General features: G+C 39.3%; 4 protein-coding genes and 1 long non-coding RNA gene across 6 annotated transcripts in view; 2 read left to right on the top strand and 3 right to left on the bottom strand.

Annotated features, from left to right (window-relative positions):
• The window catches only part of mchr2b (melanin concentrating hormone receptor 2b), a gene marked incomplete at its 3' end in the record, with an annotated part of 3,373 nt that extends 3,071 nt beyond the window's left edge, over positions 1 to 302 (bottom strand). The window contains exon 1 of the mRNA XM_080901160.1: positions 1 to 302. This exon is cut by the window's left edge and continues 380 nt beyond it. Coding sequence (XP_080757286.1) covers positions 1 to 24 — 24 coding nt within the window. The 5' untranslated portion in view covers positions 25 to 302.
• Positions 303 to 32,815: 32,513 nt separating this feature from the next.
• Positions 32,816 to 37,460, bottom strand: LOC308409311 (uncharacterized protein). 2 transcript variants are annotated; one of them, XM_080901950.1, is made up of 9 exons: positions 37,367 to 37,460; positions 35,785 to 35,835; positions 35,350 to 35,468; positions 34,862 to 35,254; positions 34,584 to 34,782; positions 34,245 to 34,456; positions 33,985 to 34,132; positions 33,802 to 33,906; positions 32,816 to 33,471 (listed from the first exon to the last, which is right to left on the bottom strand). In XM_080901950.1, the coding sequence occupies exons 2-8, from the start codon at positions 35,822 to 35,824 to the stop codon at positions 33,824 to 33,826; spliced, it is 1,194 nt and encodes a 397-aa protein (XP_080758076.1). In that variant the 5' UTR covers positions 35,825 to 35,835; positions 37,367 to 37,460; the 3' UTR covers positions 32,816 to 33,471; positions 33,802 to 33,823. The 2 variants fall into 2 exon arrangements, with proteins under 2 accessions (XP_080758076.1, XP_080758075.1); XM_080901949.1 differs by lacking the exon at positions 37,367 to 37,460 and adding an exon at positions 36,488 to 37,326.
• A 509-nt stretch (positions 37,461 to 37,969) lies between these two features.
• Positions 37,970 to 41,818, top strand: LOC308409312. Its single transcript, XR_013974000.1, has 3 exons — positions 37,970 to 38,210; positions 38,804 to 38,884; positions 39,505 to 41,818. It is a non-coding gene; the product is annotated as an uncharacterized lncRNA (long non-coding RNA).
• A 4,440-nt stretch (positions 41,819 to 46,258) lies between these two features.
• ctnna1 (catenin (cadherin-associated protein), alpha 1) lies at positions 46,259 to 124,693 on the top strand. The gene is made up of 18 exons (XM_080900427.1): positions 46,259 to 46,565; positions 48,054 to 48,171; positions 48,408 to 48,603; positions 60,132 to 60,298; positions 60,661 to 60,780; positions 62,861 to 63,130; positions 69,084 to 69,287; positions 86,944 to 87,024; positions 87,313 to 87,465; positions 93,202 to 93,294; positions 93,882 to 94,038; positions 94,909 to 95,109; positions 98,318 to 98,469; positions 102,163 to 102,273; positions 106,471 to 106,652; positions 111,425 to 111,530; positions 121,676 to 121,810; positions 122,877 to 124,693. Exons 2-18 carry the CDS (start codon positions 48,067 to 48,069, stop codon positions 123,165 to 123,167), a joined length of 2,724 nt encoding a protein of 907 aa, XP_080756553.1. The 5' UTR covers positions 46,259 to 46,565; positions 48,054 to 48,066; the 3' UTR covers positions 123,168 to 124,693.
• Positions 77,958 to 83,552, bottom strand: lrrtm2 (leucine rich repeat transmembrane neuronal 2). The gene is made up of 2 exons (XM_080901421.1): positions 82,954 to 83,552; positions 77,958 to 82,271 (listed from the first exon to the last, which is right to left on the bottom strand). Exons 1-2 carry the CDS (start codon positions 82,955 to 82,957, stop codon positions 80,635 to 80,637), a joined length of 1,641 nt encoding a protein of 546 aa, XP_080757547.1. The 5' UTR covers positions 82,958 to 83,552; the 3' UTR covers positions 77,958 to 80,634.
• Positions 124,694 to 144,179: the final 19,486 nt, after the last annotated feature.

The following is a 144,179-nucleotide window of genomic DNA, read 5'->3' as shown; positions in this document are numbered from 1 at the left end:
GCACAATATGCCAGTGTCATTCATCTTCAGCTCGTCCTCACAGTCACCTCGGCGTGGCCAGTAATTAAGTGGCGCACCGTGCGCTCCGGGATCCCCTCAAGCCCGAGCTTCAAACTTAGGGCGGCAAACTTTGGCTCTCTCTCCAAACGCGCGTATCCGCTTCTCTGCCCTGGCTTTCACTTACAAGGATTATATGATTTAGCACAAGAGGAGGGAAAAAAGCAGTGTCCAATCCAGGCTGACTCCACTAGCAAAGATATCGTTCCGAAGATGTTTATATGTGGGAGCAAATTAGGATCCAAATGTTTACTGTGCGCTTCTGCCGCGAGCTTCAACGGACACCAGTGTTCCCTCCTTGTAGAGGATCACGCTCCGCGTTGTGTAATGAGAGGAGCAAATCACAAATCGGCACTCTAACCTCATGACAAGAATTTTTTTTTTTTTTTTTTGGGGGGGGGGGGGGGGGAGTAAAAAAACATTTAGTGAGACATTTTTGATCATAGGGGCGTTTCCAGGATTTTTTCCCATTTAAACGAGGCGACACACCCACAGTTTGTGCGCCTTTACGCTTCTACTTCTTTCTGGGTGTAGGTTAAGATTCAAGCTTCGTGGATCAAAGAGGACTTCCTGCTTAAACTTTAAGACGGCAAACTGAAAGAATCTCTCTTCAAGTTCTTTCAAATCGTTTAAGGCTTTAAAAAAAAGTTGGAAACAAATCTGAGGTTCAGACTGCAGACAGCTGTAGCGTGCCCCCCTTCCACACTTCTCTTGTTTCACTTAATTTTTTTACATAAAACAAAAGATCTGTCTCCCTTTGGGGGGTTTACCTAGATTTCCAGACGATCTTTAAACATTCTTCTCTTTTGCTTTCTCTAAATTATGATTAGCTTCAACTTCAGCAAATTAAGGCTGGCAATTAAGTTTTCCGGTGGTGAATAAGCCCTAAAGGCTCCTGTCTAACCCTGCTATCAAAGATGTGATTTTCTTTGGAGCTTTGTTCTGACATCGCTGGGAGCAGCTATAAAGGACAGGAGCTGATCCAGAATCTGAAGCAGCTCAACGTAGAGAGGGCTCTGCTGGGATCTCATCACAGGTCATCCGGCAGGAATATATATTGGAGGTTTCCCCGTGCCGGTTTCAGGGGCTGTTTGTTCATTCCCCGTAGTGCTTTCTTTCTGTTCCACCAACCATTCAAAGACGCATATAATATAATTATTTTTCACACAGTCCTCACATAAAATATACATTATACTTTTGCCAGTTCTCTCTTGTCCAAAACACACAGCCCACCTGCCTCAGCGAGCTCTTTAAACTCAGCTCTGAAATGAGTTTTGCATTTAATTATCTTGATCCTCCACACCAGCCCTCCTTCGTGCAGAGATAGACGGGTAATTGCTGTGATCTAGAGTACCTGTGCAGATTCTATCTACAAGTCAAAAACATGCAGAGTGACTAAAAGCAAGGCCGTTCGCTGCGTTTTGACTGAGGCCCCTCCACTTTGATATCAGCAATTCAAGGACAGGAGATGTGACTACGTTTCAAATAGAGGATTTGCATAATAATGTCCCCCCGCAGTATCAGAAGTCATTTGCTTTGCTTAAATGTTTTTGAGCAAATCCTTGAGATCAAGGACTAATCCATTGTTTGCATTTATTTCATTTAGTGTTGCATAACTTCATACTCTCTACATGGGCTCCTGTGGAATATTATATAAGAAGTGCGAGTCCCTGAGAAGGTCCTGATTTCTTTTCGATATATTTCTTCGTTGTATATCTCACTGGGTGGATGCTCCCCAACACAAGTTACCCCTAGAATGAATTCTAAGGACTTTTATTGTCCTCTGATAGTTTACAGATGTCACCATCAGTGACGTCATGAGTCATCATTGGACAGCTTCTTTTTTGCCTTTGCCTGCGTGGGTTTCTTCTGGGTTTCTTCCACAGTCCAAAGGCAGAGTTTGTTGGTTTAATTTTCTAAACTGGCATACCGGCTGTAGGTGTGGGTGTGAGATGAATCAAGCTCTCAAAGCACAGAGAATCAATGTATGTGTGAATGGATCAGTTTGGCTTGTTGTGAAAGATGGCTTTAGGCGGTTAGTGTGACTACAAAAGCTGTCCATTTCCATTCTTTTCAAAATTTCCATTTGTGCCCTGCACATTGTGTTTAGTGCAGATTTGCTAATGTTAGCGGGCCCACTTGGCAGGTAGTTTGTTCCAAGCTTGCCACGGTTCTTCTGTGGATTTGGGCAGTCTCGCTGTCTTTTGTCTCCTTGTGTAATCCTAGACTGACTGCAAGATGTTGAAATCAAAGGTCCACGGGCGCAGTGCCATCTGTTTTAGGACTCATTGTTCCTCTTGTAACAGAGGATAGTTCAGCTGCAGACTGAATTTGGGACCAGTCAGGCAACATCCTGATGGCTCTGCATCATTTATAACAACCAAATACATTTACACAACACTGTGCGGCTCTGTGTGTGTGTGTAGGTGTGTGTGTACATGTGTGTGTGTGTGTTTTAATAGCTTGTTTAGAGAATAACAGTGTTTCTCATGTGACTATCTGTTTCTTAGAAGGCTAGTAGAAAATAGTACAAAAAAGACACAGATCTCATTGTTTGCAGCAGCACGCTTCTTGTGCTATAAATGATAGACTACTGTGGGCTGAACGTACCCAAAGCTCTAAGAGCTGGGCTTGTGGCTGATACAAATCTCCAAAGGCGCGCAGTGTTTGAGTCTCTCTTTCGGCACCTGCCACTGTGAGCGCTGATGCGCGACAGGGTTAGTAGGGTCTTACCTCACACCTGCTCAAGTGGTCGAGCGCAGAGGACGGCGCTCGCCCTGGTCTAGCCCATGGATTGTGAAAGTGTGTTACTGTAAAAAGTACACTGCAGAAAAAAAGAGAGTGACAGACCAAGCCTGGATCAAGTTAGGATTAGCTGACAGCTTGTTAAAGTTTGGAGTGTGCCGACACGTTTCTGGGTACAGATTAAACCAGAAGGGTTAGGTGTATTAAAACCACAGGAAGATAATGCTTTACCATGCATTACCCTCTTGAGAAACTTTGCATCAAGGCATTCATGCAGAACACCCACATGAACATTGTCTTAGATCAAGAATCCCACCAATATATCCAAACTTGCCAGATCCCAATCCATGCAAGCCTCTGGTCTTGCATGGATTGTCAGTTCATTTATAGGATGAACTGACACAAACTGTTGAATGTTTGTTTTTTTTTTTTGGTGACAGCATGAATTGGAAACTCACTCACATGTATCATGCCTGCCCCACAGACTAACAGTGAGCAAAAAAAGAAGTGAACAAAACAAAAATATTGTCTTTAGTGTGACTCAGTCTGTAGTATATTAGATAATGATCATGTGACCTATGCCACCAGTGTCCTCAAAGGCTTCATTATGGTCTCATGTTGTTGTCTACTTCTCCAGCCTGGATTACGGGAATTGAGCCAATGTGAATGCTTTGGAGGTTCACTCGGGTGCAGTCTTTGAGCACGCAAACAGCAGGTCTCCTCTGGCCAGTGACACTTTGCACACTTTGCAGACAATGCCCAGACGCCATAGGTCAGGTAGGCTGCCTTGAAGTGGAAATAGAACAGCAACAGCAGAGTCTAGTGCAACAGGAGGGAAAACAAACAAAGAATCAAGAACAAAGAGTCAGAGATGAGAAGCGGCTTCAGCGGACAGCTTTAATCATTTTTATGTTGGGTTTCATTCCTTTACAAAGAAGTTCTTTGTACACGGCTTCTGTCGGGGACAAACAGAAGCAACACATTCAGAAACAGAACGTTCTGATATTGATCTACACACGGACATTATTTTTTAACCTGATAAAAGCAAATTACCATTTGCCTGTCAATTGCAATTTCCCTTTTTGCTCTTCAATGAATTAGTAAAATAAAGTAATCCAAATGCCATCCATGTGACAAACACCATTTACAGCATTCAGTGAAATTACCCATGCTTCTTAGAAAGTTCCTCAATGCAAACACAGAAGTGGTTTCAAGTCTTCTCCAGACAGTTTAAAGACATTACATATTAGATGCTACCCTGTCCTATTTTTTGACATTTCATGCCCTCCAGAATTTTCTCACATCAGTACAGATGAGCACTCATTATGGTGAAGTGTATAATTGCTGTGACATTGAATCGTTTCAAAAGAGCATCGGGGAGCTGGCACTGAGCTGCGCACAGCAGGTTTTTACCTGTGTTTTCATGGTATCGCAGTCAGTATCAAATGCGCATGTAAAACACATGCAGGTTGATTTATATCCATGCAGATAGGCACTAGATTATCGCCTGACATCATAAGTGTGTCAAAAGTGTGGCCGCAACCGCACTGCAGCAAAATACACAGATTGAGCATAAATCTGTATTAGTAGAGTGCATCTACAGAGATTTATACTAAGAAACATTTCGACAAGCATGCACTGTAAACCTGTTTTGACATCCCATTCCTCCTTTCACTTGGATTATTTTACAAAATCCAAAAACAGACACTAAAACCAATCAATACCTTTCCACAGCAAACCATGCTCCATCACATCAAAGGACACAAACCTGAGTACATCCTGTGCTCTGTGCCCGTGGTACACTCTGTGGACATGGAACTGAAAGCAGTGAGTGGCAAGTGTAGCAAAACATAATGTAGTGTCTGAGTAACTTATCTAGGAACATCTTTTATGCAATATAGTGCTATGCCTTAGGCCGATAATTAAATTCTGAAAATGTGAAACGCCACAGAGAAACTGCCACTGTATCTATACGTCAAGCTGAATGTATAGTATAGAAGGAGACTTCAAATTAAATTAATTTCGAAGGATCATGTTTCATTTCCTGCACATTCTGAGCAGGCTGCAATTTACTGAGCAGATACAGTAACGTATGGGCTGTACGTATAATGTGCTCAACGCTAAACTAAACCAGGGTAGAAGTGTCTGTTTGCAATTCAATTGCAAAACATGAACCAAAGAAAATGAAACTCCAGCCTGTCCACTGTGCAGTTAACAGTATCACATGCCTGAGAGGTCGCATGATACTCTGCAATGAAAAGATGCATAAATGCATATATATATATACTATCATGATCAACATCATCATCATCATTATTATCAGTAGTAGTAGCATAAGTAAAAGTAATTACTTAAGAATAAAGACAAGACAGAACATGGTTGACTTGGCAAGGTTAAGGCAAAAGGGCAAAATGTGCATTGATTATTTAAAGTTGCCAACAAAGTTGAAGCTGGAGTGGGTGTGCTGGGTTTATTTATTGGTGTGTAAATGTAGAGAAGCAGCCAAGAGTGTGTTTAGGAAAAAAATACATCAAATGGTTTTAAAAGTACAGGCACAGATTTGTTGGTACCCGAAGCAGCTTACATTGTGAGGTTTTTTTAATATGATTTTAAATATGATTTTTAGTCTTATCCTGTATTTTTGAATTGCAGCTAGTTTACCGCAAAGCCATGATGCAATCTTTTACTTTAACGTATTACAGTGGAGTTATCTGTTTATTTGTTTGCCTTAACAGAGTTTGCATGTTTTCCCTGTGCCTATGTGGTTTTCCTGCGGGAGTAGTATAAAATGATCATTAGCAAATATATGACGATCAGTCCTACAGTGGTTTTTCTCCGAGTGTGGTTGCCACGCCGCGGCAGAGCTGTAAGACTGTTGGATGCAATCAAATGTCAGATACTGTACTGTCTGTCCTTTTCATTACTTTCAAATGCAGTAAAAGTCCCTGGAAACTAAATTTAGTCCCCTCTACAGTTCAAACCCTCACTTTCTACAGCCATGGCTGGCTTTCATTCTACTTCCAAAACATATAGAATTGAAATACATCCAACTACTGGTTCTACTGAATTTTCATTGGCCGCAAGTAATAAAAAACCAAACGCTGACAGGCAGAGCTAAGAGGTAAGTACTCCACATTGCTACCACCATAATTAAATGTGGCAGTAGGGTATGACTGAAGCTTATAATGATTTTATTGCCCCTTGTGACATTTCTGATAACAGATCTTTGCCAGCTTTCGAAGGCAAAACTTCAGCTTAGTACAAATTTCCCTCTGATAGTCCTTCCTTAATAGTGGATGTTTACTCAGAGTTCTCACAGATGGATGCTATATCTTACTAAAGGCAAAATCCCCTCATTATGGAAGACTACCCAGCTTCACAAAGGTTGTGACTTTTGTGACAGAAGAAACTGTGGATCTACAGTTTCTCAAAGCTGCCCAGTCTGTTTTTGACTTCCTCGATGATCAAAGCTTCCTTCAGTGACAGCATTCATACTTTAGACCTTAAACCAGCAAGAACTCAGCTCATAAAAAGTAACACTGTGCTGCAATCCTTGTAGATTTGTCCAAAGTTACAATATCATTACGTTTTGTTAAATAATCTGCTTTCAGCGGGCATTGAAGCCGCTCGTTATTCCAGATTAGATATACGAAACACACAAGATAAAGTAACATTCAAACATCCCTCAGATGAAAATGAGCCCCTTGTTATACTGTGGTCACTGGGTTAAAAGGCATCCACCACAGCCCCCTGACCTTATTTATAGAGCTGCCTCTCCTATTGATCAAATGCTATGAAAATTCCTAGAATGGGACCTTTAGTAACAATTTGCCCTCACAGTTGAGACTAGATGCTGGAACAGATAAAAGCTATTCACAAACCATCTTTGCCATTAAGAGCTGATAAAGGGAAGGAGTGTAAGGAGCGGTGTAGGGAAGAGGATTTATAAGAGATTATTCAGTCCTCTAGTGCAGCACTGTGGCCATGCATCACAGTCTGATCAGGATGACAGCAATATTTCAAATAGTGATGGAAAAAGGACTCGGTCTGCATTTGATTATGGCATTAGTGTGTAAATAGATGCAAGAGGACTACCAGCCAAAGGTAGTTTCAGGTCACAGTTTGAACAGTCCCTAAGAGTTTTTGTTGTGGTTCACGGGGAGCTGGAACAAACACATGGGAAACACTTGACCCGCTTGGCCACATTCAGACTCATTAAGCTTAATAAGAGAAGTATTTATCTCAGTAAGCTTGAATTTGGAGGCGGCTAGTTGGTACATTCTTGACTGCGGTGTGTAAAAGCTAACCTCATTTTAGACCCGTGTGTGATTTCCTCTGAGCCACAAATCCCATGATTCAAGGAAATGTGCCTTTTATATTTTCAGCTTCTTTGTTTTATGTTTATTAAATGAAATTGTAGTTTGCGGTGTAGCTACCCTGCCATGGATTACCACAGACTCATGGAATTTTGATACCATTTTGTGACTGATAACAATCAGTTAATACCTACCTACCTAAAAGCTACATTTCTAGGTCTAGGATTTCTGCATTGTTACATATTTGGTTGTCTTTGTGGGAAACCAGATTTAAATTGAGATGATTAATAATTCAATCTTTCATATGGAAGTGGTTCAGGGTCAACACTGGATGAAAGTGCGCTGCATGGCAGGCAGACTATGCTGGATTTGGATGAGAGAGTGAAGTACTGAGGTATCAGCTAATGCTTGCAGCCTCTGGCTCACATCTGCCAATTAGTAATTAGTAATATTAAAAAAGCCACTTTTGCAAAACAAAATCTGAGAATTCTGTTAGTAAAATTAACAGTAGAGGATAGTAAAATAAAATAAAAAACTTATAATTTTATTAAAACACCAAGACCATCTTGCATCTGAACCTAATCATTGTAGCCTTACAGCATGTGACAGATTTGCTAAAGTATTTGGAAATTCAATGCAAATCTACAGGTGCTACAAGGTTTTGTTTACTGAGGCTGTCAATATCTATTCAGCTGGACTTTAGATCCACCGGCGTGGCTCACATCAAGAAATCTATGGTTTCAGGGTTTTTAAAAAAAACTTTATTACATGCCTGTCCACGTCTGTATGTTTTTTATGGGACAGTGATGGCCGAGTTTGCACAGGTTTCTACAGAGACAAGCACCCATGAGTCTTAAAACTGGTCGTAAAAAAGTAAAATCCTTTTATGGTACATATAGATTATTCTTTTTTCAGTGAGGACAGTGTTTAATGTCTGCAATGGTTATCTATATATTGTAAATCTCAGCAACTTGAGAATTTTCTTGCTACTTTGACTTTCCGTTAAATATATTTAAATCATCATGGCTGTTTTCATGCTTCGGGGAAAGCAGGATGTGCAGGAAATGTTGTAGAAATGTAAAAGTACACTTTCGCTGCTCTCTGAAACATAAACTAAGGCTTAATCATTCATGTATTAATGTCAGGTTGGCTATTTATACATTCTAAATACATCTGTAGTTCGAAACTTGGCACAGAGATTTATTATGAGGGAGTTCTTGGCCGTCTAATGTGAGGGCATGAAATATGAACAGTATGCACGGTTTGAGGTTGACTAAGGAACCGTGAACACATTTATAATGTGTTGGATATGAAAGCAATGTTTATCAAAGCTGTTCTGTCTAAATGGAGAAATACTGCGTGACTGTATAACGAGAGTGCACAAAACTTTTTTTCAGTGTTTTTTTTTATTTTAGCACAAAAAATGAAGAAATTATACATAAAAGCAAGAGGTCAATCTGACCTTGGTAGGATTCATATCATGCATCCCCACATGTTTTTATCTCTTATTATTTTGGGGGATTCCCAGTGGTGCACCACCTCACATACATGTCTCCTCTGGCTATTCAGTATGAATTTGTGTTTCTTCCTTATGTGCTGTTTTCAGCTGTGTAACACTGCTGGCCACAAGGAAGCTTTTTGTTCGGCTTCTTCTTCTCCGACTAAGCCTGATGAAATATTCATGGAAATTTCACCCAGAACAAAGAAAAGATCTGAATGTAAATTACATGTTATTCCGCGACTATTACAAAGCATGAATCCAGAACAATACTGTGGCTTTAGGGTTTTTTCTCTTTACATATAGCAACGACGCTCCCTGTATGTTTCGTCCCATGCGAGTTGTCATTTTAATGTGCCATTCATTCGGATTAGTCAATGACTCACTCCAGGCAAGAAGAACGAACGATAGGTCAGCGCATGTCAGCACAAACTTATCAGTCTGTGTCTGTGTTTGGATCACAGAATGAATGACGCGCATGTCTTTTAAGAAACTCCGATTGTACGACTTGTCCTTCCATGCTTGTTTTGTTCTTCTCTGGTTGTTGGATGACACAGATCTTGTGAAGGTTCTTTAGACCATCATATGATCTCCTTCAGGGGAATGAGCAAGATGAATTCACATACTGTATGCAGGGAAAGCATCCACTTATAAAATACCCACACATCTATTCTGGTGTTACAAATAACTCACTTTACTAGCATCTCATTTTCCAAGAATTAACAATCAAAACATTGTATTTTCCTACGAACTCGGGACAAAGTTTAGATTTGTGGACATTTTAAATAGGCTGCCATTTAAGTTATATATGCTGGTAATTCGGGTAATAACGACCAGAAGAAAAGTGGCATGAAAATTTTATTTTCTTAAGATACAGCAAGTGAAGTGAAAACATGCAGACAGGTGCTGAGCTCGAGGAAAATGTCACCACTTTCCAAGAACAGTTTTAATGCACATTGGCATTTACTGTGGAAGTGTGCTAATAAATAAAAAAACCAGCAGTTTTTTCAGTATGCCTGACTGGAGCAAAACCAATTGCTCCCGTTCCTCATCGTAAAAGCAATGAGGAACGACACATTCATTTATCAATTAACCAAATATTTTATCCTAATGTTATTTCATTCATTGACATCATGACATGTTTAAAAAAAGACTTTGAGTTTTTGCTGGGTTGCTGGATTGAAATATTAGCTAAATATAACATTAATAAAACATTATGTCCTACGGCTGTCTGCTCTGTTTATCCTCAAATAATGTTTTCAATGTTTTCAAGCTTTGTCGTCCTGTTTACCGTTACTGTCTGTATTACAGCTGAGCTGACTGCTGAAGGAGAGCCAGTGAGACTGAAAACACAAGGTAAGTTTATAATATGCTACCAGGTCTGAAACAAATACTCAAGACTAAATAGATGAATTAGACTAAATACGTAAAACTTATATAACTCTAATCCTGTATTACAGTATTAGTATTTATTGAATATGTATTGAATTACACAAATTCATAATAAGTGAATTTGTGTAATTCAATACACAACTCGTCACAAAGTTCTATCATTAGAGTTTTCCAATGAAAACCATACTCACCTCCTGATGCATTTACCTGTCCAGGTAACGTGTTTATGTGATGCCATCACCGACAGTCTCTTTCTGTCCCACCTGCAAGTCTTGGAGATTACTTTCACTCTGAGATGTGAATCATGAAGATTACTGAAAACACAATGAAGAAAAAGTGGTAGGTAGACAATAATTCATTGTGAAATATAAATTTTATTGCATAAAAATATAACAATTAGTTATATCACAGTTAATTGTTATTGATTAGCAATATATTAACAATAAAAATGACCACCAGCAGCGTGCTGCAACATATGCTTCACTGTGAGGTAACAATTATTATAGATTGATTAATTTATTGACTATTAATTGCCGTTACTATTACGCTCTTCCACAGTGTCTTGTCTGTCTGCCTTCTGCCTGTGCCTGGTTCTTCCTGTTAAATGGGAGTTTTAGTTTCCCGCTGTTGCCAAGTGCTTGCTCACTTGATTGTTGGGGGTTTCTCTGCCTTATAATATAAAGCTTGAGTCAACTGCTGTTGTGATTTGAGGGTCTATAAATATAATTGAATCTTATAAATTGAATATTCCAGCTGCCTGTTAAGCACTTCCAGGAACTATCTGAATCACACGATGACCCCACATTCACCATTCGAGGGCTCTGACTGAAGCCAAACCATGTCTGCAAATTTCCTCTTGCAGCATAACAGTGCCACTAGATCTTGGGATCAAGAGTTTTTGACACATGTTGGAGGAGGACTTATCTGGTTTTATCACTTTCTCCCATCTCTGCAGACCAGTGCTATGATTTCTCTCAAATGTGTATTCATCCGGGATATGCTCTGCTCTGCCACCAGTGTCATCCAGAGCTTCCTACCTTATTTACTTATTTATTTATAACGTTTTAGTCACCCTACTCATCTCGGCGACCGATGCTCCATCCACGACAGCAGTGACCCTCCCCCACCCCCAAATCACAATACTGAATCAGACTCCGCTGGGCCTCCTCAGCGCTTTCATACACCACAGAGCACAGCTGGATGTTAACTGCTTAATTGTACCACGCAGTGCAGCTGTGTGGTACCGTTTGCGTTCGTAGCGTTTCTCCCTTCATTTAATTTGCCATTTTTCCTTTAATTTGTCACCCATCTGCAGTTATGTCGTGCGCCTCTGTTTACCCTCAAACTGCGAGGTTTTGACAGCAGTCTGATGCGGTTCCTGTTTGATTCGTAATGCCTTTCAAAACAGTGGTTTAGAAAGCACAGAGTTCTCTTTCTGCAGCTTATCTGATTATAGATTTGATGTAAAACAAGAATCAGCCACACTTGCCAAGTTATGATTTCTTTTAAAAAAGCTCCTTCCTTTCCTTCCTTCGTTCCTTACTTCCTCCTGGCAGTTCTCAGGAGTCTCTCAGCAGTTTCTAATCTTTCCTTTTCTTTCTTTGTTTGTTTGGAAATACAAATATTTTCATATTCCTGATGTCTTCTTATGGCAGCGGGGTGTAGGTTGAAGAAATTACAAAGAAAAATAAAGGACAATAACCCAGCTTGATAACATTTAGCATCAGCTTAAGGAACTGTTTATATAATCACATCTACTGTTGAATGCCAGTATTTAATGGAAGTGTTTTCCATGAACCTTGATGTGACATGTAACTCATCACAGCTCCCCGATGCCACCCTGATGCTTTATTTGATTTCATATTCTAAGATAAAAGAAGACGAAGGAGAGGTAATAGTTCTTTGTTCATAATGAAGGCTTCAAGCAATCCTGAGAATGTTTAATTACTAATAGCAGACATTAATCCCGCATCACAAATGCAGTGCCAAAAAACAGACTACAAAATGCCGATAAAACGTTTCTAAAATGATAACTAAATAAAACGCAGCATAAGTGGTTTTAGTTTCAGTGACGGAGGCTGAGGACGCCGGCAGCTGCAGGCATGCCTTTCATTTAAAGTGGTAACTTTAAGCCATAACAAAGCCCTGATGGGTTAGTTATAAAGGCTTCTTTTTAAAAAAAATTGATTAAAAACAAACAACCAGGCTGTAAACATGTTATTTTCATGGTTGAATTTGGGCATTTTAAAACGAGTCTATGGGGACTGACTCGCTTCGAGTGGCCTCGAGGGAAACAACAATTTTTCCTGCTTTTTTTTTTTAACCCTAAAACAGCTCTGAGTGAAGCACCAGAAGCCGGCATGATCTTTTCACAATACACCGTTTTCGTGAAGACATTTTACCAAACCACATACTCTGGGAAGAGCACAGAGGTCATTCTTTAGATCCTCACTTAGCTCTGTGTGTTACCTCCAAACTTCCGTTCTCAGCCAGCGTTTTAAAGAAACTAGCGTGCATGCAACTGTTAACTATTAGGAAATATTGCAGATTGTAATTTGTTTTTCCACAGATTGCACTCCACAGGGGCAGCTCTCCCTTGTTGTCACTAATTGCATTACTGGATGGCTCGAGCTGTAACTGGAGTGGGTTTTTTTATGTCTCGTTTTGTCTCTGAATATTCTGCATTTGCACAAATGATTTTTTTTTTTTTTGTTATTTGTGTGCTCATTATACAGCGAACCGCAAGAGCCGATTCTCGGTTCATACTGAGAGCAGGCTCAGTGACTCTAACCCTTGCTCATAGGAGGTCGCTCTATTAGTGTGGGGTCTTTACCTAGCATTGTTAAGTGTCTGTCCCATTTAAATCAGATAAAATGAACGAATTTGCTCCTCTGTTCATTGTGTTTACTGCTTATCCGGTTTAAGGTCACAGGGGAGCCTCCACCAGCAGACACCAGTTACAAGGCAGGGTACGCTCTGGTCAACACAAACCATAACCCCTCCCCTTGTGCTGCCCCCTGCAGGCAAAATGTTTAATTAAATTATATTTAACTAGATATTTTAAAAAAAGGGAGCTTGGTACTTTCCCATTCTTCTGCATGTCTTCTCTATCAACCCATATGGAAAAGAAATAGTAAAAACTTGCATAAGATGTGGCCTACTTCATATAGTGAATCATATAAGGCTTATATGATTTACTCATGAAAGCGGCCACTTTCTCATTACTTTCATATATTGTTTTAGTTAGTATCCAAAACATCCAAGTTTCATTTATATAATTTTTCAAGGGATCTTATATCTGTTTTCACTCTTGTATGCTTTTCATACAAGTTTCGCACAAGACAGATGCAAACTTTATAAGATTTATATATATCTTTTCCATATGGGAATACTTGAGCTTTAATCCAGTTTAGATTGTCTTCACGGGTAAAGCTATTGGTTTAAAAGGGGTCAAATGTGATCGAAATACATCACCAGCACCGTCAGCAAACACGTGTTAGACATTTCTAAGTTGATGGAGACTTGCGGCAGTCTCCGAGCAAACACGGAGGGATTACACCTCAAACATAGCCTGGAAACACCTCTGTGCGATTCAAGAACGGCTGTGGGATGCGACTGGACAGTGGGGACAAAAAGAAAGCATTCACACGCACATATGAAGTGGCACATTTCCATGATGGCAGTATTTGATTTACCCAAAATTGTGTATTGATTTATTTGATTACTTGCCTCACAGACTCACAGAAAACCATGGCAAATAGTGAGTCATACCCAACCAATTTCATGTGCAGACAAGCATAATGTTTTGTGTGGTCTTATGGTGGGTGCTCAAGATTTAATCAAGGATCCACACTGGATCTTGCTTGCATAATCACAGCTTTGATATCGTGAGTCACTCAAAAATAGGAACTGCAGAGGAGAAGAAAATCCTCCATTGTCACATGGCTGCATGGGGAGGATGGATGCCTGACCACATTGTGGTAGCATAGGAGAGCAGTGACACCCAATGAAGGCTTTATTCAGTCATGGGCACAATTCTTCCCTCGCTTTCTTTAAACCAAGACAATAAAGGTACCCTAGCTGTAATTTTAAAGTTTAATTTAAAAAATGAACTGAGGTATTTCTGTGCCTGAAACTTGACAAGTCTAAACTGTAGCATTTCTGTTTCATAAAACAGATGAAGCTTTAATATTTTGGGAGAAAGCAGGGATTGTGTGCTGCAACAGTGTCCTCTTAGATTTATTTGCACTGTTATCAACACCACAAGAGGGCAAGATGTTATTTTGGGATATTGACGTTGCTTTTGTGCGGATTTGAAATGCAAATAAGAGTTTAGCGTGTAGTATCACAGCTCTTTTTAAGCATTAGAAAAATTATTTCGCCACTATTCTCACCTCAAAGTGCAGCAGCACAATAAAAACATAGTGCATCTTGCAAACTATACTTGCCAGATGCCACTAGACTAACAATGACACTGCAGTCATTTCAGGTCTTCTCCTCCTACTTCAGTGCACAGAGAGAGGAAAAAAGGAAAACAATAGCTCACTGTGAAAACATCATTTTTATTTATTTATTTTTTGCTTCATGCGCAATCATCAAATCTCTGGAATAGTTTTTGCCCATTTATGACCTGTCACAGCCACAACAAACATTGCCTCTCATAATTGGATTTTAAATAAGAGGATGAAAACTGAGCCACAAAGATGCCTTGTTTTGTGAGGGGACATCTGTATGCCAGTCTGTGTCAGAGCTCCCTCTGGAAATGGAGTCATTCCAGTAAAAGGGACGAATTAAGTAAGGTTCGGATTAGAGATTTGACGTTTTTTAGGAGCAAAGCCAGAACGAAAATGTTTGCTAAAGAAAAGTTATTGTATCAAACAACGTCTCAAAGGACCATTTTTCATGACAACTGTGTCAACAAGGCCACTGGTGGAGAACTTGAGATTGCTTTTTCCTCAATGACCGGTTCCCCTGTTCCCATCCTGGTTCCTGAACACCCACTGATAGCACAGAGAGTGAGCGATATAAAAAAAAAAAAACAGATTTCTACTAAAAATGTCTGCCAAAATTTGTTGGATGTGGATAATCAGTTATGCTGCAGAGTACACGTGCGCAACACTTGGTTACACATTTTTCTTGCAAACTGCAATCAAAGTATGAAACTGTAGTTTGTCTTCCTGCCATCCCCTTTCCCGCTTCCCCATGCTGAGCGCCAAACTGCGCCGTTAAGTTAAGAACTTCCTTTTTGATGTGATTTTAAGTTTCTAATGGCATAATTAGTCTTTTCTCCAGGCTTAAGGGAGGGCATTTATGTTGTGTTTTCTTTCTTTTTCTCGACAGTCATGAAAGTGGCTTTATTCGAGGGTGTAAAATGCCTGTGCGCAGTTGCTCGTTTGATGACTGTTCGAAAAGAGAAGAGGCGCGTCACTCGGCTTTACGCAAACAAACAAAAGTCTAAAAGGCTCAAAATAGTTTCGGGGGTGGCGGGAGAGAACAAAAACAATAAAAAGAGACAAACACCGTATTGATCCTTCATCGCCCTCGGGGGCTTTTTGAATTAGAGCTCGCCATCTCCGCAAAGAGTTGTCTCACCTCTCTGTAGCATCTTAGCATTCACACGGTGTCTGTGGGGTTCCAGCACTATCAGTATGCGGCACACATCGCCTGCAGGTCTGCAAATAACTCTGTGGCATGCCCCCCACCTACCCACCCCGCCCCTTTGTTGATCTATACTTTATTGCTATATTTATGAGTAATACACAGGCACCAACGCAGTTGTTCCAATCAACTGGGGGCTGCGCAGATTTTTTTTTCCCTTCTAGCTGTAAAACTTAATGAATAATTTGAATAGGTGCTGACGCAGATAGAGAGCATTGTCAAGTTTATTTCGTTAGATTTTACATATACCGCTCTAAAGTTACACGCTAGCCCTCAAATCCTGCGAACGTCCTCTAGAAAAGCATTGATCCGAACATTCCCGTTCCTGCGTGTCAGCCCGTGGATCAAAGATGAACATATCAAACACAGTGTCATTCCAGATAACATCTCATCCCTACCTGTCTTTATAGAAGCAGAGACTGCCTTAGTGCACACGGGACTTGCAGTCACCGCTTTATACATAATCCTCTGTGGAGTTCAGTGATTTCACTGTGGAGATACGGACAAGCGCTAAGCCTGCAAAGAAGAAGGAATCAATAAAAACATTTTTTTTTTTTAACACCAGAGAGACCGGGTTTATACCCGACACGTAACTGTCTTTGTCGCCAGCCCATGATAGCAAAGCTGGCATCATTTTCACCCTGTGACTCTGTAAGGCAGGACCTGCCAACCAAAAAGGTTTTTTTTTCTTGAAGCTCATTGGCAGTTGTTTATATTCCTGCCTGTGGACAGCTTTAGATGATGTAATAATGTCAAGATACAGACGCTAAAGTTTACAGGTGTGTAAAGATCGAAGTGAAGGCCAAGTTCAAAGATGGATGAGGTCATGGGTGGCCTATGAGTGCTCAGTGAAAGATTTTGTGTGTATTTTTAACTCCCATTTAGAGTTTATGAATACGGACTATTTTCCAGGATGGGTAACTCATTGGCATTACTGCTGAAGGATGGGATCACACATGGTCCATCCATTCATGCCTTCAACCAATGATCCATTTTCTTGTCCCCTTATCCAACAAAGATCGCGGTGGAGCTGGATTCCATCCTAGTTGGCACCGGGTTCAGCTAGCGTTCAGCCGCCATAAAATACGACTCAGGACAGATTTCCTCTTCTCTGACACCCATTTTACCAGCTTAAAGATGTACACACAGGGTTCCGTGGAAGAGCATTATCCACCAGAGGAAGATGGCACTGCAGCAAAACCTCTTGGCACTCACTCAGTCACTTAATATGCATGCATTTCCACCTACTGGTCAAGGGATAACACTGCACATCATGATCTCCCCGCCACCCCCATTTTTTTTCTTCTTATTTGTCAGTCTGTGATACAAATCTAAATTACTGCTGCAAAATAGAGATTCGGGCAGATAGTAGACATGCATGTAAAATTTGAGCATATTTATGTAATAGATTGCAGCCAGTGGAGCATATCACAGGCTGCCTCAGGGGTTTATAGAGGTTGTAAAAGCGGGCTGGTTCAGGCCTGAGTTGATTTGTGTCTCTGCTCTCAGGTGTTCCTGCATGTAATTTGTCCAGAACACCCCCACACCCCCTTTTTTTTGATATCCAAGCTGCAAATTTTCTCTCAAACAGGATGACACAGTGCGTGAGCCATTATTGCAGTGCATTTTAAATTAAGCTTGTCACCCAGACCTGCTCTAACTGTTCAGCTATTGGGAATAAAAACAGGTGGTGCCTCCCCCTCTTGTGGTTTGATGCATTATTACATTGGTTTGTGCAGTTACTGCTTTAAGCTGTGCCCAGTCATTAGCGCTTTTTTCTTTTTTCTTTTTGATAACCGCACCGAGGCTGCGTCTGAGCCGGGGCAGTGCGTAAGAATCTGCATTTCATGAGATAAATGTGCGTGCAAGGGTGGCACCGATGTTTGATCTCAGCAAAACATCCCAGACGCTCTCCTTTATGAGCGTAATGTGGAGTTATGCGACTGGCTGTGATCATGAAGACAATGTTTGAGAGAGAAGAGAAAGAAATCCACGTCAGAATTGAAGTAGATCTCTTATTTCCTTTGGAGTGCAGTGTATTGCTGATTGAGCGTTCAGACCTATTCAAAACCAAGATTGCCTCTCCTCTTTATAGACAGCTTCAGCTTGGATTGACTCTCAGTCTCATGATGCTGGTAAAAATAGCCCTGTTCTCAACAGGCTAGATTTAATTTAGCAGTCTCTACATCGGCAGTCGATGAGAAAAAGTCGGAGTAGAACCAGGTTTAGAAAACTGAGTTCTGTGTGACTTTCATGAAAAAAAAACAACAACAATAACAACAGTGACAACCAGAGTGATTACTGTAGAGCTTTGCATTGTTTGCATTTGTGTACCTATGATCACTTTCCTCTACCTTCACATCTGTCTGTGTGCATGTGGGGTTTTATTTTTTTTGTGACAGCGAAGACAAGTGTTCAGCATGGCAAATGTTTCCCCATGCGTTCAGAATTTTCTTCTTTAATCTCCTCCGAGAAAGCTTCGGGGCTTGGCTGCAAAGCATGGGTGCCTGGATGAGTTATGGCATGCCAGCGCCTCAGAAGGGTTTAGAAGAACGGGTGAAAGAGGAGGTTTCACCCAAGAACATGCTAATAGTGAAAACTTACCACATAACCGTGCAGAGATCACAGATCCCTATCAGTTATTAAAAAGCTATAATACTTCTTTGCTGTCCCTATGCCTTGTTTGCTAATGTTTGCTTTGCTACTGCAGTTTACAGTTGTGCTGTATATGTCTGTACCCCCCCCCCCCCCCCCCCCCAACCCCGTTTTAAATCAATAAAATGTTGATCACAAAAAAAAAAAGCTATAATATGAGACAGACGGTATTGTGTCCTGGAGAACAGGGTTCCTGCAGGTGAGGGTGAAATGCCGCACACGAAGTGGTGATGAAACTGCAAGTATAGATTCTTGGATTCATTCTGAAAGCATCAAATTTAAGTGTTTCTTTTTCTCTTTTGTGCACACATGATTGTGCATACAATACTCGTGTGTGTTTGTGCACAGGAGGCTGTTGGTGCATCAGGGGGTTCAAGTTATGTGGATTGAAATTCATCAAAATCAGCAGAGCGTTATGATGAAGGTTTTGTGAGGGAAATTCAGCCACGACTATAGCCAGGCTCCATGCAAAGTTGTTCGTTTTCTGTTGCCTTTTTAATGAAAATTCTCCCCAGCTATATTGGTCCTCAGTATAGCTTTAACCTCTGCTGTTTTTACTATCCGCTGAATTGGCTGGTGCCATCCACTGGGCGGGCTGTGTGAATTAAAATCATCCAGGAGTTGTTTAGCGCGCTGAGAGTCTGGCCACGCGTCTATCTATCGCCTGAGTCCCTGGAGACAGATTCCCCATATTAAATTTGTGTTTGTTCCATCCAGTTTCCATTTGGAAACTGATTGACTCAGTGCATCCCCATCCGCCATAATCACCAAATAATTTACCTTGTTGTTATCAAGAGGCAGATAATGGGAAAGAAAATAAATCTCCAATCTCAGCTTTGTTAGGCCAGAACATTACAATAAAATGCTCGAGTTGTTTGTGAGGCACCAAGAAATAAAAACGGAAGAAAAGCCTCCTAATGTTTTACTTGTTTGCATGATTGCTTTAGCGGTTCCTCACCTGTGTTGTGTCTTCTTAAGATCAAATGGGTTCACGTATCTATGGCCAGTCGTTCACTTCCTATAACCCAGCACATTAGTGTGAATGGCACGACTGAAGCTGCCATCATGTCCTCAACTACTTACAGGATGATCACAGCCCATTGCATATGCATTTACAACCTCCAAGTAGGAGGCATGAAGTACAGTTGACATTAGCTCGCTCTCAGTGCACCATCATAAACAAATTCAGTGGCCTTGTACAATAACCTTGCCCAAATCATGATGGATGATTCGCCATCAAGATGATTTTTGGTGAGATCTTCGCTCTAGCAGTTTTTATGATGCAGTGTTTGGAGGCAAATAAAAAAAATATGCAACAGTATTGCACCATGACCTGTTGTGCATTAGCTGGCAAAACTTCCATCTATCATTGGCAGTCAGAGGTAGGAAATATTTAAGTAAGTACAAATACTAGAATTTTCAGGTATCTGTACTTTTTGAGTATTTTTTGTCAACTTTTTACTTTTATTCCCTACATTTTTAAACAAATATCTGTACTTCTACTAAAGGGTAGTAGAGATGAATTTGAAGCTAAGCTGATGATGATTGTGTAGTGTATAATATAAAGACGGGATAGGCATTGAACTGTCAGTGTAGAGGATGGAATTCAGCCAGGACAACTGATAAAAACATCTGCTTACACTTCGTTGAATTAAAAAAAGTCTACTGATGCTTTCAATAGACAAACATTGTGAGTTGTGATTCCTTTATTAGAATTAAAAATTAGACTGAAATTAAGTTTATAGTCCTATCTACTAATAATATTTTATTATTACATTAATATAGCCCAAGGTTCGGTTAGCGTTGCATAAAATTAGGTTGTTGAAATGTTCTTCAAGGAACTACATTTACTTGTGCTGACAGTGCAGCATTGGGATGCTGTTTACAATGTAAATACGATTAGGATGCAATGATGTGAAAATCACAAAAAACCACAAAATCTTCGCAATAGAACATCAAAACCATCTCAAATGTTTAAAGTCAGAAAATCATTTTGGTAGAAAAATAATATCATGTCAAATATAATGGCAGCAACATGGGCAACAAAAGGCTGGGAAAGTAAGTGGCACTAAAAATAAAAAGCTAAAGGAACATTGTGCAACTGGTTATGTTATTTGGCATAATTGGGCATAAAAAGAGCAACTTAGAGAGGCACAGAGAGTTACTCAGAAGTAAAGATGAGCAGAGGTTCACCGATCTGCAAAACATTGTGTCTACAATTTGTGAAGTAATTTCAAAATAAAATAATTCAACATAATTATCATCTACAGTACACAATATCTTTAAATGATTACAAAAATCTGGAGAAATCTATGTGCACATGGTAGAAGTTTAAAAGTCAATGATGATCATGATCTTTGGGTCCTTGCTGCAATAAAAACAGTAAGGATTCTTTCATGGAAACCACTGTATGGGCGAGGACACAAAGCCATTGACAAATGTAGGTTAATTTTTTTTTTTTTTGGGGGGGGGGGGGGTGGTGGGGGGGGGGGGTGTCATTGATGCAGATATACGAAGAGTATCTGCCTTGTTATCAGCATTCAATGATATATGGAGGTGCATTTGTGCCTATAGAATTGTCTGCGTGCACATATGGAAGGTGAATTAATACTTTTGGCTATATAGTGTACTGTATGTATATATGCTTTAGAGTAACATTTGCTCCAATCCAAACAACATCTTTCTCAGGGAAAGCCGTGGATATTTCATTAAGAAACTGCTAACCTGCACACTGTGATTTGCAGTAGAAGCGAGGTTGATTGACAATGATTGGGAATTTTTAGCTGAGAAAAGTTTTAATATAACTTTAAATTACTCTCAGAATCAGGAGTCACAATAGCAGACGTGGTATTACTTGGTGTCCAACTACGTATGAGACAGGAAAGCTTCTTCTGTTACTCTCCACACGTACAGCAACACACACAGGAGGAGAGAGTAAAGGGAAAAAGTAGCAGTTTCTTTTCACATTCATTGCTTTCATATAGCACATTCATGCCGGGCTCCTGACAGATTTCACAACAGACCATGTTGTGTTGATTGAAAATCCACTGATATATTATCACCTTTACATAAGCCGTGTGGTTTTCACTGTAAAAAAAAAAAGTATTTTCTTTGTTGACAATAGAAAATCCACACCTCTCATACCAATCACCTAATACTTTAATCACACTCGTTTGTCCCACACTTGTGAATGTAACTGATTAGCTGAATCCACCGGCAGATCAACACGTTGTTTCAACACTGTTAGCACAAGTGCTGACAATGATATTGCTTTCTCCCACTGATACCTCTGGCTATCATATCTGCATTTGAACTCTTGGTCTTCTGCTGCTCAACATTCCTATCCACTCTGCCTTTAACAAATTTGCATCTTAGTGCAGTGCAGAGAGGAAGGTCAGAGGAAGAACACTGTGTAAGCCTATCAATGAGCAAACCTGTGTCAACGATTTGGGCCAGTCTTGTTTTCAAAATTAGTGTTGAGCATCTAAAAATATAATCTGAAATGAGAGAATGTAAAATAGATTGGTGTGTATGTAAAAAAATAAAATGTTTTTAGAAGGAAGGGGTTTTGTACTGTGAAAGTACATACATAAGGCTTAAAGGTTTATTAAAAGCCCAAAACCTCAGTTTACTCAATGGCTACTCATTTATTATTAAGTCAGAATTGTTTATCCATGGTTAATAGCACTGCACCATAATTAATACATGAATGGTTTGTGGGCAGCCACACATAGAGAAGGTGCATTTAGCTTCATTTGCACAGACATGATTAAATTGAAGTCCAGAGAAACACAACCAGAAAAGGGAAAATCAATTCCAATCAGCAAGAGCCTGACCTAATGTTAACTATGAGGCCCTGAGACACTTGTGCTAACTGCGTACTCTGACCACACTACAGTGAAAGTAAACAGCATTTCCAGCCTGGGTGTAAAGTCGATCTCAACGGAAAGAGAATGAGAATGAACATCATGAGGATCCCGGCGGCGCTGATTGATAGCAATCGCCTTCCCGTATCAGAATAGAGCTCAGCGGACTCTAATTATGAGATGATGTTAAAGTAACATGTCACATCTGCACCTTGGAATCACTCCCCAGCATGAATTCAACATGACAGGTCTGTGTGCTGTGAGAGGAAATCAAATTATATTGTGACAAACCGCTCCAACGATGATACAAACTGCACAGAAAGAATTAAGCCTGGAAACCTGTCTGACAACTTTATTCTCAAAGCTGGGGAGCGGACCATTTATGAACATCAAGCATCAGATTCAGGAGCAGCAAAGAGGCCACCGAGTGTCATAAGTGTAAAATAGTTAGTTAGCGCATTTGGTTTCTGAAAGCATCAGGCAGAGAGGTTAATTGTACTTTAAGGTCATACTCAAGAACTCCAGTGCGCGCCTGCCCAGCGTTCCTCTAACTGTTCAACTCTGTGATGCTGCAAGTAGATTATTATGTCTCTTATGTTCATGTAGTGTTCGCGAAACACTACATGTATTAGGGCTAATTTACATCATGGAGCCGTCATAGATTTAACACTTTCTATGAAGCTGGATTTAAGCATGTGTGTAGCTTTGTCGACAGTACAAACCGGACACCTTGGATTACTAATCCAAGCGTCCTTTTCCATCTTCCACATCATTCTGTGTGTTTTGTCTTTTCATCGCCATGCCGCAACATATCCCTGCTCGTCTTCTGCTGACATGCTGACCCTGTGAAGTGTTTATTTTCTCCATGTTCACAAATAGTTGCAACTTCCTTTCGCTCGAGTTCTTTACAGACAGTTTACAGCGCTCATACTTGTGACTTAGGTCGGAAAGTGAAGTGTTGCAGAAGAGTTGTAGAGCTGAGGTCTTTAAATCGTTATGGGGATGGGGGGGCGACTCCTCCTCCTCCTCCTCCTCCTCCTCCAAAATGACTTCTGGTTGTATAGAGGTTTATGTGGGGAAAACACCCTAGGCCCTTTTGTTGTGTGATGGCGTAATTGGGTTCAGTCTCTCATTGAAAGAGAACATTACGTCCATTTTGCAATTTATGGTCATTCTAAGAGTCAGAAAGGAGGATTACCAAGCTCACTGGCTAATGATTTGTCAGTCACAAGTTGTTCACCAATGAGTCAGTCACATCCACCTATCACTGCTCAAATCAAGTTCAAATCACCAAACTGGCAGAGGTGAAAACACTCATGCTGAGGCTGATCCTTGATTAGATGAACTATTCTGCATGTTTTGACTCACGACACAGTGAAACTATTTAAACAGGACTAAAACTATTCAGCTGACTTAAATAGATACACAACCAATATTTGTTTAATTTGTAGATACTTGGTAGTGTGGAGGTTAGTGCCATCGCCACACAGCAAGCAGGCTCTGGGTTCTAATCCATCAGCTGGATGGGACCTTTCTGTGGTAGCAATGTGATATTTTGGTGATCTGTCTGGACTGTACCCCGCCTCTGCCCTATCACAGCTACGATAGGCTCCAGCCAAGCTATGACCCTGAAGTAGATGAGCAGAAGAAGATGGATGGATGGACTTTAGATAATTGTACTCAATCCTATTTGCCTCCATTTCCTAAAACATGTATAACACAAAGCGCTCAGAGAAAGCAAACCTTCACGAAGCCTGGTCACTCCCTCAGCAATATTTACTTTAGAGAGAACAGTCTTGTATTTCTTTTGCATAGATTCATTTTGTTTTCTTTGTTCGTTGTAAACAGTGCAGTAAAAAATAACACACTCTGAGATCAACATAGAAGAAAAACTGTAGACAAGCATCACTTCTCTGAAAAATAAAATGCATTTAATGAAAGTTTGACCTTATTTGATTTTAAAAAAAGAGGTCAGAGGTCTAAATTAGCATTATTTATGTAATCCCCAATATCATTCCCTATATGCCTATATGTCATCAATACAAACAATGGAAGTAAGAAACATAGTTTTAAATAGATCAATATAGCATTTTTATTACTTTAACCTTGAGATCATTCTATTGACCTTGAAGGAGAGGTCGGAGGTCAGGTGTGATATTTAAAATCTTTATGTGTGGTACTTTCTATATGTTAACAAAACACACCACACTTGTAGGATTCATAATTTTTAAGTTATAAGGCTTTTGGTCCATTGCTGACCAATAAAAACTAAGCTGACTATGAAGACCTTGGTCATGTTAACATGACCCCACTCTATACACCTACAAAATTTAATCAAAACACATTCAAGGCTTTTTGAGCTGTCGTGTTTGCAGACAGAATGACATGCATGCAAAAACCATAACCATAACCTTCTAGGTGCCACTTTAGCTCAGTGGGTGAGCAGGCGATCACATGTTAGATGGCTGGGGGGCAGTGAGCTGGGTTTGAGTCTGACCTGCAGCCCCTTGTTGTGTGTCTAGTTTCCTATTTTCACTGCTAAACAGTGAAAGGCAAAAATGCTACAAAAAAGGATCTTTTAAAAAAAAACACAACCTCCTTGGTGGAGGTTATGTTTTTTTTTAAATAATGAGCAACGAGAAATGCTTTTTCTGACGCGCACCATTACGAACAGCTTTGAAAAAGTCAACTGTCATCACCCGACAATTGAACCAAATCAACCGAGAAAAACAGACATGCAAGAAGGTACAAACCGAGGAGGCACGGTTAAGTAGTGGTCTTGATTTGGTGCAACAAATATTCCTCTTAGTTTAGTTCTGTTTATAAGCTTCATCAAGCCCTGAGAAAAATATCTGTTTCTAACTGCCCGCTGCTCAATTTTCCTCACAAGCAGAACATTTTCTTCATTCCAAACGCTATTTAAAATTGCATGTATGCATAATTCCACTCCAGTGAATGTTTTGCATACACACTGCAACACAATAAAGGGACTCAATTATATTGATGTTAATGGCTCGTTCCCAGCCGTAATTTAGTTTTTTGTCAGAGTCAGCGTATTGTTCCAATACGACCAGGTGCAAGGCAGCTTTTGATGCACTTGAGCACAGATAGCTTTACACTCAATTCTGTTGCCTGGTGAATTACATAGCAGGGGGAAGCCAGAAGTGCACATCTGTCGGGATAAATTTTTTATAAGGAAGTCCTACTTGTGGCCATATTCCCTTCAATAATGTGTGAAACATTTACCACAATCTGTGAAAATAAGTCGAGAAATCACCGAGAAATTGGTTGAAGGTGCTAACTGTAGCAGGACGCAGCTCTCTGACATACATGCAATGTGGTTTCCTGATCCTGCAACACCGACACTGGACGAGGACTTCTTCCATATTCCTGTGCTTTGATCATTGCTTCTTCTTAACCAGGTCCATTCCCCTCCTTTCTGTTTCCCTTTTATTCTGCTCCTCCAAACCCATTCCTCACTCTCGGATTCTTTATAAAACACAGCTGGGTCATTCTTCCCGTTGCACTTGTTATTCTCATCTCTTCATGCTTCATGCCTAATGGTTTCATTATACTTAAGAGATGACACATTTTTTGGATAGGCTGCATTATATTTGTCACAGGCTTGTTGTATTTTTTTTCAGGCTTGTCTGCTGTCACTAGATAACCTTGGTATGTTAAATGGAGCAGCTACAGTTCTTCCCCAGATGAAACTGCAATGTGACGCCTTTCATTATCGCTTTGTCTTGTCTTTGTCTTTCTTCAAAGACGCGTCAGTGCAATAGTCAACAGTGGTTTAACCCTCGGATTAGTTTTCTCCGCCATGGGCTTTATCTCGCTGTTGATGTGCCGCTACAGAGTGCATTTCAGCTGTGTCACTCAAACTGACAGGGTGGGATCCTTTTCTGGACATAAGTCATTCTCTTTCTCTTAGGTTCTTACATGTACATATTAAAGTGTAATTAGAAGAATTTTCAATGAAAGCTCCATTACTGAAACATCAAGAAAAATAATAACTGTGTTAGGAATGGTGTTTAAAGTTGAACACGTAGCATAGATTTGAAATACCACAGATGCTAGCACACGAATTAAGCTGTTCAATCTGATTGTTTCCGATCCAGTCAGAAGGCAAGGACATAGCAATAATGCTTTTGAATGTATTTGTGCTATTTTCATAGCAATGTGATCCATGGGTCCCAGTGCAACAGAGAAGTGAAGCCACTGCAAGCAAAGCACAGTTTGTGCTAATTTTTTCTTTGTGGCTTTATGAGACATTGGACAACAATACATTTTGAAAAAAGGAGAATTTTTCTTCTAACTTGTTTTCACAGCCAAGTAAACAGATATTTAAACATAAGCTAAAGGCGCACACATTAGTTCTCAAGGCTTTGGGGGTGGGGGAGTGACACTGTCTGCCATGGCATTCCAGATACACCAAGTTCTGCCAAATATCTGCTAATATCGCCAAGAAGTGGACAAACTGACCCAAAAAATTAAAGAAATAACCCAGAGTAAATATGTTAATTTCAAGCTGACACAATCACACACTGAGCTGCTTAAAATAATTATTAAATAATTAGATGAAGACTCATCCTATCCACAAGACATTTTCGTAATGCACTCTTGAAGGAAGTGTGTTTTGTGTAATGTATGTATATTCTTTTATCAGAATAATAATGAAAGTGTTTATTTCCCTTAGATTTGAGTTACTAAAATATGGATGGGACTATTATGTCACCGCATTAAAGAAATATTGAATCACATTATACTGCAATGTGCACTTTTGTATCACAAAATCAATCAGATCACTTGAACACATTCATCCAGTCACACAGCGCTTTTATCTGTGACTAAGTGCTTTTTAGCATTCTGGGGGAGTCAGGGATCGAGCCACCAACCTTCTGATTGGTGGATGACTTGCTTTACCTCTTGAGCCCAGATAGATAGATAGATAGATAGATAGATAGATAGATAGATAGATAGATAGATAGATAGATAGATAGATAGATAGATAGATAGATAGATAGATAGATAGATAGCGAACACTTAAACTGTAGCACCAGCAAACTAATGAGATGCTGAGGTGAGTGCTGGGCCATAAAGTTAATTGTGGGTGTGGACAAGCGAGACAGCAATTACTGATGGCCCTGTGATAATGATGTCACTTTTCAGACAGCCAATTAGGGGTTCAACCCCCTGTCTGCATAAACCGTCTCTTATTAGCTACTGAAATAGCACAGACCCAAACTGAAAGTATCTGATTTAAGCACACAGCTCTGTAAAGTAATCTAATATAAGACAGCGCGTTGATTAATCCTAAGAGGGTGTAACACATCAGCCTTTTTTATTTTCAGTGCAGACATTATAATGTATACAGTGCATGCCCAAGACGTTGGACCAGGACATACTGCACCTCTCGCTATATGAGAGCTGGGACAGTCCAGCCACCCTCCTGTGACATTACGTTTGATAAGAAGTTGTGGAAATGGATGGATAGGTGGATGTGTACTCTCTTGGCTCCTCTGATTTAAAAAAAAAAAGAAAGAAATCTCTAAATGTCATGTCTATAGATAACCAATGTAAAATTTTTATTCTTTGACTGCTTAAAAAAAAAACACGGTACAAATAAGCACAAAATAAAACAGATCCTCAACAATTTTAAGATCACATAAAATATAGGAATGCCTCACCAAGTGTCTGACTACCTCAGTTGCTGTTTGTAGTCTTCTTAATTGGACACACCAGGGCTTCTGCATATTTCTTAAATATTTTATTTATACTACTTTTCATCTTTATCAAGCGAATGTTAATAATTTAGATCTGCAACTCTTCTTTGTGCTTGTTTTGAGGTTATCAAGCAGTTGCTTTTCACTAGTTGTTTTTTTTCTTTCATGGATCAGTATGATTTCTGAACTTCTCCTGACTCCAGCATCTGACACAAACTGCTACAGTATGCACCCTCTATAAGGAATAAAAAGTAACAAACGTTTCTTTTGCTTATGTGATGCACAGTTCATGTTCCAAATCAGTCAATTAATACGTTCCTTCTAAGAAATTTGCACTCTGATTTCTGCTACTCCAGAATTTATTTCCTCATATATTACAGAATTTTGATAATGGACGTGCGGGATTCCCGCTTGGCAACACTGACGCGTCAAAATAGAAATCCATAAACCTCTCTTGACAGCGCATTAAATTGGACACATCCTGGTGATTGATTAGACATCCAGCTGACAGATACCCGGCGATTGTTTACTGTGGTGGACCCTGGATACGACTGGGTGTTTATTGCTGTCTGGTCCTGCAGTATTTCAACATTGTATCTCACTATTTAGAGCTATCAGCAAGCAGCTACACAGCAACCACACGCTTCCAAGTACCAGTTTGTTTCCAAACCGCAGCACATCCCTGCCGTGTTTACCTGTGCTATCACCTCTTCACACTGATGTTTTCACCTGCAGGTATTGCTTTTACAGACCGGGTAAAAAAAACTGTCATTTTGGATAATTTATGGGTAATTATCCATACGCGTTCTGACATTCAACACGTCTGCTGAATTCCCTTCAGGTTTGTAAGTACTCTTGGAGGAATGAAAACTGCTGTTTGCCATGTTAGTTTTGGCAAAACGGCAGAAATGTCAACACTAAATGCATAACCATTTCCGTTGCAGTTGTAGTTTGTGTGCTTTTTCTCTTCGTAAAAGGTTTTTGCATATCAGTAGATCAGCTCTTCAATCTTCTATTCATTATTCAAAAAACAAACAAACAAACAAACACTATCAGGTGCTTCTGAAAACTTTATCCATCATCCATTCAAACAGCATAGTGCCATATCAAGTGAAAGTGACTGACTACACATAAACGATGATTCTGGTGACAACCTCCTCCACCAGAAGTCCTCACATCGGAAAGAATCAACGTCAGAACGGCGGCGGTTCGCTTTCCTTCGCTGCTCTTTCTGCAATGTGCGAGAATTTTATGCTTTCAATGACCCGCGCTTTGCAGCACAGCAAAAACAAGTCATGGCCGACTACACAGAAAGAGCATTACTTCCCCTCTTTTCCATTGTTTCACTGCCTTAGGAAGACTTCTGTAAATCTGTGACGGTGATTACATTTCGTTATATGTAGAAGTAATTTGATTTTACAATACACTGTGTGAGGCACCTTTTAAACAGGCCATGAGCAAACAAATGTTTGAGCTTCAGTTCTGCCCGAGCTACAGCCAGAAAAAAATGACATCATCTGACTTATTATCAGCTGTGTGGAAAATGGTAGGTAGTGCCGGCTGAATTGCCACATTTCTGCTGCTGCACTGAGTGACGCTTCGAGCAGTTGGTTTGATAAATTTTTATTATAATAAATATGGCACGAGTGGAGCCGGGGAGAGCTGATATTCTCTACAGGCCTGTCTACACATCACATGGACCCAATCAGGTCCTGATGATGTCATAGCTCTCTGCATCATTAATATTGAAAGGTCATTTCCCCAGCTTGGAAGTTGTCTCTATCACAGGCCGGATTCAATTTCCAATTTGCCACACAACTCTCGAGGTCTTTCTTACTGTGTATCTGAGAGAACGCCACCTCACAGTGTTGTAAAATTCTATTTCCTCTATTCTGCTTATAGAGCCATTGACTCAGAGTGGCATTTTATTATTTTCTATGAAATGAATATTTAGTGAGTAGTCATACTCATAACTATACACACACCAAATCCACATTGGATTTCAGGCTTTAATAATATGACTAAGTATCCATTTTTATTTTATTCACAAACATCTATTTATTGCTTGTTTTATTGTTTTATTTCCTACATAGACTGCTTCAGCTCTTTCAGCGCATTAGAAGTCGCAAGCAAAAACATATTCTTTCTTTTTTCTTTTAGCTGTTTTAATAAGGCCCTTAGGTTACTGTGGTACTTTTATGATTAGTTTCTGAACTTCAAAGAAGTCTTATTTTCCATCAGCCCAAATCCTTTTGTGGATTCTCTTTTTACCCATTTCTCTTCAAGTTCCACCTAAAATCACGCCTGGTTATGTGACACATGTGACTTGAAATACATTTCTACCTATAAACACATATGTATAAATATATACACGCTTTGTGTATAAAATGTTCTATCAGAAGTCACAGATTATAATATAAACAGCCTGTGGCGCAGACATTTCCCGAGCGTCCCTTATTAAAAAAACAAAAAAACATCTCTTCTGTAAGGTAGAGTCTGACATTATATAAGCTGTCTTCAGTCATTTCACTGCTGGTAATGCTATGAGTGTGTATGTGTGTACACGATTAGTGCTTCAATGCAAAACAAAGCTTGCATCCTACTGTATTTTTGAAGCTCGCGAATGTGCTTAGTTCAAACACTTTGGCAGCTGCTTAAACCTGTGACTCATTATCGCTTTGAAATTCATTATGTTTCATTCTGTGGCTTCTATCACACACTTCACCTTCCTTTTAGCCTGAATCCCACTTGGAAAATGAGAAATTAGGGCAGCGGGTCTCAAGAGACTTTTGGAATAAAACAAGGTTTCTAGAATAGTTCTTTGTACTGTGAATGACAAGTGATTTCGTGGTTGGTGGCCTGGTGGTAATTGCATACCAGTCAGTAATCACTGTTTATGTGAAAGTGATTATAAACACACGATTGTCTTCTAATCAGCAAAACCCATCTGGCAATAGAGGTAACATGATGAATACAAGTAAGAGGGAGAGAGAAAAAAATAGAGATGCTTGTATAGTATAGTCTGCATCACTGTTTTCCTATTAACATCACCTATCATCAACATCACCTAATATTAACACCACCTTCGCAAGTAGAACCTCTGCAAAAAACATTTGTTTGAAATGCACTGCTTGAAAAAATTAGAGGAACACTTTGAAAACACATCAGATCTCAATGGAGGAGGGGGGGGGGGGGGGGTGAATCATGCTGGATATCTACACTCGTTTGGACTGGGAAATATGTTAGACATGAAAGGATGCCAAATCATTTGTTGAAAATGAAAATGATCAATCTCCAGAAAACTGAATGCAACGAAACCCTGAAAATGCTGAAAGTGCTTACTGTGAGTGTTACTCAGTAGTATTTATGCCCCCCACATGCTTGTATACATGCCTGACAATATGCTCCTAGTGTGATAATGGATGGTGTCCTGGGGGGTCTCCTTCCTAACCCCTAACCCTGGACCAAGGTATTGCTAGGCTCTGGAACAGTCTGAGGTGCAACCTGACAGCATTGCATGGGCTGAAACATAATGTTCTAGAGGTCTTCTGTTGGTTATAGCTCAGGTGAGCACTGGGATCCAGTCAGTGGTTCCTTTATCCTCCAGGAACTGCCTGCATTTCTCATCACATGAGGCTGGGCACTGTTGTCCATCAGAAGGAATCCAAGGCCTGCTGCATCAGTGTCTGACAGTGGAGCCAAGGATTTCATCCTAAGATACCTAATAGCAGGCTTGTGTGTCCCTCCATGGATATGTCTCCCCAGACCATCACTGACACACCACCAAACTGGTCATACTAAACGATGTTACAGCAAAATGTTCTCCACAGTTTCTCCAGACCATTTCAGTCTGTCACATGTGCTCAGAGTGAGTCTGCTCTCAGCGAGCCTGTTCTCAGCTCCTTGTAATCTCCTTCATGCTCTTTAGACTGCGATGGGGGACACAGCCAGCCTTCTGGCAATGGCAAGTATTGATGTGACATCCTGGAGGAGTTGGACTACCTGTGCAACCCTTGCTCGTGTTACCAGTAGTGACACTGACCCTAGCCAAATGCCAGACTACTGAATAAACAGTAAGAAACGTGTGAAGAGTGAAAAGGAGGCACGTTCAGATCAGTTCATAGCTATACTTGACCTAGAAACAGAAAAAGGGTTATTTCGTTAGTTCCTTGCTTTTTTTGTAAGTCAAGGAGAGGTTCTGTCAAAGCAGCTCCACTGGGACAGCAGGGAAGAGTGTGATCAAAAAGCCTAAACCAGCAGGTGGAGCTCAGCAGACTGCAAAGAACAGTTTACACTGCAAAAACCCACCTCCTTAATACTAGAAAAATACACTTATTTTTGGTGAAGATTTGCTTAAAACAAGTGAAATTATCTGCCCATGGGGTGTTTTTTTCTTAATAAGATTTCTTGAAATAAGAACAATATCTAGATTTAAATAAAGCTAAAAATAAGTATTTTACACTCATTCCAGGGAACAAATCAGAACATTGAAACTTAAAATAAGCTTTAACCACTTATTGTAGGCCACAAATAAGATAATAAAGCTAAAAATAAGTCTTTTACACTTATTACAGGCAACAAATTAGAACAATTGAAACTTAAAATAAGCTTTAACCACTGATTGTAGGCCACAAATAAAGATAATAAAGCTAAAAATAAGTCTTTTACACTTATTCCAGGCAACCAATCATGGCTTGAAACCTAAAATAAGCTTTAACCACTTGTTCTAAGTAAAATGTTGAAGAAATTAAATCTGAAAATAGGCATAAAACACTTATTCTAACAAACAAATCAAGGCAAATAATCTAAAAACTAGTACATTAAATCATTTTAAAGATATTTCTTCTTTTTAAATTTAGCTAAACACTACTTTAAGATTATATTGCTGATTAAGGACAAAACAAAACTGAAACAGAGTAAAAGTGTCCATCTTTATTTGTCCACTTTAACAATAACCTGCAGATAATAAAGATACAATTGAACAGTACAGGTCCAACATTATGAGTTTAAGTGGTTTCAACATTTCAACAGCCTTAGAGGTTTCGCCATTGCCCCATTAAAATTGACGAGTGACATAGGAAGACCACAAAGATTCTAATTTCTTCCGAATGACACCAAATACCACAAAACTTGTCTGGGTGAGTAAATGAACATTTTCCATTTTAGAAATAAGACCCAGATTGAAAAAAAAACAAACAAAAACAAAACAGAAGTGCCCTCTCCTAATCTTATCTGAAATTTACACACTACTTTCCAATAAATGCATGCCATTCTGCCAGGGCTTTTCTGTAAGATGATGTAGTGTCATGCTCATGAATGGCATCCTGGAGAACTTCTGTCTGAATGACAGACAGCAGGGTTGCCACGCATTTGGGGTAAGTCAGATGGAGTGCATAAAAGTATGCCATCACATATATCATAGCCTCACCAATTTTTTCTTTGTCAAATGTTGTAACTGGTAAATTACCAACAGCAATGACACACTTGCAGCCATCGAACATCACTACTGGACATGACAAGCTTCGTTTCTGGAGGACAGCATCTGGATCTTCTGTAGGCTGCAAGACACAAAAGACATGACAGTCAACATCTTATGTTAATTGTATGTTTTTTTGCTGGGATTTGGTCATAACGTTGGAGATGTCATTATCCTGTTCTTTGTTGGTTACACACATTTTATAGTAGTTTTGACTTATGGTTTATCAAGCGACTCCTTATGTGACCACACTCGTGTACATTAAATACGTTATAAATTAATGAAAACAATAAATTATAGATTTAAGTCTTTCGGCTGAAACTGAAAAAGCATTTTTGAGTCATGTTTGACCGAAATATTTTGTTTGCCAAATTTTCTGTAGATCTTTATAAGCAAATTTTATAAAACTTACCTTCAGGACATGTAGAAATGCTTCAGAAGCATTCCCCATCTTTTTTGGTGGATGGGCAGGTGTGGGAAAGAGGAAGAGCCTTCATCAGTGCAAGGTGGGCTTCAGCTGGACAAAGCAGAAACAAACCTTCATAAACATAAATTTTAAAGGATGAGAACTTTGTATTCAAATGGTAAAACTTACTTTTGTCCATGGTCATTGGTGGATTCATTGCCTTCTTTGACACAACGTAGAACTCTACCCTGGAGCAGAATTCTTCCCATCTCAGTTTTACTTGACTGATGAACTTGTTGTTGTGGGGATCCAAAATTCTGCGAAGCTCACCCAACGCCTACAATAGGTTTAAAAAAATAAGTAGACAAATAAAATCAAAATAACTTTACTACCACACCAAATATATTTGAAATTAAAGTGATTATTTATTAACTCTTCCAAAAACTTACATGATGCAATTCTTTAAAGCATGGATATGCATCCAAGATGAGGCAAGCTCTGTTCTCCTCTTTCATGGTGTCTGAGTCAATGAAGGATCTTCTGGCTTCAAACTCGAGGTCTAATAGCTGGGACACATCTTCTTGGTTTGGTTTTGCCTTCTTACACATTTCTTGTAATGTTTTGTAATGTCTTGCTTGTATTTGCAGACTATCCTTGTCAGCTAAGATAGAGAGAAGTACAAGAGCATTTTGGTTTTTCATTGTTACTGAAGTAGACTTCCACAAAACATTAGCTACTACTGGCTGTGTGTTGATAACCATTTTACAAAATTACTAGTATGTACTCACATGAAGTGGAGGCATTGTCAGAATTTCTGACAGGTGATAACAGAGTAGATGCACCACTGGAAGAACTGCGATCAGCATCTTCATCATCAGCTTCTTCATCCCTTGGGTAGAGGTCAGTGAGCCTTCTCTTGGGCCGTCCCCTCTCCGGTGTTGGTCCTTGCCTTTTTACTGGTGTTTTCATATTTTGCAGCCTTTTCTCCTGGTGAAAATACATATATATCATGCCCCCTGAACAAAACAAAATGATTTATATATGAGACACAAATACAAGAACTTACGTGTTTTACGCTTGCATCATTATCCTGCAGCATAGGATAATATTCCACAACTTTTTTAGCCATTGCAGTGATTTCGGTCTTAGAGGGGTATTGCTCCATTTGGCCTTGGCTTGCTCTCAAAAGGGACACCATACTTGTGATTGTATTTCTCACCAATCTGCATCTCAGTTCTTTTGACATGACGCATGCCTGTTCCCTGCCGGAGCAGGCCAACTCCAGGTAACTCTTTCGGCATTGCTCCAACTCACTGTCGGTGTACAGAACATATTCCGGAGGACTGGGGAGCTGCAAGGTTTTCAGCTGGCTTACATTAGCATCAGCAGTTGGAGGGCCTGTTGCAACTACCCTGGGTGAAGAAGTTGTTTCAGGTTTCTGTGGTAGCAGATGGTCTTCCTGGTTTAGGGTGAGAAAATAAAAATGTCAAGTACTGCTAAAATAAAAGCATACTTTCTGGAGATTAGTTGAACTAAATATTTTTTACATAATACCTCAGGATGAATTATTGACCACACATGTTTTCTTCTGAGAAAGTGCTCAGGCCCAGAAAAAAGGTCCCTCAGATCATCACGGGTCAATGTTAAAAGCATGCGCTCGTCAATGCTTGCAGCTAACAAAAAGACAAACACCAGTTAAACTGTGCAAGCACATAACTGCACAAACATAACTGTTTTTTAATAAATAAATAAAAATATACACACACACACACACATACATATATATATATATATATATATATATACATATATATATATATGTGTGTGTGTGTGTGTGTGTGTGTGTGTGTGTGTGTGTGTGTGTGTGTGTATATATATATATATATATATATATATATATATATATATATATATATATATATATATATATATATATACACACACACACACATATACACACACACACACAAATATATTATCAAATATAACCTTTAAGGACAGATACTGTAACATCATCCAGCTTCTCCATTGCTCAGTCACCTGCAAGACAAATGTTTACAATTAGTGTTATGTTAAAAACATTTGAAAAGTTGAATCTTAATTGAGTCCCATGAGAATCAAATTGATTCACGTCAAAGAATCGTTTTGATTGTTCAACATTTTTACCCTTTTTAAAGCTATTATAGAAAAGAAATGTCCAGACAGCCCGGCTGAGGTCTGAAAGGGTTATACAATATTGCCCGGTGAACTTTTACTCACCCAGATTTGTGTCATTGAATTTCATCAATAAGATTATGCTGACTAGGGCTGCCAGATCATGCATCCATTGGACGTAAAATGTACAGCTTATTGCACCAGCAGTATCTGCTCTTACATAACGATCATTAGCTTATAGCTTTAAATGTTTAAGGTATGTGCTAACTAAAAATAAAGGCAAGATGATAGTTTATTACATTTTAAAGAAATTTGCAGATTGCTCATTGCTATCTAAAATATAAAAGGACATCGGAGTATATTCTCCAGCATCTCACACTTCTGATAATCAGCTGTCTGCTTGACGTTTATTCAGCTGTGTAAAAACTATAACTTTAATCTCAGCCAAACCGATTTACTCAGGAACAAATAAAATACTGAAAAAAGCCAAACAATAACATTTTTAAGTTATTTAAGTGACTTATATATCATGTTTCACCTGAGTAGTGAAAGACGGCGGTGGTTTTGAAATTGGTTCGCCCGGAGTCCGGTGTTCTCACGGCTCTAGTGAGCGTTAAACCCCGGCTAGCTATCGAGCTAGTGGGTAACAGACGTCTCCGAAAACGTCGGAGCGCTTTTGAAAATATGTGGTGTCTTGATAAACTGTCCAGATATTTGAAGTTTACACGGCTACATTCTCGCCTGAAAATATGTTAAACGTTTATTTTGTGACCTAGAAAGAGTAATAAGAGAAATTTTAAAACTAACTAGCTTCCGCCATTTTTGGAAACTGAGCTAGGCCGCGCTATGAATTCTGGGATACAGCTTCTTCTTCGGGGTTTAACGGCAGCTGGCATCCTTGTACATACAGTGCTGCCATCTTCTGTTTCAATTTTGAATCGATACACAGCGCTACTTGTTTTACCAACCAGCCTGATTCCTGAATAACACTGTTTTGAGCCCACTTTAATAAATCCAATTAATATCAAAATATTAATTTAAACCCACACCTTGTGAGGGAATTCAAGCAGCTAGTAAATCAGTCAAAGACAATTGGAAAACCCTGAATGTGGTTAATTAGCTCTCTTGCTAATTGAAAGAAATTCTCAGTGTGCCTATTAACTTAAGTTAATACAAACGGCTAATACTGCCCCTTATAAATAGCATAGCTAGGAATTCTCACAACATTACAGTAGATACTTCACTAAATAATGTTCTCTGAACCACATGCGAGGGCTGCTAAGCTAACGCTAGCATCCGTTAGCATGCTACATTACTCCTTCCCGCGCTCAAATTAAATTTATTATTCTGTCCGCTTGACTTTAAAACAGTGATTAGACTACACACTACTTACATTCGAAAAATTAAAATTGCTTACCTCTCTTTCTTGACGAAGTTTTCTCTTACAGTTTTTCTTTCAATGCTCAGGTGCAGAAGATTCCTGTGACTCCAAATTCAAACGGAGTTGGGTAGCAACTAACATGGAACACGAAGGGGGTGCACATCTCAATTTTTGCTTCTATATACAATTTAGTGGTTTGTACGTTCATAAAACACAGTCAGTATGATAGGTAAATTTCTTCTTCATTGATTTAAAATAAACTCTTATAGGTGTTATTTCATTTTACCTTATTTGTGACCATTTTTTGTTTTTACAGCTCCAGTTTGTAATACCCCCCTCCCCCCATGAACTTGGTATTTCCCAAACTAGCGCGGCAACAGCTCCACACTGCAACATATTTTTTGCTTGACTTTAGTCTAATACAGTGGCCTGTTGGAGGTGTGTGATTTGCTTCGTCTTTGTGGCGTTAACATTGAAGTCTCTCTTAAGTCACATTAATACTGCACACAGTCGCAGTCCAGATTTCCGTGTCATTTGTGGAGTCGATGGATGCGCCGAGGATTACCGTGTTTTCAACTCGTTTTACCACCATCTCAGACGCACACATCCACAATACATCTCCACTGGGAACCCGACTACAGGATGGCTGACAGCTTCATCCGATGCAAATGTATTAGGAGGCGAAAATTTTGGTACAGCCATTTTTGCCGACTATACTGCCGAACCCAGACAAACTGTTAGCAATGGCAATGGCACTGAAGTAGAGCCACCACCACTAGACCCCCCAGTAACATCGGAGGTGTTGGAGGAGGAGCGACAGGAAAGTCAGAACGTGATGGAGCAAGACGCGGCTGAGCTTCAAACACCTCGTCAGAATCAGGTAATGTACTTTATGTGTTTCTGTGTGTACGCGCGCGAATTTTTAAATGTATGTGTGTTGTTTAACCTTAACCAAGCACAGTTACCCCAATTCAGAAATGTACTCAGTTCAAGTGAAAATTATAGTTTTAAAGTTATGTGTTTTCTAAGATAAACTACTTGATTAGAATATTTTAATAGGTATGAAGGCCAGTGCTGAATTTCAAATGCATGAATCCGCTGAAATTCAGGCTTGCACAACAATGTAGGCTTAGTTACCATACTTAAACATAATAAATAAACTTATTTACCAGTGTTGTGTACCTGCCTTGGTTGTTGTTAGATGCTCCATGAACCAAGCAGCTTTCAAATTTTTCTTTCAGTTAACTTCAGAGTAGATTCCATAAAGATTGGTTAAGTTTCATTAAATAACTCTTAAATTGTTCATAACATTTGCAGCTTCATTAGCTATCCATTGTAGTATGAATCTTTTAATAGCAAAAATGTACAACAGTTTGGAATATTTCTTTGTTTTGTTTTGCATCTGGTGGAATTTGAAACACATTCTGAGTGAGTCATTTTTCTTACACAATTGTTTTTCTTTTTGTCCTGTAGGGTAAAAGAGAAACTGTTGATCTTGCCAGATGTGCAGCTGCATTTGCTATTGGTGTGCGGGAGCAATGCCACCTATCACAGGTACTGCTTCATCTGATATTATGGGGGTGTCATTGTTAACTTGTTAATAAGTCTGGTTCAATGTAAGGCTGCAACTAATGATTTTTTTTTCATAATCTGTCCACTATCTTTGCAATTAATTGATTGTTTTTCATCGCTGGTTTTATTCAGCTATTACTTTCACCTATATAAGTTATTAAGAACAAATGTACATTACGAAGAAGTTAAGCACAAGAGTTGTGCAGTTCACTGCAATGTATGTAACTCTGGGCACACTCAACAGTTTAAAATAGGCTTAACAGTGTAAAATGTGTTCACTTTTAGGCATAAAAGACAAATGAAGTAGAATTACATAAAAAAAATAAATGAGGCAATCATTTGTTCACTTTTTCTGTTGTAACCTTTCATGCTCCTCCATCTTGCTCGGTGCAATGTGTTTGTGCCACGTGAGTCATGCATGTGGCATGTCATGCAAAACAATGCCAATTATTGGCTGATTTCTTCTTCTACTGCTCCACTGGTAAATTACAACATTCAGTGGCTCATTAATTTGAGCTAAAGAAATAGAGTTGCATTTTGCTTCTGTTATATTTTCTATTTACGCTTTCATGTCTCTGATGTGTTTTTTTTTCCCCCATCAGAGGAGTGTCAACAACATTGTCCTTGGTGTCCAACAGTATCAAACAGCTCTTCTGACGTCCTTGAGGGGAAAAATAAAGACCATCCTTGAAAGGCAACCTGACAGCAATGGACCTTTACAACAAGAAGTTCTTTCAACACTGGACAACTTTCAGGATCCCTTTCCCATATGTGCAGCTTCAAACCTACAGGACCGTGTAACACAGATGCATTTCAACCCTGTCACACCTGAGGAGATCATCATTTCCAATTATGCCTGTAGAGTTAAAAAGGGAGAATCGAGAGTTCTTGCAATCAAAAACAAGTCTTTCTACTACATTCCTTTGATTGAAAGTTTGAAACAGCTTTTATCCAATTCAAGACTATTTGACATGCTCAGTGCTGGACCTCAGAGTTGCCCCAACGCCAGTTTTTTGTATGACATTAATGATGGAATTATTTTCAAAACCCACCCACTGTTTTCAAAGAAGAACTCTGCTTTACAACTGATACTCTATTCTGATGAGATAGAAATGTGTAACCCCCTAGGGTCACGTGCGAGTGTAAATAAACTACTAATGTTTTATTACACCTTAGGCAACATAGACCCTAAGTTTAGATCAAAGTTGGCTTCCATCAGACTTCTCGCAATCGCAAAGTCTAGGGACATAGATGAGTGTGGGGTAGATATAATACTGCGGAGAATCAATGAGGACTTGAAGTTACTGTACGATGGTGTTATGATTAACACTGTCAATGGGGAATTTTATTTAAACGGAGCAGTTGTTGCTGTGTGTGGAGACACTCTTGCCCAGCATGAGCTTGCAGGATTTAAGGAAGGAGTTGGTTTTGCGTATAGCAAATGTCGTCATTGTGAGTGTACTTTTGATGAAATGCAAGAAAATTTCAATGAACATAGTTTCACCAGACGGACATTGGACGGACACATTAGGCAGTGCATTGAAATAGAAAGGGCAACTACCGAATTTTTGAAATCCTCGCTCAAAACGACTTTTGGCATAAATAGACAAAGCAAATTAGTTGATTTCCCAGGTTTTAATCTCATAGAGCAGATGCCACAGGATATTATGCATGTAATTCTTGAAGGAGTGGCACCAATGGAAATTAAGTGTGTGTTGAAATACCTTGTTTTATCTGGAAATTTGGATTTGGACTTGTTTAATTCTGCCATGCAGAACTTTCCTTTTTCATCAGTGGACATACGTGACAAGCCTTCACCAATTAGTATTGCTACTTTAGCTTCAAGTGACAACAGACTCAAACAATCCTCTGGACAAATGCTTATATTGATCAAGATTTTGCCATTCTTATTGTACAGTGTTGTAGAGAAAAATCCCTTTATCCAGTTTATTTTGGATTTAATTGAAATTGTTAAAATACTTTTTGCCCCAGTTGTGTCTTTACAAACTGTGTCCAAACTAAAAAAAATGATAGAAGATCATCTTAAACAATTCAGGCAACTATTCCCAGAAAAAAATGTAATACCAAAGCAACATTACATGCTGCATCTTCCCTCTCAAATTATTGCCCTGGGACCTGTAATACGTCATATGTGCATGAGATTCGAGTCTAAACACAGTTTTTTTAAACAATGGTCATCCAAATTAAACTTTAAGAATGTGTGCAAGTCTCTTGTAAACCACAATCAGCTGCTGGAGTGTTGCCAAAGTGAAGCAGGAACTGAGCATCCGATATTTGTAAATGAGAAAGAACTAGGTCCTATATCAGAGGTTGCTAATATGGACCATTTGCAATCAAAGGTTGTAGAGTTTTTGGGGATTGAAGATGCTATACATCATGCCGTTAGAGTAAAGTGGCTTATTTTACATGGAAACAAATACATCTGTGACAGGTCTCTTATACTCATTTCAGCAAATGGTTTAAACCCTATCTTTGGACTTGTAAAAAACATTTTTATTGTTAATAGTGTACTTTATTGTTTTGAATACCAGGTGTATGAAACCTTGGGTTTCAACAAAGACTTTCTTGCCTATGAAATTGCAATTCCCAACCTTGCCCAAGCAACTGAACTGACTGATGTTGAAGACCTACTTGATTTTACGTCATATTACCCAGTCAATTTCAGAAACAGTGTCTATGTTATGACAAAATATAACCTTGAAGATGTCCTTTCTTTAAAAACCTGAAATAAATACCTTCCAATGAGTGACTTTCTTATTTCAAGGAAAAAGGTGAATGTTTCTTATTTTGAGATAATTTTTGTTTTACACTCTATCTAAAAGCTATTTTTGCTTGAAATAAATGTAAAATGGTTCATTTTTAGATATACAGACTAAATAAGGAAAAAAAGTAATATATACTTGAAACAAGTCTAATCATCTAACACATGAGACTGGAAACTAGCTTGTAATGTTCAAAACAAGATGGACAAGATAATCTGGCTAAAATTAAGACAATAAATCTTGTCAAGCTACAAGGAATTTGCAGTGTAGTAGTGTTTGAGTCATGGTCACTGTGACCTTCCGATATGTCCAATCAGACAAGCAAGGCAGACCTCTGATATTATGACATCACCGTCCTAACACCTACCTGTAGGCATGTCTGATATGTCATAAGGGCTTATTGTTTGTCCACTGGAATAATGTACGTTTCTGTTCCGCTTTGCTGGACTGTCTCGATGAATGACTGATTATCATTAGCGTCACTAGTCGGCTGACTTCTCTCTGATGCCATGCATCACCACACACTCATTTCTAATCAAGGTACAGGGTTTTGCTTAGGAAAGGGAAAGCCTGCAGATGACATCATGCAGCTCCATGGACAGCTGTCAGAATGAGTCAGGTGGTCCTAGGCAGACTGATAGTCGCTGTGTTCCTTATGTCAGGGAACAAAATTCCTCCAGCAACGAGGCAGCTTCCAGTTCAGTCACCGTCAAAGCATGAGTAACTACTTTGACAGGAAGCTGTAACATACAGTAGCATCCATGACTGAAAAAAACAATAGATAATAACACAATTGTGAAAGATGCTTACCTTTAGTAGTCACCGTGAGCATTTCTTTTATCGGCGTGGAGCAGTGCCAAGGACTGTGATTCAATAAGATGCTGTGTCCCCTGAATAGAAATGTAGAGCTAATCTATAGAATCCATGAAAGCTAAGAGGAAAGATAGCATAAATACCATTTTTGTATTTTGATTTTTGTAATATTCACCTGACGTAGCACAAAATAATATTGCCGCATTTTCTATTTTTCTAGTGCCACACTCTGAAGATTTGCATGCACTCAATTATACATTCAGTATGTGACAAACATGTGCACTTCCACATAATGAGAAGGAATTATTTATAGCATGCTGCGCTCTTATCATTTGTCGGGCCCAACAGGTACAAAAAGATGAAGTTCAAGGACACCCAAACTTGTCCTCCCAGCAAGCTGTTACTTAGACAAACATTCATCATTCAAGAACACAATTACACCACATCTAAACCGTCTTCTCTACGGAGTATTAATTGGATAAACAGATCTCTGTTACACTATGTACATGCCGGTTTTCTCTGTTCTACACTGAAATTAATAATGTACACAAGATAGTTCACTGCTGTATCTCCATCCCAAAGAATTTAATATGGAAATTGAATCCATTACTCCTTAAGTTTTAACATGGTCAAAACTCTATGGCGAAAACAATTACTTCACAAATTATTATTGCACAAAAACCCCAAAAAACATTAAGGAGTGTCTTTCTGAAAGATAATTATATTCCGAGGCCTTCATTAAGAGCTTGATAAGTACATTTGTAAGCTCATTCTCTCCAAGACCGTAATTCATGCTGCACTGGTGGAGCTTCTTAATTAACACCTACTCAAGCCAACAAATAGAAGTGTGTTAGTTGTACTTGGCTGCAGGACAAGACAGCATTGTTGATTGTAGTGTTCTGTGTGTCCACTGCTTTGAATTACTGATGACTGTCCTCTCTTTTTGGAACCATGACGTGAAGCACTGTAGAAAAGTCTTATCTCACCCATCAGTTCTTCATATTTTGCTTGGACAATACAGATCCATTGTGCAGAGATCTATTGAAACATGCAAACATGTATAGTTTGTGCGATTCTAACAGTTTTGAAGCTTCATTGAACCACACTGCTTCAATAATGTTGAGGTCCAGGCTCTGTGGGTGCCAGTCAACGACTGATAGTGTTCCATTGTGTGTTTTTCTATTCAGTTATGCTTTCACTGCAGTGGCAGTGTGTTTGGGATCATTGTTATGCTTGAATATGAAGCTGTTGCCAATCAGACTTGGTATTGCATGATGGATCAAAATCTCATGGTACTTTTCTGCAATCATAATTCAGTCAGTTTAGACAAGATATCCAACACCACTGGATTAAATTCAGCCCCAAACCACGACAGAGCCTCCACTGTATTTTCCACATGGCTGTGGACACTCACTGTTGTTCCTCTCTTCTGAGCTACTCCATACATTCTCATAAAAATTAAAACCCACAATGTCAAACTTGGATTAATCGCTCCAAAAGACCTGCTGCGACTCCTTTTTAGGTCTGAACTGACACCCCAGTGTTGGTTTTGTGTGTACAACATCATCATAACAATGTTGGCTCAACATTGCAACTGACCAGTCACGCTGTCTGAGCAAACCAACACAAGTAATCTAAATTTGGCTAAAAGAAATGCTAACTTGATCATATGTTTGTTAAATAAAATAACTTTTAAAAAATGAACCACTTACCATTTGTTCCATAAGAGTTTAATATAAACAAAGTAATTTGTTTTCTTTTTTCTCAATATTCCAAAGCTATCACGTCACAACAATATGACTGGTCAGTAGCAATGCTGACCAACATTAACAACACCAGCACAGAGATAAGAGATTATTTAGTCCAGCTCTTATCTAATATGGCATACTTCAGTCTTTTTATTCCTCTGTTTGCCTTTAGTGGCTTTCCTGAACAGTAGGCCAGTTGTACCTCTCAGGTCAGGTCTTTGCTGGATTCCCCCCCTTTCTCAAGCACATGATTTTCACAGGTCCATGTTAAGTAGCTTAACAAACACAAAAACACATTCCTCTGAAAGTGGTCAGGTACAAGGACTGGACTAAAAATGGCTAAAAAGCAAACAATGGCAGAAGAAAAGCCTGGAGGACTTTTACTTACAAACACTTTGCAATATTGCAAGAAAGTCTGGCTCCTTGGAAGCAAAATGTTACAAAATGAGGGGTAACTCAAGACTTTTTCACAGTACTGTATTTCTTTAAGAGGTGTCTTGTGCCATAAACACACATAACATTAGGAGGATACAGATTGAACTTAATTAATAAACTATTAATTGCCAGCTCTGCAGCTAGTTCTATACAACCAAGAACCAAGCACTGACGCTACCACTGCTATATGTGTGTGCGTGTATGTGTGAATTAGAAAAGTGAGGCTAGAGGGGTGGCACCTGGCCTCTTTAGATAATCTATTTATGTCTTTCACACTTCATCAAGCCTGAACCAAAATACCCAGCACTTGAATATGTTTATCAAATGTCTCAGTCCACGACATATGTGAGATATATTTGCTCTTGACCTTGTAAGAGTTGAATTTGCACATGTTTGCGTATCCACAAAGCATTTCTAGATATAGATATGCTGGTTAATTTACTTGTCTTGAATGCCTGCAGTGTTTCCATATGATGTTTATTTATTAATAATAAATGAATAAATGGCGCTTCAATGTGCCCATTGTGTCTGTGCACCTGATGCCACATCAGCTGGCTTTCCCTAGGGGATTCTGTTATACAGAGTTGCTAACATGTAAAACCCATTAGCATTAACAAAAGATAAACATAATTTTAGTTTAAAACAAATCGAGCTGCTCTAAATTGAGTTAAAATTAAAAATTAAATCAACTGAAAGGAAGATAATCAGCAAGTTAACAGAAGGTACAAAATGTGCAAAAGTTTTGATTCACCCGTCTAGTTTTGCATATTTATGTTTTATGAAATATGTGCTAAGATAAATAGAAGTACAGTAAATAAGGAAAAAACAGAGTTTGCAGAATTCTAATGACTTTTGCACAGCACTATATAACGCAAATAGCTATTTGTGAGTCTTCGTGATACTTCACAAAAAGGTTTCAGTTTGAAAAGGCTCTGTTTTACATTCTGCTAGCGACGCACACACAGAGAGACAGTAAGAAAATAAGCAACAGACAAAAGAGCCACTGCCTGTGGTAATAACCTTAAACCTTGGAGTTTGTTATCGACACCGCCTCATTGCTGTCACTGAGTGGTGCAGTGCAGAGAGGAAAGTAAAGACAGGAGACAAAGGTCCAATACACGAGTTAGCAATAATACGAGATAATGAACTGATTTGCTCACGGAGAATTTCACTGTTTTTTAATGATTATTTTTTCTGTTGTGACAGACTTAAGAAGAGTAAATCTTTTTATGGCTTTCTAGTTTAGCCGTTACGATTGAATGTCGAAGAAATCCTGGCAGAAAAAACAAAACAAAAACTATTACAACAAAATGTCACGTCTGAAAATCCCCTCAAATCAAATGTCATATTTAAAAATCAGATTTCTTCATAATAACTACTTGCAGTTTATTTTCCATCCTCTGTCAGAAGTCTGTTTTTTCGCCCAACAGTTTAAATAGCTCTTCCCTACTCCTGCCTTTATGGAAGCAGTAATTAATCCATATATGGACATACACAGCGAGCGCCACGCCTAAAACACCTCCTGGTTTTACGGACTTGCTGTGGCCCGTGTCCTCCCTTCCCCGCTGCCTGGAAGTTCAGGAACTTGGTCACCGCCCAGCGCCCCCTCCTCCTCCTCCTTTTACCTCATCTATTGTTGGGCAATACGTTACGCCATCGAAATTCTCTTAACCGAAACTTTTCAGCTGACTTGCTGGAGCTCTTGTGATACTTTTCTGTATAGCCGTCGAGCGGAGGGAGTGTTTATCGTGAGTGAGCGGCGCAGTTAAACTAAGTCCGTGGGGCGAGGAAACGGGAGGAGAACTTTTGACGCAAGGAATTCCGTAATTCCCATTCCTCCATTTTGAACTTTTAAACTTCACTTTGTCTAGCGGACTGTTGTCGGTGAGTATATAACGAGTCTTTCTTACTTTACATACAATGAATACTTAAACAAAATGAGTGGACTAGTTGTTTGGGCCGTCGGTAAAGTTTCTCGCAGAAAGCAGGCTAACAGTTGTTTGTCGCTTAGCATTAGCTTTAGCTCATCGCTGTGTTTGGAGAGCTCCGTGTTACAGCAGGCAACCTGCATTACGCTAAGCTAAGCTGGTTACCTGTTACCTGTAGCCTGCTGTTAATAAAGTATTGAAAATGACTTGAGGTGGACAGTTATTGGCTGTTAAATGTGTACACGAGTATCTTCTGCTTTGTATATTCTCGCTTAACGCTTTTTGACGGGGTAAAACCGACGTTTGTTTAGGTAGTTTTTGCAACAGGTGGAAGTTGAGCTAATGTTAGCACACCAGGTGATTGACCCACCCTAGTGCTTATCAGCAAGTGTTAACATGTTTCTGTTTTGTTACGTAATTTTTCCTGTTTGGATACATTATATACACTTCTTGGTACCTACACATGGCTTAGTTTGACAGTTTTAAACCGTTAATATTATTATTTTTTGCCTAAGTCGCGTACATAAACCCCCCCAAACCTGCTAGACGGTTTCGATTTAATTTGCAGAGATTTGTAGATATCACTTTGCGACATGTACCACGCCCATACAGAGCAGTCGAACGCAGTTTCTCCCACGCTGGCCCAGATTAACCTTCGTCTCATGACTAGCATTTTAATGTTGCTTTCAGTGGAAATGCGTCATGTTGTCTGGACAAACAGACGTCTTCCTCAAACAACCTTTACAGAATTTTTTTTTTTTTTTTTTTTCCCCAATACACTTTTTCTTTCAATACAACATTATCAGTTTCACTGCGTGTTAACTCATGGGTAGAAACTCTGTGTATATTAGAAAGAAGAAAAGTGGTTAATAATACAGTAGAACTGAAAATAGCTCTAATATATAACGATTCACTATAAAATTAGAAAGCCATGGTTGCCATGTTCCCCTCTTAATATTTTTGTACTTTTGTTGGTAATGTAGGCTAATAGCTAGTGTTGTAATTCCTCACATAATGCAGCTGACCAACTTTTCAGTTGAAGCCTCTCAGCCCTCGGGCCATCCTGATTATCCCTGCCCCTCCATGTTTGATAGCTAATCAATGGAGTCACAGCCACTGCCTGAAAAGAGAAATTGAAATTGGGCCACTGTGTTGCTGTGCTCTGCCGTTGGCATTCATTCTGAAAGCAATGGAGCACTGCTGGCTCTAACAAGGACTTTAATAATTTCTTTAATGCACCGAGTTCTAGACACTAGTCTGATAATCTGACAGAAATCTTGATTTGTGAAGAGAAATTAACTTTTAAGTCATTCAGGGAAGCAAATATTGAGTAATCAAAGGACAGAGATGTCCATTTTTTTCTGTAGTCTACATTTTCTGCTTCAGAAGAATTAATTTGTCATTTGTTTTTTGTTTTATTTTATTTATTTTTTTTGAAACCCAGTAAACTAGACATCATGACTAGCAACACCGCACCAAACATCAACTTTAAATGGGACCCGAAGAGCCTGGAGATCCGTACTCTGGCAGTAGAAAGGCTACTGGAGCCTCTGGTCACACAGGTAATACAACAAGTATTAGTATTATTAAAATGAGGCACCTTACACATCTTATTTCACAAAACAGCAAAGTGAAAAAATGTGGTGTTTTTTCCCCCCCTGTGGTTCATTCTTGCATTTCACCATTTTAGAACTGTTATTTTGCCTTACTATGTCATATGTTGTTTTTTTTTTTTTAGACTTATCACAATTTATTAACTGTAGGCAGGTATATAATATCCTAATAATCTCTGCCATAGGTCACCACTTTGGTAAACACCAGCAATAAAGGCCCATCTAACAAGAGGAAGGGACGCTCTAAGAAGGCCCATGTTTTGGCTGCATCAGTGGAGACTGCTACCGAGAACTTCCTTGAAAAAGGCGAAAAGATTGCAAAGGAAAGTCAGTTCCTCAAGGATGAGCTGACTGCTGCTGTGGAAGATGTCCGCAAGCAAGGTATATTGAAAATACGAATTGCAGCAGTGTGGCTTCATGCTTGTACAGAGTGCCTCTTAAGATAGGACGGATGAAAAATAAACCATAAGCTATGTATACATCATCTACTCCAGCAAAAATCCTTGAAATAAGAATATGGTTTGAGTCTGATAGATTTCTTTTAGAAATGGGTTTTTCAATGAGGCCATTAATAGACTTTCAGTTTAAGCATGCACATGGTTCAGATTCATTTCATGCTAGATGGTGTCATTCCCGTACCTTCTGTGGGGATCAAATTTAACCACTTTTCCCAGAGAAGCCTGCGTGTTTTCTTAGCGCAGTGTTAGGATACTCCCCAGTTATCTGAACTTGAGAATCAACCTCACCATATTCAGTGTTGTATTTTCTGTGCTTCCTCCCGTTTCTTGTCCTTTGTTTTTGTTATAGAAGGATACCAAGATGTGGTTATATTATAGAGGTTTGCATAACATCAAATCAGTATTATTTTACTTGTTTCTTAATGTTCAGAACTTATTTTTGGGTAGTGTGTGGGGTATTCTTGGCTTTTAAAAATCCTTACTGAGCAGTCTACTATAAACTATGTAGTACTCACACGAAGAACTAAATTCCAATTTAAATCTTGTGTTTGCCAGAAATCATAAAATGTATACAAATTAGGGTGTAACATGTAATTGCACGTTCTGTACTGATTGCCAAATATCAACAGTTGTGAAAAAAAAAAGAGGTTTTGTATGATAGAAAATTTAGAAGATTTATGTTATGGTTAGCATCAAAAAGATTGATGCCGATTTACAGTTTTATTATATTTCTTCTAACATTGGAGTGATATCACACACACTATCTGGGCCCTACATTATTGTGCTCATCTCTGCGGAACTGGGGTTTTATGATTAGCACAGTGGGTTGAGGAAGGTTTCTGTACCCGTTAACAGCCCACTGTTAGAACCGAGACAGGGCACAAGTTTGCACCTACACCTGGATCTGCGTACAAGTCTGTAAGGTTTATTTGTACCCAAAGTTGGCGGTATTCAAGATTTTTCCTGGCTCAGAATAGGTCTTTGGATTTGACTCTGTATACAAGTCTGATTGATTCACATAGCCAAAGAGTGTGTTAGCAGCCTTAACAGAGGTCAATACACTTCCTGTGGTTTGGACTGTTTTGATAAACAAAATGCATTTTAGCTTGGAAAAACTTCAAAATCACAGCCCTGATCATTTTCCTTTTATCTAAGGCCAAAACGTTTCTGTTTTTTACAGAATAAACCCTGATATTGCAGATAACGTCAAAAGTGATCCGTGGAGGCTTGTGTTGGTGGAGAGGTCTGTTATTCTGTGTAATTAGTCATCTTACTGGGGTGATTAGTGGTATACAAACTCATATGGCAGAAGTGACGCATGAGCTGTGCACTGTTGTTCCCGCTTTTTAATCAGAATGCTTCCCTTCTTAGTTGTTGCCACGGAGACCAGAGAAGGAAAAAAAGTTTGCAGATGTCACCGGTGATGTCAAATTTATTTAAATGGCTATATCCACCTGCCTGGTGGGAGGCCTCCCACGCACAGTCCATTTCAAATTCAATTTCATGACTTCCTCAAGTCTCAAGACAGGAATCCACCATAAAAATCACCAGCCAATGCAATTACAATTTGTCTTGCGATAGCAGGTTCCATCATCTTAACAACCACACAGCAAGTCTCATTGACTCTCTCTTTTTCCGTATATCATATCCGTCTTTTGACACGCTAGGAGACCATTGAGACCAAGGAGCTATGACTGGAGGGTGGCTGTTATCACCTTCTGAAGTGACATCTTTGTAGCTCTGTCCTTTTTTCTTTTTTTTTTTTTCTTCTTTTTTTTTCCTCTGCCCCCCTTCCCCTTGATGCCCAGTGAGTTAGATGTCCCCTGCTCAAGCTCAGCTCTGAGTATTTGGGAGGTAGGTAGAAGACATGTTGCTAGATAGCCTGTGCTGTGCTCAGTGCCCAGGAATGTTACTGTAGTTATGGTAAGCTGTCACTGGGCTGGAATTCAGTGACTGTTAGCTGGTGCCTAGGCCTGGCTGTCAGCTATGCCATGCTGCTCAGTGGAGCGTGCCTAGACTGATAATATAGCCATTGAGTAGGGTAAAACCACCCTGGATTCAGAAAGCATTTTCTACCCAGCTGTGGATTACCAGCTGTTTAAAAGGAAACACAAAGAAATCACTGACATAATAATAAATAAAAACTCTGTATATATTGCATGTTCAAGTGGTTGTTGCAGCAATTATGCCCTCTTTTCCCTTTTAAAGACTTTTTGTTTACTCAGTCCTTTCTGTCTGCTCTTGTCCTTGTTCCATCTCTGTTGCCCTTCCCTCTGTGTCTTTGTTGTCCTGCTGTTTTGGAGCCTTACTGTGTGATATACATTTTAATCATTTCATCATGCACTTGGTGGGCCGCAGGTGAGCATTAAACAGATGGAAGTTTATTAAAGGAGCACTGATCACTATCTGTCCCCTGAAAATGGCCTTATTGATTTTGTTCAGGGGGGAGTAACATCCTAAGGGTGTAGCAGACTGTGTTTGAGGTTTGTGTTGTCGATCATTTGCACAAACTGCTTTCGCTCTGTCAGACTAAAATGGGCAGAATCTGCGCGAGTGGTGTGTTATGCCTTTAGTGGTGCAACTTTTAGATAAGTAAACAATGCTTCACTGAAGTAGGAAGAAAAACTCCAAATGTGCATTTTAAAAATACCTTCATTACTGTAAAGTTACAAGAGAAATGGTTGATTTTGTTAAATTTAATTAAAAAGTTATTATTGGTAACAAGTAGTGTCTCAGTAAATGTCCCAGGAAACATTAACATCTTTGTGTTAATCTGAGGTTTCAATAATTTCTTTATAACTAGGGATGGGTATCGTTTAGGTTTTATCCGATACTGGTGCCAAACTGGTACTTTTGAAACGGTGCCGGTGCTTAAACGGTGCTCAAACCGGTGCTTAAAGAATGGAGAACACAAAATTGATCCAAAAACCTCATGTTCAGCTGGGTTTGTGTGTTTTTATTTTTTTGTAAAAAGAAAAAAATGTTAACCTTTTCTGCAGCTATGGGGCATATATGATATCACTCTTGGCTGGAAGCAGTGCTTAATCAATGGGGAAAAAACACAAACTTTGTCCAAAAACCTCTCATGTTTAACTGTTTTCCACTTTTTCTTTGGTCATTTTAGCCTTTTTGGCCAGGGTGAAGGGAGCATCTGCCATCAAACAAGAAGACAGCTGCATGTAACTACAACGGTGTTTGCTAGTTCACCTTACATGCATTAATGTAATAACGTGGTTAGCCTACTCAACGTAAATTACACACGGACAGCATTAAGCTACTCACACAGAGAAGAACGGCTGCTGCTGCCATCATCATCCGTCATCTTTTCTGCTACACTGGCAGGGCTAGGGGCCAGGACTCTCCTCTTCGTGTTTTTGGGGGATGTTGCTAACTCCGGGTTCGATAACAGGCAACCCACCCGCAGTAGATGCGCTCGGTGTGAGGTCTCGCAGCAAGCTATCAAATACGGCGCATTTTTCGGCTTTTAAAAAAAATGCTATGCGTCGCCAGGTGTTTCATCGGATTTGAGGTTTTACCTCCTTTGCACAGTATCACTTTAAAGCACTTGTTGCAGGCTGCTGAGTTTGCAAATTTTGCTGTGAAGTACAGCCAGACTTTTGACTGCTTGGCCTTGGGCATTTTTAATCTGTAGCTCTGCTCTAAAAGAACGTATGTACCTGGACCTGCCTACTATCCTCGGAAACGTAAAATGATTGGCTAGAATTCAAAGTGTATGACATCTCAGGGAGAAAAAAAAAAAGCACCGAAATAAAGCACCGAAATGTGCGCTGCTTTTCAGTCTGGTTACTACCGTTTATGTCAGAACCGGATACCGGTACCCATCCCTATTTATGACTCACTTTTCTTAGGTATTTGTAGTATTGCTCTATTTTAGATCTGCAGGGATTATTTAATGAATCTTTTGGACTGTTGGTGGTATATTGGAGACTGAGTTATTGTAACTGTAGATTTGTTTTGAAGCCAGTTGATGATATGACAGTTGCTGCTGATGTGGTGCTGCTAAAGCCACAGCCACTTCTGGCTCACAGATGGTCACAGCAGTGTTGTCCGTTGAGATACACGCGCCTTTGAATGACTGAAGCTTTCTACATTTGCCACATACAGTAAAAAATGTATCATTTCTGGGAGGAAGTCTATTTGCTTGTCTGTTTGACGTTGTAGTGTTTATATAAACTTTTTAAAACTGGTTCTCTGAACAAACCACAAAGCAGTATTTTGGCAGCGTGGATCTAGTGTGAACACAGCAGCCAAGCTGCTTTGCTTCCAACGTTCTATCTTCCTTTACAAGCTAGAAGGGACACGTTGGATCCCAAAGTGTTAAATCTGTCCATTTCTGCTTATTTGTTTGTTAATTTCTTTGAACAGTGAAATTTTTAGAAGACGGTGAGTAAAATTAGTCATTTTAACTGCCTTTATGTTTCTGTCAAAATGGAAATTTAACATGAAATTTTGACAGTTTGGGGGAAGACGCCTTTTAAAAAAAATTTTTCTTGGTTTATTCATTAGGTTTAATTCAAGCAGGATTTTGTCCTAGAATTGTTTTTTTTGTTAAACAATCACTTGTATAGTAAAATGTGTGACAGTGTAATAATGGCCTTTATTTACATTTTGTGTAAATAATTTGAAAGCTTCCATGCAATAACGTACACCACAGTATAGATACTGTTCAGAACTAGTCAGTTAGTTCCAGAATGCATCAGGCAAGCTAGGAAAATGGCTTCTGTGTTAGCACTTCTATATTTCACTGCCCCCCCCCCCCCCCCCCCCCCCCCCCCCAAAAAAAATAAAAAAATAAAAAATAGATCTGCTATCTAAATAATCAGGTTGAGATATGTGAAGTGTTTGGCAAGATCCTAATAACTGAAGGTAAACATTAACAGCTAAATTAATTTTCATTCATCTTTATTCCACATCACACTGGCCAAAGAAAATTATTCATTCTGCTTGTCATATCTCCTCTCCAGTTTCTATAAAGCTGCACCACATGCTAGAAAGGTAGACACAACAGGTTTTCTTTTTTTTTTTTTTTTTTTTTTTTTTGTTTCTCTCTTTTCTTTTTGTGGCTGCGCATTTCTGGGGCAACGATGGTGGTTTTACGATCTTTTTCAGAGTTTGAGGTTAAATGTGTCTCCACTGAAGTAAACTACTGATTTCCTGCTTTGTTCATGACTACAGAATTTATTTATGTGCCCAGTCAACTGTGCAGACCCATCCAATGTAGAACAAAGCATGGTGCTGGACAGAGCAGACACCGAGCCTTTTGTTGTGGTTTTGACCTCCCTTTTTTTTTGTGTGTGTGTGTGTGTGTGTGTGTGTGTGTGTGTGTGTGTGTCCATGTATAACCAGAAACGCTGACAAATGCCTATATCTCAGATGAAGATTTCAAAAACAAAATGTGTTCAGTCATTGGTCACTCCCTGTAGGCAACTACTACTATTAATGATTGTGTTTTTTACTCTTCTTTTTTTGTCTTTTAATGAACCACAAAAAAGTGATTCATTGCACTGAAAAGCATTTTTTTTAAAAAAATATTTTTATTGAAAAAAGAAAACAGTACTTGCAGTTACCGAAATACAATCAACCTAAGTAAATAAACTTAATATATATGAAAAAAAACAACGCCCCCCCCCCCCCCAGTCCCACACAGATCAACACAAATGGCCTGTATTTATATAGCGCTTTTCTAGTCCCTAAGGACCCCAAAGCGCTTTACATATCCAGTCATCCACCCATTCACACACACATTCACACACTGGTGATGGTAAGCTACATTGTAGCCACAGCCACCCTGGGGCGCACTGACAGAGGCGAGGCTGCCGGACACTGGCGCCACCAGGCCCTCTGACCACCACCAGTAGGCAACAGGTGAAGTGTCTTGCCCAAGGACACAACGACCGAGACTGTCCAAGCTGGGGCTCGAACCGGCAACCTTCCGATTACAAGGCGAACTCCCAACTCTTGAGCCACGATCGCCCCTTAAATACAACCATCAAACATATTAGAGGAATATAACAGTAACAGAAGTAGATTTAAACAGGCAACACCTCTAGACTAGCAAAATAAGAGCATAATGGGTTGCCACTTGTGAAAAAATTTGGCTGTGCAACCTCTCAACGTATATTTAATTTTTTCAAGTTTAAAAAAAAAAACATCTTTAAGCCACCGGGAAATGGTAAGCAACCGGGAAATAGTAGGATACTTAACAGACTTCCAATGCAACAATATTAGACGTCTCGCTAATAGGCATGTGAAGGCTATAATATCCTCTTGTGTGGAATCAAGTGTAAGTGAGCGAACAGGAATCCCAAATACAGCAATCGGAGGACAAGGATGAAGAGTTACCCCAAGAACAGTTGACATAATAGCAAAATACCCTGTCCAGAAACCTTGTAGCTCAGGACACAGAAAAAACATGTGGCTAAGGTGACAAGGAGAACCATGGCATTTATCACATTTATTTTCCACTTCTGGATACAATTCAGAAAGTCTAGACTTAAAGAAATGCACCCTGTGTATGACCTTAAATTGAATGAGTCCAAGACAAGCACAGGAGGTGGAAGATCGTACCCTCGCTATAGCCTGTTCCCAAGACTCCTCATGTATTCGAATTCCTAGTTCTCCTTCCCATGTACACTTAAGCTTAACATTAGAGTGGTTGCTAAAAGACAGAATAGCATCATAGTTTCGAAATGGTTCCTCTGTGATGAGGAATAAATGATAACGTAGTTTCCCACTGCTGTTCTGGAGGTAAAGACGGGAAATTTGGGAAACACTTGGCAACAAAATTTCGAATTTGAAAATAGCGAAACAAATGGGTAATAGGGAGATTATAACGAGAAGACAAGTTGGGAAAACTATCGAAAACACCATCCACATATAAATGTTTGAACTGTTTTATACCCTTGTCACACCACACTGAGAATGTCGAGTCCAAAAGTGAAGGGGGAAACAAATGGTTGTCGCTTAGAGGACCCGAGGAAGACGGCATTACAAAATTAAAGTGATGTCTAAACTGAAACTAGATTTTGAGTGTGTTAAGAACCACCTGATTATCAGTGTACAGAGGGTTTTACGGGTAAAGAGGAATAGAGCAAAGCCGGTAAAGAAGAGCCCTTACGTGACGATAGCTCCAATTTACACCACGAGGAACCAGAAGATTTTAGCCAGTAGCAAAGTTTATGGATTTGAGCGGCCCAGTAGTAGGCTAAAAAATTAGGTAATGCAAGTCCTCCACTAAATCTGCATCGCTGCAGCAAAGTTTTAGAGACCCTCCCCAAATGAAAGAACAAATAATCTTGTCCAGTGAAACAAAAAAATGTTTTGGCAAAAATAAGGGAATTGACTGAAATAAAAAATTTTGGTAAGATGTTCATTTTAACAACATTAATCTTACCGATTAAAGAAAGGGGGAGATTACCTCATCTTTGAATATCAGATGTGATCCTTGATATAAGAGGAGACAAATTTGCTGATTTAGGGCCAGCTAAAGAGCGAGTCACGTTAATCCCTAAGTACTTAAACCCAGATGGACTGAGACGAAAGGTTAGATCGGACTGTTGAAGTTGACGTGCTGCCGTATTAACAGGAAAACACTCACTTTTCCCCAAATTTAATTTATAACCTGAAAACGAACGGAAGTTCTCCAGAATACTTAAAACAGCAGGGATGGAGCATGCAGGGTCAGTCATATATAATAACAAGTCATCCGCATACAATGATACTTTATGTGTAATTCCATTACGGATGATTCCCCTGAATACAGAAGAAGATCTCAGTGTAATAGACAGAGGCTCGATGGCAATGGCAAAAAGAGTAAAGGAAGACAAGGGGCAACCAGGCGAGGAGGCCTGACGTCGTAACTGATGTGCCAACAAGCGACTAGCCTTGTAACCATATTCGTAATATGAGCCACGACTGCGTAGTAATAAGTGCTCAGCCTCTTTGGTTGACATAAGATCAAATTCTGCTTGCAAATCAAGGCGCTGCTTCAGTAATTCTGGAGAAGGGTTCAGTGTATAACTTTGATCAAGGTTACTAATTGCAGCTATAAGTTCTTTAAGCCTGGCATTAATCTTTTTATTAGCACGGACAGAGTAAGAAATAATTTGACCTCTCAGGTAGCATTTAAGAGTCTCCCATAGCAGAGAATATGAAACAGAATCATCCTGATTGAAGGACAAGAACTCCTCAATAGAGCTTGAAATTCACAAAATTCTTTATCCACCAGAAGGAGAGAGCTAAATCTCCAAAGTGGAGGACTACGTTTATGGGTAGAAAGCTGAACATCCAATAGCAGAGGAGAATGATCAGATATTACAATACCAGAATAGTCAGAAGAATTAACACATGAATTAAGAGTTCTGTCGATGGAAAAAAAAATCAATCCTGGAATAAGACTGGTGGACCTGAGAGAAAAACGTCTGTGAAGGTTCTCAGTCATCCAGGTCATCGTAGTCAAAGGAGCTTGCAAAGAAAAGTGTCTGGACTTCTTTAAGTTGCTTGAAGACGTTTCACCTCTCATCCGAGAAGCTTCTTCAGTTCTAAGGTCAAATGGTGGAGAGTCCCAGATATAAACCTAGTGGGAGTATCCCCCCACAGAGGGACAAAAGGACCCCCTGATGATCCTCTAATCCCCTGAGCCAAGGTGTGAAACTGGGCGTGGGTCCAAATCAGCCAGAGTTTCGGGTGAGTTCATGGTGAAACCTGGCCCCACCTTATCATGCGAATTCCTGAGGTCAGATGGCCCAGGATGTGAGTGGGCGTTAAGGCATCTGGGAAGGGATCTCAAAACTGGATTATAGATGGCAGAGAGTTGGTGTCGTAAACCACCGCCTCTGTTCAAAGATGGTCGCTCACAGTGGACATAGATGGCTTCTTTCACTCCTCTTTCAAACCATCTGTCCTCTCTGTCCAAAATGTGAACATTGGCATCCTCGAAAGAGTGTCCTTTATCCTTAAGATGCAGATGGACTGCTGAGTCTTATCCTGTGGAGGTGGCTCTTCTGTGTTGTGCCATGTGCTTGTGAAGTGGCTGTTTGGTCTCTCCAATGTAGAGGTCTGGGCATTCCTCGCTGCACTGTACAGCATACACCACATTGTTAAGTCTGTGTTTTGGCGTTTTGTCTTTCGAGTGAACCAGTTTTTGTCTGAGCGTGTTGCTGGGTCTGAAATACACTGGGATGTCGTGCTTGGAGAAAACTCTCCTGAGTTTTTCCTGATACACCGGCTACATAGGGGATGACAATGTTGTTGCGTCTGTCTTTCTTATCCTCCCTCGCTGGTGTCTGATCTTCTTTTCTGTGCCTCTTTGCTGACTTTTAGAACGCCCATTTAGGATAGCCGCATGTTTTAAGTGCTTCCTTTACACGTGTGTGTTCCTTCTTTTTTTCCTTCAGGCTTAGAGGGAACATGTTCTGCCCGGTGGTGTAGGGTCCTAATTACTCCAAGTTTGTGTTCCAGAGGGTGATGGGAGTTGAACAGGAGGTACTGGTCCGTGTGTGACAGACCAGTGCCTCCATTGGCAGCTTTATCGATCGCCAGCTGCGTCTTCACCGCCTGCAGGTCGAACTTAATGGTAGACAAAGCATCACCAAGAGTATCCTGAAGTTCCTTTTTAAAGATGTCGGCGATATCTTTCCTCAGTGAAGCCAGCAACTCGACCTTGAGAGCCTCAATATCAGGATTAGCTTGACATGTGGGGGGGGGCTTTGCAGGAGACGACGGCTCACTCGAGGGTGTGGTCGCGGTTTGCAAACTAGGCCTCAGTTGTGTTTGAATAGTACTGCGGGTTTTAACATTTTTTTTTTTGCTGCCATTTTACGCCGGCCCGAGTAAAACTTCTCAACAAGACAATCCACAAACCAAAACAGGACTGGAAATATGGCCAAAACGCGCGAATAAATAACAATTTAATCAAAATTGGCGCGAGCTCCCAGACTCTCTTCCTACTCCATCAAAGCTCAACTGGAAGTCCCACTGAAAAGCATTTTATGCAGATTTTGTGATACATGGCTTGCTGTGTACGAATGTGTGTCTCATATCTCTAAATCACTGCCTTCATGAGGCATGTGCCAGGTAGAGCTGGGCAAGTAATCAGATTTTCATCTTGGTTGTCATATGGGCTTCTGGCATTTTATGAAAACAAAATAATTGGTATACAGTGGTTATTCTTCTGTTTTCATTTTTGCTATGCTGTCTGTAACGGCGGATATGTAAAGCTAGCTCATATTCACGTAATATAAAGTTTGTGCTTTTATTTTGGTAACGAATGGTTCTAGCTACAGTCGACAGGGGAACAAGGGTTTGTAATGTATATGATTTAATTTGAGCAATCTGAAATGCATAATATGTATTATATAGTTTAATAAAAAACGTTAGACCAGCGTAATGAGCGATTAAGATGGTGTTACATGAATAATATGGTAATTGTTTGTTTGTCTAGCTCTTACATTGGTTCGTTGTCTGATACACGGCAAGGAATAATAAAGGTCATTCAACAACCATCAGTTCTGGCCTTCTCAGTTCGACTGGATGCTACACTGTCCTTGTTTTAAACACAGTGGTGCACTTTTTTTTTTCCCCCTTCCTAAAAGGTTCAGCTCATCTGCTGACTAAAGGAGAACCTTCGGTCAACAGTATCCATTTAGAGGAAGCAGAACTCGGGACATTTATGTAGTTCAATCCTTGGAAGGATTATCAGTTGTCTACAGCTGTCTTTTCTCTGGATTGCTCAGGGTCTCTCGCCTAGTCTGCTTGCAGTAGCAGATGACAGTTGGCTGTTGGCTTCGTCTCTCTGTCATTCACCGTATGGTTGTTGTGCAAGTCTCACGGGGCTCACTAGTCCGCTGCTTTCTGTGGCTCCCTTTGCACCCTTTTGCACCTGCAGACATTCTGCAGTAAATACAGGCCGGTAGAGACTTGGCAGTTGCCCATGCGAGACAGACTTTATAATCACTAGTCAGGGCCTTACTCCTCACTGGATGAGCTGCTGTTGTCCATTTCATTTTTAAAAAAATATTTTTGTCATGTAACTTTACAATTCTCAATAGAATTATATTTAAAAGTATCTACATTTTAAGCACAAATATAAATAAATAAAATAAAATATTGTCCCAAATAATACTCACTATTTTTCCCATAATAAATGTGATATCAATGTTAACAGCTCAGTAGCATGTTTTCTTTTATTTATTTTACTTTTTGTTACTGTGAAAGATGTGAAAACTCTTTCCCAGTCACAGATGCCTGGGGGTTCAGAAAGAAAAGGTCATAATGGTTTAAAATGGTTGCTTTTGGACAAATGCTTGTAAAAATGTTTTGAACAGGTTTCTCATGTAAGGTTTCTGTTTAAATCTTGGATATGGAGCTGATTTTTTTTTTTTTTTTTTTTTTTTTTTTTTTTTTTTGTGTGCTTTGTTTCTCTACCTGAAGGTGAGTCAATGCGTCAGGCCTCTGGAGAATTTGCAGAAGACCCCTGTTCATCTATGAAGAGAGGCAATATGGTTCGTGCAGCCAGGGCCCTCCTGTCAGCAGTTACGCACTTGTTGGTGCTGGCAGACATGTCTGATGTCTACAAACTTCTCGTGCAACTTAAACTGGTGAGATGTTGAATTCTCATGCATAACATACATCGATAATTCTAATTAAAGTGTCACTAACAATGAAGTGAATGCAGAGTTGGTAGAATCAGTTTGATTTAATATTTCTATTTGTCAGTAATTGCCTCAACCTCTTCATTCAAGTGCAAATTGAAATCTTGCATTCTCTCAAACTTTTGGGAACAGCTTGATGTCTTAATTGATCAATCCTAACTCATACTTGAATTTTAAAAGCAAGCATAGACATTACTAATCTAAGTTAACACTTAATGTTGTGCAAACTGCTAATTCAGTCAAGTACTGCTTGTGTTTCAATTACTGTCTTCAGTATTGCAGCAACTCTTTCTATCTGTGTGGCTCAGGTGGAGGACAGTCTGGCCAAAGTGCGCAACGCAGGTACAGAACAGGATTTGGGAATCCAATACAAGGCCTTGAAACCAGAAGTGGACAAGCTGAATGCCATGGCTGCCAAGAGACAGCAGGTAATTGAAAAAAAGTGATAGACAGGAGCAGAGTTACAGAATCTGTATTATAGCTTGAACACGGTTGGAAATTTTTTGAGTGACTTCAGTACTTGTAACCAAAAACGTGCTCCAAACAGCACAGTGACAAGTGACTATAAAAGTCTTGAGTGAGAAAGAAACATGTCCCAAAATTTACATTAAATTCAGCCTTCTAATTAGTATACAAGTATCGGAGTGATTTGTGTTTTTAAAATGATTATAGCTGGGCTATATAGCTATATATGATTATAATGGGCTTTTTTTTTTTTTTTTTTTTTTTATAAATCGGTTACTAGCTTGTCTCAAAAATCAAAACTTTAGATTTTAGCATCAATAAAATGATGCTAAAATCTACACAAATATTGTACACTCCCAAATCATTCATCCATCAATTTTATTCCACTAAAGCTGGGCAGACACTAATTTTATTTTATTTTTATTTTTTTCCTTTTTTTTTTTTTCCAGTCGCGCGATTGAGCTCCTGCTCAAACTGTACGATTGACTCGCAGGGGTTAGAAGTTCATAGGTCATGATGCAGGGTCTCACACTATACGACCCGATGCTCTGATGCGACCCGAGTGCTCACACTGTGCCTCCATAAAATGAAGGTTATAACAGAAATTCTGTCGCTCGTTCTCCCTCTCTGTCTTTCACTCACACAGACACGCACACCACCATCATCAACTTTGTTAAATTGCTAATGAAAAACATTGATCAGGCAGCTGTGATTGAGCAGCAGTGTAGATCCAACTATTTTCACGGTTGTTGTGGTCGTGATAATTTTGTGAGGCCACATCGAAAAGGCTCGGATGAGCTTGCCATAGTTCTACAAGTTGTACCTCCATCGCTTGTTTCCAGATCACACGCTGCACTGCCGTGCTGCGCCGTCTTTTTCGCTGACATTTGTGTTTGCGCGTGCGCAGTGTGAGAAACTGCGGTGACACCCTCACGACCAAGCGATTGATGATCGGGAGCTGGTTGTGAGGTGTCAATCGCTTCTCGTTACCCCACGTATACTACACGATGCATGACGCACGAAGGCCAAAATCGGGCCGATCGCCAAAACGGTCGAACGACTCAAAAATCGGCTCAAAATGGGCCAAAAATCGCACAGTGTCTGCCCAGCATTACTCAGTTCAGAGTCACTAGAGTCTATTCCAGCTGTCATAGGGCTGTGAATATAATATAAAAGTGAAACCTTGTTTGCAATTGAAAATGAAGGTCAAACAGACCAAAATGTCAATTGCCCTCCGACATTTATTATCTTAAGCTACTTAGCACATCATACTATAACATTTTTTTATTTTTTTTTATTTAATGGTGTAATGTGTTGAAACTTGCTTTTGGACATTTATGTGACTTTGCTGATGGAGATGGAGGAGAGGAAGTGGGTTGTGACCTTTTGCCAATGTCCCAGCGTGCTGGAATTTGAATAGTGGACTCACTGCTTTGGGAATTGGTGATCAGTAGTATGTTCTCCTTCTTGGCCATCGAGTCATCTAACTGATAATAGTTTTGAGAGAAAATTACTTTTTTTAACTACAACATTTGGGTGTGGATGGAAATGTTTAACAAAAGTGAAATCAGGAAGTAATAGGGCTTAATTGCAAACGAGTAGTAGAGATAAAAGCCTTGGGAGTAGTCCAGTTGGAGCTGAAGTAGTTGGTGTATGTAAGCTAGTTGTTGTTGTTTTTTTTTTTCGTTGTAAATGTATAATAAATCTACAATGGGGTAGTGATCGCTATCTCCTCTCCTCCTCCTGTGAATCTGTAACTAGAGTACAATGCTATGGTCTGAATAGTGATGTATTAAATCGCAAAGGCACTTTATATTGACCTGATTATGACTGTATTTTCTGCAAGGGACGGAAAAAAATCTGGGTCATCTACAATAAACTGCTACACTTGGTGTCTTTGTAAGGGCATGACAAGTCCATTTTGAATATAAAGTATATTACCACACTACCTCCCATAGCTGTTCCTCCTCAAAGTTGAACATTTTTTATCATTTTTTTCTGATCTTTTTTTTTAAATTTTTTTTTAATTCTTCTTAATTCTAGGAACTAAAGGACGTTCAGCACAAGGACCAAATGGCTGCTGCCCGTGGGGTGCTACAGAGGAACATCCCATTGCTGTACACAGCATCCCGTGCCTGCCTGCAGCATCCTGACATGGCAGCATACAAGGCCAACCGTGACCTGATCTACAAGCAGCTGCAGTCTGCAGTGTCCGGCATCTCCAATGCTGCCCAGGCCACTCCCACCGGAGATTCAGCACTCAGTCAGTCAGGAGGGGGTGGAGAGCTTGCCGATGCCCTCAACAATTTTGATGTAAGTCAAATGAGTGGCTTACAAGTCACAACCTGACTTGTCACACTTCCAGGTATCTGCTTAATCTAGAAAAGCATGACATTTAAAATGACATTTTTCCTAAGTCTAACAACAAAGGCCTGACTAGGACGAAACATTAGACTTGGGTCAGAATGCTAGTATATAGAGCTAACCAAACTGACTCATGAAATGACGAAAACCCCCCAAAGTTAGTGAGGTACATGGACAAACTTGGGACATGGCTTTAAGGCACATGCTTGACTCACTACTACTCCATTCTTTGAAGGACATAGATTAGTCCGTCTTTATGAACGCATCATAAGGAGGGGGGCGGAGAGGGGGTGGAGATATAGCCTCAAAGCTGTATCACAACATTCAATGGAAATGTGCTAAATTTCTGACGATATGACATAAATAATAAAATAAATCAGTTATTGCAGTTTGCAGGCATCAACATGTAGAGCAAAGAAAATAAAGGTCATCTTCTGTCCTTTTCCAATGAGCTACTGTCACTGATGACGCACTGCCTAATCTGAAGTGCGTATTTATTGAAACAAGTTGCCAACAGCAACATTACAGTGCAGAGGTAGTGACACAGCATCAGTCAAATTTAACCACGAAAGTAAAAGTATAACTGCCATATGCTTTTAAAAATGACTAAAGTAACATGAGTCTTAGAGCTTCACATTATTGTTGCATAAAATGGAAAAGTTTTTTTGTTTTTTTTTTACCTGTGATGAGGATGTGTGATGGGTCAGGTTTTACAAAATGTATTGCTTAAGAAAAATGAACTTGAAAGGTATATAAAACGTGTGATAATGTACTCATAATATTTATAGGAAACAACATCAGGATAACAGCTGGAAAACACAAAGCTAATCAACTTAATGCAGCCTGGGGTGATAAATGCAGAGAAGATTAACCTGATTTCTCTTCCATTGCCACTTATTCTGTCACACTTGCAAAGTAACTTATTGTTTACAAGAGATTTTTCATGTTAAGATAAAGTCCAAAGACATTCAACAAATCCACGAGACAAATTAAGCTCCACAGAAGTACAGGTTTCTGTTGTGTCCTCTTTTGCTCAATGAATTATTCATCTTGTATTGGTTATTAAGTCATTTCGCAAGTAGCAGTGTCTTGATGTGTTGCTCATACTGAGACACTGTGTATTCGTGTGATTGATGCAATTCGCATGCTCATGTTTTATTAGCCAGTGGCTGTATGATGCATTGTTTAATTACTCATAGTTATTGCAGACCATGGTATTTCTGCTGGTTGACATGGGAGGTTTGGGAGTTGCTTGCACAGTTATTCCCGGCCTAGAATGTGACCCGTGGGAAGGGTGACTGCGCGTAAGCAAGATCTGCATGCAAAGGTAATGAGTCTGTGTTGCCATTAGTAAAAGAAAGCAGTGCTTTTTCCTCAGTAAATGAAACTCGAGTTAACTGAATTTGCTAAACAAAATTTGTTTTCTAAAAATTATTTGGTAATGGCCAAAGCACCTATTTATTTCATCTAGAGCTGGGAGATACTTATTTGTATCTCTCTGAAATTAGTAGTCAATTTGACAGTTAAAAGATTTGTACCAACAAAGATGGACATCTTTGGTTAAACAACCTTTTTTTTGATTTATTTTACTTTTAATGTATAACACCAGTTAATTGTTGTTTCTGAGATCTTATGCCATGCACCAGGCTGCAGTGCCCCCCTTGTGCACTTTCTCTCAGGGGAGATGTAAACGAGAAACCTGAAAGACAGACATGTGAACCAGCATGTTTCAGAACTTTGATATAGAAAATGAATGGCTCTATGTAGGGTGTAATCTGGTGTGGTTGTTAGTGGAGAAATGTGAACCTACACTAACGTGTGGGGAAAAGAAGGCGCCTGCTAATGTCAACCACACTTTGCAGGCTAATAATCAGGTTTTTATTTATTTAGCTTTTTGTGCGTGTGTGCAATCTTATGTGTGATGTGATACATTTTGTATTTTAGTGAAGAATTGGTTTCGGAAGGCCCTTAAGTGGTTTTGTTACAGTTTTTAGTCTTTTTGCTGTTTATTTATCTTGTTTTGGGTCCTATAACTAGCGAATTGGTCACAGGCAGTTGCTAACGCTACTAGGTAACCCTCTAATGTATTTACTTCACCCTCATATGTCAGCACTACCCTTCACTCCTGTTGAAGGGTAGTTGTTTAAAATACTCACCTGAAAGTTGAGAGAAATAACTCAGGATCTACTCACTTGGTTGTTAATGCTTATTTCGCCTGCCATGACTGTAGGCCGCCAAAATTCAGCGGCATTCTATTCCCTGATTTCTATATTGCTGCTAGTGTCTTGATGTATTAGATGACCCCTGGACAAAACCATTAAAGGCTTTCAAATTTTGTCACGGTTAGGGTGCCTGAGAATTCCAATGTTTAAAGGATTTGTTGCTTTTCTTTTTTGGAGGTGGTGGACTCAATAAGCCAAAAGGCAAGATGCTCTCCGTTTGATTCAGTACCCGCTAGAATAGGAGAAAAAAACAAAACGCTTGACTAAAACTATACTTAAGGTAGTACATGTGTTATGTAAGACCGTCTTCTTTGAGTGTCCTTCATCAACTAAGCATTACTTCTCAAAGTAGTCCCACTTGGGAATATAACACAATGCCGTTTGTGCATTGAACAAATGTGTATTTTTAGGGCAAGGGTAGGCTGATGGCTGAAAGAAAAGAGTTTGATGATATCATAGTTGGCTTGCGTCAAGCCCTTTTTTTTTTTTGTGTTTAAAATATTTTTTTTCACTCTAGAATAAAAAGATCATTAGTATGAAAGCTTTTCTGCCTAACGGCATCATTTCTGAGTGATTAATTAATATTGATCAGGTGACAAAAAAAAGCCCTTGTATCTGTTGCATCAGTGATTATTTTACAGGTAATTACACACACTCTAAATAAACTGGAATGCAGGCCTTTTCCAGAATACCTAGTTGTGGTGCCCACTTTCAAGTGCAAGGCAAAATTAGCAAATGAGTCAACCCCCGCCATCTCTCTCCCTCTCTCTTTTTTTTCCTCCTCCATGTCTCTCTCGTGTGCCTGTTGCCATGGTGATATGACACGCAAGCAGAGGAGGTCAGATGAGACATAACGGAGGGGGGCTGGAGGTGGCAGTGATAGAGGGCGGGCTGCCTAATAAACCACGATTGTAACAGCTGAATTGTTGAATATTTTTCAGCAATAGGGCATCTGCAGCAGTATTGCAGAGTTCATTTCTCCCCGAGTAAGTTGGCTGTCTTAGACTGTCACAAACGTTGTATTGATACCTTAACCCTCCGCAGTCACCACCAGCAGCCTTTCTCAGCAGATTTACCCGTGTGAAGTGAAACGTTTAAGTTGGCTCCCTTGTCCTACAGATATATGGAAAAAAGTGTGGGTTGCTGGAGCACCTCTTAGACTGAGATGAGCGATAAATACTACCCAACTAATACTTGAAAGAAAAGAAAGTTGTACAGTTGCATGGAAAAGTATGGAGACCCCTGAAGAATATCTGATTTAATTAAAAAGAAAATATATATATTTTTTGTTTGTCTTTTTTGCGCTGGAAGTATCGGTGTCCTGTTTTTGGTTACTTCTTGAGTTCAGTCCTTCATCAATATTTACAGTGTTAATATTGTAAACCTTCTTGACTTTGGTTGAGAGGCAAGTGACATTGTTGAGGGCAGCAGTGTTTCAAAAATTGAACTATTTATAACAAAGAACGCTGTGAGCACAGTGAGGAGGGGAAAAAGAAATCCCTATGCTGACGGCCTTTTTGCACTAAGGACTTTGTAAGTGCTGACGTTCATTGGACTTGTATAGAAAATATATACTGAGACGGCAAAAAAATACAGCCTGTGGAAATTGGTCTGTAGGCACATATCACAGCAGTTTTTGTTTTCCTTCTTCTTTGTCAAGGAACTTTCTTTGCCACACCCTTTTCTGAGATATTTTTGGGCAAGCAGGGCACATGCCTAAAACAGCTGGAAACTGTTTTTCAACTGCTGTTTGATTTTAAAAAAAAAAAACAAAAACTTGAAACCTTACTTGAACATAATCAAGCTTAAATTAAGAAAAACGAGCAGTGCCTAAACAAAATTAACTGGAGGAGCATTTAAACTATGATGAAAGTGATTTCTTCCAGGATGACTATGCTCCCTTCAGTAATGCACAAATGGTTGCTGCATGGTTTGAACTTGAAAGGAGAGAAAATACTCAAAACAAGGCACCTTGCAGCAGTTCTCAAGCTTACTAAGGTTTAAGTCGTCACCATGTGTTCAGGTTCATCTGCTACTGTATTCAATTCTTTAGCTAATAAATTAATGGGGTTCTCAATCACAAACTCTACTGTTACTGTTTTTATTACACTAGAAACAACATTTGGGTTACATTTTGTAACTTGGTTTTCCCATGAAGAACCTGCAAAAGGTATATCCGCCCCAGGGTCAAACTGTACAGTGGAGGCTCAGCCTGTTTTAAATGCCTTAAATTACACCATTTAAACCATTTTCCTTGCCAGTGCCTTATTTTCTTAAATTCTTTATCCCTAAATTAGTTTTGTGTTTATTTTTTTTATATATAAGCCATTTTATTTTTCTGTGTGGGAACCTAATGGCTTTTTAGCAGAGTGTGTTAACTATGTGAAGTGTGGCCTTTTCTGAGAATTTATTTTCTTCACCATTTGTGGTAGGACCATTTTAAACCAGGACATGTTGCTTTGGGGAGAGAGAAAGAGAATGTATATTAGACTTTATCATTATTACCTGCTTAACTTGAAGCAGTGTATTTAAATTGACAGCAAAAGTTACTTTCACTTTGTCCCGGATAATCAATTAACCCTGAAGATTTGTTTTACAATTTCTGAAGTTTAATACAGGGTTTTGCCTTTAGTGGCTTTAACGTTACCTTTGATACTGCTGCCCTTCCACCACAACAAAAATAAACCATCTTTGAGTTTGAGAGACAATGCAGGAGGGTGGACTGTCGGTGAAGAAAAAAACCCCAAAAACTTAGCCATGCTTTCATGGACTACAGACCATTTTACAAATAACTGCCCGTTGCCAAAAATCTTAGAATTGCCAGTCTCATTACAATTTCTGGATACACTCAGATAACAACAGTTCCAGACAAGCTCTATAAAAAGCCTCAGTCACACCAGGCCTCTTATTGTATTACTGCTGGAAACTACTGTTTTCAGTTTACATTAATTTATTTCAGCGTCTTATAGAGTGGGTCGTGATGAAGAGATTTGAATTTTGCTCAGCGAGTATATGCAGCTTTGTATATACTCGCTGGTTTGTATTTGTTCAATTGGAGACTGCATCCTTCTTTACCCCAAGGTTTAGTACTTTAAATGTTTGACCAGTTTCCTTTTTTTGAACTGTAAACACCTTAACAGGGACCACTAAGGTGAACTTGTGTCAGGTGTAAATCAAAAATCACTCAACAGGCTTCAGCCAGATATAAGAGCTTAACATAAAAATATTATTGGCTCATAATGTTCTGCAAAAACACTTTTGTGGCCGTTATTCAAGCCATAAAGTCGGGATAGAATTTGGCGTTGTGGGGAATACTGGCGTAAATTGGTGTAGATAGAGGAATTTAATCACTACACACATTCCATGAACTTTACTGGTTGGACACATCTGTTTTATTCTTTGCCATGTGGAAAGCACTTTGTAACACTGCCTTTGAAAGGCGCTAAAAAAGGAAGTTGTTGTTGTTCAGGGTGTACAGAGACGAGAAAAAAAAAAAAGACAACATGGCACTTTCCTCCCTTCTGGTTTTCCACCTCACCTCAGAGTCAGTCAGTTCAGTCATTTCCTTTCTTGTTACTCTGGGCTTTGTGAAGGAGAGATCAGTGTACCATGATTGTGCATTTTTTTTTTTTTTTTTTTTTGCTCCCTGTGTAATTTTCCCTCTGACCCTTTCTTTACAGAAACAAATCATTGTGGACCCCCTGGCGTTCAGCGAGGAGCGCTTCCGCCCTTCCCTGGAGGAGCGCCTTGAGAGCATCATCAGTGGTGCTGCCCTCATGGCTGACTCTTCATGCACACGTGATGACCGCAGGGAGCGCATTGTGGCCGAATGCAATTCTGTGCGCCAGGCTCTCCAGGACCTTCTGTCTGAGTATATGGGCAATGTAAGTCTCTTTTCAGTTTTGTTTTCTTGTCATGTTATCTCGTCCCATCTTCTTTATTGTAGGCAGAACAATTTTCTAAGGTCAAAGGTTGTGCAACAGACTACAAACACAATTCATTCTGGCATGGATTGAGTTAAACTCTTAACATTTGACTTTATGTGAGTGTAATATGCGAGTCTTTACATAATCTGTTCCACTTGCAGGCACACCAATACCAACACATAACTGTCAGTGACAATTAATTCGATTATGTAAGTGATTACATAGCTAATCCTTGACCTTGCTTAATGTCATAAAGTATAGTACTCAATATCAACAGTGCTAACCACCATGCCACCGTGCTGCCCATAGTACTCAATATATAAACTAAATTGCGAAATGTGGTCTTACTCAATATTTCTTGTTGTGAACAACTTTTTAAACTGAAGTACTAGTTTGTTTCTGAAATTCAGCGGAAAGAAAAGACTTAGGAAAGTCTATACACATATAGAAAAGATGAGAAAAATTACAATACTAAATATTGCAGAGCATAATGACCAAGCTAGAGACAATTAAGCCCAGTCCACACAGGAAACTATTTGTTTGATGGTCATTTCTTGGTCACTGATGGTTGGTCATTAGTGGACATTCCAAGCTCCAAGTTGCCTTGGTGACCCCCTAATATATTTACTACCTTGTCATGTCAATCTACTGTATCCTGTGCTCTCATTGGTAGCTGCTTTAGTTGCTTGCCTCAAAGTTGAGAAGTTGATTTTTCAGCCATTACCAGCAGTTACTTCACCCACCATTGCTGGATGTCAGAACTGAGCCTGCTGATTTATTAAATGCTAAAATTACTATTCTGTCTGTAACAAAAAGTAATATATTTATTCCTGGCCTTGGCCCTGCATGCCATGCCTGTGAAATCTGTTTAGAATTTTAAGGATTCAGTGGACATATAAAGACCAAGAGCACAACCTTTTTTAGAGTTCACTTGCCTTTGGGGAAGTATCTAATATTAAAAAAAAAAAAAAAAGATGACTTAATGGCAAAAACTGTTGATTTTTATCCTTCAAAAGGAAAATTTTTCCACAAGTGCTGATGTCTTATCACTGGATTAATGTGACATGTTTTGTATGTAGATGCAAATCTGCTCCCATTTGTTGGATTTTGTTTTGTCCCAAAAACAAAACCAAAAAAACAACAAACAAATATAGATAGAGAGAGAGATATCTCTGAGCTGCTGTTTGTTTTTTCCCTGCTAATTTTAGCATCACACGGCACAGCTTCTGTATCACGTGGTATAAGGCTCCGCCTTTGTCATTTGTTGAGCAGGAAGAGTGAGCGCTTGTTTTCATGCAGAGTACGTCCCGGATCAAAATGCGGTACAATCGTCTTTTTTTTTTCTTTCTTTCTTTCTTTCTTTTTTCGTCGTTGTCTTTTGGAAATGAGATCGCACATAAGTATGAATCGAGATCGCGATTTTTCTAACGATTAATCGTGCAGCCCTAGCGCAAAGCATCAGATTACAAAACTGCATGACCGGCTAGGGTGTCACAAATGTTATGGCGTGCCCCCAGATGATGTGATGTCCAACTCGGCACGGGGCGCTCAGAGCATAAAAGCACCATACCAGTGAATGCTTATAAAATTATTTGATTGCAGATCAGGTTTGCCTCAAAATTTGTTTTCATTGGACATTGACAAAATTAGCAGTTGTGGGTCAACTAAGTTTGAATGTCATTTTCTCTTATTCTAGCCTCAAGAATTGCAGTCATGGTTTGCACTCGTTGTCCATCCACAACATGTTCAGTTTATTTTAAGGTTCAAGACACTCATGAAGCATCTCTGATTTGCTTCAAAATGACTTTTCCACTTCACTGGACTCATCCATGCCAGCCATGTTACCCTGTATGACTTGAGATGTTAGATTTACAGCGAAATACCACTCTGATGATAAGTGGACATGATAGGTGTATGACCACTCATTTGGCCAAATGAAAACAACAGATGAGAAGCATAATGTGTCATTGTCCACAGTGTGCTTTAATGGCGTAGTTTAGCCTCTAAGAATGGTGCCTTTAAAGCTGTGGTAGATGTTTGTTATGAATCTTAAGCATCTAAACAAACCACACTTGTTTGAGGATGTGTCAAATTATTCCAAGACAGAGAGATAATAATATATGTGATGTCTTTCAGGGAGGCAGTCTTTTTATTGCCTAAACCAGTGTAGGCCTATGCTTGGCACAACCTTGCTACATGATGTCCTTGATTTTTAACTGTAGATCATTTTGAATGCAGATGAAGCAGTGAAAGTCAATAAACGGTATGTAGCCATTACAGCATATGGGTTTACACTCACAGCTCATGGTGTTGGAAAGACTCCTAACTCATTCATTCCCATCCCTTATGTTTCTTCATACCCTCTAGCTACAACTTGTTTACCCCCCTTCTCCATTTTTCCTGCACTCCTCCTGACTCAAAGATTTCCTAGTATCGTATAGTAAAACTCAAGCATTGAATCTTAGGTTTTGTTGAAAGGATTTAACTTGGAGTATAATTAATTGTTCAGTGTAGGGTTGTTGTACTATACTTTATGTTGTACGACTTGAGTTGCTTTGAGCTTAAAATGTGCTAACAGCAGTGGCCAAGAATCAAATTCTGGAGCTTGCATTTATGTGCTAGTGTGTTCCTCATCCCTTAGGCCATGAAACAAAAATGCTTTTGTTAATCTTTTTCATTAAGTTTTGTGTAGGTTTGTTTAATTAGGCATATTACAAGTTGTACAACCCCCAGTAGTAATATACAAATGATCTGGCTGCGGCATGCTGCAACAATATATTAAAGCGATAATTAAAAAAAAAAAAAAAAGTCCTTTGAATACCCTCTTAAAAATCTCTTGATCATTTTTATATGGAAAAGGGCTGGATAGATAATGACAATTGGTATGTTGTCTAGAAATCAGGTTTTTGTTTTTTTTGTGTTACATTTTGTTTCAAAGCCAGCTTGGTTTATATTAAAGTTGTTTTGATAAGCATTTATTTTTTTTTTTTTAATGTTCTGTTTAGGTCTGTTTTTGAGCTTTTCAAACTGCCTTTTTATACACATTCACAGCAGGTGATTTATTGCTTGTTTCATTTGTTTGTTCAACCATGAGTTATTCGAGGAGCAGTTGAAATTATGAGCTGATTTGAACACCATTTAATATTTGTTTATCTTGTATACAGCAGACACTTTATACAAGTTGTATTGACTTTTATAAATTTGAGCTTTGAGATAGATAGATATATTCATTCATTCATTCATTCAATGGAACTAAGTGAATAGAAAAGTTGGGATGCACTAGCTACAGATGTCTAAATGTATCAAGCACATTATGCGGATGAATCACTTGGATATGTCCAAGTGTCTTTCTTTTTTTTCCGTGTTCCCAGAGTAGAAAATGTAAGGGCAATGCTAATGATGATCATTTAATAAGACTAGAGCTTGTCTACTCAGCCAGTGAAGTGGAAAGGTGGGTGGGGGGAATGTCGCCCCAGCACTGCCACATAGTGTGACCTCAATTATTCCATATTGTCATGACAGTTTGGCATGGCACGTGTCGAGTGCAACTGTTTCTGCCACTTTTTATTAATAATGCATCCCTTGTTCTCGGCATCTGTCAGGGTTTCATTTCACATTGGAGAGTGACACTTGCTTGTTTTGACATACACAGCTACTGACATTTAAATTTCTTCAACCGGATAGGATATATTATCATTTTCACCTTAGGCAAAAAAGACATACCTGGCCAATGTAGTGGAACCCAACTTGTCCTCCTTGCTTGTGGTTTTTGGTGTAGTTCTCTTCCCACACTCTGCCTTCTCCTTGCTGAGTTCTGTTTCACTTTCTTTTGCGGTTTCAGTCTTCCTGCTTGTGCCCTCTTTTCTTAGTGCCTCACTCTTTTCTTAAGTCTTGCTGTTTTCTTGCCTTGGGCATCTAAAATGAATTTTGTTTTATTCTTACACTGTGCGTGCCTCATTTTAAATACTTTTTAGTAGGGCTGGGCGATATGACCCAAAATTCATATCTCGATATTTTTTAGCTGGATGGCGATATAAGATATATATCTCGATATTTTTTTTAAGCCATAAAGTAAGAACAAAAAGAGTTCTTAGTCAAAGCTGTGTCCCAGATGTCACACAGGCACTTTTATTAACATACAGCACAGATGTACATGAAAAATTACTCAAAATTAAATTATGAGCATTCATTAAATAATAATGCTCCATAAATAAAAGAAAACAAGGTTGTTTTTGTGCTAAACAAAGAGCTCACAATTGTGCAGTCAAAATGTAAACTAAAAGACGCTGAGCGTAATAACAAAGACAGACAGATTTTACAGCTGCTCTGTTCCCAAGTTTTACTGTGTGACTGATAGCCTGGAGTTTGAAATCCGCTTCATAACCACGTCTCTTACAGGTGCCATTTATGGTCCTTATACACACACAATACGGTAATATTACGTTGATGCACAGTACGTATCACTCCGCGAAGCTCCTCGGTAGCCGTAATGCGCCGACATTCTATCAAGCGGTGCAGCTCCGTAGCTTACCAAAGTCGTACTCAAACATTTTTGACAGATTGCTGAACGCCGTGTACCACATAAAATCGGTTCGCGGCCACCAAGCACAACCAGAATTCATACATAAGGCGCGCTATCAACTTTTGAGAGAATGAAAGGATTTTAGGGTTAGCGCTGTTAGCTCGTTAGCGCTGTTAGCTCGTTAGCATGTTTAGCTCGTTAGCACGTTGACGCCGTCCAGCCCCACGCATGGGGCGATGCGCAGTAACTCGTTAACGGAGATTTGCCGTGTCCGTCTTGTCGCTGCCTGCACGTGAAGCGATGGGGTAAAAGGGGGAGTTGTCTTCAGTGAAGGCGAGGCGGAGTAACGTTGCGTAGAGACAAAAGTGGACGAAAGAGAGGCAAACTTGCGGCTCCACAACTATAATTATAACGTAACATAGACTATATCGATATAAAGGATATTGTCACATCTTATATCTCGTATAAAAATATATCGATATGTTTTAAAAACTCGATATATCGCCCAGCTCTACTTTTTAGGTTTGTATCTTGTGCCATGTACCCGCCTTACCTGGTACCCTTATTGTGTGTGTGTGTGTGTGTGTGTTAATAACAAGTTCACAACGCTAATGAGGATATTGATTGACATTTTACATGAGGATTTTGTTTGGACATATTTTAAAACACAAACAAAGAAACAAACAAAGATTGTGTTTGATATTGTACCCAGAGGTTGTGATTATTATAAACTGTTTTTACCAAAAATATTGGGGTGGGAGAGTGACAGGGTTTTTGATTTTATTTATTTTATTTTAAATTTGTCTATTTGTAATCTCAATGGATAATTAAAACAAATTGCACTCCACACAATGTAACGGGGAAAGCTTTAGAGTCCCAAAGGTTTTTCTGTATTTACAGCCTCCATAAAACACTGGTCTGTCAGTAAAAGCCCTTCAGGCTACATTTCATTGATGGGGTGATCTTTTGCTGGTGAATTCCAAGCTTTTTGATTAGCTTTGCTGTCAGGTAAATGAGGTACACCCTTTCTTTAACAGGGTGTGTTGTGAACTGCATTAGACGGCTTGTTTTAAATAATTTGCTGGCAGCTGTGGCAAGCTTTGTCTGTATATTAATATATTTGTATTAATTCAGATTACAAATTTCTGTGTCAACTTTTGACCTTTTGCCATGTCCCTTTCTTGGTCACTTGAGAGCTGAGGAAACAATTTAAGTGTAATATACTGAAAAATACCGATGCAACAGCTTAAGCATGCAGATGGTCCTTCTGATGGTAGTTGTCCTTAAGGTAGACTCATATTTAGCACCATAACATTTTCATTGAATGTACATCAGTTTAAATGTTTTCTTTCAATACTGCATTTTCTTTTTTTTTTCTTTTTTTTTACAGTTACAACACTGTGAATACACTGTTAAGTGACAAGATCAAACTAAGAAGCCTTCATTTCTTTCCTTGTTCTAAGTTTCAAACACTTTCAAATATAACACTAATATTCCTTTACTGTTGAGATTGAGAAGGACTGGTGTCCGTCTACGTAGAGAGGTGGCTGCCTCAGAGCCAAAGTGGCACATCTTAAAATGGATTCAACTGAGAATGTGGAATCCAGTTATTAGCCAGGTAAGGCCATTGTCTTTGAGTTCCTGTATCTTGGAACTATAGTTGAATCTAAAACCTAAACAGACTGCGAAGAACATGTATATTGCATACAGAAAAAGTTATAGCTTTAAAACTAAGGGCTTAGGTACCTTTCAGAAAACAAAGCTTATCCCTCAGTTAAGTACCAGATGGTTTAAGTGGTGTAAGCAACGTTGGTGTTTGTTTTGTAGAAAACATGGTTTGATTAGGCTCGAGTTGGAATTTTTGCTGTTTACTTAAAGCAGGCCTGATGTTGGACCATTTCTCTCTGGTTATGAGACAGCAGTGGCAGACTTGCTGGGTCTGGAATATTTTGTAATATGGTAACATGACGGCCATAGGTTTTTGTGAATAAAAGTGCTGTTCTAAGTTTGAATTAGATTTTAATTTATTAGGCTAAATATTCAAGCATGTCTATTGGTTTGTAATTCTCAATTGTTTGTGCTAGGACTCACCAGTGATATCCTTGGAGAATGGCTTTAAATTTAAGCAATAGATACATTAGGGGTTATATGCTGATGAGAGTCCTGATCAATGTGTCTCTCCTAGTAAGCATTTTCTAGATTTATTGGAGGTCTTATAATGAGTACCTGAAACATACATGGGTTCTGAGTCCTTGAACCACACTGCCGAAGCCGTGCTGTCAGACTCGTCAGTTTTGTGCCTTGCTCACTTGGGTACACCCTCCAGGTTAATTACGGAAGCTTGCTTTTTGTAGACCTCATCAGAAAAGAGCAGGTAAAATTGAAGTGGCTCTTGTAGTTATTTATTATCTGAACCTTCTGACAAATGTAAGATCATAGGTTAGAGGGGTGTGGTGTGTTTTTTTTTTTTTTTTTTTTTTTTTTTTTTTTGTTTCAATCCTCAGATGAAATAGTTACATGAAGAAAATGGCTTAACAAGTTTCTGTGCCTTTATAATTTCTACTTAATATAACACAAGTGCGCACTAAAAATATGATTAGAAATATGTAAATTATGGAAAGTTTCTTGAACAAATACCTGTCAGGTGTTTATTTTGATATTATTTTGTTTTCAGTTAGCTGTTTTAGAGCAGTCAGTGAGTGAGAACAAACATGGTAGAGTTAAGTTTGTACTCTGTTTAATCATCCAAAAATGTGGAAGTTGTCTGGATTCAAGTACTCAGTCTGTCTAAAATCAAAACAATATTGGATTTGTTGTTTGCAGTGGCAGTAATACTTGCACTAAGCAGAGATTTAGAGAGTGGCTCGAAAATCCAGAGGTTAGATAGCCAATAACTGTATTTACTGGAGTGTTATACAACTGTAGAAAAAAAATATGGACACTGAAATGATAAAACGAAGTCTTTTCTGTTGTTTTAGTTTTTATGTAAATTGCTTTACTGTCTTGTGTGAATGTTTCACTTTGATAGTTTTTTTTCTTTTATATTTTGCACATAGAAGCTTAAGACTTTTTTTTTTTTTTGCGTTGATGAATTATATCTACTACTTTTTTTTTTTTTTCTTTTCATCTGAAAGTTGAATCTGAAACTAGACTCAAAGACAGTACTGTTTATAAATGTCACTTGTAAAAACTAAGAAAAAGGAAACACCCATGCCATTAATGTTGCCTACAATCTATTAGCCCACACGAAATGTGAAGTCTTAATTTGTGGTTTTGGTTTTGATTTTCTCCATGTAAGTAAATATCACATTGTCACAGAGTTTCTAATTCCAAAGTTTAATCTCTAGTTTTTTGCTCTGACATCCAAGAAAAATGGACAATGCTGGATGTTACTGGTGTTATCTGATGATCATTATCTGTAACTGCAGTGCTTGTATATCGGTCATTTAATTTTGGGCATTTAATCACATAGGACCAGTGTCGATGCAAAATCACGAATTTGGTGCAGTTAATATTCTCAACAATTCAGTCTTACATAAGACTGGAAATGCTTTAATAGCTTAATTACTGGTTATTCATTGCAGTGTTAGTTTGTAGATTTTTCACTATTTGCTCTTCTATTAAACAACAACCTATAGCTTGTGGTAAAGTAAAAGTTAATTAACTTTTGAATGTACCCATAAACATGAATCCTCATAGCAAAAAAAATTGAATTTTTAAAATCATAAATATTTAAACTATCCTTCTTGAATGTCAACAAGTGTTGAATTTCACTTTGTTGATGTTCAGAGTTTTGCAGTATCATGATTTATACACTGTACTAAAGTGCAATTACAGACCAAACCAAGTTGTGAGCATCCATCAGTTGGCAAACACCTTGTAAATTATAATCATTTTATTTAAAAAATATATGTTTTGAGGGGACAATGTTTTTTTTTTTTTTCTTCAGTTTGGCACAGCTTATCCACTATACAGATATGAAATTGTACATATTACAATACAAAAGGAAAATGGGAAGAGAAAAGCATTCATTTTGCACAAAGAGGTTGGGTTAGAGAGGGGATTGGTGCTGCTTTTTTTTTTTTTTTTTTTTTTTTTTTTTTTTTTTTTAGGCAGGGTGGGAACAAGGGCTAGAGGATGACAAGAGGAAACAAAAACAGATTACAAAGTGCAAAGGGATGCATATTTCTACAAATTTGTGGATTTTCAGTCACTTGGTACAACTGTAGTATTAAACAGTGAAATGTCTAATGATGGACAGAACTTTATAGGAATTCCATATACATCCCCATACTTGGTGTTATCAAAAACAAAGTCTCCCCATAAAGTTTGCTGAATGAGATTAGGAAATATTCAACTGAATTTTGACTCTTGAACATGCAAGACAGATTAGAAGGGCAATAGTTAAAGCAGTGCTAAGCTGGAAACAACTTAAATTAGAAAATGGAGGTGCTTGACTGATCAGTGTATGCAATGCTTTCATTCAATTCAGACATGAAGTGTAACAATTTTTGGTTTACAAAAGCACTTTCTTGTTTTAGGCATCCTATGAGCATGTGCTGAGACATGTTGACACGCAAGCATTCATTTGAGTGTGAAGCCAAATTTTGACAAGCTCAATATAAAGACAAAGCCATAAATGGTACCTCCTCCTTACCTATAGGGGGCATCAGCCAATGAACTTCACCCTAATTGTTGAAAACCAGGCATCTCACTTAAAAGTGCTGCATCTTGTCATCACTAATTGCAGACTTTAGTAAACACGAGTTAAAATACTAGTCCTAGGAATTGATAAGAATATCGTAAAATCGCTGAGTACTTGAATTTTACAGTGTTCAAACATTGGACTGCTCAACACTTGATTAGCTGTGAAGTTGCTGCTACTCTGGTCAGTGTACATTTCATGCCTAAGGTGCTGTCATTCTGTCATTCCATTCTCTACTACTTTTACTTGCCCAAAAGGATGCTCGGAATTGTTAAGAAAAAGACATAACCCCATTGTTAAACTCTGTCTTCATCGTCCTATCTATTCCTCTCAGCCCCACTCTTTCACCCTACCCCCACTACTAAATTGAACACAAAGAAGTGCGAAGCTACTGCAGCAGCTTTAGTCTGATGCTAATGCACATCCTCCCCCTGCTGCATACAAATGTGTCCTGACCCAGGCTTGCTGTTTGCTTATCACTGGATCTCCATTTGCTCTCAGGGTATTGACCGCAGTTTAACTTGACACGTTCGAGTGCTAACCTAGGACCTGAAATTCATTTTTCGCTAACAAGAACAAAACCTTAAAAAAAATATATTCGCACATGATTTTTGGTCACAAGGATTAATATACTGTATTATTTTTCAGTGGTAGCATGACTAAATGTTTCTAGATCACTGGTGTGGGTGATAGAATATTAAGTTCATTTTGCCTTGCTTTAATTGGTTCAATCTTGAGCCTGTCAGGACTTATTAGTGTGTAAGCAGTAAAGAGCACAGGCTACTGGGGTTTTGTATTCAGAATAAAATGCGCTCCTGTCTGGCATTTGAGCTGTTTGTTACAGTTTGTCACTTGCTACCCTCACTCTAGCTTGTCTGTATATTGATCCTGGTATAATATAGCTCATCAGTTAATTGTAATCAACACCTAAAGCTGTTGGAAATATTATGGTCACAGTTTGTATGGCAGTTGAAAATGGAGAATCCATGTACAGATCATTGTAGATCATTTTCCATGTCTAGGGTGAGGCTGACATCCATGAGTTTTTTGTTTTTTTTTCCTTCTAAGCAGTGTAGTGTGTTGAAAGTTAATCACAGTTGTTCAGTCTGTCCCACAGATTGAGAATTTATTTGTGGTGTTGAGCCCTCGTGGGTGGGAGCTAAAACATCCATTAACTTGAGTCAGCTGCAAAACAGCTTTTCATTTACGGGGGTAACGTCTGATTAAAGAGGTAATTTTTCCAATTTATATAATTGAACATAAATTCTCCATTCTCAGTCCACACTTTCAGTTGCATTTCCACACAAATGTTTCTTTGGAGGAAATCCAAATTTATTTATTTTTTTTAGAAATAAAACAATCTCATTCAACCCAAATGTATTCTTGGTGGGAAACCGTGGAACCATGTCAGATTTGCTAAACGTAATGTCATAAGTGATTACTCAATAGAATTTCAGGATTCTTCTATCCGTAACAGATGATTTCTTTATTCATAACATAACAATAATGACATTTACTTTACAGTTATAATTCATAATTTGAGTTTGGTCTTAGTGCCCTTTAATGTATTATAGTTCTCTCAAAACAAAGCTACAAAACAATGTTCTGATAATTGGTTCTGTTCATTTGCCCCAGTGATTGAATGTTTGGCTTGGACTGCCTATGGTGTAGTTAGAAACAGCATTTCAAATATTTACTTTTTAAAAGAAAATACATAAATCACATCTTCCCTTAATGTATTCTGTTAGCAGAGGGCCACTTGGCAAAGTAGTTTCTCTGTGCTGCAGAATATAGAGACAGTGGTGGAGACAGATCTCACAGTTTACAATTTTCTTCTTTAAAATGATTGCCCCTGCCTGATATGAACAACCTTGCATTCATATAAAAATAAATTTGTGACTATCTCTACAACGTCCTGTAACTGCCCAACCTCTGCCATTGTAGCATTCTCACATATTCTCAAATCTCACTTGTAGAAATTATGCTTTTTACATAAACTGGGAAAAAAAAAAAATCAAACCCTGTATCATCTGAAATGGTCAAATGACAAACCATATGCTCTAGGAATAAATAAGAGTTCATACTTCACACTCTTTGTAAGGCAGCTGCTGACACTTGCACTGCCCGTAGCCGTTGATGATTACGAGTGCCCCTTCTTCATGGCTGGGCTCATACTCATTATAGGGTACCTGCGTAGCTAGGTCTGCCATAGGCTGTCGTTGCTGGGTCCTCATCTGTCTGCGGTTCTGAATAGCCGAACAGTGGCGTATCCGGCGCAGGGTAGGAGGGCAGCACTTCCGTGAGATATAGACAACAAAAATGATGAAAAAGAATGAAAAAAGAAGGGCCATAGTTCCCATGATAACCCTTTGAGTCATAACAGTGTTGTCTGCAGTTGCGAAGTCATCTGTTACAGCTGCCTCTTCCAATGGAGCAGTAGTAGCTTGAGCAGTGCGTGATGTTTGTGTTATGATTGTTGTGGTAGTGACTGTGGTAAAGCTCCCAAAATCCTCTGCATAGTCCGGTGTGGGGGTCGGCTGCATAATTCCAAACAAGGAGCTTGTGATCTCTGCAGCTGTAGTAGCGTCTGTTGTTGTACTAATGGTCTGAACGACTGGTACTGAAAAATTCTGACAAAGTTGGAATCCATAAACGGCATCTAGTATCTCCTCACCTTGGGCATATTCAGGACTGTGGCAGAGGATAGAATGCTCCCACCTTCCCTTAAAGGTGCTTAGCCAAGTGGCAAGAGAGCAAATCCTTTTGGTACATTCCCAAAGGTTGCTGGACAGCCCAATCATACCCAAAGACTGCCACATATCCAAGACTTGGGGATCCAGGCTGCTCAGTTTGTTGTTATCCAGCAGCAAAACTTTTAAATTTGGCAGCGTTTGAAATACATCAGGGGTCAGGACACGAATTTCATTTCCTGTGAGGTCCAGCTTCTCCAGCGTGGTCCAGATCCATTCCATGCCACATGTTACGTTGCTGATCTTATTCCATTGCAGGTATAGAAATTGAAGGGCAACAAGGCGAGGGAAATGGGCCAAGTTTATCTTGGTCAGTTGATTGTGCTCCAAGTGGAGCTCTTTAAGCTTGATGAGCCCAGCAAATCCATTTCGTGCCAGGCTTCGGAGACGGTTGCTGCTTAGGCCCAGATATTCCAGGCTACGGCAGTCCCAAAATGCCCGAACAGGTGTGGTGCGAAGTAAATTAGAGCGGAGGTGGAGTATCTGGAGCTTCCTCAGTCCGTGAAACAGTTCTGGCTCCAACGCAGTCATCTGATTGAAGGACAGGTCCAGTATCTGAAGATTGATGAGGTGGATGAAGGTTGTGTTGGGCAACTTGGTGATACGATTGGAGCTCAAATTGAGGTCCTTCAGTTTATAGAGCCCTTGAAAGGCATCCTCTTGTACTGTGGTAATCTGGTTGTGGTCTAGATGTAGCCAAGTGAGCTGGCTGAAACCATAGAATTGATCAGGACTGAGCTCAGTGATACTATTGTGTCGTAATGACAGCCCCAGGGCTCCCTTGTCCACACCATCTGGGGGTGCCTTAAGCCCCTGGGTGTCGCAGTAAAACTGCAGGTCCTCACAGCGGCATTTTTGAGGGCAGGTTGTGCACAACGCAGGAGACAGCAGGCACGCTAGGAGCATGCTGATCACAGACAGAGCCGCTGGTGCAGGTCCCACCAATGGCCACCTTGAATGGAAACCTGGGTGGGTTCAAAGACAAGAAAATGAACTGTGGGGCGGGAAAGCTAATCTCTGCAGAGTACTTATTACTAATTCATGCTGGCAGTTATGCTTTTTTGTGTACGCTCTGTCTTGTCCTTACATATAGCTGCTAAGGTATTTTACATTGGCAACTTTAACAGTGTATGTAAACATGATACCCTTGAGATTCGGTTTAATGGAGATGTCATTTTCTCAGCAAGGCTTCTAATGATCAGCTGCATACATAAGGCAGACCTTTTGTTTTTCTCCTCTCCCTTACCATTTATATTAAGCCTGTTTTGGTCCACATTTTGTGCTATTCATTCGAGCATAATTTTCTTAATATTGTCATTCTTTTTTCTTTTTTTTTTTTTTTTTTTTTTTTATTAAGTGCTCTATGCTTCTTCTTTTTTTTCCTAGGGGAGGAAAAAAACAGATCTGTTATCTGTTCAGGAAAAAATAATTAAAAAAAAAATCTTTTTTTCATCACTTATGAGATCTTCTAGAAGATTCAAATGTTAAAAATGTATGTCTTCCCAACTCTTCTGTCTGAAGGAGGAAACATGAAGGACCATTGCAGTAAATAGACTAGGCAGAAGAGCTTTTAGTCTTCAGCCTCCCTCACTCTTACTTGTATTCCCTATTCATGTCCAGACCTGTCATATAAAGGGGCTAACTTACCCATTCTTTTGTGCACATCGGAGGCTGCATTCAACTGTCCTTTTCCGCAGACTCTTGGAGCAACCAGATGGAAGAAAAATCCAAAGGGAAAAAGCCCTTTTGATTAAGCACAAAAGGAATCAGCCTCTTGGGAAATAAAGCAATTCTGAACCCACCCAATTCAAACAAAATATGAAATTCCATGTCCCGACTAGATGTTTATTCCTTTTATTTTGTTAGTCCTTTAAAATCCAGGCTCATAGAAGAGTGAGTCTTTTTCTTCCAGCCCACGAATCCTTGAAGAAATTATTATTTTTTTTAAGTTGATCAGTTGCATCCAGAGCGACTCCAGTGATCAGACCCCCCCCCCTCTCCCTTTTTCTTCTTTTTCTTTTTTTTACCCTTTTGTTTCCTTTCCTCCGCAATGGTGTCAGCTCAGACCGTTAATTGAAGATCAAGCGCTTCTCTTTCATTGCCGTGGTCCTCCAACCCTAACTTGTTGATGGCAGCCAGAGATCTTGCTTCTGACGCCGGCTCAGTCTCAGCATAGCCTCTGCAGAGCTGTGAGCGGAGCCCTCGTCTGCTAGCTGAGACGCAGGGAGAGAGAGAAAGCAGAGCAGGGAGTCAGGGATGTTATTCTGTGCTTTTTTGTTGCAGCCACTCACTGCTACAGAGTGGTGGCAGCCTGGCGTCGATCATCACTACTGTTTCTCTCTCTCTTTTTCTCTCCCACACACACACACACACACACACACACACACACACACAAACACCCTCTCACTCTCCTGCTCAGTCACTTGCTCTCTGCCTCATACACAGTGCTTGTGCACCTTAGTCTTCCTCCACCTCCCTCTTGCATTTCCCTTCCCTCCCACTGGCTCGTCACCTTCAGAATATTGATATCTTGAACGTGTTGCGGCAGCATGCTGTTGAAATTAACCACAGCTGTAAATCTCAGTCTCGCATTGCTGCTGTTCTGCAGACTGTATGTATAAATGTATACACAGGACATAAACCTTAAAAAAAATAAAAAAAATAAAAAGAGAGAACGCAGCAAAACAGATTTTACTACATCAGTGCTAACATAGGGTGTCAAATTTACATATCCTGGTTGCAGTTCTTTAACTTTTGAGGACAGGCATGTGATCAATTGCCAGCTCCTTTGAAGTTAAGTTAGGCTAGCTTTTAAAATGTAAAGGTCAAGGAAAAATACTGGGTTATTCATGTGATGCATTAAAAGGATTTGAAATTTACTAATGCTAACATGTATCTACTTGACCTTAAGCTATTTTGTGATTATTTTTTTTATTTTCTGTTGGAAAAATGTTTGCATTTCAGAGGTTTTTTTTTTAATAAATTTTTTTTTTGAATCCCCCTTTTTAAAAAAATAAAAAATAAAAAATATTATTATTATTTGTTTATTGTTGTTTTGCTGTTCATCCCTTTTGGTAGAAAAACTGAGGTAGCTGAAAAGTCAAGGTGTGAAATGAACCGTGGTGATGAGAAATTCCTTAATCCCTTGTCCCTATAGTTCTTCATTATTTAATGTTTGGTTGAGGTGCGTTTTGGGGTATATGCATCAAATTAAATTGCAATCAGGCAGACTACTTAGCAGAAATGGTATGAAGAACAGATGGTATCCTGCTCAAAGTTGGTTCTTCGGCCCCAGTCTCCTTAAATTTATCTGATCTGGATTTTAAACATTGTTATTTAATGAAAGCACGTAACAATGCACACTGATCACTGATTGGTGATGGTGAATTCCATATTTTCTGTTTTTTCACAATTTAAGTTGGAACACAGAAAAAGTAAGCCCCGTCATTATCTGGCGGTGAATTTGCAGGTCATTTGTCCTGCATGTTGCTGTATTTTTCCACATCTATTTTAGCCTGCATCCTCAAAATGGGAGAAAACATGTAAAAATACTAAGACCTTACAGGAATGTTCCATCTGTCTGTGTGTCGTCTGCTTAGTGGCAATTTGGCGTGTTGCAAACGTAAATTTTAAAAGGGGGAAAACATTAAATTATACTTAATTTGTACTTAAAGTTCAATAAATGTATAACTTATAACTAATCCAACTAAGATGAACTTTGAAAAGCAATAATGTTGAATTGTTGAAAAGCAATAATATTGACTGCATATTATTTGACTCTTAGAGCAGACTCTTGCTTACATTGAAACACTAGTGGGTTTTTGTTGAACGGGATGTTCCTAAATCTGTCCTAAAGGAGATGGATATACTCACCTGGCTATCATAAAAGATTCTACAGAGAAACTGCTTCCATAATGAGCACCTGAAGAAGTGCTTTAGAACCCCTTGGCGTGGAAATGAAATATAGGCTAGGCATGAATGAAATAGGATTGAAAGTGTTGGGGCAAAGCAGGCTAAAGCACTACCACAGCACTGTATCCAGCCAGCACAAAATCACAGGGGATTAGTGCTGTGGAGCTCCATGGCCCCTAACTGTGTGCACAAGCCCCCAACGGGCATAAGGCAGTGGGGGATGGGGTAGGTCAATGCTACCGCCATCCATGGTGTTACGTTGCAGTTGATTTAAGCATTATAAAGGAAAAGAAGAGCCCAGAGTCCAACTGGTCCTTTGCCTTTACTCAGACCTTTCCTGTCCATCTAATTTTGCTCTAATTTTATGGCTCTCCACTATCTGGGAATTTTCACTCTTTCTCACTTTATCTTCTCAAGCGTTTCTAAAAGTTTTCAGTGTTTTTCTTTTGTACTTTGCAGAATGTGATCAAACATCTCTCTACTAAAACTACTCAGTAGTTACGAATGTGTTCACTGCAAGGCAGCCCCTGAGTACTTGTGTGGATACAACTAAGAACTTATTTAAACGAGAAATGGATGCATAGGTTTAAATGTATAAGACTGATATGATTTTGGGCCTTTATGACTTTCCCAAAGTTGGTCAGTGCTTGTGTAGCAACAAGTCACCTCTACTTACGTCACCTTATGATAGCCAATCCAGTCCTTACTTTGTTCTCAATAGTTTCCACAGTTGGGAGCTAATGTTGGCCTTTAAAGCTTGAAGATAAATGGCTTATTCTAATACAAAATGACCAAAGGACTTGGGCAGCATTGTAATAAAAATTAGTGAGGGGGAATAATGAAACAAAATGAGCACTTGTAATATTATTAACCCTGAATCAAATTAGAATCACAAATGTGACAAATATAAAATGATTTACAACAGTTTCAAGTTTGACAGCCCATTGGATTTAGAAACGTTGGCTGTTACCAGACTACTTTTAATGTTGTGCGCAAGTCTTTATAGCATATCCATGAAGAGCGCTGTGGTGGTAGAGAGGCTTTGAAAGGATTTGGGTAGCTTCCCCCCCCCTTCAATAAAATTTTGGATTTTAAAAGCAGTTTGCAACCAACAGAAACACGTAAGAGGATGCATTGCACATTAAATATGACACTGATATAATGCAAAGAATCTTTTTTTTTTTTTTTTTAAATAAAAGCCAATGTGGTGGCTGTTGCCCTGTTTACTTTCAGTGTGTATACATTATTAATTTAAATTGTTAGCTGGTATTCTGTCGGTGCATTACTTGCTGTGAGTCGGTGGAGGATGTCATTGTTTATTGGAGAACAAAATGAACAATAACTGGAGGCTTCAGAAATGAACTGGACTTGGTATCTCCAAACATTAGCTCCACGAAGCAGAATAGCTCAAGCTTGTTGAAAATTACATTTCATTTCAGAGTAACACCTACAGGGTGACCCAAGTCTGCTCTAGAAGAGTTTGGGTGACGTTAAAGTATAAATTGTATAACTACCCTGTTGGTTTAAAAATGAAAAGATGCAAGGGATGATTTACAGATATGAATATTTTTGTCATTTTGCCTTTTTATTTACTCAAGACTGTTTAATATTTTAGGTTTGATATTGATTTAATTTGATCTGATCCCAAGACTTTTCAGGATTTTTGACACATGAGCTGGTCACCGTTATTCTACTCACTAATTACTACTTTTTTCCATGTTTCAGGCGGGAAGAAAGGACAGAAGCGATGCTCTGAACACTGCCATTGATAGAATGACAAAGAAGACTAGAGACCTTCGCAGACAGGTACTTTTTTTTTGTGAACTTCCTTTTCCCTCTTTCCACTAGGTCTTCAACTTTAAACTGTAGTGTTTGCGCTCAGTGAACTTTTATTGGAAAAAAACAAATCAAATATTTTTTTTCTTTACTTCAGCCTTTTGAAGTTTACCAGCAAACCTCAGGAGACTCTTGTCTCTCATAATGTCAGGATGTAATCTGTAGTTCAAAAAAGCTGTGGTAGACATCAGTCTGTATGTAAAGGATATGCACCAAGGGCATTCTAACACTTTTTCAAAAAATCATCTTATTTCACAGCTGCGCAAAGCTGTGATGGACCATGTCTCCGACTCTTTCCTGGAGACTAATGTTCCCCTCCTGGTCCTCATTGAAGCTGCTAAGAATGGCAATGAGAAAGAAGTTAAGGAATATGCTCAGGTGTTCCGTGAGCATGCCAACAAACTGATTGAGGTATTGTATGTTTTTCTTTTTGTTTGTGTGTTTTGTTTTTGTTTGTTTTTTTTTTGTTTTCCCTTCCCCTTCCTCTCTCTCTCCAGTGCATTTGCAGTCAGAACCTGACCCACCCCCAGATCATAACACTCAAATGCTTCAACTCTATCCCATTAGTATTGCATATTTAATTTTTATTGTTTCTGTTCTCTGAGATAAAACTTGTGATAAGACTATAGCATTATTGTCCCTTTAAAAGGCTTCTTTAAAGGTCTTTGGTCAATTCAGTCTGATGTTGGTCACACTCTCGCACACAAACATTAAATAAAGAAATGATAATTATTAAACTTAATATTTAAGGAGCTCTATTGCAGATCCTGGATCCTTTTCCCCCCTAAAATGAAAAATAATAAAAAATTGCTATGTGGCCAAAGACATCAAAATTGCTCTCTTTATTATATAATAATGGATTGGATTTATATAGCGCTTTTCAATGCACCCAAAGCGCTTTACAATGCCACTATTCATTCACTCTCGCATTCACACACTGGTGGAGTATGAGAAACAAAAAATATATTTAGATCATTATGAAACTGTTTCAGGCTGTCATAGTAGTCACGTGAGTAATCTTTAAAATCTAGTTTTGAGTCCATAACCTTCCACTAACAGACGAGAATGCAATACATGGTTAAAAAAAAAATTCAAGATGCAAGGAGAAAAGCAAAGTAATGGACTCGATAGGCAAGAAACTAACAGAACATTCAGCCAGGCTCATTAGTGGTCTTTCCTTCCGTTCCTCTAATGCCTGTGTAGAGCATCATATGACATTTGAAAGTGACTTCTGTCTATGGGCATATTGCCATGAGTATAGCTGGATATGTTAGACTAGCCAGGACAAGCAGCATGCATATTCACCAGGGAAACCATTGAAGCATCAGAAGGAAAGGGGGAGTGGGCAACAACACTGGGGAGTAACCCCTTAAGTAGCACCCGAAGGCCTGAGTGTCATATGTGGCATTAGAGCACTAGACCTTGCTAATGCATGGTTACTATTTGTGCTTGTAACACTTAGAAACACAAGGGGGGAGTGTGTAATTAAAAAAAAAAAAAATTACATTTAAACCAAAGTAGTTTTGGTTTAAATTTGTTATGAACTTTATGGAGAAATTTCTTTTAGTAATTTTTGCTTACAGTTTTCATTTGAATATACATGTTGTATGATATCAATCTAAGAATAGAAGGTGCATCTGTAAAAACCGCTTATCAGCAGCACAAAAGAAAAACTGTACAAATGATGTTTAAAGAATGTAAACTCCAAATGCTGTCTATTTTAAAGCTGGGGTTCGTTGTGGTAATTGTTGCTATCATGACTTTAACTAGAATATTTTACTTCCAAAGTCTCCATATCTGCAGTTGAACTGAGCTCCTACATCAGTCTAGTTGTACTAAAATATTTATCAGCAAAATATGTTTTTGTCATACATAAATTAGGAATGCTAGTAGTGTAGTAAAGCCACTGAACAGCATCTTGGCACTGAGTTGATGGGCATCATTATGGTAGAGTTTTAAGCACTGGGCAAAGTAACTTTCTTGCTCATTACGCATTTTCTAAAAGGGAGCCAGTTGCCATAAATTCCCATTTCAAAATCTACATTAGGAGATATTCAGTGTAATCTAGCAGTTTATCCTCCACATACTTTCTTTAGTGTGTTCCTTCCAAAAAACGACAAACATCAACTGCTGCAACACAAGCGTTCACAACCTAAGTTGATGTATGCCTTCAAACCTAGAGAGAGCCCAGCTCTAACTAGGACCTGGGAATTATAAATCATGTTTTGCAACAGCCTTGACAGAAGTTGCATACGTTACTCTTCATTTTGGCTAAAGATTTCTGCCTTTGTAGAAGCTGCCAACATTGCATTTTGTCATTTTTACATTAACCTTTTTAATTATTTTTTTATGTATCCCATCCCTGGTTAATATGATTGGCAAAAGCACACAGTCAAGTATTATCTCACTTCTCAGGAAAATTATTCCTGTAAGCCAACATCAATACAATCGGCTGAACAGTAAGCAGTTCACAGTAGACCTCTTGGCTTTCACCTTTAAATAAAAATGGTTGACATTTACCTTCAAATGCATGGTAGGAAGTAGGTATTGAACTGTGCTGTGGGCCGCTCTAGATTAGAGCCTTTGCCAAACAATATATATGCAAATCAATAGAGCTGGAAAGACTAGAGAGAGAAGTTGAAACATGTTTGTTTCTTTATAACATATGGAACAAAAATGCTTTAAATGTAGAATGTCCTCTGTTCAGTAGCAGGAATAGCAAAGAGCAACCAGTCTCTGGCTGTGTTTTGTATGACATCGCAGGTTGCGCAATTGTAGTCTGCCGTAAGGCAAATGGCCTATTACATTACACACATTTTTATGAAAGCTACATTATGACTGACCCATATTTAGAGAATGAGGGGGATACAAAAAACTGCATTCAATTTGGCATGCACCAAGCTGTGTAAGGCTCTCATCCAGGCAAAGGGATGGTTGTCACATTATGCAGAGGGTTACTTATTTACCTCATTTAGATAAGTTGTTTGTTTTTGAGTGCACACTCAGTTCTGAAATATAAGCTTTGGAGTGTGAAGCCACTATAAGTCATAAAGATGTGCTACATAGCAGGTTGAGATGCAGAGATGTGCATTACTGATGGTATAATCAGCAGTGGAAAGTGAATTTACTGGTAAACCCCACCTAAGGATTTCTTTTGTTTAAGAAAAAAAATTAAGCATTGCCCTAAAGCTTGCTTTTTTTAATGTTTAAAAAAACAACAACAACAAACTTGCACCCATTATCCATAACTCTAAAACCGGTCACTAAATATTGTGTTCCCTCATGTCAGTAAAACAACTCTTGGTAATCAGCTTTTCCATGAGTGCATGGAGTTAATCAGTGTATTTAATCTTACCTGTCAGTGGTATTATGTCATTGACATGTGAATGACCAGTTGTACACCCTTTTATTTTAAAAAGATTTGGTGTCTGAATACCTTATCCATTAGACCTGAACATCAATAACTTTTTTTTTAAGCTTGATGTATGGACGGTCACACTGCAGTTGTATACTTGGCTCAATAGCACTGATACTAAACCACTGCAGTGATTAAGATATTTTATGCTAAATATATTATCCATGATATTAGCATAAGTTTGTAGTTTGTTGGATTATCTGTCCTTAGTGCAACTGCTTGATTGGGATAACTGTTACAGGGCCATAGTTATTTCAAATAAATGCAACCCCAGTGTCTCAGCTTTAACATATGTTTGGTATGTTCACTGTGAGAAATATGGGTTTGAGATTTGTAAATCATTGCTTTTTTTTTTTCTTCACTTTTACATTTTACACAATGTCTCAGCTTTCTTGGAGTTGGGTTTGTACGTATTGTTGATGACAGAGTACTTCTTTAACAAGGGGTTGTGTATTAAGGAATAGCTCTGTAGGGCAGGAAGGTAAGAAAATGGGTGCACTTTTGTAATTGTTTGCATAGACTGTAAAGTCGGGCTCCCCTGATACTTTAAATGGTATGGTACAGTGTTGCAAGTGGAATGGCATCTCTCTATGCAGAAACATCTCCTTTCCCAGTGGTTCACAGGGGGCGTCATCAAAAGCTTTTGTGAAAGATCGTGCAAGTAAAAACACAGGTCTTTCCAGTTTTTCTTCATGTAACCACTCTTCATTCGTCCTCATGGATTACTAAATGTTCTCCCTCTGGTTCCAGTATGTTTGAATAGCGATGTAGAATATGTTTATATCAATGTTTCAGTGCTTTAGCTACACAGTGAAGAAAGTGCTTCTCATCAGCAAATTACTCAGACATTTTAAGGTTTGAAAGGGGCTCCTCAATGCAATACTTTGGCAGCCAGTGATGCACCAGCCCATCAAATAAGATGTTTTTTGTTTTTTCTAATAAGTATTATTTTCTAATAAGTATTATTTCCCTGTCTGTTAATGGTACCAGAGGAAGAATATCATCACAGAAACCTGTTTTTGAATATAAGTTGATTAAAGGAAAAAGATAAATTGAATGCCTAAGCTGAGCTTTGTTCATTCCTTTTCCAACCTCGTGTTTTTGCTCCAATCAGACATATTATTAATGTACGTTTTAAAATTCAGTGTGTCACCTTGGCTGACAGTTTTGTTGTGCTTTTTGACCCAGACGTCAGTAAAGTAGTAAATTAGTGACCAAACTTTAACAGATTTATGTGTGGGAATACAAAAATAAGAGCAAAGCTGTTGGACTCCTAGTGCTTTTGCTGTCATGAGTTGGTTTAGTCCTTTGTAATTGATTATGTTTCAGCACATTTTCTATCTGTTGAATAATCCCATTTTGGCGCAGTTCCTCACATCCCAGGCATTCTGTTACAGCATTGCTGCCAGTATATGCCAACCAAAATGGGAATCTTCAAAGCCTTTGACCTAAATTTGTCGCTATAAGTAGATGTCTAATGTAAAACTTGAGTATGAAAGACTATTTAGAGATAATTGTAGGAGAGCTTTATTTTAGTCAAGACAGAAAAAAATTACTGATGTTAGCAGCTGCAGGCAAGATTTGCTTAGTTTAGCACTCCCGTTCTCACTCTACTGCTCACTTTTTGAAAGTGTCATTAATATTTGCCTCTCCAGGAGCGTAATGGCAATCTGGCAGTCTTGTGATTCAGTCACTGAGAATAACGATATCCTTGAGTTAACCAGCTACAACTTAGATTTCCATTTGGTGAAATTTACTTTTATTCTGGGAATTGAATACAGAACTTTCCCAACAGCTCGGCTTTTGTTTTTCTTCCTACTTTTTTGGTTTCTCCCTCTGTGTCATCATATTGTATCCTTTTTAGCAGCTTTATAAATTAATCCACAGCAGTGGGTTTGTATTCCACAGGGATTAGTTGTATTGCAGAGCTGCTCCATTTCTGACGGAAGAATCCCTAAACCAGGCTACCATAATGAACTTATCCAAGTTTAATTATGTATCTACAGTATGTATGGCGTTTGTTTCTGTTTTTTCTCAAAATTAGTGCAGTGCCCCGTTCAAAGTGCTGCCTTTATTCAGAACAGGCTCGCAGCATCTGAGATTTGTGGCGAGAGGAATGGTGGTAAAATGGATAAATGATTTGGGTTGCTAACACCCACTCTGCTTGAGCCAACACTGCACTTATTGGTTCCTGTGAGTTAGAGGGACCATTTCAAGCAATGGAAAGACAGACACTAGCAATTAAGTGTTTAAATTTTCATATTGTGATTATTTTCTTATCACAAATATCAATATTTATCACAGCTATCGGTTTTGTTACTTGCTGTGAAAATGTGCTGAAAGTATATTAAAACAAACTGAAATTGTCTTAACAAATGTTATATTGATTGAGGGTTATAAACAAAAAAAGACCACCACTGAATATGAACAATTTAGTTTTGACTGTGGTTTTCTTCCTTTTTATTTGAATAATTTATAGCTCCACGCCTCAGCCAAGCGTGATACAAAGCTTTGTACTGAAAACAAACATCTATACTAGTTTGCATATGAGTAGTTTTAGCGACTTCACACACCTTAAATAATTATCAAGAATCAATGGACACAACACTGGAAGGTTTTTCTTGTTTTTGTTTTTTGAAGCAGGGTAATCACACATGTTGTTTTTTGTTGGTTTTTTTTTTTTTGTGAGATTTCTTGCCTTTGGTTAACAATTTTGTTTTTGTTCATTGTAGGTGGCAAATCTGGCATGCTCCATTTCCAACAATGAGGAAGGGGTAAAACTGGTCCGTATGGCTGCATCTCAACTAGAAAGTCTTTGCCCCCAGGTATGTTTGCCCCCAGCTGTCACCCAGCTCAGGTCTTGGAGCACATCCAAAAGTCAATAAATTTAATTGCAAGCACATACTGTCTTCAGCAAACAACAGTTGAAATCTGTTTACGTCTCTAACCTCCCTTTTGTGTTTGTGTGTGTGTGTGTGTGTGTGTGTGTGTGTGCGTGCGCGCGCGTGTGTGTGTGTGTGCGCGCGCGCAAAAATAACAAGTTTGTTTTGCGTGTGTGCGCGCGCGCAAAAATAACAAGTTTGTTTTGCTTGTCAATCTTTTGACCATTGAGTCCATTTTTTCCACACACCTGCTGCTAACGCTCTTTTTAAGCTCATCTAATGAGTCCCATTCATCCTGAGCTATGATATCCACAGATGTTTCTTAGTCCAAAACAAACAATCTATTATTTTTGCCCTAGTCAGTATCTAAAAACACTCCCTGTAATCACCTCTAGAAATTAATTTTCTTCCTAATTCAATCCTAACATTGAGCTAGGGAATGGGGTCTTCGTGCAATCAACCTATGCTAATGTTGTGGCTCAAGGCTATGTTGTAATTGAGCTTTAATGGTTGTAATTGGGTGATTACAGGTGATTAATGCAGCGTTAGCCCTCGCTGCCAAGCCCAACAGTAAGGTGGCCCAGGACAATATGGATTTGTTCAAGGAGCAGTGGGAGAAGCAGGTTCGTGTCCTCACTGATGCTGTTGATGACATAACCTCCATTGATGACTTCCTTTGTGTGTCTGGTAAGTCTTGTTCATTTGCATGTCATAGCCATGAGGAAACAAAATAAGTTTTTCCAAATAGTTGTAATGGTCTGGATTTTATTATTCGTGATGCTTATAGACTAAACGCAGTGCATAACGGAGGAAAAACCTTTTTATACGGTCTGTGGTAGTAGTGTTTCCTCGTGAGTGGCAGTCACGCTGTACACTTCTCAGATATATATATATATATCTGACGTGGCCTTAGCAAAATGTTTAAACGTAGAAGACCATATTTGTCACCATTATCCACACAACAGAGTGATTGAGATTGTAGTGCAGTACTAACCACTGTTATTTGATTTAAAATATAATGTATGTATGTAAGATGCATAAGCCATCTTAATTCTCCCTTTGTCCAACAACAAGCATCGGTTCACTCTCCAAGGTATCATTATGCGCTATAGAGAAAAACCCAGAAGCATGAACAGAACTACATCTATATTTGACATCCTGTCATGTATGTTGAAGCACACAAATGGTTTAGAGTCCTCATTAAGCATTAAGCAGAGTGGCTTCTCTGACCTCCAGCCAAGGACAGACTGTAATTTACACAGTGGACATTTGCATTTTATAGGCGGCTCATTAATAAGTATTCTAAGAATTGGTTTTCAAACCCATACCTTCCAACAAACGCATATTATGTATTTGAGTTTTTCAGTGGCTTTTAATTTCAGGACTAACTCAGGAATGAGAATTTCCTAATAATTTTTTTTTAGACTGTCACATTATGTGTCATATTATACTGTAGTCGTTTTGATTAAAATAAAAAAAAGTGTGGGTGTGTGTGGAGAGGTCTGACTGTCCGTCCGGGCTGTACACTAATAATTTCACACTGCTTTATGTCCCCAGAGAACCACATCCTGGAGGATGTGAATAAGTGTGTCATTGCTCTGCAAGAGAAAGATGTTGATGGTTTGGACCGTACCGCCGGGGCTATTCGAGGCCGTGCTGCCAGAGTTGTCCATGTGGTTACTTCAGAGATGGACAATTATGAACCTGGAGTCTACACAGAGAAGGTTTTGGAGGCAACAAAGCTCCTTACTGATACAGGTACCACAGAAACAAATAAGTTTACTACTAAATAAATTTAGACAAATACTGAGAGGGTAGACACGGTAACACTTGCTAATGTAGGTTACTCAAAGTTAAATGAGAAGGCAGTGGGTCCATGGGCATGGATGGCGTCATGGTTGCTGTGTCCATATTTTATATACATTGTGTGGTTAACACTTATACCGTATTTTCCGCACTATAAGGTGCACTTAAAATCCTTTAATGTTCTCAACTCGGCAGTGTGCCTTATCTGGTGCAGCTTATCTATGAATTCTGGCTGTTTACTGACTTCGAGCCGGTTTTATGTGGTACACGCCGCTCAAAAATCTGTCAATGTTTTAGTAGGACTTTGCTGAGCTACGAAGCCGCACCGCTTGATGGATTGTCTGAGCGTTATGGCTACCGTATTCCGCGTCAGGCCCCAAAGTCAAACGAACACTGTAAATTCTTTCTTCTTTAATAAAATGATCAGTGTTGCTGCTTTACCAGGTGTAACAATTAAGTTTAACATCCAGGCATCCATGAAAACAGAATATATTAAATTTAACGGAGTTAGAAGTTAGCAGAAAGTTAGCTCGCTAGTTTTGCTAGTTAACTAAACACGATATATCATGTTCTGACTGAGAGATTTCTAGCGACACATTTATGTTAGCATACCAAAGCATAACACAGTGAACCTGGAGAATGAACACTAACTTTTTTCCACTTGATAAAAGTTCCCAATGTGGTTTTTTTGACAAATGCAATTGCATGGAAAATTACTGTAAACGGACCAAACTTCAGTAGGGGAGAACAACTGAGATAATCCAGCCACAATATGAGGTTAGTCATTAATATAAGAACCTCTATTAGTCCCACACGTGGGGAATTTGTTTTGTTACAGCAGAAAGTGGACAGTGCAAAGTTACATAGCAAAAGTTAGAAAAACACTGGAACAACATACTGTTGTTCCAGTGTTTATAGAGCAGCTACCAGCGAATTCAACATTAATGAATCAATTGTAAGGAAGTGGAGGAAGCAAGAGGAATGAGTTGAGTAAAGTTTGACTTATCTGACTGTTTTGTTTCGATTAATGCGCCTTATAATCCAGTGCGCCTTATGTATGAAAACAGACCCATTTCTCGACAGTGGGCCTTATAATCCTGTGCACCTTATGGTCCGAAAAATATGGTATTTATGATCTACTTACATGGACTGACACACTAGGGGCCATAATGGCATGAGCGTGATAGTCTTTCTTTGATGTCTGTCTTGTTTTTGTGTAAAAACGGTTGACAAGAGTATAAAAAGATTAACTACTAAAGGGCTTTAAGATAATAGGGTCCCCCAGTTAAGCTCTTGCAGACTAGGAGAATCTGTAGATCACAAGTTTGTTTGTTTGTTCTTTCCTAAGATTTTATTTTTATTTTGAGAATAGCTTTAGTTGCTTTCAAGAATGAGCTTATTTTGGTTATGCTTATATATTTATTATAGGTGGTGGTAGTACTAGTACAATACAAACGCAGCACTTTTTACAAACAGAACCAGAGGTATGCATGTTTAGACAGGTTGTCTGTAATGTGGTGCACTGTACTGTTGGAGTATTTGTGTACAAATTAGTAGTCATACACATGTATAAAGAATTTCCTTTAATTTAATTTGATCAAAAAGCCTCTAAAATCTTTACTTTTTATTTTTAAAAAGGTGGAGAGACCCTGCTCCATCCACTTTATCTTTGGTACATTGCCTGGTGCTAAAACCACACTAGTATCTGCCTGCAAAGTTGTTTCTCAGAAGTCTGCCCTTTATTTGATTTGTCTTTGCTTTGGATGTTTTTGAGCATTTGAGTGCTGGTGGCATTTTAAAAGGCAACTTGTATGAATCTAGAATTGGCTTGTGAAATGCAATTTTCTGTTGAATGAGCCTGAGACATTTTGAGCTCTTCCACAATTCATTATGGTGCATTGTGTGATATGGTCTCTCACACAGCTTGCATTACTAGTCAGTATGACATGACGGTCACTGTTAACCCTTCAGTAGTATTCTGTTTTAATCCAAATTATGACGTAATCAATCTGTCATAGGTTCAAAGACTGAGTCATATTACAGTTCCTTCCACCTGTGCTATTATATTGCAGTTTAATGTGTGGAGGTTTTTTGTCCTTCAAAGGACAAATTCCAAAAAATATTTTGCAATGCAATAGAGAGAGGGGGGACAATATTCACCAGGGCAAAAAAAACTTTATTAGCCTCTATTTTCAGTTTGTCTGAATGTTGAGGTGCATTTATACAATGTTTTCCACCAGTTAGTAAGAATGTTTAAAGTTCATTATCTATGGATTCACTAACAATACAGTTATTTATTAACACTTTTTTTTTTTTTTTTTTTTAAATGGGAACTTACTTGAAAGAGTCAGTTGTGATAGTTTAAGGAGAGTAATCACTGTGACTGAAAAAGCCTGGAGGTTGTAAACACAAAACCAAATCTGCTTTTTAATCCTGCTGCTCCCTCCCTCAACATTTGCATCTTGACACCCATGATGTTCTCATGAAGTTGCAGCAAAATGCAACTCTCTTAATGCAGTGCTTTAAGTGGTGTCTATGCCTATGTCCTGGTGAGTCCTCCAGAGCATTCTGTGCATTCATTTAAGGCATTGAGTAGACACCAGTGCAAATTTCATTAGGTTTAATATAACACTTTGTAATTATGAATTCTGACACCACTATCTTCGTTTGCATTTAATTTTAATTCAACATCAGACCAGAACTATTGTTCAATATTATCACTGGGGCGATTGATACTGATAAGTCGATTAATGTAATTTCCTTACTAGACTAACAGTATGTGTCAAGTAGCTTTATAACCCAAGTTACACTGAGAGAAATGTGATGGATGTAAAATGAAAAATAGGCCCAAGGTAAATTACTCTGATATAAGGATAAATATTTACAGAAGTGTATCTAACAACATTGTCAGTTCTGCTTATGGAACGCTATCTGATCAGTTTTTACTGTAGGAAAAAAAGACCTACAGAGGTTTTCAGCATCAATACAGCTGCTTTATTATTTGTTTCTGACAGTACAGAAACGGTAGAAATGAGGCTTACATGTTAGTGAGTTGTGTACGGTTTACACTGCCGACACAATTCATTCAACATACAGCTGTCAGGAAAAGCCACATCAGATTGATAAAGGAACTGATCAACTTCATCTCTGCTTCCTGTAGTCATGCCACGGTTTACAGAGCAAGTGGAGTCTGCAGTGGAAGCCTTGAGTGCAAACCCCTCACAGCCTGTGGATGAGAACGAATTCATTGATGCATCGCGCCTGGTGTATGATGGCATTCGTGACATCCGTAAGGCTGTCCTCATGATCAGAGTGAGTTGCACAGTTTTGTTTTTGTTTGCATGTTTTTTTTTCTTTCTTTTTTTTAAATCGAATTTATTATTTCTAATGCAAAGTAAGGCTTCATATTGTCATCTATTTTTCTCTTTCAAATTGTGACAGTGAGAGTTCTGACGGAGGATTTTTGATGTGGTTTTTAACAGCTTTTGAACAGAAGTCATATGCTTGGAGTTGCTCTATTGTTGCCATATGAGTAGTAATATCCAGATTAGCTTTTTATCTATAATTGTGAGAACCTGTACACATGCAGTCTTGGGAACCTATGATTAACTTGTCTCAGGCAGTGGCCAACCTAATTGACCAGACTTGCAATTTAGAATTAGAATTAGAATTCAACTTTATTGTCATTGCACAGGTACAGGGCAACGAAATGCAGTTTGCATCCATCCAGAAGTGCTTAGTGATATAGATATATTACAATATATATTAGCAATAATATAGATATGTAAGTATATTACAGAAATGGGTCTATTATGGTATGTTATAATGTACACGGTATGAAGTATGTTGTGAATATTCTATAACTATAAGTATGTACAGGCTGTAGTGAGTACAAGCTATGTACAGGATATGGACAGGATATAAATATGAAAAACTATACAGAATATGAAATAAATAACTTTACAGGAATCTGAGATATACAGCTATACAGAAATGGGAACTATGCAAGTTGTAAACAGTTGTAGGGTTAAAAATTATCGTATGTACAGAATGATTATTACAGAGCTATACAGTTATACAATTTCGGATAACAATGGGTTTAGTTGTCTGTGGCATAATGCCTTTTAGTTGTGTCCCATGGATGAAGAAAACATTTCCATCAGGGTAAAACGTTTCATCATAGGATCACTAAGAACAGTTTGGGCATTCAATCACAAATGGACTCAATCCATATTTCCTCTAAAATGAAGAAAAGTGAAGGGGGGAAACCCACACAGCCTGTAGGAAATAAGATTCTGGGGGAAAGTTTTTTTTTGTTTTTTTTTGTCTTTCAACATATTACCCCCTGTAGCTAAAGTACCTGAAACTGCCAAATTTGATTTCTCAGTAGGGAGCAAATTTCTTTAAACCACTTGTCATGTTTAACAGTACCAAATTATGTATTTATCACACTAAGATACAAAGTGCTGGTTGCTGTCTTCTATTATTTTCAACACTTTTTTAAAATTGAAAACACTAGCCTTGAGAGCACATTTTGTTTTGACAGTGGTCCTTAACTCTTATTAATAATCCTGCTCAACCACAAACAAAAAAGCAATAACAAATGAAAAGAGGAACATTATCCTGCTTTTGCATTTTAATAAGTGAATGATTTAAGATGGAGGGTTTAATTGGCTTTCCTTAATTGAATTGCAGGCCAAAGAACTATATTTTAAGACTAATTTCCATCTGCCCTAGCTCCACTCTTCTTACCCTTTTTGTTTCAGACCCAGCGGTGAACATTGGGCTTATGGTTTGGGCTGAACACTACCTGGTAGATTTGTGGGCAGGTGTAATTTGGCGTGTGTGACTGTTAACGGGACTTATTAAGCAGCTTTGCTCATAATGTATCTGTTAGCTTTATTCTACCTTTAAGTGCCAGCTGGAGAGACTGATGAGATTGAACCTTCACCCACCACTTTCTAGAGAAGGCAAAGGAAAAAAATGGATTAGTGTTATCTCTGCATTTATGTTATTTCAAGCAGCATCTACACAGCACACTCTTTAATCTTAGTCTTAATTACTGTTTGTTATAATAAGATTAAAGGCGTATCAAAAGCATTGATCTAGACTGATTCAATTGCAGGCTAAACTGTCATTCAAGGGTTTTTCTGTGGGCACGTTCAATTCTGAGTCCAAAGAAATATGAAATCCTCCTAACAGCTGCGCTGAGATGGCCACGAGACAGCTTCTCTTCAGGGCATGTCCACTCACATGTACAAACCCACCCTCTTGCTGTCTTTCTAAAAATCCCCACATGCAAGGCCCTAGTCTTAAATCAAAACAGACAAGAGTGTGGTTGGGGCTGCTTAAGATAGACTCATCTTTAACCTCTATAAGTAGTGCACAGACAGTCTGTTAGATGTCCCTTGAATATTTGACAGGCAGACAGACCCCTCTCCCAACCTCCAGTGACATCAGAGAATATGCCTCCTAGACATGAAACGGTCTCGAAGTCAGCGAGCCACTGACAGTTAGATACAGAGGGCAGCTGTTACCGTATGATTTGTGCGGTGCATCACAGCCCAAGGTGATTTTGCTGCCTCTGTCCTAAAAGAAGAAAAAATTGTCTCGACCCACAGAGGCTATGAGCAGAATGTCACAAAAAGAATAAAACTGGGGTTATTTCAGTGTTGAACTGTCTCATTCATATTTACAACAGGAGGGAAAAAAATTCTGGTTAAGGCTATGTCTGTTTTCCAGCTCTGTCATAATGCTATAATTTCACCTCTTGCCCTGTACACTTGTAATTATTGCATTTCAGATATCATCTGTACATGTATGCGTCATGAAGGCGTTACAGGTGACATGGATAATTGCAGCTTTCAGACACGGTAGAAATACAGAGAATTATCACCTAAAAACCTGATTAACATATTTTCCCACAATGTGGAAAAAGTGGGTTTTAACTTCATTTACCTTGACAGCAGGTTTTCAATATGTTGTCTTTTTTTAGACTGCAGGCTATTGTTGTCACTTCTCACAGTAGTTTCCCACTGGGTGCCCACCATGAGTTATGATTTCTGAGCCTCCCACGTTCACAGGTTATCTGTTGCACAGGCCGCAGCAGGTGATATCTCTGCCCCACTGAACAGCATTGTCTGAGTTGAAAGCGATGCCGATGAGTCACTACAGCTTTTGTATCTGAAACCATACCCATATTCCCTTGAGTACAAGAACATCTCTACATTCCCTAAAGCAGAGTAAGATTGTTCAGAGACTTTCAACTATTTTTTCATTACAGAAAGGAGGTAGTGAGAAAGCCGGATAAGCACAAGCCAGGGCGTCTGCATCCTAATGTCCCTTTATCTGTCCACATCATCTCCCCTGTTCCTACATATCAACTAACTTTTGCCTATCACTTAATATTGTATCTTGCCTGAAGCATAACCGGCAAAGATAAAGTTCATTTTATATATTAATAATATGGCAAATTGTTCCCTGTGGCTTGTTTTGCATTCAGGGCAAGAGGTAAAGGATCTGAGATGAAGTGGCAAAATTCTGGAAAAACACAATTCATGCCTCACTCGCCTTTCTGCAGATAGCGACAGATGGGCCTCTAAAGTGTTTTGCTCCCAATATGTTTCGTACCAGCTCATACCTTCATTTTCCCTCTCAAGATGCACAGGCAGCACATTACACTTGATTTACAAATTCATTTGGAGTTTACAGTTTCTCTACCAAGCTGTGGAGAGGGTAGACATTTATCTCATGCTGCCCTGTCTGGCAGCACTAAGGCATTTCTCATAGATGGTAAGCAGTTTTGCTATTTAATAGTGTTCACAATGCTGTAGTATGCCAATATTATTTTATGTTCCCCACTTATGTACAAACAGCTTTTTCTTACCTTATTCCACTTCATCTCCCATTTTTCTTTTCTCCCCTCCTCCTGGACTTTTTTTTTTTTTTTTTTGGGATGTTTGTCTTTCTTTTGACATCTTCTCATGCTCTGTTGTCCTGTTACAGACTCCAGAGGAATTGGATGACTCTGACTTTGAGACTGAAGACTTTGATGTTCGCAGCAGGACCAGTGTGCAGACAGAGGATGACCAGCTTATTGCTGGCCAAAGTGCACGGGTATGTTGTTCAGAGGTTCTGATTCTGTATTTACTCCTCTTCCTCTAAAACGAAGGGTCATCAAATTGCAACAATACTTTGGGAAAAATTGTGAAATATCCCAGAAAGAAACACATCTCAAAAATGTATTTTCCTATGAGAAAATGGGTTGCTTCAGTGTGCGGCTTAACTGTATTTTTACATGGTTAAATATTAGCTGTGATACTGCATATTTCAGTATCACAGTTGAATATTGTCATCCAACTCTATAATATTTTTTTTATATATATATATATATATATATATATATATATATATATATATATATATATATATATATATATATATATATATATATATATATATATATATATATATAAATTTTTTTTTTTTTTTTTTTTTTTTTTAATTTATTTATTTATTTAGGGGTGCAATGATACACAAAATTTTCGGTTCGATACTTTGGTGTCACGGTTCGATATTTTTTCGATACAAAAAAAATGTTCATGCCTTTTTAATTTGTCATTTATTAAAATTATAAATATATATTTTAACTCAAAAGTACAGTTTTTAAATTTAACCCTAACCCTTGTGCGCTTTTTTTATTTTGACAGCGAATGCGCACCTGCGGACCACTTATGTGCAGCCCTGGTTATTTAGCTCGTCATATTGCAGCCACAGAAATTCTTTTGTCCATGAAACCATAAAGCTGCACTTTCTTTTTGCCTTATAGTCTGATTTGTCATAACTTCTCCGTTTTGTGGTAAGCTTTTCTTTGGCTGTCACTTCTTCACCCTGACCTGTCTTATTTGGCTCAGAAGAAATGAAATATATATCCTCCTGCTTTTACACACGCACTCACATAAGCTCAGCGATTCTCTGCGCGATCAACCTCTCACATGTTTAAGCTTGCTGCGGGAGATTTCACTTGTCATGTTTGCATAGTGAGCTAACGATTAATAAGACTATGTCAGAGGAATTGGTGCACAAATTTTCATCACTCACAGATCAGTGCTGTCGCTCTCTATACACAGTTCGCGCGATTGCAAAGTGAAAGCAAAAAAACAAGCGCAAATTCAAACGCGACTTCAATATGTCACATATTGACAGTGGCTCACCGATGCCAATGACATAATTACCCAGCTACATTTCTGAAAGAATGCAAAAGCATTGACATATATTTTTCTTCCTACAATAGCCCGACGGGCAGGGCAGAGATAGATTTTGGTAGCCCGACTGAAAAAAATCGCTAGCCCCAGGACGTCGGGCTAGCGATATTGCAAGCCCTGTATCTGATTGAGGAATCACTCATCTTTGGAAAAGAGAGTTTATTACAGAGAAATGTCTCTTTCCAAAATAAAAGCTATACTATCCGCTTCTTCTGGGCTATATTCTCAGCAGCATAAGGAGAATCATGTGCTAACAGCTGTCTAAATGACTCGGCTAAAGTTAGTAGCATGCTTGTTGTTTTTGTCTTTGCACTAGGATGATGTCGGCGTAAATGTGCAGTCATATTCGTTGTGTTCCCACTAGTGATTTCAGGTTAATCTCGTTGAAATGACCTTAACGCCACAACACGGCAAATCTCCGTTAACGAGCTACCGCCGATCGCCCCGTGCATGGGGCTAGACGGCCAACACGTTAACGAGCTAACTGCGCTAACACACTAGCTCCCACCCATGTAATTGAGCATTGCATGGCACATCCAACATACTGTTTTACTTTAGTCCATGACTCGCTTACCTTCAGGGTCATACGTCACATGAAAACCAAAATAATTCCAAACGCCAGATCTGGAGAGCTTAACTTCTGTCTTGCTAGCTTGCCCTGCGCTCTTCCTTCTGACTATGCTGTCTGTGTTGAGCACTCAGTGGATCTGCGCTCGACAGTGCAGCCTAGGCGGAGTAGTCGAACGCAGATTCACTGAGCGCTCAACACACAGCATCGTCAGAAGGAAAGTTGATAAAATAAATTACAAATGTTGTATTGTTCGATACATATGCGTACCGAAGCGAAAGCACTGTATCGAACGGTTCAATATCGATACGAATATCGTTGCACCCCTAATATATGTGTGTGTGTGTGTGTGTGTGTGTGTGTGTGTGTGTGTGTGTGTGTGGTAGGTTTAAAAATATACTTGATGAGACAAATATCACTTGACTGGTGCAATAACATCAATTGGAATAGTTTATTTGAAGAGCAATTTTATATCTCTAATGAAATTTGAAGATGAGAAAAGTAGAACCAATACATTAGTCTTTCTATATTTGCAGGAAATATTTAGTCTTTTTTAACAGTATTCTAATATTAATGCTGTCCCAGCCATTGTTTATTTTTCAAACACTTCACCCACGTACTTGGTGATGATGGCTTGTCTTCTCAATAGCTCAAGTTATGGGGGGAAAAAGGTTTAACCATATAGAGCTCTTATATTCAACTTAAAATGGACTTGTTATGCTTTTACTTACTTTTTCTGTTTCTCAAAGAATGCATGGCTATAGATGAGTAGGACTCTTTTTGGCTAATGCTAAAAGATGAGCTGTTCTATTGATACAGAGCAATGATGGAGGATCAAAACTTTACATGAGTTTTAAGGAAACTGGCATCTTTAAGATATTTTTCTTAATATTTGGCCCCATTAATCTATCATTAAAATGTTATTGAAGAAAAGTGTCATAGTAGCCAAGCAGCTTTTTTTTAAAAAAAATTTTTTTATTCTGAGTCATGCAAGCTCTTGTGCACACGTAAACCTGTTTATAAGCTATATTAATTACCCGAAGACAGTTGATGACTCCAGAATCTTTTGCTCACTCATTTTAGCTGTTTTAAAAATAGAGGTTTTTCACTGCAAATGACCTTTTTAACAGTATTCATGGCAACAGAGACATTCTTCACTTACCTTTAAGCATAGATTGGAAATGTAATAAAAGCAGACAAATATAAAGCTCAGCAACAACACATGTATGCAGATGAGTTGGAATAAATTTTAAATTTTTAAGAAATGATGATAATAAGTCAACTTTGAAGTCAGTACTTTAAAGTTGACTTATTGTGTGAATTATGTCCTCCAGTTTGCTTTCCTTCAGTCATCCATGCCATCTGGCTCTTAGATACCATGTCACAGACGGAACCAGTGAATGTTTGTTGACTGAGCAGTCTGCACTCTGTGAACTACCCAAAAAAGACTGAGCAGCTAGTTATTTTGTTTTCCCTGCGTGGTGTAACACACTGCGAATCCAATCTTTTGTGCCTCTGGACACCAGCTTTGTGTGTTCTTTTGTCATGAGATTACTTCAATACAACATTCACTTGGATAGGACAGAACTGCAGTTCTACAGTATTTGTACTACACACCAAATTTGTTAAATTTAAGGTTAAACTTACTTGTAACTTTATATTTTAAGAATATAGAGAGATTGTACATGTCTTGATCTCAAGAATCCCTCATGGCTCCATTGGTACATTTCAAGTGTTTTTGTTGTTGTTGTTTTTAAATCGCCAAAGATGATCTATTTTGTTAGGTACAGTCTTTCCATCTGTGCACTGCATAAACAGCTCTTTTGAAGCTTATGTGCCTCTAGAGAGAGGGTCCCATTTATCAGCAATAGAATGAACACTTGTGTGATGATATTGGATTTCCTGCTCTTAAGTGTCTGCCTACTTTGGCCTGACAGGCTCATTCACTGAATGGCTGATGTCTGATTGCCTTTTTTGGAAGCTGCCCTCTTACTCTCCAGTCCAAAAGGATGGATAAATATGGTGATAAATACATCTTAACGTGAATAAAGTAGTTGTAACTAACTCCCCTTATACTGGTCTTCAGTGGCCAGAGGTGGTGAGTTCATATTTTTCCAAGATATGTTACATATGACTCACTTGCTCTGAACATAATTTTGAACCCAGCTTTGAATTTTGGGGATGAGAGAACAATATTATTTACTTATTTATTCAGAGGATACTTCAGGCAACCGTTATTCAGGCACATTGCTGAAAAGCAAGTTACACACCAAATAGTGAACAATTATGCATGTGTTTAAATTCTAAATAAAGGGTCACACAGTTGTGTAGGATATCTTGCTGCCTTGATATTCTCAGGCGTGGTTTCGAACAAGACTCACTCATTGATTATGGCCGCCAAACTTATGTTCATGGTATCAGCAACAGTATGTTTGGGTCTAGTTTGCTAACCATCCATGCTTTTCATAAATCTTCCTTCAGGCTATCATGGCTCAGTTGCCCCAGGAGCAGAAGGCAAAGATTGCTGAGCAGGTGGCCAGCTTCCAGGAAGAGAAGAGCAAGCTGGATGCAGAGGTATCCAAGTGGGACGACAGTGGCAATGACATCATTGTGTTGGCCAAGCAGATGTGCATGATCATGATGGAGATGACAGACTTCACCAGGTTAGTGTTAGTGGACTGCTTTAAAGAATACCTTTGATTGGTAATTACTTTCATGTACTTGCACGGGGACAAAATACGTGCTGCATGTCAACTTCCCTCTTGCTCGCATTAATATTCTGTTGTTGTGCACTTCAGGCAAAATGCCTTCCAAGTCAGATTGCATATTTAACTTAAGCCTGTGTCAAATACAATCAGCCAGTAAGCCTACATTTGTTTTCCCAACATTTGCCCATATCTGCACAATGCTGTGCACCTAGTTTAGCAGTACCATTCATGCATCAGTGCCCTTTTCCTTGAGCAGCACTGTTGGTAGGATTTTGTGCTTGATTATTTTTCAGTCCTCCTTTAATCTTAATATGCACAGCCATAAGCAGTGTGTCAGATCTCCCTCTCTCCTGGTACATGAATAAAGCTCTGGAAGTGGGGATTCTCCATCCACAGAGCTGCTCTAAAGTGGCTGTATTCACTCTTGGTAAATGGTTCAAGAGGTGAAGAGCTCAGCAGGGACAGGTGAGACATTTTACACCAAAAAAGAGAGACTACATTTGAGCTATGGGTCTAAGGAAAGTAAAATAAAGACCTGTTAAATGTCATGATTTAATGTTATAAGCTGGTCAGCCACGTGTAATTACTGTCTAAATCAGCATTTTTTGTCAATATGCAAACTACTTGGAAGTGGAAGTGAGCTTGAAGTAAGTAGTAGATTCCCAGTGTTTTGTTTTGTTTTTTTTTACCTGTACACGGTCTTTTTTGTGCACATTTGGGACATGCGTTTTTATGCTATAGATGGTGAATAGTGCCTAAATTTGCTAAACTTCTATGTGCAAACTCTGTATCAGCAGCAAAATGAGAAAAGATTGACCTTAGTGTGTTGAGCCCAGATAGTCTTGTGGACAGATGGTAGCAAATGTAGTTAAACATGGCCTTATCCTGAAATTTTCATCAAGTCTGTTTTAGTGAACCTGTTGACATAAGAGATCTCGCCACTCTTGGCTCTGACTCTGCAGCAACATACACACCTTTGTACAGAAGTAGCAGCCAGTACCCTCCAAAGGCCTCATTAGAAATTTGGCTCTTTTTCAGTTCATCCTGGTCTTTGCCATTTGCTAACAGATTTGTTGGCTTTCACTTCACATCAAAACGCATCAAACCATAAACAACAAATTCAGTGATGAAGTTCTCAGTGCTGCATGTGACAGCTTTCTTTATTGTTGTTTCATTGTTGGATATACAAGTAAGTTCAGGACCTTGAAAATTCACAAAGGATGTGATACTGGCTTTTTCTCTCACCCGCTGATGATAGAAAAGTGTAAATCGTGACCCTTGCCAAGTACACAGTGGGGGCTTGTCCAAAGGGATTACTGATTATGGTTCACCAACATCACCATCTCTACATTACCTTCTAGCTTACAGTGTGAGTGCATTTGTATGTTGGCATGCACAAGTGGACATTTTGACTGGCTGCCTGTATTTGCGTCTGACTATATTTGTATGGCTGTGCCTTTTTTAAATTTTCAAGTGAATTACTCAGAGGACGTTGTGTGTCTAACTCTGAGTCACCTCCGTAATGATGATGAAATGCTGCCTCTCTATCTTAATCTTCTGAATGGGTCAAAGATCCCGTCTCCTTGGCCAAAAAAAGTGAATGCTGGAAAGCTGTAGAGGATTTGAAATACTGACATAACCAGCAATCTGACCAGGGTTAAATAGGAACCAGTCATGTTTGCTTGCAGTACTTCTTATTCATGCAGAGGATTAAGAGAAAATTTTTTACATGACATGCAGATGATACTGCTCATCCTGGACTAAAATCAGTGCTTTTTAGTGAACACGGACAGCCACATGCCTACTTCAGCTTTCATTATTTATCTAACAAATGCATTTTATCATTCGAAAATATTTTAGTTATAAGTTTTCAGCCAAAGATTGACAAAGCTATAATAAAAATAAGCATGACTAATAAATCTTTGAGAATTTGCAGTATGAATGTGAGTGAACATTTGATGAGTTGCTTGGTTTGTAGCCTTTCACCTCTCTTACAGTTTGCAAAATGAAATCACAAAGTCAATTTATTAACCCAGTTAAACTTCAGTGAATGGTAACTCATGGACTATTTTTATGTGAGTAATAAAAGAGAAATGCTGTGTTCTATTAGATAGAAAATGAGGCACCTTCATCAATGTGATGAGCTGCTGACCTTATATGCAATTTCTTTATTTATCCTTTGAATATTTGAATTGAATTTATACATATAAGTCATACTTCTTCCAATTAGCACATTATATCCTCTCTGCTATGTTACTGCCATTTGAAATAAATTGAAAATGATGCTTTACAAATAGTTTTAACAGTCCACATAGTAACTGTGTGGAAGTTGTTCATTTAATCCCATAACTTAGCATTGTGGCTTTTCTTATTTGGCACTGTCAGGGAGTTTGGAATTGACTCTGTGTACGCTTGTCTCACATGCGTCCGTGTATGTGTGCGCGCGGGTTGGTCGACTGAGGGAACACGCATGGTCATTTGTCAGGCAGAATAAATATCTTCACATTATACCTTCAATCTCACATGCAGTGGTAGCACATGGAAGGTCAGTAGTTGGCTAATTCAGCCCGCGTCCAAATTATTGCCCCCACAACCTTGAGCTGGCACAAAGCACTGCCAAGGTTAATGCTGTATGAGGTAATTGATCCAGACCTCCCTCCTGACAAATCTGCAGAGAGTGACTGAGATCCTTGTTGACTCTGCATCGCTTATGGCTGTATGGCAGCTCTCATGAATAAGGCATATGTGTATAGCTTGAGAACATGCAACATATTTGAAAGCCACCTGTCACAGTCTTTTGATGTAGAATGCTTCACATTGACACACGGACAGCTGTGTGGACAGATATGGAAAATGATGCTTTAATTCTTTTGCTTTAAACAATTTTTTTTAAGGAGGACATCATAGGTATATATTCGCAGTATAAAAATGATTACCATGTTTATGTATTCTAATGTGTTTTTTGGGGGCAAACTTCTGTATTATATTACCAACCTACAAATCTTTTTCTAAATATCGTCACAGCACCGTTAGCTCTCTCCAGGGGTTGACTTGTCCCCAGGGAGCTTCCAGTATGTGCACTGACACGTGGCCTTTTCCACTAGGACTCTGGCTTGCTTTACATCAGAGCAGCAGAGGGAGAGCATGAGAAGGGAAGGGTTGGAGATGAGATGAGATGAGAGGAGAGGGAAGAGGAAGCAAGAGAACAGAACACAAAATTCCATCTGTTCTGGGTTGGATGGCTCATTTTTTTAGCCTGAAGAGAGAAGCTTTGAATCCAATTTGTGCCTCTTGCCAACTGTGTCCCAGAGTCCCTTGGGGGGGGCAGAAAAGTGGCAAATGGCTGATAAGCTTTACAGTGGGTCAGGTCAGGGCTGGATTGACCTGTGCTGGGATGGGCTTTGTTTGGCTCAGGACGGGTCAGAAATGGATGTGTAATACTGTGGCAATGACCAAAGGCCTTAAATTGAATTGGATTCCAATTTTGCTGCTTTCAATTCTCTTGCCTTCTCTTCCTGCCTTCTTTGTCTCCAACTTGGATGGGGAAAAAAGAGAGAGAAGTTGGTGTGTGAAAGAAAAACTTGGATACTAATTGATCGCGCAAAAACAAATAAATTGGATTTAAGACTAATTCAGTAGTATGTTGACAACTTTACATGGCAGTGCTGCATGCAGGCGGGCAGACAAACCCTGGAAGAAGTCAGTAAAGTTTCCATTTGAGCAATATTAAAAAGTTATCAACCTGGCTTAAGAATTACCCAATATAAACAAACCCAACCTCAGGGGCTCACAGGCTAGTGTCCTGTTAGTGCTAGTGCCAGGCTCGGATAAATGGGAGGGTTGCATCAGGAATGGTATCCGGTGTGAAGTCTGCCAAATCAAGTATGCTTGTCCATCCAGTGTGACATTCCCTTGGGAAATAAGGGAGTAGTCTAAAGTACTTTGTCCGATAGCCACATTAGCTGTCTTCAAGTTATCATTACGTTAAGGCTTGCAATGGCAAATAATAAAACAACAATGTGGGAGTGTTGCAGCAAATGTAATCAGTTGCGTCCATGTGTAATATAAATGGAGATTGTTAATTTAACAGGGTAACACAATTATTTATTTATTAAAAACTGTTACACTTCTCTAGAAGTGAAGATGAGAAAGTCTTCCAGCAACTAGAGACGAACAGTGGCAGCTTACCGTACCAAGTATGGAGCCAAGTGACCAGAAGCACAGAACTACCTCGGCAACCTAAAAATATTTAACTTATTGCACTATTGCGCAATCTTTATCCAAAAAGTCTCTTGCCCCTGTGTTATCAACCTTTGTCCTGTGTCTTAGCACTGTGATAAACACTTCAAAGTTGCTTAAAAGTTTCTCAGTAGATTTTTCTTATTTTCTGTTGTGATAGAAGGCATGTGGTGCTATATAATCGCCTCTAGACAGTTTATTTCCAAGCAGTTTGTGGAGAAACAAAGTGTTGTCAGTTCATCAGTAAATTTTATGCATATTTTTTCAAGCTAATATGCGTTTTATTAGACTGAACACAAAGGAAAAATGAGTTGAAAACTTGATCTTATAAGAAGTCATGTAGGTGCTACAAGAGTTTGATGGTGCAGTGTTATATTCTTGCTTCTGACCGAAAAAGAGGTCTCTAAAACAAACAGCTGCTCCTGCATATTGAATGAGCTTGCAATATATCAAAAACAGTCACTGATCTTTCCACGTCTTCTCCTCAGGGGAAAAGGGCCGCTGAAGAATACGTCTGATGTCATTAGCGCTGCCAAGAAAATTGCTGAGGCAGGATCAAGAATGGACAAGCTGGGCCGCACCATCGCTGACCATGTAAGTTAATATTAATCTGTAGACTACAGCTTCATTCTTAACATCAGAGTATGTTTAGCTTCGTAAGGTAGTAACATAAAAGATTTTGTTCTGTTTCAGAACATTTTAACTCATACATAATGTAAAATGGGACCAATCTCAGATCAGTGGCACATGTTTCAGACTACATGGAAAATTATTAACATTTTGATTAGTCTGTCTAATGCTACAAATTAGATTAGATGTTCATCATTTAAAGACAAACACACACAATTTTAATTGAAAATGGTAAAGGTCTGCCTGCTGGCATTGGAATACTCTTGTTTAGTTTCTCTAAAGTCCTATTCATTCATATCACCACATCTTTCCGTGCATTACAACATTTGGCAATTCAAACCCCTCCCCGAAGAGTTCCTTTGGCACCCTGTGATCAGGTCTTCTAAAGTTATTCTTTTTGTTTTGTTCAAAAAAATAAATAAATAACAGTAGTACATAACAATTCGTGTTTCAAGTTACATGGTGGTGTACTGTCAAGGTTTTCATTACCTGAATTTGCAAAGCTTTTCTTTTTTTTTTTTCCTTTGACAAAACTTTAACAGACAAAAACAGAAAACATCCACTACATGAATTACTCCCCCCCCCCCCCCCCCCCCCCCCAATACTTCTTTCTTTTATTTGTTCTTTTGTCTATTTAGAAGCAAATCAAAGAAACAGGCTTGCGCTGTGGGGTCCTTTCAGACATTAACTGCAAAGTGTTGTGTGACTGTGATGCAATCCTTACCAGTATTTACCATTTCTTTCAGTGTTAAACCCTCATTCTTCCATCTCCCCCCTCCCACTTCCATCACTTGTTCACATCTATTCCCTGCCCCAGTGACTATGGTCCTTGACATCAGGAAACACACATTCAATTATCCATGGCCTCATATTTCACTTAAATACTTGCACTGTAGCGCTCCACAGGGAGACATGTTACATGATTTATCCCCCAACTTATTCATGTGCCGTCTCTAACGCTGGGGCTTACCTTTTTCTCTCCAACATGTATACATTTTGGTGTGAAATCATGGAAGAGTTTAGTTATGTTTTTAACAAGACACAGTTGTCAGTTTGAGGCTTTCTCCCTTAAATACATCACTTGCTCTTTGTGGTTTGACTATAATAGCTGTGGGTTTTGTCAACTTGTATTCAAGAACACAGTCACTCAGAAAGGCACTCACTCATTTTAGATGTCGAAGCCAACGAGTTTTATCAAAACTTTAACAGTTCTTTTACAGCTGATAATATAGGTGAAATGCTGCAAAAGGTAGAAGCCTGTTTGTTTCTTTTAGAGTTTAAATTAAATACTTCAGGGCAATAAGTTTACAAGCTGATTTGGGATTTATCCGTTTCTAATTACTTACTATACATGTACTTTAAGTGGCGAACTGCCAATTCCTGTAACCTTTATTTCCCCTCTGATTCAAATGGGAAGAGGTTTTTCAAGTATCCTTTCCATATTTCCTGCACAGGGAGAGGTCGTGGTTATTCCTTCTTGTAGCAGAAACATCTGCATTCAGCTTTAAGCAGATTCCACCCCCCTATGGTCTGACATAATGAGCTGCTGGCCTCCTAATACCCTGCATATCTGATGTTTTATTTAAGATGGCCTCAGATCCTTAATATTACAACCCCACGTCTATCAAAAAGTAACAGTGCTACCTGTACTGACCTAATTGCATTTGAATCATCTGAATAGGGAATAAGCTCTGGAAAGTGACTTTTATATGCCTCAGTGCTGCTTTTAAAGATGCTTATTCACTTTAAGGAAAACAGCGCTATCCCCCAAAGAAAACAGATGGGTAACTGTGCAGGTGTGAGTGTGCATATCTGTGTGTGCATGCCTGCATGCAATCATGTCTGTTGACTGACATGCTTCTCCATTTGGCAGTCTGTGTGTGTGGATGTAATAGATTCAGGTACCTATTTTGCATTTATGTACTAAACTCATTGTAGGTACTTGTTTCTTTCTTTTCTGTGTATGTGTGTTTTGGTTATGTGTACGCACTATGAGAGGATTTTGGGGTTGGAGGCACTCAAAGTATGAATAAATGAAGAGCTTTGGCTGTTGAAACAGAAGTCTTTGCCAAGAGTGAGGACCCCTTCAGCCTCTGAACCCATCCAGCTGTCCCTCTTAGCCTTTCTCTCTCAGCAGAGACCAAAACACTCGCAGATCAGGCGACACTCTCCCATAACACATCAGCCAAGGCTCCCAGGGATGGACATGGGGTAGAGACGAGGGGAATGATGGAGATGGGGGAGAGAGAGAAAGGGGGCATTGCATTTGCGTTGAGAGAGGTATGTCTCTCCTGAGAGATGAATCTATTAAGAGTGCTTCGCCTTTTAATTAGCAGCATAATTGCCAGGTGGCCATTTTTAAAAATTTATTTACGCAGGCTGTTTATTTTTAGGGCCATATCTTTAACAAAGCAGGAGATGCCACAGGCCCACTTGCAGCAAAGGCAGTGCGCTATAGGATGGTCTGCATACTCCATCAGCAGTGGTTAAATGAATCACTACCAGGATGCACATAGACTGACAGAGTCTGAGAAGCAAAGGCAAAGCTGGGACTGCTCATTAACCTAGGCATATTAATCACTTGCGCTCTGTGCCTCTGGCCTGCAGGGCCTGTGAGGGTTTGCTCCTCATATAAAACACATTGGCAGATGGTCCCAGACTGATAGCACAGCATCTCACCCCACATTTCTTCTTTGTACAACTGTGTCATGATATGCTTGGTACACGAGTGCTGTGTTCAAAAGAACTGTGCAGGTGGACATGGTCTAGGTTGGGGTTTTTGAGAAACTGTTAAATATGTGTAATGGAGCCTTATTAAAATTTAAAGAAATGAGTGTAGTGCAGAGATGAGCTGCAGGATTTAGGTCATTGCTGTATAAAGGTCTGCACTGCAGTTTATTAAGAATTTATGACCCTCCTCTGCAGGGCACCTTATGAGAATTACATCTGAGGGGCCAGTAAGCAAATAATGCTATGTAATTGAGATTTATAATGCAAATGTGTTAGCCGCTATGTAGCCTATAAATTGCAGCTGCTTGCCTTCTTACCAACACTTGCATGTACACATGCAAACACGAGCACATAAAATAAGGCTTACATATTTGGAGAATAGGCATGCACATGCTGTATGCATTTGTTGCGCAAGCTTTATTCTCCTGATGTTTACTGACATACATAATGTACTTTTCCAATTTGCATTCAATCAGTAAAGATTTATGGTGATCCACTGGCTCTGTCGCTGGTCACAGTCTGATCCAGGCTCCGGTCCTAGACACTGTACTCAGGCAGGGTTATAAATTACCTACTGCAGAGAAGAAGGAAAGTCGCCCAGAGAGCCCACAAATTCTCAACTCAACCACCAAATGAAGATTTCTTTTTTGGATTTCTTTTTTTCTAACCAAGCACCATCAGCTCCCATTCAGTTGCATTTTATTATTTTCATCCATCCATATGTTGCACTTGTCCATTTCAGAGTTCCCAGGGTTGCTCCCCAGCTACCATAGGGCAAGAGGTGGGGTACATCGAGGACAGGTTGCATGGCCGACACAGGAAAAAACGGTCAACCATTCACACTTGAATTCACACCTATTGTGAATTCAGAGCCAGAAACGATTTGCTTTAGAGCGTCAACGTTAAATGTAAGTGTTTTAACATGACTCTCTCTGGCCGTGCTAAGTTATCAGTTTTGCTTACAAGTCCGACAGTAAAATGCCTGACTGACAGGTGAAGTGTGAACATTAAAAATTGATGAGGACCTTTTAATTGGTCCCTGTGGTTACCTCGACAGGTTTTGGTTTTTTTGGTTTTTTTTGTTTGTTTGTTTGTTTGTTTTTCCTCTTCCTGGTGTGCTCCCAGCTTGATGTTCTCCTGTCTGCTTCAATGTCACATTAACATTCCCAAGTGCCAGTGTGATTGAATCAGCCCAAACCAAATACGGAGCTTCTTTTTAGCAGCTGCAGTTAAGAAATGTAGCTATCATCACATAGTTTAAAATGAACTGTTGGTTGCCCATGGAAGATTTATTCTTGACCCTCATTAGTAATAGAATCAGCACTAGCTTGGTAAAGTAAAAAAGAATGGGCATTACAATTAACCTTTACTGGAAAGATTTCTGTGAACAGAAAGCAAAGGAATATCCACTTGATCAGAGGTCTTGCAAAGAAGATGCAGGGCTGCAGGATAATACACCACCAGTATACTGATGGAGTCCAGTGTTTTAATTTGTTTTTCATGGTGTTCGTTTATCTTGATACGTGCTCAATAGGGATGGGTATCGAAAACAGTTTCTTGTTGAGAACCACTGTTTCAATTCCTTGGAATTGTTTGCCATTTTTTGCAAACGATTCCCTTATCGATTCCAGTCGCCCCGAATGACGTCACCACGTTGCGGAGCGTCATTTACCTGGCAGTAAACATGGCAGCTCAAACGCTCAAAAGTTTGATTATACTTTACGAGAACGGATGACAGCAGGGCAACTTGCAATACTTGCAAAGTAGATATTTCATTTAAGGGAGGAAACACTACGAATATGCAAAAGCATTTGCTCACAAAACACACGATAACCTTAAATGAATGTCGTGTTTTTAATTCTGCTCCGGACTCGTGAATCTCAACCCAGCAGCAGCGGTAACGTTTGCACGTCCTCTCCCGTTAATGCAATCTGCCTTATTACAAAACCTGCCATGACTGTGCGCTGCATTTAGGTGACCATGATGAGAGAGACAGTCTGGCTGGCTCAGATGCTGGTAGTTCTCGCTGCAGTCTACCGGTAGCGTCTCCTTTCAGGCCAGGATAGACGAATGTCACCAAGCAGTGACTAAGTTTGTGGTAAAAGGCTTGCACCCATTTGCCACAGCAGATGCCCCCAATTTTCGGTAAGTGAATGTGTTTAATTGTAGGCAGGGACATTACTGGATATTCTTGTGTAATTGCTACAGAATAATTTATGTTATACTTTGTTATTGCTACAGAAGAATATTTCTTTTATTATTTTACACTTACAATTTTTTTTTCCTGGGGACCCTGTGACACCCCATTGAAGAGCCATAGGCTGGATCTCTTAAGATCTCACTGTTGGGTTTGTAAGGCCATGTTACTCCCAAATTTCTATCTTGTTCAAAGAGAAGATATAAAACAAAGTTCTAAGCTATTCGACCATAGTGTTCTCCTTTTTAAAAAAAGAATCGGTAAGAGAATCGATAAAGAATCGAATCGTTAAACAGAATCGAAAATGGAATCGGAATCATGAAAAACTTATCAATGCCCATCCCTAGTGCTCAATCATCCAGGTAATTAAATCCCAAAAAGTTGATTCTGTTCATCTGGACGTAGCGTTTTCAGTGGGAGAAACGTTTCATCACTCATCCAAGTGACTTCTTCAGTCAGCTGACTGCATGTTTCCCAGCCTTATAAACATAATGACTGAAACTAGCACCACTGACAAATGGACTTTGATCAGTGGTTGTTGATCAATGGTCATGACAATTGGATAGTAATGATCATGAAACTGATCTCACAGCCCATTGTTTGTCATTGGTGCAATGTTATGCAAATGTGTTGTTTATAAGGTTGGTGAAACCTCTGTAGTGTATTATGTCACAACAAGTCAGGCATACCAATGGGAAAATGCATATCTCATCTTTGTCTTACATGGCACGTTTATGGTTGTATGGTTGCGAGACCTAAATGGTTACACTTTAGAGTCCTGGGAAGTTTTAATCCATCTAGTTTTTATCCACAAGTAAAGCTGCTTTGAATTTCTTACTGCTGAGGTTTTTCAGTTTGTATGCTTTTGAAGCCATCCCATTTTTTTCACTATTGTACATTTTGCTGCTGTTTTGTTAAGTTTTAAACCCCATATCATATACTAAGCATTGTTTATGTTGTTGCGTTATCTTGAGATGACTACACAGACTATAGCTGGAAATTGATCACTTCCCGTCAGTGCTTAGCCATATCTCGTACTTTAGTTCTCCCCTAAAGAAAACAGAATGGTCTTTTCAGCGCTTTGTTTCCTGTATCTCCAGAAGAGTTTGCCATGAATCTTTTTTTCCCCCTTTTTTTGTTGTTTTCCCGTGGCTATAAGCACATTCTATCTCTTTCATCTCTTCTTGCAACCCCTGTGGCAGTTTTGAGGTGTAATCACAGATAAAGGTGCCCAGCGGCTGGTTGTCCTGAAGGTCCTTTGTTATGTTAGGCATAGTTAATTATCCAGAAGCTTCTACCAGACAGACTTGGTCTTTTTTTTTTTTTTCTTTTTTCTTTTTCTCCTCCACCCAGGAGTAGTTGCTCGCCTCTGTCAGTGCGCCCCAGGGTGGCTGTGGCTACAATGTAGCTTGCCATCACCTGTGTGTGTGTGTCTGGATGTGTAAAGCGCTTTGGGGTCCTTATGGACTAGTAAAGCGCTATACAAATACAGGCCATTTACCATTTTTACACTTGTATGCAAAAGTTTGCTAATTGTATATGAAATTTAAAGTATACACTGGTAGTGCATAAACATTTTTGCAGCAAAGCTTGTTATTTTGACTTAAAAAGCTAACTGAATTTGGCCTGGACAGACTTGACCCTTGTCTCCAGTATATCTGAGCAGTAATTCTTTATAGACAAGCATACCAACAGGCAAGGTTCTGTATTGTATTATTTATTCCCCATTGAAGCTATTAAAATGCATCCACAACACCAGACTGTCAAACTCACTTGAATAAATGTTTGAGTGTTTAAGCCTGCCTTTCAACTGTTGGAGAACAAATTACCTATTGGTGTTTTATTGTATTTATTTATTTTTTGTTATTTTATTATTATTTTTTTTTTTATAGGGTTGAAAGATGCTTTATCAGTACAGTTTTTTTTTTCTTGTTTAACTTTCTAATTGCACCTACAACTAAGTCATCTGATCTAAATGAATGTATAAATGGGTCTTTTTGAGTAAACAAGATAACTGGAAGGAAGACTTCAGGAAGCAGTCCAAATTTAGAGACTAGAGCAACAGGTCCCTCCAATAAATACAGTAAGAGAAAACACTCAATTGCCTGAGGACAGTGGAGACTAGATTTTCTCATGACTGAAAAGCAAACATAACAGAAAACGCTTCTTGGGTCCCATTGTTGCATGGCTCGCCCCAACAGGTTGCTGGCAGACACATTAGAATGCCGCACCGTGAGTAAATATTGGAAATTGGCATTTCCTCTGGGTGATGCGTCCGGAAAGGTCAGCGCTGGGCGGTGGCAGCTCTGTGGCTCTGCCTCTGCTCTGTATAATAGAACTGAATAGCACTCGCCAATGATGGGACCTCACCATCCGATCATTATTTAAATCATAGATTGTGTGCTTTGTGTTGAGTAACAGAGAGAGCTTTGTTCAGCATCCTGCACTGTCATTCTTATTGCCACATTTCCTGTTTTTTGTGTGCAGTGGATTGGAAAGAAATACATTTTGCTTTTGATTGGATTGTGATGTGAGCTTCTCTAGAGCTACAGCTTTGATGCAAAGGAAAGAAAGAGCTACCCACTCTTTTCAGACCCACATAAATGTGTAGTACACTAAAAGTCTTGTAAGGCATTGTTACTGAAGAGATTCAATTAGCAAACTAGAATACTGATCTGGTACCCATTGTCCCCATGTCATCCATTGTTTCACCTTTCTTTTTCTTTAAAAGGTACTTCAAGAAGTGAAGGGGAGGCAAAACTACACTAGAATCTTTGACATTTCTGCCTGTACTGCTGGCTGCTTTTGAAAAGATTTGTCCTTCTAGTTTGTTCTGAAAAGATAACCAGAATTGTCTCTAGTGCACCTATTCTTGATTTGCCATCTCTCCACAGTAGCTGGCAAGGCAAAGTTGACTGTCCTATTAAACAACTGTTTTTAATTTCAGTTTATTCACTAATAAATTAAAATACAAATTCCAATATGATCATGTACAAGATGGCTTTTGCGCAGCTCAATTTGACAAATGACTACCCACAGCTTATAAGTTTGTTCCCAAACACCAGATAATATACACTCATTCCCAACATTACATTGTCTTACTAACCCGAATCACTAAATCTCCTAAGAATAACATTAATCCACTACATCCAGTGAGTGGTACATAAAAATCCTTAATTTTTTTTATAATTCTAAAGTTTTGCAAGATCCTTGCCATAAAGTTTACATAAAAAGGCTTGCATGCAATTTTAGAGCAGCACACAGACGAGACAAAAATAGGCAGTGGTGTGTTCTAATAGTTAAAAACTCACGCAAGAGCAGATTTTGAGTGAACAGTTTCAATAACAGGCTAGATTATTAACTTGACTACCGAGGGAAAGTGCTTGCACAGCCTGCAGATGCAATAACATTTAGGTTGTAAAACTACACCTGAAGTATTAATTATTTATAGCATAAAGTCTAAAAGCAGAGATGTTGCCCTTTGATCCACCTGGTTTTAGGGAAGCGTTGATGTAACAGTGCGGGTAGTTATTGAGCTACCTTAGTTTTGCCACCTGCATTTATTGCACTTCTATTTCCATTTGCAGCACCTAAACAATTCAAGGTGCTCTTGTCTCTTCTTTTTGCAACTTATGTATTCACATGTCACAGTCAGAGCAGCGTTGCAGAGTTTCCTGAGTGCTAAGTGAAGCCAGCAGCTGAGCTGAGTATGAGCACAAGTGATGCTTTCACAGTGCCCTGCTTCCAGCCATCTGAATACTTCCCCAAGCCTTCATTAGCATGGCTGCTGCATTCAGCCTCATCCCAGGTCTTTGCGTTTGCATCTCTCTCTCTCTGTTTCTCTCTGACTTAAATGCCCCTCCCAACTACAGTTGAATCCTTTCGTCTACCTTCCTTTTCCCCAGTTGGATTTCTACTTCTTATTTACTCCTCCACTCTGTTCCCCCTCTGGCTCACTCTTCATCCCTGTCTTTTCTCCTACTTATTTTTCTTTTTTTCCCCTTTGCTTCTCCTTTTTTTTAAACCTTCCTCTTTCTACCATTTTCTGTGGTCTCACAGCCTTGTATTAGTCCTCTGCTGTACAATGATCATCATCTCTTTTTCCATACAGTTTTTAATAGAATGTCAACACTTAATTTGTCCTCTCTGCTTAGCCTGTCCTATTAGTCAGCAGTAGATGGTGATAATACAGGAAATGGGAATGTTGTTATTAAAATGTACATGGAATATCTAAAGAACTGTCAATAAATTGTAATTGTAGATGCTTTAGGATGTTTGTGTCCTATATGTAGATGAGGTCTATTTGAGTAGTTAAAGGATGCGTTGGTTGTATGTTCTATTCTGCTGTGGTGACCCATCACGTATGAATGAGTACAGTTGTACTGGGTGGGATGGTGTTTAAATTCATGCATGCATGGCTGTATGGCTGGGAGTGAGTGCACTATACTCAGCCGTGCACTCTGTTCTCCCACTAGGGATACTGATGCGCTCAGCAGGATTAGACGCATCATAAGTCCTAGTCTGTTTGAAGTGTCCAAAAATCAGGATCCTACTTATGTTTCCTCTTCCTCCCTCCTTTGATACAGAAACGAAAACGGGGTTTTGTTGCCTTTGGTTAGGTTGACGCACTTGAAGAGGAGTAAAAGCCATTATAGCCAAGTGGGAGATACCCCTATGCCCCGCTGTGTCATTTACATGCTTATATACAGTGTTTCTTGTTTATCCCAAGACAAGCAAGCACTCGTTTACACTCGTGTTCTTTAGCACTGACCTCACAAGCTCTGTCCCAGAGAGCTTTTATCAATTAAAAGATTGGCCCTAATTATCTCCATTTCACCTTTTCTGTGCACTCAAAATTAACAGGAGCTTGGAAAGAAAAACGTCTGGACTCGAATGAGAGGTGAAACGTCTTCAAGCAACTCAAAGAAGTCCAGACGCTTTTCTTTCCAAGCTCCTTAGAGTATGATGACCTGGATGACTGAGAACCTTCACAGACATGCTACTATCTCATCCTGATAAAGCTGAACATAATTGCATTCATAGTAAATTTAACAGTGCCAGCAAGTGACTTAACTGATTAGCAGCTACATGCAAACAGGTAATATTATTGATAGAAAGCTGTGCATAACAAGGATGCTTGCGTGTGTGTGTGTGTGTGTGTGTGTGTGTCTTTCTCTCATAGTGTCCTGACTCCAGCTGTAAGCAGGACCTGCACGCCTACCTGCAGCGTATTGCCTTGTATTGCCACCAGCTTAACATCTGCAGTAAAGTCAAGGCCGAAGTTCAGAACCTGGGAGGAGAGCTGGTTGTCTCTGGGGTAAGTTTAGCCTTTTCATTTTATCCTCAAGCACTTTAAGTTGTATATTCCAGTTTTCATTATCTTTCAACCTCACATCGGATCAGGCTGAAACGAGTGTTGAACTGAGTTTGAGTTTGAGATCGGATTTTTGTTTTGAAGATTGCAGGCTGGTAAAACTTGGTGACAGTGATGCAGCTTCAAATGTGGGCAAAGTGGCAGTAATTGAGAAGAATGAAGAGACTGAGTAGTGGTGCAAACTGTGCAGGTTTCAGGAAACTTGAGCTGCTTTGTTGTCAGCTTCATGGGATAATCAATGTAAACAGAACTGCACTTGTGTATAGTGAAATCTCAGAGGAATGCCTTTAATTTCTACAACAGTTCTTAAATCAATAGAATCCCACAGCTACTTTTAAAAGTTTTATCTGTTGTTGCCCAAATAAATTAAAAATACAGAGGCTTAATGACACCGGCTGCTGGTTGTGATTACTTAATGATTTATTCTCTGAACTATAAGTTGCAGCTTAAATTTTAAATTTTAATTGAATAAACGCATAACAGCATTTAGTGGCTTTCTCTGTGCTGGAAAGGACTAATGTTGCCCTGATGTTTCCTAACCTTTTTACTACCTCAGATAGCACTTTGCAATAAAAAAAAAATTACAAGTCCTTTAAGCACTAATTAACCACTTACTTGCCAGTTAAATTCATTTAAATATCTGTGCAGGGAATAATGAATTACTTCCTCCTTTCTGTTGGGCAGAAATGAGAATATCCTTCTACTACTTTGAGTCAAGTGTGAGTGGCGTCTCTGGGGCTGTTAAGTGTGGGGATTAAATTGGTGTGACCTTTTTACATATTCAAAATTTTGTCACACGTGTTTGTATTTCAGACAAGGGACTGGTTGTTAATGCTTTAGTCTGAACTCTTCCCCACAAAGCTGTAAAGATGGATTTAGTTCATTTTTAACTTGATATGAGCTTAAAGACGATTTAATCAGCCTTTGCTTTTATCATTTTACAAAGCTGACCCTGTTCTCCCCCCCCCCCCCCCCCCCCCCTCCTCCAACATCTCCTCCACTGTATCAGTTGGACAGCGCCATGTCACTCATTCAAGCAGCAAAGAACCTGATGAATGCCGTGGTGTCCACTGTCAAGGCGTCGTATGTGGCGTCTACCAAGTACCAGAAGAACAAGGGCATGGAGGCACTCAATATGCCCGCTGTTTCCTGGAAGATGAAAGCTCCTGAGAAGAAGCCTCTGGTGAAAAGAGAGAAGCAGGATGATGGCCAGACCAACAGAGTCAAGAGATCTTCTCAAAGGAAGCACGTGAACCCTGTGCAGGCTTTGAGTGAATTCAAAGCTATGGATAGCATCTAGACCCCTGACCTCCAACCCCACACATTTATTGTTTAAAAATAACAAAGGATTTTGACCAATGAGTTTTTCTATAGATTGAGCATGTCACTCTATCAAAGAGAGAAGCTTTTAGCATATTTCTTCTATCTTTCCATAGACCGCTTGTCTGTTTGACCCAATATATTCCTCCACTGCCTCATTTTTATTCCACCAGCTCAAATGTACTCTTGTCTAGTATCAAGTGTCTATTCTTCAGAAAGGGAAATCAACTGGACAAAGTTATTCAGTAGGTGAATTTAATGGATATGGGCTTGTGGTTATTTTGTATCCTAACCAGTTTCAGAATAAAACTGTGGGGTCTCCAGGGTGTAAGGCTTGATTACGGCAAAATGCGTTCTGTACTGCAGATATCAGCTATGCAAAATTTCAACTGCCTTATTTTTACCTTTAGGCATAACTGCAGTTAATTTGGATGTGGGAGTCTAACTGGTAGGATTTAAACATGTTTTGGTTCAGCCAAGTCGAGATATTTCCATGTGTGCCTGCGTTTTTCTTTATGCCATTATGTATTTTGTTATGACACTATAAAAAAAAAAAAAAAATCAGACCAACTTTAAACTTTATTGTCAGCACCGTACAATTTGATCCATTTGTACCCCTTGATTGTCAAAGGATATTTTCCTTTTAATTTAACCATCTCAAATTGTATTTGAATGAGTTTTATTGTTGTTACTGTTATTGTATTGTCTTCAGAAACCAAAGGTGACGGTTTATTCTTACCCTTCTCTTTTGCTACATAACTGATCTACTTGTGTGAACCTACACTTTAAGGCACAGGTCTCCAGCAGTTGAGTCAAACTTTGTTAATTAGCAATAACTCCTCTGTGTTTAAGAGAAGCCAGTGGGCTAAAGAATGAATACACAGTTGTTGGTACTGTCCAAAGCCCACAAGCTTTCATTAGCTGTCAATGAGACCAAACACCACTACATTCTCAACATGTCCAAACTGAGGGATCAATGTTTTTCTCTTCACATCTTAGAAGTTGGCAAGGTATGGAAATGATTATCTGCCTCTTAACTCTTATTGTGTTGCTTGTCCTTTATATATAAAATCTTAATTAGTTTAATGCACAGTCTTTAAGAAAACACGCAAACTGCTTGTTAGACTTTACAGAGTTCAAATAAAAGCAGAAGTTGTTAGCAGCGTGGTTTGCAGACATGTATGGTGGTGCATTGGTTTGCAGCAAGGCTTTTAAATCTTGCTGTTTTGATCTTGGAACTGAATTTGTTTTGCTCATTTGACATCTGTAAACCATAGCAGGATGGGCATGCATGTTTTTTAGGGAACTGAGCATTTTGAACGTTTTTGTTATTTAGGGTTTTTTTTTCCCTCCCTACTGTTAACCTTTTGCTGTATTTGAGTCTTGAGTTGATATCAAACTACATTGCTGTGGATTGTTTTGTTATTGAGAGCTGACATATTAGTGGACACTTGATAAATTTAATGTGTCTGCTTTATATCTTAATAAACTTTAAAGTGAATCTAATCTGTTATTTTGTAATTTGTCTTTGTACCACTGCCGACTAAAGTAATGTGCACTGCTCAAAACAATTAAATAAACACTTTGAAAACAAATCATCATTTGATGGAAATTAAAATTACCAACCTGCAGATGGCTGAACTCAAAGACACCCCAAAAATCAAAGTGGAAGAATATGAAGCCAGTCCATTTTGCTGAAATTACTATTGCAGAATTACAAATTGGTAGAGTCATTTGCAGGATCCCCACATGCTTGAATGCACACTCTTTATCAAACTGTGTCCTGGTCTCCCACATCTGGGCCAGAGCCCCTGGATACTCTTAAGTTGCCAGTTGATAGCATTGATGGACCGAAACATATCCCAGAGGTGTTCTACTGAATTAGTCAGGTGAGGACGGGGTCCTTTATCCTCCAGGAGGTGCCCACTGACTCAACATGTGAGGCTTGGTTTTGTTGTGCACTAGGAGGAACCCAGGAACCACTGCGCCAGCATAGGGTCTGACAATTTCATCCTCGATAACTAATGGAAGTCAGGGTGTTGTTGCCTAGGCTGTACATGCTTCAAATGGATTAGCCTCATCAGACCATTACTGTCCCTCTGATTGTTTGGTCAGAGACTTTCACACCAGTGTTTTGTTGGAGGTCATTTTGTAGCTCAAAGTACTCATCTTGTTCCTACTTGCACAAAAGACCAGATATCAGTCCTGCCAATGAGTTATGGACCTATGTTCCTGTCCAGCTCTGCTTGATTAACGATCTGTCTACTGGAATCTCTTCCATGTTTGAGGCTTTGCTGGGAGACACAGTGAACCTTCTGGTACATATAGATGTCCCATCCTGGACTACCTGTGCAACCTCTGTAGGGACGAAGGTCCAGGTTTCGCATCATGCCACCAATAATGATACTGACCCTAACCAAAACTAGTGGGGAAAAATGTGAGGGGCCTCCACCTGTGAAACCATTCCTTTTTGGGGGTTGTCATTGTTGCTCCTCTAGTGTACCTGTTGTTAATTTCATTAACAACAAAGCAGCTGAAACTGATTACGCCCTCTGATATTTAACTGACCTATCAATTACAAAGTTTAACTGACATGATGCTACACTCTGATTAACACGTTCCTTTAATTTATTTTTATTTCTCCCCTCACTTGAACCATGCTTACATACTTTCCCCCCCTGTTGTACCACTTTTAATTTGTTTTGTAGTAACACATTATAGTATGTGGGGGGGAAAAGCCCAGAAGAGTAATGTTTGCTCTCAAAACAAGCTTTAGCATGCCGCCTAATGTGCTGCTCTGTATAATTATGTTGTACGCCTCCCATATAGACTTCATTATTTTGCAACATACATTGGGTCCTGCTGCTGTTGTTTATTAAAAGTGCAGCTTTTAACATCAAACACTATATTTAGCCTGGTGCTGGTGCTTATTAAACAATAGCCAGTGAAGTTGGACTGCAATATGTGAAGCAGCCAAGAATTTATATTGCTGCAGTAATCGCACATCAGAGTATATTTGGGTCATTGTAAGGACACTGAGAAGACAAAACCACCTTTTTTTTTTTTTTAAATTTTTAAATATGAAAGTCAGTTTAAGTATGGTGATTTGCAAGATTGTGTGTGTCCGTCAGTTTTTTTGTTTTTTTACTGTACCTCATTTAAATCGACTTAATAAAATATATAGTTTCCCAGAATCGCTTAGAAAAAACCCACACAAAAATGGATGCAGTAAAAGATTTCCATATCACTGATGGCTGTAATTATACTGTTTTTGAAAGCTGCATTAGGAAAGAATACATATTTTCCAGCTCCTTGTATAAGATTTGATGTGAATACATTTACTTAAAAAAAAAAAAAAACATTGGCAAACATGGAACATTAAATAGAAAGACTAAAAAGGTTGATGCATGGTGATAGCTGGAAAATAAATTTTAAAAAAATCATTTGGCGCACCTGTTCAAAACAACAATCAACCAATCTATGCCATTAAAATTAAGGCAGTTCTGAGAGAAAACGGGGGTCCAATATGAAACTAGCAATGGATAACTGATGAAGTGGGCAGTGAGTGTACATCTCAGTTAAAAAGTTATAAATGTAACTACATAAAAAGTGTCTAAGTCAGCATAAAGCCAGAGTAAGACTTAAAGTGGGGCCGCTGCTGTGTATCTACTGACACACATTTTTCCGCATGGGTTGGAATTAAAGGTCTTTTGGGAAAAAAGACCCCCTGGGCAAGATTATAGGTCATATAATCCCTCGTGACCGTGTGACGTGTTAAATTTACAATTACGGTATTTCATCTCACTGCAGACAACAACATGATATACATACAGCTGCAGGAAAAAAAGCGCAAGAGGATAGTGAATTGAAAGGGTGCAGGAGAACCCAGCAAATTGGGTCAGTGCTTCACACATTTGTACCTGGAACTTTCTGAAAGGTACAACAAAGAACAGCAGATATGGAATAAGGATATAATGAGCTTTTGTCACAGCAGACATATTCGCTTCAGATCGGGGAGAAGCATAGGTGGAATTAATGAGAGTAATGACAGCCCAGTTCCATTAAGCGTCCCAGCAAAGCTATTCCAACTGAAGATAGCCATCGTTCATTTTTGGTAGCTGTGATATATCTCCCACTTGGTGAAAAGAAGACTACAAACTGTCACAATAATGGCTGCGAATACCCCACTGTGGGCAGCTGCGTCAAAGTGAAATACAGTCCCCTCCATAAGTTGAGCAATGACACGATGCTCCCAACTTGTGAAAGTCAGCAGTGGTTTAAGGAAAAAATAGTGAATTAACCATTTTGCAAATGCAGGATTTTTACACAGTCTCCTTCAGAGGACAGGAACTGAAGAGCGCTGATTCGTTTCCAGCTTCAAGCGTGCGCAAAGGGTAACCTCTGCATGCTGTTGTTGCTTCAGCAGAGTCATAGTGGACAAAGACAGTGGCCAACAGTATAGTCAACCCAGACCAGGTGTATAATTGCCATCCGATAACTGCTTTGAGCCTAGTTTTAAATGTACTGGCCGAACATCCTGCAAGTGCAGCCCCCTTATGAAGCAAAAAAGATAGCATTTAATGTAGTGCTGCCATGTTCACAGGCCCAAATATAATTGGACTAAGTTTCACAATTATAAACACAAGAATTGATTTTAATACTTGGGTGTAAATGCTTTGCCTACAATCTGGGAATCATGGATGTCACCAACTGCTACATTTCCTCCCTTGATAGTTTGCCTGGCTTTTACTGCAGCCGCAGACTTAATCGAATTTCGTGTTAGCGATTGCTTTTCATGCAATAACCCAAACGATGAACCCGTTAACACCAGCTGACTTTGCCAGCTGACTCTGGTCGGGTGCAGCATGTTAGCCACCATCTTCTCTCTTCTCCTGCTCATTTCTGCTGTTCTGTGGCAGTCAGGGAGGGAGGACTATCAAACCAATGTGTGGCAACACCTAGTGAGATTCACAATGGTAAATGGCACTCAAGTGTTAGCGGCAAGTCATGCTTTACACACTGAAAGACCAGTTAGAAGCCTCGCTGGGAGTCCATCTGACCTTTGAGAGAAGCATTACCTGCCAAGTGCACTAATGACTGGAGGGATATTATCCAGAGACGGTTCAACACTTTCAACTTTATCTAATGGTGAGTGAAACTTATTTATTCTTACCCCGCGGTTTTATTCTGCTTCTGTTCAGTTCCGCTATTATCCTGCTCACTGTGCACGTGCTACTTTCTGCCTTTCTTCATACAGTTATGTTTTTGTACTTTTGGCCTTGAAACCATCAAGGTTGAACCTTTCTGTCCATCCAAATGGGCCACAATGGGAGCCATGACGACGTGAGTCATGACAACATGAGCCATGTCACCTGAATGAGAGCTGGGTCGTATTATTATTTTATTATTATTATTATTTTTTTTTTTTGTAAGGCTTAAATCCTTTTTGGTAGTCAAAGGGTAGCTTTGGGTAGAATTTTGACTTGCAAGACTTTCAGTGCAGAACTTTATCACGCTTTTGTGTTGCTACTTTCACTAAAGTATCTGAAAATAAATGAATAAATTTGAATCTATCCGACTCACTGGCATCTTCAGGGGAACTTCCATGTCATAAAGTATGCCGTCCCTTGCACATAATAATGAGTAGGAGGAAAACTGTCTTGGCAGCCTTGGTTTTCACAGAGGGTTACATTTCTCATTGGAGTTTGGGCCTGCACCCTAAGTTCATTGTAAGAAGTACTTAAAGTATAAATCTTCCTCTTTATATTAAAATAAACCCGCACTATTATGAGGAGCTATTAGGAATAAATCTGCTCCCTTAATGTTAAAAGATCCAGGGCAGCCTGAATTAGCCAGGCTGTAGGAAGAAGCAGTAAATTTTGAAACTGTAAACATCAGTTATTGGTAATAATAAACCTCACATCAGTCCTGTGCTGATGTTGCCTTATGCATCACACTGCATTAGGGTGGTATTTCCACCTGTGTTTCTCCACAAAGCAGGATGCAGGACCTTAAACTGATACAGGTGTTCTTATGTCTTCACTGAAAACCTGAATGTTCAAAGTAATTAAATACATTAAGTGGAGGAAAATTCATCATCTTCAGGAGGTTAAACATGACTTTCTGTATGCATTTTTCCACACACACATATATATAAGTGCTTTACCATAAAATACAGTAGTGCTTTGAGGTCTATAGTGGCCTTCAGCTCGTCTGCAGTTTTGGGTCGAGCGTTTCACTGAACTTGTCTACGATGTTCCGTTCAAGCAAGTTTGCCGGCCAATCAAGTTCAATAATAATATGGTTATCAAGCCATTTAATTGTATTTTTGGCCGTGTGAGCAGGTTCTGAGTCCAGGAAAGCAAATCAGCATCTCCACAAAGCCAGTCAGCTGATGGAAGCATGACGGTCTAAAATCTCCTGGTAGATGCTGCTTTGACTCTTGACTTGATAAAACACAGTGGACCAAACACCACCGGCTGAGCAAACTGAGCACAAAGTCTCCTTCCTTCCATCCTACCTAGGATGCTTCTGATGTTGATGAGTGGGTTGATATTAGGGGTGGGGGAAAAATCGATACTGTGTAGTATCGTGATATTTTGTTTGCTAATAATGTATCGATACAGGGACAGCAGAAATCGATATTTTGTTACAAAAAAAGGTTTTGTGCTCTGACTTCAGAGCATGTTGATCCTTTTTCTGAGCAAGAATCCTGACATTCCTTCACTGCCCAAATGTGTTTAACTTTTTTTTTGGCAGCAATAAACATGACAGCTTACTTATTTTAATTTAAGACATGTTTTATTTTAATTAAGTTTAAAACTTTTTTTATTTAATGTAAAATTATATTTTGTTTTAATTTACTTTCAAATTCTTCAGTTGCTGAAGGGGCTGCGTAGTTTTCATAAATTGCATAGTTCAGAACAGCTATAATTGTACCAGATGGTTGCATTCAGTTAAGTTGGACTAGACTGTAATACAAACCGTTCAGTTTGTCAACATTAAAACTGACTGAAATGAGAGAAAGACTGAGTGTGAGACTTTGATATTAGATAAAATGAATATTGATAAAGTTTACCTTTATGTACAGAATCTGAATATCGCAGATATTTTAAAAAATTGCAATAATATCGTATCGTGCGTTAAGTATTGCGATAATATCGTATCGTGGGATGTATGGTGATTCCCACCTCTAGTTGATATTAGGAATGCGACATTCATAGCTCCCTTCCTGAAGAAGCCCGTGTGTGCTGACTCTTGATGCACACGAGCCTCAGTCCACTCCTCGAATTGACTTTTCTTGGCAATCCTCTCCTAACCCTAACGCTAACATCATCCCTTTTGCTTCCCTACCATCAACTTTCTATTAACACACTTTGAATACAGCAGTGTGCATGTGAACAGCCAGCTTTTTCAGCAGGGAACGTCTGGATAACTGTGACATCAGCAGTCTTCAGTGTTTTTGTGCATAGAACCAGACCAAAGGATACACAGTGTTCATCCTTACTCACTCTAAATAAAAGATACTGGATCATCAGCCGTACAGCGGGTAAGCTGACGGAGAGCCAGTGTGACACTGATACAGGTGTGGAGGTCTGAGAGAACAGTGAAACAAACAGGTGGAAAGATGGAAAAACTCAATGCACTAGGAGGTCGAGGCTGTCTCCATCTAGACTCAAAATTAATACCTTTTAAAACTATTCTCACACATAGTTTCAAACCTTAGATCAGTGATTTCCAAAGTGTGTGCCGGAGCTTCTTGATGGGCCACTAAGTTACTGCAGGCAGGTCGTAGTAATAACGAAAATTCAGTTTGAAATGAATCAGAATCAGAGTCAGAATAATTTATTAATTCCAGAGGAAATAATGTAGTCAGAGTTAATGAGAATATTAAATAATACAATATATTGCAAAATATTACAGAAAATTAAATATGAAATAAAGTTGAAGTTGAGGTGCCCCTCTCATCATATATTATACATTATATAACTGACAGTTATTTTCTTTGTGGAGGATGTGCCGATATTAAAGGTGTGCAAGGTGTGTATTACAAGTATGTGCAGTTACATATTTATTTATATTATGATTTCCTGGTTTCCAGGTGAGCTGCAGCAGTCACCTTAACATGTTCTACTAAATTCTACTAAATATGATCGGTCAGAACCATGGGCGTAACGTTGTGCTTAACACTGGGGTGGATCAAGATCTCTGTCTAAGTAAATAAATAAATCAGATGATTAAACATGCAACTGTTTTGCTGGTAATAACTGAAATGAGTAAAAAAAATTAACAGCCTATCTATGCAAGATAATTTATAATTTTATTGTGAGGGTTATATTGGCTGGGTCTGATTATTGGGGGGGTCATAGCCCCCCTAACACCCCTGGAAATTATGCCCCTGGTCAGAACAAAGTATGATTATCTTTAATGTAATTTAGACTGAATCTTAAGCATTTTGGTTTGAGGTTAAGCTCAGCCAGTCATCCATCTAAGCCTTGTCTAGGGTTTCATTGCTGTTAACCCAGGCAAATATATTTCTGTAAATATGGCCGCCCATTTTCCAGAGACTGAGCGTTGACAGTTAATAGGAGAACGGATTCTCCTCTGACGTGAAGGAGGACACCTAAATCTGCCGAGGCCTTGTAAAGTGAAACAGTGCAGGATGTTTCTTTTTCATGAGGCATTTGAATGCAGATATGATGCAAAGGTGACACCGCTGAGCAGCTCGTCATGTCAAAACCCCCTGCTGCTAGTTTCCCCCCCATTTGCTGTATCATTCAGGCTGCTGTCATTGCATGACATGTGTGAATGAACTTTTATCAATCACGGCGGTCAGGTATGACAGTTTAATCAATAGGGTACGTTTTCCGAGAGATTCGCATTATTTTAAAACCAGAGGAAAGGCGCTGTGGGGGTGTGGAGAGGCAGAGTGAAGGAGGAGGGGGGTAGCAGATTGTTGGGGAATGGTTGAGTTGAACTTATTGCTGTCGAGCGATGCAGTACATAAACAAAGGAACAGAGGGACTTCTGAAGTATTAGCCCTGAACCAAGTGGGAGAGAACTGGCAATAAACACAGGATGCTGGGCTGTCAGTCTGTCAGTGGATGTCTCAGATTTGGCTCTGTTATCTGGAGTATAAATGTTAAATGTATGACTGGCTGAAAGGGCCTGTGAACCCCATCATCCAGATGCCAGTGTACAATCATGTCAAATAAGGTAGTCTCGGCTAACCCGGCTAAATGTCAATAGCCTTACACAGAATTCAGTAGCCCACTGAGTCCAGCAGGGACACCTGGGGAGACGGTCATTCACTCTGAACTTGTGAATGCTCTCCAATGCCAGCAAACACACCGAGAGGCTCTTTTATTTGGTGCCAGGCTACTTTGTAGTGGGATAATTTGACAGGTGAAGGTTTCAGTTGTACACTCTAAAACCACGAGGGATCACAGTCTGTTTATTCAAACACGCCTCTCAACAGTTAGAGCAGTGACAGATCTCCTCTCTGTTAAGCTGTGGGGGTAACCGAGCAAAGTCAAAACTCTGGAAACAAACGGGATGTGTTTAATCTAGTTTCAAGGTCTTCCATCAGTGATCCTGACCTCACGAGCTCAACCTTCTAAGAGCATCATTAATACTGACGCTCTCGCATTAATAAGATGACACAAAAAAGGGCACCGCAAGTTCACCTAAACCACACATACAGGCTGGGAAAGAGGGGAATCTGAAAGAATATTAATCACCCAAGGGCCAGCAGGAGAAACTGTAGCTATTGTAAGTTACCGCATTGTATTTTGGCCTTCTGTGTCAGGTTTATAGTAGCACAGTAACCCACTTGTCATGTTTAATATAAGTATTGTCCTACAGGGGATTTCATTTTTCTTTTCCTCGTGGAAGTGTAATTAGTGATGGCGCATGGGGCTTTCAGTCTCCTCAGCATTCATCTACTGGCTGGTCAGAGGTTTTATTGTGATTGCTGAGCTGAGTCTTTTATTTTTTTACAGTCTGCAGCTGTTTTAGCCAAAAACAAGAAGGGGTTCACCATCACCATGCCAGGCATCACTACATCTCAGCCCCTCAGGATTGCTTAAACTGGTAAAGACTGGGCTACAATGTGAAATATTGCAGGCTTTGGGAAGTGCCTTTAAGCACTGATATTCGTAGTGATTTATTAAATGGACTGGTACTTACATAGCGCTTTCCTACTCTGACTAAGCACTCAAAGCCCTTTTTACCGCCAGCCTCATTCTCCCAATCATACACGTATTGATACAAGTGCTTTTTTTCCATACCTAAGCACCCTGTCTAACATTCACACTCCAGTGGATGCATTTGGGGTAGCTCGGGGTTCAGTCGCTTACGAAGGATTTGAGATGCAAACTGAAGGAGCTGGGGAGCAAACCACTGGATTGATATGATAGATTATTTACTCTACCTTGTAATTCTTAAATTTTAAGTAAATACAGCCGGTATTGTATCCAGAGCTCGCAAATTAAGCCATAGGTACAAGGTCCACAATGGGGAACTATAACCAGGACTTGTCAAGTCAAATCAAGTGGCTTTATTGTCATTTCAACTATGTGCAATGGTACAGTGAAGCAAGGCAACAATGGTGCTTCATATAACAGACAATCAACATAGGACTATATAAAGTGCAAGTGTGCAAAAATTACAAAAGAAACAGCCACAAGACAGTGCAGACGCAACAGTGCAATAGAAAAGTGCAACAATGATGGTGAGTTGTGCAAAAAGTACCTTGATGTATGAAGGTGTGTGTGTCAGTGCATCTCTATTATCAGTCTTGCACAGCGCTCCCCAACCTTTTTTGCGCCACGGACCGGTTTATGCCCGACAATATTTTCATGGTCCGGCCTTTAAGGTGTCGCGGATAAATACAACAAAATAAAACCAGTACCAGTACCGAAAAAAAGAAGATTTATTCATAACACACGTGAAAAGACCCAGGAAAACCGAGTTAACGATAAAAACGATAACAAAATAACGCTGAAAACCGATAAAAACCATGAAAACCATACATTTCACACCCAAGCCTCAACTCTCGCGGCCCGGGGGTTGGGGACCGCTGGACTTGCAGATGTCTGTGGTTGGCTGAAATTGGTCCATCTTCGGTTTTAGATGGATTAGCATTTGTTGGAAAAATTTTGATGCGCTTACTGTAGACTAACGAGCTATTCTCTCTTCTGTCTGTCTTCTAATTTGCTTTGTGCTGTGCTTTGTGCCACACACACACACACACACACACACACACACACACACACACACACACACACACACACACACACACACACACACACACACACACAGTGACAGCAGTGGAAGGAAACTAGCACAGGCATAAATGCTTGCAGAATGCACTAGAGACTCGCACACGGCACTGAAATGAATCGACTGCACAAAATTTGAGTAAAAGAGGAAATTCTTTCTTCATTTGTTTGTTTTTCCTCTTTGGGATATTGGTAGTAATAGTGAGGGGGTGGGGTTACTTCACACAAACCAATGCTATTACTTTTTTGGCTGTTAAAAAGGTTCGTTTTTATTATAACTCTGTGGTGTTGGATACAAACCAAGTGGAAATAGCTCTGGGTCCAGTGGAATTTCTACTGAATAGATTTTCTTCACAAGTCACTCAAACCTATTCGCAAAACTTTTTCAGTCTTTCTGCCAAACACAGAGAAGCAGCGTTCCTTCACTCTGTGCGTTATGGACCTCTGCTTGGTATATTTTCATGTAATGATTGAAATCCGCAGGAGTTACACTCACTGCATAAAAATATCACCTCAAGAAAAAACCCCAACTTTCTGCTTGGATTTCCAAACATTCTTTCCATGCATTATAATATGGGCTCTGTAATGATTCTGAAAATGTGTCATTTGTCAACAATTCTTCAGCAAGTGTCTTGAGGAGTATAGAATGTCTAGCCTGAAATAGATTTCAACAGCAGATATTTAAAAATTAAGTTAAAGATTAAATCTGTGCCTCAGTTCTTCAAAAGACATGAAGATCAGAGTTCGGATGATACAGATCCTACATCTTTTCAAGCCCTTTAGAAGCCACATGTTTAAATGAGGAGATAAACATGTTTACAGCCAGGAATGCCTAAAACTGTAGAAGATCAACAGGACCCTAACAGCCTTCATCAGGATGTGGAGAACAACACTAGAGGCCAACCTCAAGCCAGCTGCACAAGTCACCATCAAATGTGGGATTTGCCAATGAGATGCTGCTCTTCTGCAGTGGCCCAAAGCTAGATCATTAACAAGACTGTCTACACATACAGTCTACAGAATGAAGCCCAGGAGTGAAGGAGAGATCGACTCAAGGATCCAAAGCACTAGGTTTTAAACCCAGAAGGAAACATTGCAGACATTAAGGTGTCACGTACAAGCTACACGAATCCCACAGGCAAATGGCAGTCACAAAGAGGCCGTAAGGAAAGCTGCAACCACCAAATACTTGTAGAGAGTCAGGCAAGTCTCGAGGAGTCAGCTGAATGGGAAGAACAAGATCCAGGCAGTTAACACCTACGCCCTTCCCATGATCAGATACCTGGCTGGGATAATAAGCTGGCCAAAGGAGAAGATGGAAAACTGACATCAAGACAAGGAACATCCTTAGCATGCATGGAGGGTTTCTCCCCAAGTCCAGCACCCTGAGACTGTAAGCTAAGCAGAAGGAAAGATGGCGAGGACTAATGAGTGTCAACACCACAGTCCAGGATGAGACATCAAAGATCTGCAAATACATCAGGAAGATGGCCACTGATGGCTCAGTGAATATCCCAGGCAGCAGAACCAGAGAAAGAAGAGAAGCAAGAGGAGGAACCATCATGGAAGGACGGGCCCCTGCACGGCATGTACCACCGGCAGATAGAAGAAGTGGCTGATACTGGGAAATCCTACCAGTGGACAAAACTGACTGAAAGAAAGCAAAGAGGCACTAAATATGGCAGCAGAGGAACAAGCTCTTGGCTTTAAAGATGTTCATGATCATAGCGATAAGATCAGAGTTCAAAAACAGGACTTTACAAAGCCTACAAAACCCATTGCTGTTACCCTTTTAAAATAATCATCCTAATTTGAAGTAATATCACTAAACACATCTTTTCACGTCATAGCTTCTGAGATCTTTTTTTAATGTGAGTGCAGTTCCAGGGTATTTATTTCTGTGATGTGAATCTGTGTCTAAAGTTATTGTAGAATATGGTGCTATGCAATTCAGTGAAATAGTGCTTTTTTTAAATGCTGGCACTATCTTTTCATTTAAAGTCATTTCTATAATCAGCTCCCAAGGAATCACGAGAAAAAAAAGGCAGTAAAAAGTAATAGAATCAGCAGTGGCACAGACATAGGTAATTATGCTAAAAACTCCTTTCACGACAAACGCTTTAGGAGGGGGGAAAAAAGCTTAATACTGTAAGCCGTACAGCGAGTGCTGCCATCAGTGTATTGCAAATAAATGACTGGTGGTGAACATGTGTGTGCTGTCTGGGACGATTTGTGCGATGTAATTAGATGTAAAATGCTTTTTAGCTGCCTCTTTAATTGACTTTGGGCTCCAGTGATTTGTGGCACTCAGGTTTTCCCTCATGGCGCGATGCTGTCTCCAGTCAAGGCCAGTGGATTATTTGCAAATACCTAAATCCAGTGTCTGGTGCTGGACTTATTCGATCAGCTCTTCAGCTCTCGAGTTCTATAAACTTGTAGAATGGCTAATTTAAATGTATATAGATATATATATTCCTTACTTTGGGTGTTAAGATTTCCTCAGTTATACTTGAAATACATCCTGACAGCTATTTAAACACAGCCACATATTAAACATTCAAGTGAACACCTTTGCATAAGGTAATCCAGTGGTGTCACACAGCATTGCTGACTACCAATCATCTCATATATATTCTGGGTACCCACTTTAGCCAGCACTGTATTTTAATGGCTGACATCTCAGGGCTGCAATTCAAGTGTGATTTATATCTTCTCAAGTCATCAGTTACAATCAGATCCAAGGATCTGACTTTGTGCTTGCTGGACAAGCATTGCAAATATAAGGGAGGGGGGTGCTGTGTCACTTCCCCAGTTTTTAGTGAAAATCTGAATCAGAGGTGCTGCAGTAGAACTGGAGAGAGTTAGATTGAGAGAGTAAGAGGAGGGTGACAGGCTCCGCATTGGTACGCAAGCCTGTGTCTCATCCTTAAACCAATTTCCTTCCTCAGTACTCTGGGGAGTGGTCTGATTTGCACCGTTTCCTTTCTCTGAGTAAGTGTTTATCCTGCTTTTACAATTAGATCTCGCTCCCAGCTGCAGCATTAATCAAATCGCCAGACATATTCTCTGCATTTGGAGATTGAGGGAATGTGTCCTTACATGTCTGCCTTGATGCTAACGGGCTGCGAAGCAACACCGTTATTTGTTTAGTAAGTGTCTCACACAAACTGTACACAGATTTAAGAGGTCAAGAGGATTTTGGAGAGCTCTGAAAGGAAGGTGTGAAGAAGGCTATTTAGGCATATCTTGCTGGGAGGCATGCTCGTGACCTATTGATTTTACTAATAGTGTTTATCCTGGTTTGTATTTTTCAATGTGACAGGGGTGAGAAGGTGTCCTGAAATTGTTCAAAGACCCATCTTATGAAATGTTATTTCTTTGAAATGTTATTTTGCCGTGAAAAGCAGAGTTTGGAATGATGGTATGATTTTATTTTATTTTTTTGGCCTATGAAATGTTTAAATGGATGATGGAAAAGCAAACAAATTTACAGGTTTTTTTTGTTTTTTGTTTTTTTTAAGAGTAGAGCAAGCCACAATAAAGCATGGACATAGTTCAATGTTGTTGCATCGTGTGGGTGTGCTTCCTTTCTCTCTCTCCTCATAGCATTATGTCAATAGAAATCCACTACAATCACTTAATGTACTCCACTTCCCCACTCTACATATGGGCTTTAAATGCTTTAATCGAAGACCTGCTCATTTTTATTGGTGTTCTTTATAGGTGAGGTTGGTGATGATTTTCAAATGCACTCAGTGATTTGTGGCTAATTAGGTCGAGAGTTAGTTCAACCACATAAATGTATGTTTGCTCGGGGTCCAGCGAGTTGGCTGGTGGTGAAACAAAGGCCACGGTTACGCAGCACAACCACGTCTTCTTTGTGGATCGGGGCGAGGGCTTCCTAATATGGTACCAGTGCAGATGAAAAGACCAGCGTGCAGTGTCGTTATTACCATACATAATGGAGAGAGTGGCATTGTGATCTCTTTTCTCTAAAAAAGAGATGGGTTACCAATCAGGCAGTTGCCTCTGTCACCATGGTTACCTGTGAAAGTTGTGACATTCAGTCTGGGATATACATGACGTCCAATTTAGTAGTCTGGTATTAGTTCAATGGAGCCAGAATCAGGAGTGATAGAGCGGTATGTATCAAGATTACAAATCACTAATTGGTCTGTTTCCTTCCCCCGCGATGCTCCGTGTTGCTGGTGTCGCATGTTAATTGTGAGACCTGCAACGACAACAACTAGCAACAAAGCACGCAGCTTATTTTCTCTTATTAAACCCCATCAATTCCCAGCTTTGTCTGCCGTGAAAAACATGTCGCTTTACACTGGAGGAATTGTTTATTCTGTACTTTACCACTAACAGGGCTTTCTCTGCCAGCTATATAAGAAGCTATTTTGCTGTGTTGGCCAAAATCATCTGCATCCAAATGCAAGTGGCTAATGCAGCCCTCAGGTGGAGAGGTAATACATTATGTTTATTTCAATATTTAATGAACTAAATGCCAATGCTTCCAAAACGGGGTCTCATAAAACTCTGCGAAACGGGCACAATATCTGGACAGGAATTATGTGACAATGAGGCTGGTACTGCAGCAACGGCAGAAATTGGATGAGCGCTGTGCCGTTAAGCTTGCATACAATTAAATCTATTTTTAACATTGTTCATCATTTTATTTTAAAGTTGATGATATTCAATAATCAATCAAATCTGTAAAAATGGCAAGATTAAAACTCCTCCCTAAATTTGACTGTTACATTAACGAAACTTGCAGATGCATAGAGCGCAACATTAACAAAACAGCTAAATTAAGACCTAAAGATGTTCAGATTTTTTGTCTGTGGTTACAAATTTGCAACAGCCTGACTATAATGAAGGAAAATATCAGCCTTGAGCATGATACAGGTTGTGAAAGATGAAGATAAATCCCTACAAACATGGATTAGTCTCTCTGACTATCCTTGTTTCACTCACCTTTTCTTAAACTCATATTAAAATGTCTTGTATTGCACTAATGCTTTGATTTTGTTCATTTTGTTTTACTCTAGTGTAATTTTATTCCTGTTTTCAGCACTTTGGTCAGTGGTTGCTGCTTTTTAAGTGCTTTATAAATTAAGTTGGCCAGCCACTCTTTTTGTTCAGTTTGATGCCAAGTGGCAACTGTTGATGCTGAAAAAGGCGCCACAGAGAAAGAGCCAAAAGCTGCTGTTTCTTAAATGGCCACTTGAGGTTTATCTAAGATTCACCTGTTCAAGTGCCCATGTGTGCTAAATAAATAAATCAAGGCATTTAGGCATGTAAAAAAACATAGTCAAGATAACTTGCTGAATTTTAAACCGAGCATAACAATGGGGAAGGAAGGTGATATAAATGACTGTATGAATGTATTCTGATTATTTTCCTAGAAACAAGAAAGGTCTAACAAAGAAAATCCAGTGAGAGGCAGTTCTCTGGGCAAAAGATGTCTTGGTGAAGCCAGATGTCAGAGGAGAATCACCAGACTGCTTCAACAGCAGAAAACCACATGGGTGCCACTCCTGTTATCTAAGAACAGGAAATCAAGGCTACAATTTGCTCAGACTCACAAAAATTGGGCAAATGTCACCTGGTTTGATGAGTCTGCAACATTTGGATGGTAGGTTGCGTAGAGTTTGTGTAAACAACATGAAAGGATCAATCCATCCTGTCACATATCAAGGGTTCAGGCTGGTGGTGGTGTGGGGGGAATTCCCTTGACACACTCCAGGACATTTATTGTCAACTGAGAATCATTTAAATGTCATTTAAGATCTTAGAACTAGCTAAAAAATGGCAGTCACATGAAAAATAAAGTAAACAAACAAAAAAAGCAAAGCCATAATAGCCTCTTAAAACCCATAAAACACTCTTTATAGCTGAGCGGCAGAAACACACTTAGTCATTTTCTCTGTTTGTTGTGGGCGAGCGGCAACAGCTTGTCTCTGTGCTTTGCTTCCGAACTCCTGGAGAGCGTTAGGTCAGTTGGGGGTTTACAAATTCCCAAACAGGCCTGTTCGATCTCTGGCCTCCAACCTCGGTCACAGGAATCCTCTTGCCGTAAGCTAGCACTGCCAATGTCCTTGTGTTGTACGTTAGATATGAACCCATGTTGAGACCACTGCTGCCGTCCGTGACATCTACTGTCTGACTGTTTGTCCCTGCTGGTCGCCCAACAAGGGAGAATAGCAACTCCTAATGATGCCCCCCCCTCGCCCCCCCATGGCTTTCTAGTCAAAGTCTTTAATGGCTAGATTGGTCTTATCTCTTCTCTACAAATTATGTGTAATTTACAAAAAACAAATGAAAAAAAGAAGATAAAAAGAGAACAGCTGTAGGAGTTTGATCCTGTTTGACATCATTGTTACTCACACACTTGCTCGCTCATTGCTTGGTTTTCTATTCATATGCTGTGTGGGATCATTAGTATTTGTTCAGATTATTTTAGATGCACCGTTAGTTTTAGTAGCTTTTTTACTTTTGGTTTCAGTCATTCTTGGGTTAGATTTAGGGGAAAAAACATTTATCTTACAATAGACCCTTTCACCACATTCCACGTTCTTACAAGCCTCATTTTTCTACTTTACTTGGTAGCCAGGATGAGGAGTCCCACCTCTATGATATGCCCTCAAAAACATTTAGCTAAACTGCTCACCAAGCTGGTGCATGAAGAATGAATTAATTCAATGAAGGGAAAGTTTAACCTTCAGAAAAGTACTGCATGAGCAAGCTGCCTATACAGCCTTTAACTTGCTATCTCTTAAGGGGTCATTTAGACTAATGCATTGCAAAGACCAGTGCTATTCTTATTCTGCTGTCAGTTCCCATATTACTGCTGTCATGTCTGTTGTACTGTTGGTAGGCCCACAGTGACACCGCTGCGTGTGTGGGTGAGCTTGAACGGATGGAGGCACAGGCATCAGCGCCACTGAACTGAACTGGGCTCCAAATACACTGAGTTAGTCAACCTTCCATTGTAATGAGCTGCTGTGTTAGCTGACTTAATTAAAAGTGATGTTAAATAATTTCTCTGTGGTGACGGCGCCATGAACTCAGTTCAGCCTCAGAGCGCAACCTGGTGCTCTTCTCCACGCCTGATTTCAGTCATCATGCACACTCGAGGAGATGTATTTATCAGAAAGGCAGTATTTGTCTTGCCTAAGAAAACCGCCCCCGACGTTACAGTTGGATTTGAAAATTCTACCCCTTCGGTAGCAGTGACCCTTTGCAGGGTGAGCGAATCAGGGCGAATGTCTGTATGTATATCCGGAGAAGTGGGGCGCAGAACAATGGAGAAATTAGACTCTGCTTTGGAAAAGTGCCTCAGGAGTGTCTGCGTTCTTGCCTTGATTGCGCTGTCTTTCTTCGGTTCTGAATGATATAAAACCAGAGAGAGGGAGAGCTGTGAAATTTGTCTTGGGGTTGAGTGAACTTGTCAGGGAATCAGACAGACAGTCCAATCCTGTTTTTCTTGGAGATTGACTCCATCCTCCTGAAATAAGCTCAGAGTGAAGTCGTACTTTACGACATGATCCAGTCTCATTAGAATGCCTTCACGCATGTTTATGGTCAATGCTGCAGACACTGGATTTAAAAGCAGTCAGTTGATATGCCACTGAAGGCCATAGCCAGGGGCATATTGTTTTCAGGCTTCCTGTCTATACATATATCCCCCTTGTCCTATCCTTGTGAAAGGAATATCTCAGGAACACCTTGGGGGAATTTCGTTATATCTGGGAAGATACCAACTTGGACTCAAGGATGAACTGAGTAGATTCTGGTGGTCAAAGGTCACTGCGACCTCACAAAACATGCTTTTGGCACTAACTCTGGAATTTATAATTTCACAAATTGTGTGCAGCTGTAATAGAAATAGATGATGACTTGATGGCATTTTTGATCCAAAAGGTCAATATTCAGCTTTACTGCAACATCATAATGTTCTGCAAAAACACTTACCTGTCTCAGGGAGAGAAGGTTGGGTTGTGACTGTATTTCCTCTTCATTTCGCATCTCTGCATTTCTCCTATTTTTCTTAATTATTTCAGAGCTGTTTGAATCAAACAGTCATTATGTGGCTGAAGTGCAGATTTAGATTTAAATTAAAGGGTTTAACAATAGTATGGTGTAGTGGTTTACACATTTATCTAACAAACAAAAGATCCCCTGCTTTGATCCTGGAGGAGACACGAATCCCTTTGAGATTGCGTCATGAAGAGCATCTGGTGTAAAAATCTGCCAAATCCCATGTGAATAAGGGAGCAGCTGAAAGTAGTTTCTTATTGTAGTAAGTGCTTAGGAATTGTAACATTTTTATCCATAGTCCCCCATTTTCAGAGCCTGAAAATTAAATGGAAAAACTAGCATAATTTTAAGTATAAGGAATGTTTGGAAGAAAAATCGTTTGCAGTTAATGACTACCTGATCGCCAGAACCTGTGGATGTCACAGGTGCTTTGTGTCCTCCACTGAGATGCTCTGTTAGGCCTTTACTGCAGCTACTTTCACTTGTTTGTGGGCCACTGTAATTAGTTTTACCTTCAGTCTCTGACATGACTCTTTATTGGGCTGGGATAAGGTGACTGACTTGGCTATCAAAGAATATTTCATTTCTTTGACTTGAGAAACTCTTCGCTTACTTTTCAGTCATAATTCATTTGTACTGTGAAGTGCTGTTCATGTAGCTTTGCAGCATTTGGCTGATTCTGAGCAGAGAGTATAACTCTGTACACCTAACAGTTCACCTTGCTTCTATCAGCAGTCACATCGTCAGTAAACACCAGTGACTCAGTTTCACTGCTGCCTCCGCCATATTTTACAAATGATGTGATATTATTCAGATCATGAGCTGTTTTTATTCTTCTTCATACTTTTCTCTTCCATCATTCTGCTACAAGTTCATCTAGTTTTCATTTGACCATTTCCAGAACTCGGCCTGTTTCCTGGCAAAGTCTAATCTGGCTTTTCCGTTCTTGAGTGTAACCAGAGGTTTGCACCAGGTTGTAAACTCTGTGTATTTCCATTCATGAATGTGAATCTTGATTGGAGACTCTGACAAAGATAGAGACTGTTCTTTGCTTAGCTAGATATTTGACCAAAGAAGTAGTCTTTCAAGACTTTTGTTGTTTGCTGTGTACAAGATTGTTGATTTTGTTTGATTTTTCTTTCCTTCTGATATGTTTATTTGTATTTTTCACCTCCAATGTTTATTTATCTTAGTTTATTTCACCATTATTCATACAGGTAAATCTCATTGAGACACGATGTCCCATTTTCAAGCGTGGCCTGTTTTAAATAAATATCCATAACATCCATTCTAATGATGAACTTTGTCCCTTGCATTTCATTGGACCTCACATTGAGAATTCCAGGGGAACGCTACCTAATGTAAGTTCAACACTTTTATCCGCCTAATTTGTCACAGAATGACAAGGGAACAGGCCTCACTTGGCTTTTTGTCAGTTGGTTGTCCAATTATTTTTGAGCCTCTGGAGGACCATGTGTAAAAATGCCTGTAGCTCCTAAAAAGTGAATTCAATACTTGGTATTAAACCCCTTGAATTAAAAGTGTAAGGCTGCACTTCAGTCACATCTTGACTATTTGATTTGCATTCCATTGGGGTGATGTACTGCACAGAAGCAAAGCTGCAAAAATTATGTCACATCCCAAAAACTTTTAGGCCTAACTGT

The sequence above is a fragment of the Rhamphochromis sp. 'chilingali' genome (genome assembly GCF_963969265.1).
Source record: "Rhamphochromis sp. 'chilingali' genome assembly, chromosome: 13".
In the NCBI taxonomy this organism is placed as follows: Eukaryota; Metazoa; Chordata; class Actinopteri; order Cichliformes; family Cichlidae; genus Rhamphochromis; species Rhamphochromis sp. 'chilingali'.
The sequence above is the reverse complement of the archived record's forward strand: the minus strand, read 5'-3'. Positions and strand labels throughout refer to the sequence as shown.

Excerpts from the sequence above, each read along its gene's own strand:
- LOC308409311 (XM_080901950.1), bottom strand. The coding sequence starts at position 35,824 with ATGGAGAAGCTGGATGATGTTACAGTATCTGTCCTTAAAG. Across the intron at positions 35,255-35,349 it reads GGTCAATAATTCATCCTGAG|GAAGACCATCTGCTACCACA; the intron begins GTATTATGTAAA and ends ACCCTAAACCAG. Across the intron at positions 33,907-33,984 it reads ACCAATGACCATGGACAAAA|CTGAAGCCCACCTTGCACTG; the intron begins GTAAGTTTTACC and ends TGCTTTGTCCAG.
- ctnna1 (XM_080900427.1), top strand. The coding sequence starts at position 48,067 with ATGACTAGCAACACCGCACCAAACATCAACTTTAAATGGGACCCGAAG. Across the intron at positions 95,110-98,317 it reads AAAGCTCCTTACTGATACAG|TCATGCCACGGTTTACAGAG; the intron begins GTACCACAGAAA and ends TGCTTCCTGTAG. Across the intron at positions 106,653-111,424 it reads GAGATGACAGACTTCACCAG|GGGAAAAGGGCCGCTGAAGA; the intron begins GTTAGTGTTAGT and ends TCTTCTCCTCAG.